Here is a 120,224-nt window from a genome sequence, read left to right on the forward strand (position 1 = left end):
TATTTTGCTGTCGTAGCATGCCAATTTCTCTTCCATCTGGCCTCAGTACAGTCCTGGTCTCTCTTTCCACTCCAGAGTCCCACCAGCAGCAGGGAGACAGCACCCCTGGGAGCTTCCCTCAGACTGCTCTTCCCCTGTCCGTGCCTCCTCCTATTCTTTATCTCTGGAGCTGCATTCACCAGAAAGGTTGCAGCCCCCAAGGTTGGCACCTCCCGGCCAACCACCTCAGGCCATCTGCTTGCAACTCGACTTGGCCCTTTTTGGGGGGCAGTCTGTCATTTCTAGATGTTTTCCCCATTAAGTAAAAATCTGTTTTCTTCTTTACTTCAAACTACCAGTCTCTTCCTTTTCTTTATAATGAAAGGGGGAATGAGATCTCACATATAGAGCCCCCCTTCCCCCTTATTTAAGATGTTGTCATTGACTCTTTCCCACAGTAAAGCTGTGAAATCCTTTACCTTGTTCTCCATGGCATGCAGGCCCAGGGCCTGGGACAGTGGTGTAAGGAGTCTGTCCTTATTACATCATCAGCTTGCGACTGCGTCCCAGCCTAAAAAGCAGACGTGTCCTCTCTCTGTACTCCTTCTCTGCACACGCTCTGTCTCTGTCTCTGAGTCTCTTTCTGTCTCTCTCTCTCTCTCTCTCTCTCTCTCTCTCTCTCTCTCTCTCTCTCTCTCTCTCTCTCTCTCCTAATAAAGCTCTAAAAAGGTAACCATGGCTATTGATTCTTCTAGCGCTGTATACCGGCGTAGCTGCGGCCAGCCACTAGCGCCGCCGCGGTCTACCCCTTCAAGTGGGTCTGCATTTCTAGATGGTTTCTCCCTCCACTTAGGGTACTTGCTGAGGCACGGGGGCTCTGACATGTTTCCTCCCTCACCCACTGCAGCCACTGTTTCTTTAGTATCTTTCAGTCAACTGAGACCCTAATTTTTAGGCAATTTGGTTTGGAGTCTTCTTATTTTATTCTGTTGGGGGTTTTCTTAGGAGGAGGGTCTCAAAAAAACAAGAAACTAATAAAGCTGGGTGTGGTGGCACATGCCTTTAATCTTAGCACTCAGGAGGCAGAGGTAGGCAGATCTCTGTGAGTTCAAGACCAGCTTGGTCTACAGAGTGAATTCCAGGATAGCTAGGGCTGTTACACAGAGAAACTCTGTCTTGAAAAACCAAAATAAATAAATACATAATAAAATAAATACAATTAATTTACTAATCATAAAATAAGTCCAGCAATTAGTATGCCAACAAAACACATGTTTGTTACTTTTAGGATATGTGTGCATAGTAGAAAGCATTAAACAAGTGTTTTTAAAATAGGTCCTAGGATTTTAAGATGGTCACAGAGATTCCTCATTAAAATACCTAGCATGTGTAAAGCCGTTGGTCCAATCTCTGGTACTATTTTTAAAAAGACACCAGAAGTCTCAGAGAGTATGGGACCTCTGCTCTCCAGAAGAGACTATTAGTGAAAAGGTAAGCTCTTGTGGACCCGGGCCATGCAAATTTTGTCTTCATATCACTCTCAGAGTCTATCTCAAGATATACTACACCCAGAGGCATGCTCCAGGATCTGTGTGTCCATCAAGATCAATCAAGATCACCAGCTACCAGTTTATCCTTTCTCGACCTCAGTGACTCAGCCTAGAATCTATCACCCAAATTGAGACCTTCTATAAAATAACTGAATGCCCTTTAAAAAGTATCTGCTTAATGCTATGGTGACGTCCAGGTCAGAGCTGCAGTTGAAGGCCACGTCTGGGTCCATAACTCTACTGCATCCAGGGTCTGTGTTGATGTCCAAGGCTCCTGTTATCATCAAAGGCCATGAGGATGCCCATGTTAGTCTGGGCCATGTCTGGGGCCATGTTAGTGTCTGGGAGCCGCACTGGCTCTGGGGCTGTGCCAATCTTGAGTGGCCTGCACTGCCACCTACGGCAATGGTGACATCCAGACCTGGCTGCTGCTGAGAACCATGTCTGGGTCTGTGGTCCTACCACAGCTGTGGCCTTGTTGGGGTTCAGGGACCATGGCACCACCAGAGCCATCCTGATCTGAGTGGCTAGTGCTTCCACCTGGAGCCAGGATGTCATCTAGGTCGGAGCTGCTGCTAAGGGCCATGTCTGGGTCTGAGGTCCAGTTGTAGCCGGGGTCTGTGTTGATGTCTGTGGCCTGTGTTACCTCAGGAAGCCATAGGAACTGTGGGAGATGAAATCAGAGGGCCATGCTGAGCTAGCTCCACCCTTTGCTGGCCCAGGGAAAGCTGTCCCTGCCTCTCCTTGAACACTGTAGCAAGAGAGCTGCCCACCACACACACACACACACACACACACACACACACACACACACACACACACTCGGGATAGATGGCCCCACCCCTCATCACAGGTGAGGGAGAACTGACACTGATGGCATGGGCATACGGGAGCTGGCTCCACCAGTCACCTGAGGGGGGCAGCACCCAGTGGCCTGCACTGACCAGCTCAACTACCACGCAGGCCCACCCAAACATCCGCCCCATCTAGGACCTGCTGGAGCTCTTAAAGGGACTTGTCCTATGGAATGATACTGGAAGGATTTCCATGACTTGGGGCAGCCTTGGGACATGCCAGAGGAGTTTCAGTGAGGATCCAGTGACGATGGTGTACCAGAAACCAGAGGCCTTGAACCAGACCAGTGACTCATTGCAGTGAACATTTGCTAGTAAAGCTGATTGGACAAAAGGGTAGACTGTGTGACACACTGTAGCTCCCAATGCCATCAAGGACAAATGAAGAGGTGTTAGAGAGGCAGGAAAGATGGAGGAGCAAAAAGGTTTTTTGTTTGTTTGGTTTTGTTTAGTTTGATTTTTTTTTCTAATTTTCATTGTGGGGTGCTGCAGGGGTGAGGGGAGGATATGGGGACAGGGAGGTGAACGAAATTAGGGTGCATGATGTGAAATTCCCAAAGAATCAATAAAGAAATTCTGTTTTTTGAAAAAAGAATTCATATATAAGAAGATACAATTTTTTTTTTTATAATACCATAACTACGAGGTGTCAGGGGCCAGGGTGGGGCTCAAGTGGAAGAGATAAAGAAGAAGAATAAGAGAAATCCAGGTGATGACTGGTATGTTTCTATGTTTATCAAGGTGATGGCTCCATTAGTCTATACATATGTCAAATGTTATCAAATCATATGCTATTAATATCTACATTATGTCAGTCATTCTGCAAGGCTGCTTAAAAGAAACAAACTTCAACCTTCACTAAACTGTGTTATTAAGAGTGACTAAGCCAGGCGGTGGTGGTGCACACCTTTAGTCCCAGCACTCAGGAGGCAGAGCCAGGTGGATCTCTGTGAGTTCAAGGCCAGCCTGGTCTACAGAGTGAGACCCTGGCCAGGCACCAAAACTACACAGAGAAACCGTCTCGAAAAAGCCAAAAACCAACCAAACAAAAAAAGAGTGACTAGTTGGCCTCTTTGGAATTTACCTCATTTACAAATGACAATAACATTGGATTCCTGTGAAGCTTCAGGCTCACTGTATCATGTGAAATGATTTTAAAATAAAGAGCCATCTCTATACTTTTTAAAGTATCTGTTTAAAATACTAATAAGATAAAGCAAAATGGAAGCAATGTCACAGACTCAGGAAATCTCGGAGATAGGCAAAGTGAAAAATTAAGGACAGTAGTAAAAGCCAGAAGGTTGAGGGCAGGTCTCTGGATTAGGTAATGGTAATACTAACTTCCTGGTTTTGATAATGAACCCGGATTGTGTAATATAACAAGGAAAACCGGGTGAAAGGTGTATGAAACTTGTTAAAATCTGACATCTATTCAACAACAGGTTAAAAAAATACTTCTAGTATACACTGTCCACATACGCTCCTTCTCAACACTCCTTTTGAATCTAAATGCAGGCACAGTTCGCGCTGACTGCATACCGGTTTCAACTTCTGGCATCACATCCCGGCCAGCGTGCATGGTTGTGTCTCAGTCCCCTCCAGTGAAAAGTGGGAGTGACGCTTTTAACCAAGGACCGTCAGTGAGCGAGATAACTCACGGAGCAACACCTGACACGGGTGCTCTGCAGAGCGCAGCGACAGTTTGGGCCAGGGGGCCGCCCCACATCTCTCCGCCAGCCGGAAGTGGAGGCGTTCGGGTGTAGGGACCAGCCTAGGGTCGCGGCCTGAAAGGGAGGGACCCAGGCCTGGGGGCGGGGCCAGAAGCCGTACGCTTCGACCTGGGGGCGGGGCCAGAAGCCGTACGCTTCGACCTGGGGGCGGGGCCAGAAGCCGTACGCTTCGGCCTGGGGGCGGGGCCAGAAGCCGTACGCTTCGCCTGGGGGCGGGGCCAGAAGCCGTACGCTTCGGCCTGGGGGCGGGCCGTTGCGCAAGGCCGGAAGCCTAGCCGCTCGGGCCTCTCGGAGGGTTGTGGGCGGGCCGGAAGCGGCGGCACATGGGCCTGGGGGCGGGGCCGAAGCCGCGGGGCTTCAGCCTAGGGGCCTGGGGAAGGGGCGGGGGGGCGGGGCCGGAAGCGTCGGCGCTCAGGCCGGGGGGGCGGGCCATAGTGCGCTGTCTGTGGTGAGCTCCAGTGGCCTTGGCTTAGGACGCTTAGAGTCCTCCTGACAGTCCTGGTGCTGACCGCGGTCGCCATGTCGTCCGTGAGCCCCATCCAGATCCCCAGCCGCCTTCCGCTGCTGCTGACCCACGAAGGTGTGTTGCTGCCCGGCTCCACCATGCGCACGAGTGTGGACACGGCCCGCAACTTGCAGCTGGTGCGGAGCCGCCTGCTCAAGGGTACGTCGTTGCAGAGCACCATCCTAGGAGTCATCCCCAACACGCCCGACCCGGCCAGCGACGTGCAAGACCTGCCACCTTTGCACAGGTACACCGGGCACCCGGAGGCCTCCCCACCCGCGCCCTGACGGCCTGCGTGCATGGTTGTGTCTGAGTCTCCTCCCGTGAAAAGTGGGAGTGATGCTTTTAGCCAGGGACCGTTAGTGAGCTGGATAACTCACGGAGCAATACCTGACATGGGTAGAAACTCCGCTGTTGATTACCTGCCTGTTGCTGTTGATAATCTGATCCAAATCCTGGTCCTACCGGCCGGCCCCCTCCAGCGCCATAGGCCAGTGCTGTTTACTTCCCAGGCCCCTCCCTTCTCCCTGGGTGTTGCTCCCTTCCCCCACCCACCTTTCACCCTGTGCCCTTTCTTTCCTTTTAACCGGCCTCCTGTCATGTTCTCCAGTTGACACACTATAAGTCTAGAGATTTCTTTTTTTTTCTTTCTGCCATGCCTAAACTGCGCAGTTAAGTTTCTGCGCAGTTTTGCTTTACACTTTATGCTACCCATTTTCGCCACCCCCAATGGCCTCTTCCTTGAAGGGCCTTTCCTGTTCGCATTTTCCTTGGGGGTCTCCTTTCAACCTTTTTAGCCTCTCATCTCCCCTTTCCTCCTTCCTAGCGTTTTTATCTTAGGCTCCGGGCTTGTTACTGGATTGCCTTGTGCACTGGCCCTAGTTCTGTGACTTGGGTAATAGATTTCACCAGTGTCTGACTCTTCCTCTGCGTCTTTGAAACTGTGTCTGTTACGAAGGTCCGTCTGTGTAGACTGCTTTGCACCACGCTTGATGGATGGCTTTGCTCCCCTGGACTGTACAGTGATTATGGATCTAGAGCACTTGAAGGGTGGCTGGTCTAACATGAGTTTTAGCACTGAAGTGGCTGTGTCTCAGAAAGGCTCTCAACCCCAGGCAGCTTAGGGCAGTTGGTCACACTAATGTGTCATAAATGTGCAGTGCACACTAGACTTTGAGAAAGCATGAAAGATTTTGATTAATGTTACAAAGAGTAAATGTTGGAATGCTAATATTTTGGCCATTTCACCTGTTATTACTTTATTTGTGGATACTAAAATCACAGATGTGGTTCGTATTTTTATTGGACAGTACTAAAGTATAAATAGTATGTCTTAGCAGATGTTATCTTCAAGCTCTTCTCTCAAGTTCATGCTCTATATATTGTACTGAAGGCATTTCTCCAGTTTGGAGAGCCTCCTTCCCCTCCTTATTTTCAAATTATGGACTCTGAATGGATTTTGATAAGGGTTAGAATGCCTTATTTTTACTTAAGTGGTACTACATTACTTTGACAAAAGTTGTAGCTCTTCTTCATGTTTTCAAAGGAGACTGATAGCTCCCCAAAAAACAAAGCAAACAGTAAAACATAAAACAAATCCACAACAACTAAATAATGGTAGTTAACTTTGTATCATCATGAAAATATTTTGCCTCCATTTGATCTGTTTTGGCTGTTGCCTAAATAGGGTTGGACACTAAAGTTTCAGTACTTTATTCCAACATACTATATTTGACATTAATTTCCCAACATATTACCTCATTCCTTAAACTTCTGCTTATTTCTCCCATATAATTTTACATTCTGTGTTCAACCATTTAGCTGAGGCAGAAGTTCTCATGATTAGATTTTTTTTTTTTGTTTTGTTTTATTTCTTCTGGGGGCAGTGCTTTAGAGATTGAACCTATCCTGCTTGCTAAGTAAGTACCATTAAGCTATATCCTCAGCCCTTTTTTTACTTTTTATTTTGGTACTGAGTCTCACTAAGTACTCTCTGCCGGCTTTTGCTGTAAAATAAACCTTCTGTACGCTGTGAAGATGCGTTTCTCTCATTGTTAATAAAATCTGATTGGCTGAGATGGAGGCAGGAATTTTGGGGGAGAGAGAATGGTGGGAAGAAGAAGGGTGGAGTCTCGGGAATTAGAAGGAAATGCCATGAGACTCAGTGAGCAGGAAGGGAAGTGTGTAGATGAGGTAAACAAGCCTGGGGCAGCGCATAGATGAATAGAAATGGGTTAATTTAAGTTATAAGAGCTGGCTAAAAACAAGCCTAAGCTATTGGCTGAGCATTTATAATTAATATTAAGTCTCTGTGTGGTTATTTGAGAGCAGCTGGCAGAACAGAGTTGATCGGCAGTCCCCAGGAAAAACTCCACCTACAGGCTTTGAACTCTTCTGTAGCTCAATCAGATATTGAACTGGTGGTCCTCCTGGCTCAGCCCTTCAAGTAGTCAGGATTATATGCCTGTGCTACCAGGTCTAGCTTGATTTATTTCTAATGTGTGCTGGATAGTTTTATGTCACTTTGACACAAGCTGTAGACTTCTGTCTTAGTTAGGGTTTCTATTGCTGTGAAGGGACACCATGACCACAGCAAGTCTTATAAAGGAAAAACATTTAATTGGGGTGGCTTACAATTTCAGAGGTTTAGTCCATTGTCATCATGGTGGTGTGCAGGCAGACATGCTGGAGAAGGAGCTGAGAGTGCTACATCTTGCACAGGCAACAGGAAATGGTCTGAGGCTCTGGGCAGTATCTTGAGCATATACAAGACCTCAAAGCCCAACTCCACAGTGACATACATCCTCCAACAAGATCACACCTACTCCAACAAGGCCATACCTCCTAATATTGCCACTCTTTTGGAGGCCATTTTCTTTCAAACCACCACATCATTTGTGAGGAGACCACTGCAATTGAGAAAATGCCTCTATAAAATCAGGCTGTAGACAAGCCTGTAGAGCCTTTTCTTATTTAGTAATTGATGTGGAAGGGCCCAGACCATTGTAGGTGGTACCACCCTGGGGCTAGTGGTCCTGGGTTCTATAAGAAAGCAGGATGAGCAAGTCACAGGGAGCAAGCCAGTAAGCAGCTGCCCTCCATGGCCTCTGCATCAGCTCCTGCTTCAGGTCCCTGCCCTGCTTGAGTTCCTGCCCTAACTGCTTTTGATGATAAACTGATATATGGAAGTGTAAGTAAATAAACCCTTTCCTCCCCAAGTTGCTTTTGGCCATGGTGTTTGGTGTGGAAGAACTTTGGAACTTGGGGCTAGAAAGGCCATTGAGTGTTCAAAGTTTGGTGAGCTTTTCTGTGGAATGTGGACGATTAGAATGTTGAGAGCAGTACAGATAGTAGAGGGCTGGCTTACAAAGTTTCAGAGGAAAGCAAAAACTCTTCTGGGCCTTGTGTGTGTAAAGACTCTGTGGTGTCTGCTCAGCTGGAGCTGAAGAAGAACTGGATGCAATTAACAAGAGACCAGAACCATTAAACTAAAACCTTTGCTTTGCTGGGACAATGGATGCTGGCCGGCTGGGCCTGAAGAGTCAGTTGTGATTAGGAAGAGAGCATCATTAAGTTGAAATCTTCTGGGAAGTGCTTCCTTAGAGTCAGAACATAAAAGCTGTGTTCCAGAGGTGACCAAGGATTTACCTTGGTGTGGCAACTGAACTTGGTAGTTTAAGTGTCAGCCAGGTATTACTACTTTTGAAGGCATGAAGGGGTCATGGAGAGCAGCAAGGGCTTGGCACTGTGTGGCAGGGCTGGAGTACCTGAAGAGAGCCCAGGAGAGGCTGTTGATGAAAGGGGAGCCCAGATGGTCAAGAGACACCAGCATTTTGGAGATGCCAGTACCATGGGATGACCACCAGGAACAGCAGCAACAGTAGTGTGGAACCATTGGAAGCATACAAGACTAGCTGTGTGTGCTGCAGAGGGCAGTGCTGGAGAAGTGACCCAAGCTCCTTGGAAAAGCCTGGAAGATCATGAGTGAATCCCAGATAATTGGACATTGTGTTATTTATACCTTTGGAGATTAGTTTTGCTTTGTTCAAATTGTGATTGTGCCCTGAGTCTTCCCTCTTGAAGTAAGAATGTATTTAACTTATATTTGATTTTACAGGAGCCCACAGTCAAACGACTAATTTTTAAGGAGACTTTAGGTTTTAAAAGAAACTTCGGATTTTTAAAGAGACTTAATTTTAAAGTTTTTGAATTTGTAAAGACTGGGACTTTTAAAGTTTGTAAAATGTTCTATATTGTGATTTTGTTGTTAATGTGTGATCTTGGGGATGAACAAGAAAGGAAAGGTTATGGCTTAACAGTGATGTGTTTGCATGTCAGCTGACAAGAGGTCAATTGTACTGGCTAGTTTTATGTCAACTTGACACAAGCTAGAGTCATCTGAAAGAAGAGGACCTCAATTGAGAAAATGCCTCTATATAAGAGCAGGCTATAGAGCATTTTCTTAGTTACTGATTGGTGACTTACCAGTTCTTACCCAGCACCAAGTTGGGGTCACTCACAACTGTCTGTAACTCTAGCTTGAGGAGATCCAATGTCCTCTTTGGCCTCTGCAGGCACTGGCATACACCTGACATGTGCACATAGCACCCCCCCCCAGATACACACATGTACATGTAATTTAAAAAGAAAATCTTTTGAAAAGTAGAGTTAGTCATATTTTAGGTTTGAGGTTTTATTCTGGCAAGGTTTTGAGGATTACTAATTGCTTTCCCATAAATAACTGCAAAGAACAATAACTAAATTTTCCTTGCCTGAAACTAAGTAATAGGACAAGTGATGTGCAGTCTTAATATTTTTATGTGCCTTTGTTTAAGTGATTCAAAATTAACTGGCAGTGCTGTTAGTTTGTTTGCTTACATTGCTGGGGGAATTGCGTCTGGGGTCTTAGCATGCTGAGAAAAGCACTGAGCCAAGCCCAGTCCAATAATTTAAATTAGAACGTATCTGTAAAAGCCTTTACAGAGTTTCTGCATTGTAAGAATTCACTATGGCATAGCAGTATCAGAAATATTGTTTGTTACTTGAGAAGTTTACATACAGAAAGATTGTACTATATTCCTCAGACTAGATTCTGGAGTCTTTTCTATATCATGGTTTTCAACACGCTTTGTGCTTTAATAGTAAGAACACTGAGATATCTAGTGTTCACTTGCTTCTGCACATAGATCTGTCCTTCCCAGTTACCTCCTTTTCTGGATGCTAGTAATGCCCAAAGGAGAATGGAGGGCTCTGTTCCTGCCTGATTTCCTTTACAGTCTCCTGGTGACCAGCCCCAGTACCCAAGGCCTTTGCTCTCCTCTGTTTCTTACCATCTGTTTGCTGGCTTCTCTATGTAGCACAGCCTCTTTTTTCATGTTTAGTATATAGGCATGTTACTGCATAGGAGGCTTTTAAAAAGGAATGTGGAACTTGGCTTCCATGTCACCTAAGGACAGCCTGTATTTCTTTGCTTAGCTGAATTGTATAATTAGTGGCTCCTGTGTGATATTACCTGTCTCCTTAGTGAAAATAGGCAATCATTTAATACTATTTTCACAGTGTCATTCATTCTTCAGCCTCACATTTTAAAAGGTGTGTGTGTGTGTGTGTGTGTGTGTGTGTGTGTGTGTGTGTGAATGAATGTGAATGAGTGTGTGACTGGGGGTGAGCACATGTACTCTGTGCAGCACCTGTGGAGATCAGACAGCTTGGAGAGTCATTTCTCACCTTCCACCTTGTAGGTCCCCAGAATTTAACACACATCTACTTGGCTGTAGGTACCCCCCTGAGCCATCTCACTACCTAACTGTTGTGGGATATTAGTTGAAGATGTGTTATATCTGTTTATGTTTTTGAATATTTGTTTAATGATGAAAAGATGTGTTGCATTCTTTTATGTTGCATTTGTTTAACTCTGTGAAGCTATGTTTGCCTGACTAAAACACCTGATTGGTTTAATAAAGAGCTGAACGTCAAGGCAGAAGAAAGGATAGATGGGGCTGGCAGTAAAGAGAATAAATAGGAAGAGAAATATGGGAGGGGGAGATCTAGGATCAAGAAAAGAGAAGAGGAGAAGGAGAGGAGGACATCAGGGACCAGTCATCCAGCTACACAGCCAGACATGGAGTGAGAAGGAAAGAAAAGATATGCAGAAATAGAGAAATGTAAAAGCCCAGAGGCAAAAAGTAAATGGGATAATATAAGTTAAGGAAAGCTGGCTAAAAATAAGCCAAGCTAAGGACAGGCATTCATAAGAAATAATAAGCCTTCATATGGTTGTTGGGGAGGGGATGGCGGGCCTCCCAAAGAGCAAAGAGCCAAAAGAGCAAAAGAGTAAAACAAACAAATGTAGCTAGAGTTTTCCTGCCTGGCCCACAGTCAGGACAAATCTCTCTTACCCGCCAGTCCCACAGCCACTCAGACCCAACCAAGTAAACACAGAGACTTATTTTGCTTACAAACTGTATGGCCGTGGCAGGCTTCTTGCTAACTGTTCTTATAGCTTAAATTAATCAGTTTCTATAAATCTATGCTTTGCCACGTGGCTCGTGGCTTACCGGGCATCTTCACATGCTGCTTGTCCTGGCGGCAGCTGGCTGTCTCCTTCTGCCTTCCTGTTATTTTATTTCTCCTCTCTGTTAGTCCCGCCTGTACATCCTGCCTAGCCACAGGCCAATCAGGTTTTATTTATTGACCAACCAGAACAATTTGACATACAGACCATCCCCCAGCACAGCCAAGTGTAGACCATCTCAGACACCTGCACTCAGGCCCATGGTCCTAATCATCCTCTATGTGGACCTGCTGGGTAAAGCCACGAGGAACTCAAGAATGGGCTCCCACAGGACATACAGAACATCCCACAGCAAACAAACAAACAAACAAAAAACTTAACTTTGTTCAGGGTCCATGGATGCCTTTCTTCGGAGTGCTAATCCCTCAACCTCTGTTTATTTGTAGGCTTTCTTACTCATCTGTGAGTTATTTTCTTGGGATTTATATAACAAAGTATACAGACTTCAACAGATACATAGTTCCACAGCTGGAAGGATTCATTGCCCATATGTTACTCCTATTTGTACCTATCAATATTCTTAGGCACCAAGAAGTACTATCTGATAATAATGAAATTTTTAGATTTAATGTTTTATATTAACAGGTGTGTACTGAAGGTCTACTTAGATCTTCCAAAGTCTTTATCTGCTTTCCTACAAAAGGTCTGTTTGCAAGTTGGATGTCTCACATTTGGAAATAATGTTTTAAGAAAAGATGACAATAAACTATCCTGTAGTAACAGACATCTCTTCTGGTTTATACAATTTGGGATTATTCTAATAGAATCCTGCCTTGTTTCTAAATAGTTATTAATGATGATACATTTTTCAATAAATCATCACTGGCAACAAAGCTAAGAGTGTGCCACTAAGACAAAAGTAAAATCATGTTTCCCAGAGATGTGTAACTGTCTCCACTGTGTCATTAAAGCTGTGCTTTCTGTATCTTACCTAGTTAGAAGCTACTTGTCCAAGTTAGGGTTACTATTGCTGTGATGAAACACCATGACCAAAGCAACTTGGGAAGGAAAGGGTTTATTTGGTTTACATTTCCATATCACTATTCATCATCAAAGGAAGTCAGGGCAGGAACTCAAATAGGGAAAGAACCTAGAGGCAGGAGCTGATGCAGAAGTAATGGAGGGGAGCTGCTTACTGGCTTGTTCAACATGGCTTGCTCAGCATGTTTTTTTTTTTTTTTATAGAACCCAAGACTGCTAGCCTAGATGTGGCACCACCCACAATGGGCTGGGCCCTCCCACATCAATCACTAATTTTAAAAAATGCTATACAGGCTTGCCCACAGCCTGATCATATGAAGGCATTTTCTCAATTGAGGTTCCCTCCTTTCAGATGATTCTAGCTTGTATCAAGTTGACATAAAACTAGCCAGGACACTATGCTGATATGTTAGGGAATATTATTTTAAGGTGTGTTACATTTGTTTATGTTGCATTTGTTTAACTCTGTGAAGCTATGTTACTTTGTCTGTCTAAAACACCTGATAGTTTAATAAATAACTGAACGGCCAAGAGCAAGGCAGGAGAAAGGATAGGCGGAACTGGCAGGCAGAGAGAATATATAGAAGGAGAAATCTGGGAGGGGAAAAAAGAAGTAGCCAGAGAAGGAGGAGGACTCCAGGACCCAGCCACCCAACTACACAGCAAGCCACGGAGTAAGGTATACAGGAATAGAGAAAGATAAAAGCCCAGAGGCGAAAGATAAATGAGATAATTTAAGTTAAGGAAAGCTGGCAAGAAACAAGCCAAGCTAAGGCTGGGCATTTATAATTAGCAATAAGCCCCCATGTGTGGTTTATTTGGGAGCTGGGAGGCGGGCCCCCAAGGAGCAAAGAGTAAAAACAAACAACGACATTTTGGTGTACCAACATGGTGCTCAAATTTCCATAGTGACTGAGAAAGCTTTGAAAAAAAGAAAAAAGAGAAAAAGGGCACAGCTCCTTTAATGTGATGTTCAGCTGCCAGTGCTAAATAGAAACTAGAAATGACAAGCTAAGTAAAAACCACTTGTAGCAAGCAACTTGATTCCGTAGTTAGGAAGGTTTAATGCAGTTTTTGGCCACGAACCTCTGAGTGGGCCATGAGCTTTAGGCTTGGCTTTTATGACCTGAGAAGTAGGCAGAGCCTCCTGAGAGAACCACAGAGAGAGGATCCAGGTGTAGGTTAGCAGTTTAAAGGTTTGCTCATATGGTCAAAAAGACTAAAGATCCTCAGTAAAGGCAGGTTCAGACGGAAAAACCTTTAAACAGGTTCCAGTGTGCTTTACAGTGTGTAGGCTTAAGAAAGGAAAAGGGTATAGTCATAGAAAAAAAATGAAGAGTTTATAAAATAAATTCTTTAAAGAGAGAGTAAAAGAAAAAAAGCCATGTAGGATGAGAAATACACAGGAGTCTGGGTCCTGTATGTTATTGTGTTGATTTTGAAGTTTTTGGTTGTTGAAAAGAAAAGGACAGCTGCAAAGAGACCTGGAATTGAAAGAGGGGCTGTTGAAGTAAATCAGCCTGTATACTTTACGAATGCCTTAACTTTTAAAAAGTCAGAAAATACATTTATCAAATGGAAATCAAAAATGCTTTGGAGTTTTGTTCCCACAGGGGATGAAAGGCTATGGATTCCTTCAGGGTTAAATATGGATCAAGTTTGATCATGGGAGACCTCCTGAATCTTGACAAGTGATATCTGTCAACAATGGTTACTGCTGGCCTTCCCAGGACTTATTCATTATCTCAAAATTTTCTCAAGGACCCCTAAAGATGCCTTTGCCCACAGCCATCAGGAAGCAGTTTAGAGAAAACTATGCCCACATTCCTTAAGTGTTGGGAAGAGTTGGTGGTTTTTGGTTACTTGGTGGGATATGGCTATTTGTTATCATTTAGAGGAATATAGAATCTTGACAAATTTAAAGTTATTTTTGTTAATGTGTGTGTGTGTGTGTTTCTACTCTTGACCAAAGGATTTTTTGTATATTGAAGCAAATCTAAGGTTGTTTTTGTTACCACACATTGTATATATGTTTCTACTCTTGTTTAAGGTATTGTACCTATGCAGTTCACTTAAAAATGTAAAGTACTCATTTTTGAAAGCTATTATCATAAACTATATAAGACAATCAAGAAACATAGGTCAGTAGTTAGTCATTTATAACAATCAAATTTATAGATATGTTAGGTATGTTTTCTAGGTTAAATAGATATATTTTAGATAGATGGCCTTCAAATACTACAAAGACCTATAGAATATGGCATTTAAAATGTTTTGTTAATTTGAAGTTTTTCATGACAATGAGACACATCTGTTCCTGGGTACACCAATTTACTTCAGAGATGATGGGCATTGAAGAAGCTCCATAGGAATTTGCTTCATTGTGGTAAGGTTAGCTACTGATCAAAGAAACTGTTCTTGCCTTTGATGCTGACAATGTGCTGTGCAGACTGGACATGCAGGACACACAAGCAAAAGACTGTTGAACTTTGTCAAAACAAGGCAGAATATATCTTTAAAATCCCTACTGCACAGAAGAGTCTGCCAGATACTCTGCAGGACACAGAGAAAAGCGACTGATGAACATTGTCAGTACAAGGCAGGATAGTCCTTCAAATTTCCTGCTTCACTGAGAAGACTGCCTGATACTCTAGGCCTGTAGGCTGAAGACAGATGCCCTAATGTTGTAGAAGGAACTCTGGGTGACTATCCAGGCAGTCAGATGTCTCTTGTCATTGCTAGAGTTTTGAAAGTTGTTTGCAGTGCACTTTTTGTTTACTCAAATAATATTATCCTTCTGGGGTCTTTGATGGAGTTGACGACTAGATAGTTATAGTTATGCAGTTTTCCTTAGCTATGAAATTAAATTAGGTATGAATTAGAAAGTAAATTAGGTATAAAATTTTGGATTCACTAAGATAAGACAGATAATGCATTATTTTCTCTGAATATGCTAACTACAGATGGACAGAATATTGGAAATTAATTCTTACTTGATAACTGTTTTGTTGTGTATAGTTTCACTATATTAAAGTTAAAACCTTTCTTTTTATTTAGACAGAAAGGGGGAAATGTTGGGGAATATTATTTTAACATGTATTACTTTTGTTTATGTTGCATTTGTTTAATTCTATGAAGCTGTGTTACTTTGCCTGTCTAAAACATCAATGGTCTAATAAATAACTGAATAGCCAATAACAAAGCAGGAGAAAGGATAGGCAGGGCTGGCAGGCAGAGAGAAATAGAAGGATAAATTTGGGAGGGGAAAACAGAAGTAACCAGAGAAGGAGAAGGACACCTGGGGCTAGCTACTCAGCTACACAGCAAGCCACAGAGTAAGGTATACATGAATAGAAAAAGATAAAAGCCCAGAAGCAAAAGATAAATGGGATAAGTTAAGGAAAGCTAGCAAGAAACAAGCCAAGCTAAGGCTGGGCATTTATAATTAACAATAAGCCCCCATGTGTGGTTTATTTGGGAGTGGGGAGGCGGGCCCCCAAAAGGATTAAAAAACAACCAACAACACTAATAAGTATTCATTTTCATAATTCCTGATAGTGCAAATTCATATCATCCATTGTGGTGAGATAGAGTGACGTCTGTCATAGGACCTATGCCAGGAACTCCATTGCTAATATCTTTGTAACTATGGGTATCCACTTTTATTTTCCCAGTTTTGGATCTCAATTACTCATTTGTCACATTGAGATATTGGCACCTTCTTAGTTGTAAAGGGAATATAGCAAAATAATACTCAAGGAAGCTTTTTATAGCTGGAAGGCACCTATACCCCCATGAAGGTATTGCTCTCTGAACAGGTAGTTTTAAGCATAGATTTCTATAGAAGAGGATTGAGGCGAGGAGAGGAGATCCGTACATTTCCTCAGCATGGGCAGAACTGAACTGGCATCATTACAGAAAAGACTTGGAGGGTTGTGAATTCTAATATGAATAGCGGGCTTTTTAGTAAAGTGGAAATAGCACTGTCAGCAAAGATCACATGTTTGGTTAGTAGGGCACAGTTTAGATAATTCCCTTCCTCTCTCACCCTAGAAAACTGCCCTTCTTGAGTGGTCCATTTTTCTACCACTGTACAAGGGGTTTTCAGATAGTTCTGGAACTCCTGGATTGCACAAGGCAGTTTCCAGATGATATAAACCATAGCCCTCCTACTCAGACTTCATGTGGAATAACATTCTGTGATGTTTTACAAGCCCTGAAGGCACATGGCAACTGGGAGCTTCAAATTTTCTTTGTAGATAAAAAGAAACAGGTTAAATTAAGTTACAAGAGCTAGTGGAACAAGCGTTAGAACAAGGCCAAACATTCATTACTAAGAAGTCTCCAGTCACGATTGGAGCTGGTTAGTGGCCCCAAAGAAAGCCTGCTACAAGGAAACAGTAAGAGCGCACCGGGGGTGGCAGGAGGCTTTGAAAGTTCCAAGCCCACCCCCAGTGGTACACTTCCCCAGCAAGGCCATACCTCCTAAACCTCCCCAAACAGCATCACCAACTGGGGTTCAAATATTCAAATACCCAAGAATATGAGGGACATCTTACTCAAACAACCACATTCTACTCCCCAGCCCCGAGAGTCTCATGGCCATATCACAGTGCCAAGTGCTTCCAGTTCAACTTAAAAATTCCCTGTAGTCTTAGACTGAATTTTTTTGAGACTCAAGGAAATCTCTTAACTACAGTGCCTTTACCCACTGTGCTATTTTCCTGGCCCTGCAGATAAGACTTTCATTCTGTGTATTACATGTGCATGTGACTTGATCAGAAATATGTCTGATAAGGAGCTAAAACTTAAAACATTTCAATTCATTCAGTGGAGTTTTGCCACATATAACTAGGCTTAAGGATTATTGGGATACATGCCTTTAGTCCTCTTAAGTCCTGCAGTGTGTACTTGGAGGTATTTACTTTCCATGTGGAGCAGTTCAAGATTAAGTGCATATAAATCTAAGTGACAGGTTGATGTTGGAGGTAATTGGCTTGATGTTAGCAGAGGCGATACTGGAACTGATTAGGACATTCATTTGTGCTGTTTATGTTTTGGCCTTTCAGAATGGTATTCAGATATTCCTTATTGGTGTAATTGAGTTAAATAATTGCCACCAACTTTTATTCCTCCATTTTTATATTTAAATAATCCAAATATATGGGATTCTATAGCGAGTCTTTCTTGTCGGACTTTCTTTGGACTGCCAGCCCCCAAATAATGACATGGAGACTTATTATTAATTATGAAGCCTTGGCCTTTAGCTTAGACTTGTTCCTGACTAGCTCAAATAATTTAAGTTAACCTGTTTCTATTAATATATGTTCTGCCATGTGGCTCTTTACCTCTCCTCGATTCTATACATCCAACTCCCTCTGTGTCTCACTTGCATCTCATGCCTGAGTTCCTCTCTCTGCTTGGAAGTCCCTCCTATTCTCTCCTGCCTAGCTATTGGCCATTCAGCTTTTTATTAAACCAATCAGATGTCTTAGGCAAGTGAGATAAACAGACACATTTTCACACAGTGTGATCAAATATCCTGCAACAGAATTTATACTTCATTTTTAAAAGAAGTACCAAGTAAGATTATGTGCTTTGTACCTCACTAGATGGTAGTAGTTTAACAGACCACATACCAAATGATATTTTAAGTACAGAAATACTAAATTCATACTTTAGATCCTCTTTGTTATTAAAATAATTTATCAGGAAAGCAGACATTTCTGAGTTTTATTTCTTGCTAATTTTTTAGTTAGAACATGAAGTAATGGGTCTCATGAAATTTTCCTTTCTTTCTTTTTTTTTTCAGCCATGGTTTCTCTGCGTAGCCCTGGCTGTCCTGGAACTCACTCTGTAGACCAGGCTGTCCTCAAACTCAGAGATCTGCCTGCCTTTGCCTCCTGAGTGCTGAGATTAAAGTGTGTGCCACCATGCCTGGCTCATTGTGACATTGTCATTTCATACATGTATGTAACTGTAGCCAGAAGTTTTCCTGTGTCCCGCAGCCATTCAGTCCCAAATAAACACACAGAGGCTTATGTTAATTACAAAGTGTTTGGTCTGTAGCTCAGGCTCATTGCTAGCTAGTTCTAACATCTTAAATTAACCCATGTCTATTAATCTATATTTTACCATGTGGTCATAGCATTACTGGTGTGCTGACATCTTGCTCCTTGGGTAGCTTGATGGTGTCTGCCCCTAACTCCGCCCTTCTCCTTGTCTCTCTGCTTGGATTTCCAACCTGGCTCTTATCCTGCCTTACCACAGGCCAAAGCAGCTTTATTTGTTAACTAGTTGGATCAACATATATTCACAGCATACAGAAAGACCATCCCACAGCATATAACTATAGTTTGTTCTTATTTGCTCCCCCCTCCTTGCTCCCTTTCTTAGCCTTCTTTCTCCCCTTCAGTGTTCCCTTTCTGCTTTTGTGTGCTACAGACAGGTGTACACATATATCTATAAGTTTAAGTCTGTATTATGTACCTGAAAGAAAGCATGATATTTGTCTTTCTGAGTCTGGGAAAGTCCTGTACTTTTGTCAGAGTTGGAGGTTTTTTCAGTTTTGTCCTGGATGTCCTAGAACTGCTCTTTTAGACCAGGCTGACCTTGAACTCAGAAATCCCCTTGTCTCTGCCTCCTGGCTACATTAGCACTTTTTGAAAGGAATTTCTGTTTTGCCATGTTAAATGTAATGCCAACATTTTGTGTATTTTTCAGGATTGGAACGGCTGCCCTGGCAGTTCAGGTTGTGGGCAGTAATTGGCCTAAGCCACACTATACTTTGCTGATCACAGGCCTGTGCCGGTTCCAGATTGTGCAGGTATTAAAAGAGAAGCCATATCCTGTGGCTGAAGTGGAGCAACTGGACCGACTTGAGGAATTTCCCAACACCTGCAAAACCAGGGAGGAGCTGGGAGAACTGTCGGAGCAATTCTACAGATACGCAGTGCAAGTGGGTGGCTTCCACTTCCCCTTCAAGCCTTTCCCCCTTTGGTTCTTTGCTGTCCTGAGATCAGGTGACTCTCTTAGGTGGGGAAGCTGTTGGGCTGTAAAGCTGCATATATTGAAATAGTTTGTGGTATTTTGATAGTGTATTCCAGTTTTCTTTTGCTTAGGTTTGTACCTAAATCATCCTGGACATATTGGCCAACTCTTTCAAAACGTGTTACAAATGATATGACCACAGTTTCTTGATAATCCCCAGTGCCTCCCAACCAGATATCTGTTAAACCTAAGTGCTTAATGTTCAAATGAAAATAACACAGAGTTGCCACTAAAATACCAGTCAGAGTAATAGCAGTGATACTGTTTCAGGTCCAGTCCTACTGCCCAGGTTAGTGACTGTGGAAGGGTGAAGCCATAGTGAACCAACCTCAAGAATGGTTGCACTTTTGTCTAGCTAGAATTTTTTGCCAGGAGGGACGCATGCTTTGACTATGCATGAAGGATCACACTCCTTAATTCTAGATGTCAGTTTTTTGGTCAACCCTAGATTAAAAACTTCCTCTCTCCACCTAGTTTTACTTAAAACTGTAATAAAAATGCAAAATGGTATCATCAAATGTAGTTTTCTACTTTTCTATTTGTGTAATCCACTGACCCTGACTGAGTCTGTGAGGACTAGCTGGTGTCTAAGGTCTTGATTTCAGACACCACTGGTGACCGAAGTGTGGAGCAGATGTGCACAGCCTGTGGCGTTTGCATCTGATGGTCATTCAAAGTAATATGCACTCCTGATGTGGGGAACAGCAGTAGAAATCTGGAAGGTTTGGAGTTGTAACTTCAGGGCTGAAGGAAGAATGTACTGGAAGAAAGAGCCTCCGGGATGTGAACTGGGGGTAGAATGGCTCCCATTTCACATGAGGATGCAGCTCTGTAGCCTCATTTCTGGCCCTTTACTTCTCACCAGGTTGAGTCCACAAAAACCTGTTAAACATGGGAAGATTCTACAGTGACATTAGAAGTACTTTTGTAGGGAAATTAGATTTAGTTTCTGCCTTTTTTTTTTTTCTGGATTGGTCTATATTCCACTTTATTTTATTTTTATGTCAGTGTTTTATTTTTGTGTTATGTACTTTTAATTAAGTGCATGCAGTAAAGTCCCTGTCTTTACTGTCCTCATTAGACTGTGACAGTGTGTTTAGTGAGTGCTTCTCTTGGCTTCCCTGCAACACCTTCCTTTTGGGCTGTACAGGAGACCTGACTCTTGAGTCCTATCCCTGACTCATTCTCCCTGCTGAGCCTTTCTTCAATGGTAGAGCTGTCTTGATATGTCCAAAGCCGGGGTGGGTTCTCTTGAGGAAAACATGTAGGATGAACGTCAGATTTCCTAGCAATGCTAAGTAAGGCCCTTCATACCGTATCTTAGGCCTGTCTTGCCTCAGCTCTGGTTACTATGTAGTGATCAATAGTTCTGGCCACGATGAATAACAGAAAAGCCCTACATTATTTCTTGTGATTTTGCTTTTTGTTCCCTTTCTTCTCTGAATTTTAGACTCTGTGTGCTTCCCACCTGCTGTGTGGTGTTGCTGTCCCTCCCCCTTGTGCTCAGCCATGTGCCATCAGTGCTTGTCTTGTGTGACAAGGTCTTACAGTCCTGTTTCTCCCACAGACCCCAACTCCACACTCGGCTGGCCATCCTGCATGAGCAGCACACTGTGCTTGGCAAATAGCTTCTAGTCACAAGGCCGGGGGATGAATTTTAACTTTGGTTTTCTACCAATGAGTTCCTGGGAACAAGATTCTTTGCATTTTTGTGTGGTTTTTTTTAATGGCTTATTTGTTTGTTTGTTTGTTTTTATGTATTTTTTTCTGCCTAACCATCTGTATATAGTTGTGCTTTAATCCCCTTGATTCTTGGGAAGTAATGGGTAGTTCCTCAAATTACAGTGTTTTCAGAGCTGTTTGATTATTACTGGCCTATGAAATCTTATTAGAGTTGGTTACATGAGGATTGATATGTCATATAAATTAGTTAGTATGAACCAAGTTTTATAATTAGCAATGAACCAAGTTTTGTAATTAGCCACAAAACAGAACTCAAATAATAAAGGTTTATTTATTTATTTTTTTGCTGTATCTTCATGCCTAAAGCTATAGGTGTAATGATCTGTCTTTTCATGTCACTTAAGAACCAAGGTAGACAGGATTTAATCTCGAGATGTCTTCCTTATGCTGAGACAGAAAAAGGAAATCTGGCAAATCCTTCAGTGACTTAGTGTTTCTGCCTAGGTGGAATGTTGATACGCCTCTTACCTTTCAAAGATCAGCACAAGACTGCAGCTGCCTCTTATTCAGAGGAGGTGAGGAAGAGCAGGCCTACTGTGTGCCCAGAAGGAAAGGGAATCACTGTTATTTGTCCTGATGACTACAACAGTTGCTGGAAGCTTATCTTCAGCTTAATCTATTGCAGTATTCCAGCCTGGAAGTTTTGTTTGTTTTGTGTGTGCTCGACAACTAAATTATCAGTGTGCAGACTAATTAATCCAAATAGTACATTAAAATCAGGATTTCAACTAGTAATTGGCTGTCATGTTAGCATCAACTGTTCTATCAATTTCCAGAATCTAATTATTATATTGTAGTTATGTAAGAGGGTGTTCTCTTTTTAAGAACATGAGGCATGATGCCTGCAGCTTGCATGTAGTGTGTCTGGGAAGTGCACAGAGAGAAAGCAGTGTCACAAGATAGGAAGAATTAGTGAATCTAGATGAGGAATACAAGAGGTTCATCATATTCTTCTTGCAGCTTTGTTATGCATTTGAGTTTTAAAGTCATAGAACAAATTTATAAAGCCTTGTATAAATTTTAGTATTAAATACTTACTAGCCATTTTTACTTTTCATTCATAGACATTTAAAAATATTTTATTATTTACTTATTTTTTTGTGCGTGTGTGGGGTCAGAGGACAACTTTCAGAAGTCATTTTTCTCCTTCTACCGTGGACCCTGGGGGTCAGACTCAGGTCAGCAAGCCTGGAGAGTGACACCTGTATCTGCTGAGACACCTCTCAGGCCCTCTGATGTGCATTCTGTGAAGTACTTGTTTCTTCTGTGGCCTGTGAAATGTTTGCCATGTATGAATCAGTGATCTTTCAAGACAAAAGATGCAGACCCAAACATTAAACCTGCTGAAAATCTGATTATTTTGGTTCACAAATGCCACTGCTTGATTTCATTAGACTCTCTTTTTTCCTTTTAGTTGGTTGAAATGTTGGATATGTCAGTCCCTGCCGTTGCTAAATTGAGACGTCTTTTAGATAGTCTGCCAAGGGAAGCGCTGCCAGACATTCTAACTTCAATTATTCGAACAAGCAACAAAGAGAAGCTCCAGGTACTGTGCCCTTCTGGAATAGATCTGGATAGTGCTCACACGTTCACCTTCATAAACACATTCTGAAGGCTCAAGGAAGTAGTTAAAATGCTTTTACTTTTTTAAAAAAATTGACCTTTGCCAGGCATTATGGCACATGCCTGTCATCCAAGCATTTGGAGGTAAGGGTGGAGAGATCAGGAGTTCAGGGTCATCCTTGCCTGCATATGGAGTTCAAAGCCAACTTTAGCTACATGAGACCCTCTCTCAAGAAAAGGGGAGGAGGAAGTGGGGGTGGAAAGAAAAATTACAAATTGACTTTCGAAGGTGGTTATTTTTACCAGGCCTGGTGGCACACACCTGTAATCTCAGCATTCTGGATCAGCAGTTCAAGGCTAGTTCAGACTGCACAGTCAGACTGTCTCCTGACCAAGGCAGAGAAAACAGAGTTTACATTGGTGTTTACACAACCAATGCTTGGGTGCAGTCAGTAGTAGTAATAGTGGTCAGTTTATGACAACGGAGAAAGCAAAAATGATTTTTTTAAAGTAAATATTTAATTTTTATTTAAATTTATTTTTTCTTGCAATTTCACATATTTGGGGTGTATGGGGAGGTGGTCAGAGATCGATACTGGATGTCTTTCTCCATCACTTTACTCCTTACTTCTTTAGACAGGGTCCCTCATTGAACCTGGAGCTCTCTGGCTGGCCAGACTGGCTGACAGTAAGCTCTGGGACATCTGCCTGGCTCTTCCCCTACCCTCCAAGTGTTAAGGTTATGGAGGTGAGCCAGCACACCCAGCTTCTACAGGTTCCTGGAAGTCCAAATTCAGGTCCTCAACTGGTAGGCACTGTTTGGTATGGATTCAAAAGGTAGAAGCAGGAGAGAGCAGGCATGCTTTGGAGCTGCCAAATCAGGCTGTCCTTGAGAGCTGTTAATTAGCTACAGAAAAATTTAATATTTGGGCCTGGGGAGATTGCTCCATGGGTAAAGTGCTTGCTTGCTGTGCAGTGATGGGGACCTGAGTCAGAGTTTGAGCACTCATGTTAAGCCCAGGCATGGAGGCCAGTGTGCATTTGCAACTCCAGCACTTGAGGAGACTATGGACCCTGGAGGCTCACTGGCTAGTGAGTGTCTAGCCAAACTTGACGAGTGCTGGATTCACTGAGAAATCCTATCGCAAAAGATAAGTTGGAAAGAGATAAAGGAAGACATTGACCCCTTTGGCCTCCATACACATGTGTGCATGCACACCACATACACACGCACACCACATACACACACACACACACACACACACACAACCATGCATACGTACACAGACACATACATAAGTTAGTATTTTGAACCTAGAATTTACTGAGACCCAAAATATACATAGACTAATTTTCAGAAACAGTTGAAATCAATTATATTTGGTTATCTTTTTTCTTTTTAGTACTATTATTGAACCCAAGGTCTTACACATACTAGGCAAACATTCTACTACTATTCTATATGCTCAGCCCTATTTTTCTACTTTGTGTTATGAGACAGTGTCTCATTAAGTTGCTCAGGCTGGCCTTGAACTCACTCTAGTCTAGGAAGAAGGCCTTGAACTTGACATCCCTGTCCCTCAGTCTGCCAAGTAGCTAGGATTATAGGCCTGTGTTACCAAGCCCAGCTATATGTTTAATTCTTGATCATGGGATATATGACATTTTCAAATAAAAATCAATATTTTGGTTGTGTCTTTTTACAATTCTGCTCATTTCCACTTGACTAATAATATAGTTAATTATACTATAGCATGATTCCTATCATGGTTAATGGAATTATTGAGGTTCTTTTAGTTTAGAGGAGCATACATTGAAAATTGGCAGGGTGGCTGCATCTCATAGCATTCTCATAGCTCCCTGGAGGAGACTGGCTGACCCAGTGTGGCCAACGTCCCAAAGTGGCAGGGAGGTAAGAGATTTAGGCAGGGCTAGAGGTGAGGCCCACAACAACACAGAGTGCCTCAGATCTGCTCCTTAGCTTTGCCTTGGCAGCTCAGTGGCAACTGCCCAGGCACTGTCACACCACCCTAATAGGCCCCAGCAGGGCCAGGGCCATTCAGATTATAGTTTTGCCCTTCTTGTAATTTAAGGACTTAAGTCATGGTTCTACCTGCTGTGTTTAGAGTGTGTGCTTCTGGGATAGGTGCTATTGATTGACTCGAATTTCCTAGATCTTAGATGCTGTGAGCCTGGAGGATCGGTTCAAGATGACCATACCTCTGCTTGTCAGGCAGATTGAAGGCCTGAAATTACTTCAGAAAACCCGGAAGCCCAAACAAGATGATGACAAGCGGGTAAATATTTTCCTTTTCTTTCCTTTTTTTTTTTTTTTTTTCTTTCTTGGCAGGGTCTTGCTTTGTTGCCCAAGCTGGACTTGAACTCACAGCAGTTCTCTTTCTCTAGCCTCAAGAGTACCAGGATATAGACTTGTGCCTCCATACCAAGCTCACTCTTTTATTACATTTTCTCTCTCTCTGTAAGATTATAGATGTGTGCCACTATACCTAGTGCTCTTTTATTACATTTTCTTTTTTGTTCTGTAAGATTATAGACATGGACTGATAATGCTTCCCGGAGGACCAGCCTCCAGGCAGCACCCAGGGTATGCAAAAAAAAATCCATGAATGTGATGAGGGCTAGACTTCTATCTGAGGGGTAATAAAGAAACACATATTTTCTGATGATAACTTTCTCTTTTACTTCATCTTTAAAAAATCTGTTTCTGAAAATCTGTCTCCACACAGCTATATCTCTTTACATACAGCTACATATCTCTCTTTACATACATATGTCTCTCTCCTGCACAGTCATACATCTCTACACACAGTTACATCTCTTTTCACACAGTTACATCTCTCTCCCCAGCTACATCTTCCTTCTACACAGTCACACATCTCTATACATAGTTACATCTCATTTTTACATAGCTACATAAGCTCTCTCTTCTATATAGCTATTCATCTTCTACACAGCTCTTTATACAGCTCTTTCTACACACACTTCCTTCAACAGCTATATCTCTTCTCTCCATACATCTCTCTTTACCCACATCTCTCTCCTACACACACATCTTTCCCCTACACACACATCTCTTTCCTCTACACACCTCTCTCTGCACCCACATCACACTATCTTTAACAGCTAACATCTGAACAAATATGAGTTACATATACAGGGTCTGACCCATTCTAATAACACATGATAAGTCACACAGTTTCTTTCAGGCCAGGGAGGTCACACTGACCAGGCATGGTGAGTAAAGCAGGCATATAGCTCTAAGTGGTCAGGGTTCCCAGACAGTGAGTGACATTGAAATTCAGGACTTAAACAATAAACAGTTAGTTGGCTGAACCTTGAGGTTAGGAACAAGCTCAGAAAGGCAGTTGCTGAAAGGATTATGTCTATTGATGTTGTTTTGTGCCTGACTTTGGTTCAACAAACAGACACTTGGGAATTTGTCTTTATACAGTTCATCTCCAGGGGCAACTAGTTGATTTTGGATTTGAAAAAGCTGCTTTGTAGCTGTACTGTCATTTTCTTATTTCAGTCTGAATTATGAAAAACATTTGACTATTTTTCTTTTCATCAGAATTATATAGTATGGACAGAAATCATCTTCCTGACCATCCACAGCTATATGTGTGCCCAGTAGATGAAAATATATTCATGAAATAAACACATAAGCAATGGGGAAAATACCCATAGCTGTAGTCAGAAGTTTCCTGTGTCCCACCTGGCTCATGGTCAGGACAAATCTCTCCCACTTGTGTCCAGAAGCTGCTTAGTCCCAAATAAATACACAGAGGCTTATATTATTTATAAATTGGATGGCCTATGACTCAAGCTTCTTTCTAGCTAGCTCTTATAACTTAACCCATTTCTATTTATCTATAAGTTACCACGTGGTTTCGTGGCTTGCCAGTTCTTTCATATCTTGCTTCTCCTGGTGGCAGGTCTCAGCGTCTCTTCTACCTCCCCTTTCCTTTTCCTCTCTCTCTAGTTGGAATGTACCACCTAACCTTATTCTGCTTCACCATTGGCCAAACAGCTTTATTTCTCAACCAGTCAGTGCAACACATATTCACAGCTTACAGAAAGATATCCCACAGCACATAGCTGTTATTAGAGAAGAAATGTAATGGCACATGAGAAAATTACAGACAGAAGTATCTGGTTGTCAGAGTCTGTGGTCCCGTAAGCTTTGCTGATGAGATGCCTCCATCAGAGAGTTACTCCTCTGATGGGTCAACACCTGAATTATTAATTGCCATCTGTTGTATATTCTTTTTTTTCCTGTTGTATATTCTTTTTTTATTTTATTTTATAATATAATTTAATTCTACATATCAGCCACGGATTCCCTTGTTCTCCCCCCTCTTGCCCCCCTCCCCTTCCCCCCATTCCCATCTCCTCCAGGGCAAAGCCTCCCCCAAGCATTGAGATCAACCTGGTAGACTCAGTCCAGGCAGGTCCAGTCCCCTCCTCCCAGGCTGAGCCAAGCATCCCTGCATAAGCCCCAGGTTTCAAACAGCCAACTCATGCACTGAGCAAAGGTCCCACTGCCTGGATGCTGTTGTATATTCTTAATGGCCACCAGCGCGCCACCATACCCAGTCATTCTTTTATTACATTTTCTTCCTTTCTCTGTAATATGAGATTAAGTTCTATTGAGAAAAGAAAAACTTGGAAGCCAGTGTATGTTTGTATTTCTAGCTACTAGGGAGCTGGAAGTAAGGTGATCTCTTGAGTGAAGGAGATGGGAGCCAGCATGAGCTACATAGCAAGACCCTATCTCACAAACAAATACACTTGAGAAGAATTTGAAAAAGGAGAAGACAAAAGTTAACTTTCTCAGAAGATCTTGATGTGTCAAAGTACTTCATTTTATTGCCTAGATTTTATTCTTTTTTAGTATATAAATCCCATCTCAGTTCTTAACAACATTCCCAAAATGCTAATATATCATGTTTGTCTAGCAATAGTTGGAGTTAGTTGATGATACTAATGAGTTGGTAATTCAAAGAACACATACAGTACTTTTAAAATATGATAGTAAGATCATGGGGAAAAGCCAGGTGATGATGACATATGCCTTTAATCCCAGCACTCGAGAGGCAGAGGCAGGTTCTGAGTTTGAGGCCAGCCTGGTATACAAAGCAAGTTCAGAGAGCCAGGGCTACACAGAGAAACGCTGTCTCTCCAGTTAGGGGAGGAGATCATGGGAAGAGAAAACATCAATAAAAACCACTTGAGAAGGGAAAGTCTGTTCAAACTGGCACAGAAAAGAGTTTGGATTGGAAAAAGAACAATTTGAGCCAGAAGTTACTGAAGCAGTGTAACTGATGGGGGTGGGGGGATTAACAACCCCTTGCTGGAGAAGCAGAACATCACAAGAAGGAAGTAAGCAAGGTGGCACTCACCCAGGATGGGTCACGAGACAGGTGAGGTTGAATTACTGTGGAAAGGTTGGGAATGCTAAGAGACATTTGCATGCAGGAGAACGATGGCAGTTACTGAGTGTAGGTGGCGATGTGTTTGAGAAAGCAGCTGGGCAGTTAGGTGCAGAAGACACCTGTGCTTCCTGGTGTTTCTCTCAGACACTTTTTAGCTGTTGTGTGCACTGACAGTCCTGCCCACTTTATGCTGGTCTGCTTTTTAAGTTCTACAGTATGAATGTGTGCACCTGCCTCCCAGTAGTTCTGAACCTTATTCCCTTAAGATACCAAAAAAAAAAAACCATAGAAGTGTCTGTAGCACCCATCCTGGCCTACCTTAGCCTAGTACTTCTCTCCTCTCCCCTCCTCTCTCTCATTCTTTCTCACCTCCCTTTCTCCTCCCCCTCACTGATCCTTTTTTCTCTCCTTTCTTGTTTTGTTTTGTTAATATTTTGGAGACAGGGCTCACTTTGTAGCCTAGGTTGCCCTTTAATTCTTAGCCCTCCTGCCTCAGCTCCAATTTGTTTTGATGTATCCTTTCTACTTAGGTTATAGCAATACGCCCCATAAGAAGGATTACACATATCCCAGGGACTTTAGAAGATGAGGATGAGGAAGAAGATAATGATGACATTGTCATGCTAGAGAAAAAAATAAAAACATCAAGTATGCCGGAGCAGGCTCATAAAGTCTGTGTCAAAGAGATAAAAAGGTAAAAGTTCATTAGTATTTTCACTTTGCTTGCTAATGTTAAAAATTACTGCTTGTGGAAACTTGATTATGCTACCTTGAGTCACAGACTGAAAGCTGCATATTGTTTATTCACTGATCGTTTTCTTACACTTGATCAGTTCTTAAGCTACCTATGCATATTACTTCATTGCCAACTTTTGTCTTTCTGACCTTCCTAATTCTTTGCTTTCTTTCAATTTATTTTTTTACTTGTATGTGTATTTAGCCTGTACATACATGCAGTGCCTGAGGAGCCAGAAGAGAGCATTGGATCTCCTGGGATTGGAGTTACAGATGGTTGTGAGCCACCACGTGGGTGCTGGGAATCAAACCCTGGTCCTATGTGAGGATAGCAAATGCTCTTAACTGCTAAGCCATCTCTCCAGCCCCACCTCCCTAACTCTTGACTTACAGCTGTGATTGGTGGAATTCACCCTCTTTCTTCATTGTTTTGTGTAGCTTACATCTTGAAACATTTCTTTTTCCCAACTTTTTTGGAATCAGCTTTTTTGGAAATGATCTCTCTGTGGAAATCAGACTGGACTTGGCTTTGAACCCAATTCTTCTGCCTCAGCCTCCTAAGTGAATAGACCATAGGCATGTGCCACTATGCTCAGCTGTGAAAACATTATTAATACTCCTAAACTAACACCACTTTCACTAATCTTTTCTTCAAACACTAAGAGGTGATCTATCTGTGCTGCTTGTATTCTGCTGTCACACCTAACTATTGTAGCTGCATTTTCAATGTCTAAAAGAATTGGCCAATTGTCTTTGTTTAGTTACAGTGTTGTTCACATGTCAGGAGTCTGTTTGTTTTGTGGTTCTAAGAGTTTAACCCAGGACCTTGTGGACAGTAAGCATGCTCTGCTGCTGAGGTGTATCCCAGCTCTGTTATTTCATTTCTCGTTAGATTATAAAGCCAGAGGAGAGCTGGGGCTGTAGCTCAGCAGTAGCATGCTTGCCTGTCACATGTGAGGCTCCAGGCTCTGTCCCCAGTCCTGCAGTGAAGTAATTAGTTAATTAACTCCGGGGATGGAGACTGTCAGTTCTTCCTTATATAGGCAAATTACGGGAAAACCTCAACAACAAAATAGGATATATTTTATTAAATTTTTACTTGTATGGGTATTTAGTCTGTATATACATGCAGTGGCTTGAACATTCAGGATAACCTTGGCATTTAATAGAGCATCCATTTTATGATATATATATATATATTCTGATTTATATGTATAATATATATTATATATAAACATGTCAACTAGCTCTTTAAAACCTTTGTTCAGGGTTTTCAATTATTCATGGTAAGGAAGCATGCTTAGTTTTTCTGTTTTTGTGGAATTATTGTGTTCTTGAACTTGTTGGCTTACTATTTTCTCCCCACAGACTCAAAAAAATGCCTCAATCAATGCCTGAATATGCTCTGACTAGAAATTATTTGGAACTTATGGTGGAGCTTCCGTGGAACAAGAGCACAACCGGTGAGCTCACACCGACACCTGTCCGTCAGTCCCAGGGTCACTCAGAAAGCTGATGCCGATTTTCGTTTTTACACAGCACAACGGGACATGATGGCACCTGCCTGTACTCCTACACTCAGCAGGGTTCTAGACTCAAGGCCAGCCTGGGCTACACTGGGAAACTCTATCTCAAAAAACAAACAGTAACAGATTTTTACTTTGTCATTTTGAAACCACTTTATTGAGATGTTGTGGCATAGGAAAAGTTGCACACATGTTAAGATGAAATTCAAAATACCATTCATGAAATTATCACCATCACCTACGCTCTAAGTATACCTATCACTTCCCAAAGTCGACTCCCATTCATTGTGTTCTTCTAGTTGGCATGTGTGTGATAGAGAAGCAGAGTCGGAGAGGGAGAGGTGATAAAAACATGTGACAACTGCTGTTCACAACATTTTATGTGTGTCTGTGTATCACATGCATGTGGTGCCAAGGAGACCAGAAGAGGTTCGTCAGTCCCCTGAAACTAGAATTATAGACAGTTGTGAAAAGCTGTGTGGGTGCTGGGCATTGAGCCTGGGTCATCTGGTAATGTGACCAGTGCCTTTAACTGCAGAGCTATTTCTCCAGCCCTCTTAACAAATTTTGTTTAGTTTGGTTTGGTTTGATTTGGAGACAATGTCTTACTGTGCAGCTCTGGTTGTACTAGAATTCACTGTGTAGACCAGGCTGGCCTCAAACTTACCTCAGTAAGTCTGCCTGCCTCTGCCTTCTAGCAAATTTGAAGAGTACATACAGTGTTGCTAGGTTTAGGCACTGTACCGTGTAGTAGAGCTCCAGAACTTACACTTGTCTAACTGAAAATTGAGACTCTTTTTCTATCATCCCCCACACCCTCTTCCTCAAGATCCTAACAGCCATCATACTCTGCTTCTAAGAGTTTTAAAGTCCACATTTTAAATGAAAGCATACATTATGTGTCTGTTTCTGGCTCATTTCTTTTAGTGTAATGAACTCTGTTGAAAGTAACAAGATTTCCTTTTTTTAAGGTTAAATATAATAGTTACATGGTATATCACATTTTCTTTATCTGTTCATCTTAGTGGACATTTGAACAGCTTTCATTGCTTGGGTATTGTAAATAATATCATATTGCATTTTATGTCAGCATGTAGACATTCTCCAAGGTCCTGATTTCAATCATTTATGCATATACCCAGAGGTGGGGCTGCTTAGTCATATGGTAGGTTTATTTATTTATTTATTTATTTATTTGTTTGTTTTATCTGTTTGTTTGTTTTTAATTTCTTGAGACAGTGTTTCTCTGTGTGTAGCTCTGACTGTCATGGAACTCACTCTGTAGACCAGGCTGGCCTCAAACTCACAGAGATCCACCTGCCTCTGCCTCCCAACTGGTGGGATTAAAGGAGTATACCACCACTCCCTGGCTCATAGGTTTATTTTTTGTTAAGAAACCTCTGTATCATCCAAGAACACAGCAGTTACTGAAAAAGTGTCCAGGAGTCCGGAAGTGAGAGGAAAGGAAATGGTTAGAAGCATCTTCCGGTACCAGGCGTGGCATACACACCTGTAATCACAGCATCTGAGAAGCAGCAGCCAAAACATAATAGCTGAAGGTCCATATGGCGGTTCAAGGCAAGTCTGTGCTGCATGAGACCCTGGTTCAAAAAGAAACAAAAAAAACCCAAACTATTTTTTTTAATTTCTCAGGTGTTTATTATTTTCAGGCTGTCCTGGTTTTTGTTTTTGTTTTTCCAACTTGAAAAAAGCTAGAGTTATTTTAGAATTAGTAACCACAGTTGAGAAAATGCTTTCATAAGACTGGCAGGCCTGTGAGGCGTTTTCTTAATTTGTGATTGATGTTGGAGGGCCCAGCCCATTGTGAATGGTCCACCCCTGGGCTGGTGGTTCTGGGTGTATAAGAAAGCAGGCTGAGCAGGCTGTGGGGAGCCAGCCATCAGGTAGCACTCCCCCATGGCCTCTGCATTAGTTCTGTGAGTTCCTGTACTGACTGCCTTGAGTGGTAGATGGGATATGAAAGTGTAAGCTGAAATTAACCACCACCACCCCCCCAAAAGAAAAGAAATGTCTGTAGTGTTTTAATTCTGGACATACCATTTCACATTCCTGTAGCAGTGTATGAGGGCTCCCATTTCTCCACATTCTCAGTATCACTTGTTATATATAGTTTGTTTTGTTGCTTGTTTGAGACGGGGTCTTATGTAGGCCAGGTTGGCCTGGAACTCACTATATAGCTGGGGAGGATCCTCCTACCTTCCCCCTGTCCAGTATTAGGATTACAAGCATGCACACCATGCCCAGCTCTTGATTTTGCATTTTATAACTTGCTGTTGATGTCACTTTCAAAATTATCATTGCCAAAAACAACTCTAGGAATTGTCATTCATCTGCATACTCTATCCAGTTCTCCCTACAGCATCTGTTTGAAGAGACTATCCTTCCCTAGTACACATCTTGACAGCCTTACTGAAAATGAGTTGGCCATATATGGATGGGTTTATTACTGGGCTCTGTTCTGTTCCAATGTTGTGAATGTTTTTATACCCAAGCTATACTTTTTGATTATTGTATAACCCACTGAATCTGCTTAGTGTTGCCCCTGTGCACATGAGTGTGGGGCCGTCCACTAAAGTATTGACAACATACCAGTGGCCACAACCCCAAGAAAAAATTATACTTCCTGTCTTAGTACCTCTGGGCGCCTTAACCTGTGTCAGTTCCAGCCTCCTCCTTGCTCTGATAGTTTGGGCCATGTGTTGTGGGCCTGCCTGCCTCTGGGTGCCTTACCCCGCGTCGGTTCTAGCCTCCTCCGTAGTCGTCAGCTTCCGCCCCAGAGTTTGCTGAATTCTTATCATAAAAAGAAAGTGAATTTTGTCAAATGCTTTTCTGCATTTATTGAGATGATCATGTGACTTTTCTGCTAATGTAATGTACACTTATTGATTTGTGTATGTTAAACTACCTGTGTAGTCTCAGTAAAACATCCTATATGGTTATGCATATAAGTCTTTTAATGTGTTTTTGAGCCCAGTTCAGTATAGGAATGGTTAAATGAATATGGATGATTAAATAATACACTACAAAGTAGTCACAAAGTGTTGCTGAAATGTACACATGCTATTGAAAGTTGCCTATCATTAAATGGGGAAGAAAAGAAAAGCATTTTACAGAAGCCCTTATAAAATCTCATTTTGAAAAATATGTATCTAAGCTCATACTCACACCACCTGAGACAACATACCAGACTGTTAGGAGAATAGATTAGAGGTAACTGCTTTCTTCTTTTTTATTAGTTTCTACATTGGGGGAGGGCATATATGATATTACTGCTGAAATGAGAAAAAAACTCTTTAAGTTTTAAAGTTTTTGTTATTACCTGGAGGGGATCATGTCAGTGGACAACTGTGTGGAGTTGGTTCTCTGCTTTCACCTTTATGTGGGTTCTGGGTTATTGTTCATAGGCTGTGCATCAAATGCTTTTATCCCCTGAGCCATCCTTCTGCCCACCACCCCTTTCCTCCCCGAAGGAAAAATGCCAGCACAATACGTTATATAGAAACCATATCCCCAAAGAAATAATGTATCTAGGAAAATCATTGCAAATTATGTGATTTGGGGAGGGAGTCTCTCTTTTTTTGAGTGTCTCTGGAGACACTAAATCTTAAATAGAATAAGCAAACACAATGGAGGGTTCTGTCTTGTTTTCTATTGCTGTGATAAACACCATGACTAAAAGTTACTTGGAGAGGAAAAGGCTTATTTCATTTTATAGCCGGTAGTCCATTATCCAGGTTGTTCAGGCAGGAGCCTGGAAGAAGGAGCTGATGCAGAGGCCATGGAGAAGTGCTGCTTACTGGCTTGTTTCTCATGGCTTGCTTATTCTGCTTCCTTATGGTACTCAGGACCACCAGCTGAAGGGCAGCACTACCCACAATAGATTGGGCCCTCCGACATCAGTCATCATTCGAGAAAATGCAACACAGGCATGTCTATAGTTCAGTCTTACAGAAGCATTTTCTCAACTGAGGTTCCCTCCTCTTAGATGACTCCAGGTTGTGCCAAGTTGACAAAAACAAAACAAAACAAAACAAACAAACAAAAACCTAAAAAACCTAGCTAGCATAATCTATTTGAAGACTTAGAGGGATCCAGTCTGTTTTTTATCATTTTCTTTCTGAATAATATTTAAGCTCTTGCAAAGCTTGAAAAGAGTTCTTTCACTTAAAAGGTCCAAGTGCTAAAATGACTTCTATTGGTTTGGCAGACCGCCTGGACATTCGGGCAGCCCGGATTCTTCTGGACAATGACCATTATGCTATGGAAAAATTGAAGAGGAGGGTTCTGGAATACTTGGCTGTCAGACAGCTGAAAAACAACCTGAAGGGCCCAATCCTCTGTTTTGTTGGCCCTCCTGGAGTAGGCAAGACAAGTGTGGGGAGATCAGTGGCCAAGACTCTGGGTCGAGAGTTCCACAGGATTGCACTTGGGGGCGTGTGTGACCAGTCTGACATTCGAGGACACAGGTAAAACACTTCCCTCAGCCTCAGCTCTGATTCTGCTTCGTGATTTAACTGACATTTGTACAGTGCGCTAACTAGTGTATGCCTCAGCTTTCTACAGTCTTACTTGAATGTGATTGGACATTAGCTGCCTTTACGTTTACTTTGGCCTCAGAACATTACCTAAGTAATGACAGTAACTTTTTAGCCTTTAGAAGAATAATTATAGTGCTATGGGCAGATATGAGGAGGTGAGTAATCTTTGAGAGCAAATTTGCTCTGGCTTCAGTCTTTCTTTTATGAAAACCAGGCTTCACTAAGGAAAAAAGTTAACATATCCATCACAGATTACCCTACACACTGGACCCACTTTCTGTTAAAAAAAAAAAAAAAGACTAAAAGAGTGTTATGTTTGATTAACCTACATTATTATAATCAGATTTATCTTTCCTTTGCATTATTTGGCTCTGTGGTTCTCCCTGCTGACCTGATTGGAAGAGCTTTAAGGAAGCCTGATCTGTACTCTGTGGTCAGAGGGCTCCATGGTACCTGCATACTGTGAGAACACACCTAGAAGATGTGTGTAAGAGAAGGGAGGGGGCTGCCGTGTACCTCAGTGGTAGAGCCTGGCATGAAGAGAATGTGGAACACGGAAATCCTGAACTGCTGGTGAAAGAATATGACGCATTTTTCAACACCTTATTTTCCCAGTAGCCTTTTTCACAGGGATCACTGACCTTAGGTAATGATGGGAAACTTTTCTCTGAGAAATGATTATTTTCTGAGTGACCCATGCCTGTAATCAAGAAAGGCTCAGAGATCAAGGCCAGCCATAGCTATATACCAAGTTTAAGACTAACCTGGGCCTGTTTAAGAAAATTATTCTCTTTTATTTGTTCATGAATAAGAATATGCATAAAAGGAAAAGCCTTCAAGGTTCTAATAAGGACTGAAAGTGCACATCAGGCCAGAGAATTGATGTGGGTCATTTTTCTGACAGTTTCAAAGGATTCTTTTGTTGCCTGCAGTCTTGTTCTCACTGGTGCCACTAGGGGCTGTAGTTCACTCTCCTAAGAAAGAAATCGCACCCTCACTGTGGACCAGCAGCAGAGAATTTGGAGGCTGAAATCCAATTCTGACTACAGAACTCACCAGGCTTGCCCCTCCCCGTGACTTGACCTGTACTCTCTCATTTTGGATTATTTCCTTTCTTAGTGCAGCACAGCACTATGTCTGATGGGGTTTAGACATTGTTGGGGAGTTTTTGTTGCATGTACATGGTTGATGAGGAATTTGTCTTTGTTTCTTCCTCCATTGGTGCTGGTAATTCTGTAATGCTCAGTGCCTAGCACACAGGCATGCAAGGTCTCATCACTTTTTACAGACTTTGCTGGATTTAAACACATCTCTGTTCTGAATTTTTACTTCAACCCCTAGCTTTGTTATTATTTTAAATGTAAATTCTCAGGAGGACGAGTATAAGTTTATAAGCTTCAATATGACTTCCTATAAACTTTAATCTGATTTTTAAATTGCATTCAAACCATTTGTCCTATGCTCGGTATTATTATTTATGTTGCAGAATTATGAAAAAATGTCTCTTGCCTAGTAGTGAATATATACTATCGTGGGTCTTGCCACTAATTTTTTTTGTATGTTTTGAGATGAGGTCTCATAGAAATCAGAGTGGCCTTGGACTTACTGTGTAGTCAAGGCTGGCCTTCAACTGAAGCACCTTCTGCCTCCACTTCCCAAGTGGTGGGATTGCAGACATGCAGGGTCTCATCATTTCTTAACAACATTGTTGAATTTAAACACATCTCAGGTCTAAATTTTTGCTCTCAAATAAAATTTGTCATTAATTTTCAAGTGAATATACTTTGTGTATTCTATGATTGTATTGAAAGCTAAATCTACTGAGAATTAAAATTTATGGTTTCCATTGCCTAAAACTGTAGCTATCCGTTCATTTAGAAATGGATGGTACAGATAGAGAATGTGATTGCTGTCCCCTCCCTCCAAAAGATATTTAGGTTTGGTTATGAAGTCAGTCTGACTTTAACTACATTCTAGGCATGTATCGTCTGTGGTTTATTGAACAACACAGCAAGCTTTCCTTGTGCTGCCGGGACAAACGTAAAGCACTAAAACCCAGTGACAGCTTTTCTCTGAAAACCTGTTGGAGGCTCATGGACAGTGGGGTGTGCTTGCTAAGGAATGGAGAATGTGAAGACAGAGTGTGAGTCCACAGCCCAGTTCTGAACTGGATGTGACTGGAAGTAGGCAGAAGGAACAGTCCAGGGTAGAACAGAGCTCTGGGTGTCCCCTGAGAACCTGTAGTCCATGTGACAGTGGAAGCCTTTCGGAAGCACCCAGGTTTGGGCTTTGAGTATTGATCACATGCACTCAATCAGCATTGATGGGAAGTTGTTCTTCCTTAGCCTCCAAGTGGGTGCCACTGCTCTGCTCTGAGAAGAGGAAACACAGTTGCTTTGGGTTGTCCCCTCACTTAGTCACTGTGTCCCATGCATGGGACTCCGACCGTTTGCTAGCATTACCTGTTTATAGAAAAGAGAGGTGCTAGTAAGTCAGGGTCGGTTTTTAGAAACAACCAAAGACTGTATTTTTAATAGTTAAAAAATGAGAGGTGAGGAGAAAAAGAAAGACTTGACTTACATTTATGTCTTAAAATAATGATCTGATGAAAGGAGTATTGCTATAATTAATGAGGCAATTCCACGTAGTTTATCTGGTAATTAAAAGAGGTTTATTTCAGGGGTAACTTACAACCAATAAGGGGTCGATTATAGGATCCAGGAGAGATGCGGTACAGTCCAGCATAGTTCTCTGGGGAACCCTGACTTGGTCTGCACATCCAGCCTCCAGGACCATGAGCTAAGAGAGCAAACACACACACATCTTGGGTCCTAAGGGGTCTCCTTTTGGCCACACCCCAGGGGCAGGTCATAGGCGGGGTGGCAGTTACCTGCTGCCACACTAGGGGCAGTGTTTGAAGTCAAAGCTGGAACAGCTACCCACTACAAAGGAGCCTGTTGTTTTCTTCATATTATTTCTAGTGGCTTAAAGGAAGAATGAAGTAAACCATAGCCATTAATTAACTCATGCAGGTTTATCTCTGTGCATAATTTTCTGTCTATAAGCCACAAAATGCCCATTACTGCTGATGAGTTCTTGTGTTTAAACAAATGAGTTATCAGGAATGTAGTATAAAAACTTCCTAAAGGAGGAAGTTTATGAAATTGTATTTGCATAGATCTGGACTTTTTTGTCTTTGTGTGTGTGTGTGTGTTGTGTGTGTGTGTTCTCATATGTATGGGCACATGTGTATAAGTGCATGTGCATGTAGAGACCCCAGGTTCTTGTCAGGAATCTTTTTCGGTTGCCCTTCCACCTGGTTCTTTGAGGCAGGATCTCTCAGTCAGACCTGGAGTAGAGCTTGCCAGTTCTGCTAGTTTTGTTAGCTAGCTTGCTTCAGCAATCTGTCCCTATCTCCTGAGGCTGAGGTTACAGACAACCTGCCATGCTACCTGGCATTTGCACGGGTTCTCGGGATGTGAACTCTGGTCTTCTTGTTCGCTCAGGAAGCACTCCACCAACCCAGCCAACTCACAGCCATGAGTCCGTTTCTCATTTGTTGTTCTTTGATTTAAAAAAAAAAAAAAAAACTTATCCCTGCATTATATCTCAAATCACTGTTGATGTTATTGAGTCTGAAATAACTTTGCTTCCTACATGGACAGGTATAAAGGTCTGTCATTGAAAAATACGAATGGCTCAGTTTTAAAAGAAGATGAAAAGAAAATCTTGTAGCTTCTAATGTTGATAAATTTTCATCTGTAACTGAAATAGAAGTTATAAATAAACCATCTAGTCTTCTGTGAAGTAAAAATAGCCATATCAGTAAGTTCTTCTTATTGTTTTTTTTTTTTTTTTTTTTTTTTTTTTTTTTTTTTTTTTTTTACTGAAGTACATCAGACATACTCTGGTGTGCTCATATCCTCCTCACCACCTGCCTCTGCATATAGATTTACTTTATCCCTCCCCCCGCCCCCATGTTTAATACTGACTGTCAACTTGACAAGATCTAGATTATCTAGGAGACAAACCTCTGGTTATGTGTGCAAAGTTGGTTTTCAGTTGTGTTAACTCAGGTGAAAAGCCCCAATCTAAATGCAGGCAACACTATTTGGAATGAATAAAAAGGAGAGAGAGGGCCAGGCATTCTTCAAATTTGATTTTTAGCTAATACTAAACACAAAATTTGTAGTGGGATACTATGCTCTGTTTCCACAGAATCCCTGTACTTTATTACCTTATTTATTGTGGTGATAGGGTTGGATGCAGGGTCTTCCACATACTAGGCAAGCCTTTGCCACTGAGGTTTGTCTCCAGCCAGAATTCAGGTTTTTAAATGAACATGATTGCTTCAGTTCTCAGCAGTTGTGCTCTGAGGCTGAGTTGGTTGTGGGAGTGATGTTCCCTACACACTTACACTTACACACTGGGGATGTACAGGGAGTGATGTTCCATGCACACTTACACACTGTGGGGATGTACAGGAGTGATGTTCCCTACACACTTACACACTGTGGGGATGTACAGGAGTGATGTTCCCTACACACTTACACATTGTGGGGACATAGCAGTGAGTGATGTTCCCTACACACTTACACTCTGTGCTAATTTCCAGGTGCTGTGTGCTGGGGACATAGTTGGGAATGTTCCATACACACTTACACACTGGGGATGTACAGGAGTGATGTTCCATGCACACTTACACACTGGGGATGTACAGGAGATGATAATTACAATAGATTACAGATATGTTCACACACTTACACACTGTGGGGATGTACAGGGAGAGATGTTCAACACTACAACTGGGATGTACAGGAGAGATGTTCCATGCACACTTACACACTGTGGGATGTACAGGAGAGATGTTCCATGCACACTTACACACTGTGGGGATGTACAGGGAGAGATGTTCCATGCACACTTACACACTGGGGATGTACAGGAGAGATGTTCCATGCACACTTACACACTGTGGGGATGTACAGGGAGAGATGTTCCATGCACACTTACACTTACACACTGTGGGGATGTACAGGGAGTGATGTTCCACGCACATTTACACACTGTGGGGATATACAGGAGTGATGTTCCATGCACACTTACACACTGTGGGGATGTACAGGAGAGATGTTCCATACACACTACACACTGTGGGGATGTACAGGAGAGATGTTCCATACACACTTACACACTGTGGGGATGTACAGGGAGAGATGTTCCATGCACACTTACACACTGTGGGGATGTACAGGAGCGATGTTCCATGCACACTTACACACTATGGGGATGTACAGGGAGAGATGTTCCATGCACACTTACACACTGGGGATGTACAGGAGTGATGTTCCATACACACTTACACACTGTGGGGATGTACAGGGAGAGATGTTCCATGCACACTTACACACTGGGGATGTACAGGAGTGATGTTCCATGCACACTTACACACCGTGCTGGGAACATAGCAGGGAGACAAGGCTAGCCTTTGCAGCTTTTACTTATTTCCTGCCTCTGGTTTCTACGGAGGATACTTTCATATGTTTGATTTATTGAGAAATGACTACTGTTTGGTGGGTATGAGAGAGAATATTTTTATTTTGTGTACGTCTGAATTCTCACTATCCAAGTCCATATTCCCCAGTCTTCTTAGAACAAAGTATATTCTGCATCTTCAGTTGGTGAATTACCTGTCCTGCCATAATGTTTTATGTGACAAAAGTCAGTCCTGAGTAGAAAAACGTGCAAACAAATTGAGCATACATAGACACTTGAGTGCTACATTTCTACAGTAGTTTTAAAAAGTTAGAAGTTTTCTCCTCTAATAACTAGAAGTAGTATTTACTCTTTCCACCAAATAATCATTCATCTAACCAGTTCATGTTAAATCATTGCTTTTCTCTGCTCATGGAAAGGAATATACTTCCCAGTGAAACTCGAGCCTCAGACTCAGTGTCAGTAAATTCAGCAGATTTGGGTGTTGTGTAATGTGGGGTTTCTCACTTTGTTGTGAAGTCACATAGACATTTGCAGTGGCCTATGAGCTTTATAGTGTCATTCAGACTTATCACCCTAACAGTGGTGACTGGATCCCTGCATGTTTGATCTAATAGTGATGGTTATCTTCCTGGCTTCATTTTAGACTAGTGACCCAAAGTTTGGAGATGTCACTTTCAACTGAGGAACAGTAATAATACTGTGTGTGCCTGGTGCTATTCAAAAGACATTTTTGGAGTTGTTTTCACAAAGCAGAAATTAAAGTCAGGCTCAAATTCAGTTGTCCTGATTTCTACTTAAGTTGTGGTTCCTGATGGCTTCTTCCCAAGTTTTCATGAGATTGGCATTGGCACTGTTGTTCTTCTTTTATAGGTGAGGAAACTGAATCTTAGGTCAAATAATTTGCCCAAAGTACCAGTGGTGGTTTGGAGTATCTGAGGGAGCAGAATGTAACTGCCATGTATTAGCTGTACTCGGTGCTCAGAGGTTACAGCATCCAGACTGAACTAGGTCATAAGTAAGAATCAGATGAATTGTGGAGCCTGTCAGTGCTGTAGGCATGGCATTATTGAAGATTACTGTGGGAGACGTGTTCAGGTGAGGTCTCTGAGAACTCTTGGAAATTCAGCATGGTGGCAGCCCATGCCTGTAACTCAGGAGGATAAGGCAGAACTAGCCCAAATTCAAGGCTACCCTAGGCTACATAGTAAATTGGATACACTGGATATTAAAAAAAAAAAATCTTTATAATTAAATACCCGCGGCAAACAATCAGTCAAGGAAAGACATGTATTTAGCTCACAGTTTTTAAAGTTGAAAATCCAAACAGCACTGGACAGCCTCTTTCAGGGGCTTTCTTTGGCTGCGTCACATCCTAGGAGCTAATACTGGAGCAAGTGGTTACACTGATTTTGGGAAGCCTGGCACAAGTTTGAAGACAGTGTACTCCTTTCTAATAGCCATCTTTTAAGAATCAATCATAATTTATTAGAAATATCTTAATCCCTTTGTTAGAAATATCATCCCCTCCCAGTAGACCCTACTTAAAAAATTTCACTAACTCCTGATACTGCCACCTGGGGACCAAAGCTTTACCACATGGGTCCTCGAAGGACACTCCATGTCTATACCATAGCAGAGAACATGATGTTAAGAACTGTAAAGAAAACCCCTACAGGGTTTGTGGATCTTGTTTATGAATGAAACAAGAGAAGGCTCGTGCTGTTGGGGAAGTTGCTGGCAGGTAGACTGTGATGACCCTTAATTCTAGACAGAGGGGTTTTGATCTTTTCCGTGGGCTTTGGGGGAAAGTGGGCCATAACAAGAACCTGTTGGTTTGCTCTAGAAAGAGTCCTGGGATATCATTTTCTCCCCCGTCTCTAGGTATAGAATTGTAAGTACCTGTTTTTGAAATCTTATCAAAACCAGAAAAGCAAGAGAATTTGAAATTTTAATAATTTTCTTTTCTACTACATTTAAACAATCAGAGTAGGGGCAAGTCTGTTCACTAGAGAAAGAATTTGAAAAAGTTTAGTGGTTTCTCATGTTCTCCTTTTTGTATTCCATTATCAAATTTATTATTATTTATTATTACTATTTAAACTTTTTGTTAAATTTATTCCCACACAATGTATTTTTTAATTGTGTTTTTCCCCTACTTTAATTTGTCCCAAATCCTCCTTACTTCTGTACCCACCCTACTTAATGCTCTCTCTCTCCCTCTCAAAACAAAGACAAAAAAAAAAAAAGGAACAAAACCAAACAGAACAAAAAACAAACAAAAACCCCATTAAGCCAAAAACATGAAAATCAACATAAACAAGCAAAAGATCAATAAGACTGAGACAAAAATGCCCAAACAGAGCATAACAAGACAAAAGGTCTCCAAAAATACTATTGATTTTATTTTGTGTTGGCTAACTACTCCTGGGAATGGAGCCTGCCCTGAGGTGTGGTCACTATACTGAGGGAGACTCCATTAGAGAAAACTGACTCTCCCTTTGCCAGTAGGTATCAGTTGCAGGTAGCTTCTTAGTTACGTACGTACGTGTGGTAGCCCATGCCCACTTCCTCCTCTGAGCTGCCTTGAACTTGTTCAAGTCCTGTGGATGCTGCCACAGTCTCTGTGAGTTCATATGTGCTTCAATCCAGTTGTGTCTGGAAGACACTATTCCCTTGGAGTCATCCATTACTTCTGGCTCTTACAAAGATTATTATTATTTTTAAGACAAGGCCTCGTGTATCTCAGGCCAACCTCACTTGCTATAGAGCCAAGGATGACCTTGAATTTCTGATCCTCCTGTCTGGCTTAGGTAGTGCTAAGGATCAAACCCAGGGCCTTGTGCATTGCTAGTCAAGTGCTCTACATCCCCAGAGCTCCATTCTGAAATCTCAAATGTGCTAATTTCTTATTGTTAAAGAGCATTATTGTAGCTAGCTTCAGTACTGTTCACCTCCCCTGGAAAAAAGCCGTTCCCGTGACAGTTTTTCGGGCTTTCTTGTTTTTTTCAAAGGTCACTCTGTTTGTTCTGCCCTACTTTGTGCAGTCATGTGGCAGAGCTGAGGCTTGCTCTGTAAATGGGCTTTGTGGTTGTGTGGGTCATGATGTAACTGCTGCTGCTCCACTTAGTGCTGAGCGTTTTCTTCCAGGCAGACTGCCCTTGAAGCCCTTTCAGAAGCAGAATCTGCTCTGCCTGGTGGAAATCAATAGAGTGCTGCAGAAAGCTGGCCCCCTCTGGGCAAAGGCCTCTTTTTGTTGTGTAAACGTGTTTACATCTGCTGTGATTACGTAATGGTGCTGATTCACATGTGACCGCAGCCTTTGACATTTTCCCTCAATAATGCTGGACTGAACTGAGTTATGCCATTTAGTGCATGTGGGGCAAGAATACGCTAGGGTAATGGAGTCTTGATAGAGGTACTGTTTACCTCAGATTATTGCTTTTAAAAACCAGAGATTTGGATCTCTCTCTCCATCTGTCTCCCTCAAGCAGAACTATGTGACTTAAAGTTCTTCCAAAGTCATGGGCAACTCGCAATTAGAGTCAAGCAGAAAATTTGAATTGAATCGAACATCTTTTTGACACATCATAATTATGGTAGTGCTTTTGTGTACATAGAGCTTTCTTCCCGTGCTGGTGAGAACTGAGGACGTCCCAGTCCCAAGGTCTCCCTCCTCAGTGGTGTTGCCCTTTGCCTTATCATTGCTGTGACCTTACTGCTCTCTCTCTCACTCCAGGCGCACCTATGTGGGCAGCATGCCTGGTCGAATCATAAATGGCTTGAAGACTGTGGGAGTTAACAATCCAGTGTTCCTATTGGATGAAGTTGACAAGCTGGGTAAAAGCCTACAGGGTGATCCCGCAGCAGCTCTGCTTGAGGTAAGGTCTAGAAAATTCCCTATGAAATCATACTTGAGTATGAATGAATGAGCATAGGCCATACCCAAGTCACATATATCTTGGTGTGTAGTTGCTTATAAGGAAAATGGTGGAGCACAGACCGAAGTCTGAAGCTGGTTAACATCTACATAAAAATCAAAGATGCCTTCCTTTTTGTGATTCTTCCTTTTTAATTTTTATGAAGTAAATCAAAATTTATACATGCTTGGGTAAGCAGAGGTGGAGGTTTTTTGTCCCGACCACTTGGTCCCAGATAAGCACACAAACGCTTATATTAATTACAGAATGCTTGGCTGATAGCACAGGCTTGGTGTTAACTAGCTCTTACATTTAAATTAACCCATTTCTATCCATCTATGTATTGCCATGTGGCTGTGGCTTTACCGGTCCTCTAGCATCTGCTTCTTGGGCGACTCACTCTCGTCTCCCTCCACTCTGCCCTTCTTCATCCAAGTCCTCAGTTTGATTGTCCCGCATAACTTTATCCTGTCTTGCTATAGGCAAACAGCTTTATTATTAACCAATGAGAGTAATACATATTCATAGCACACATATTCCTACAGCATTCTTGTTGTTCACAGACTTAAGTAGTAAGTTGATTGCAGGAAGAAGGCCCTTTCCTACTTTAGCCTCTAAAAGGCTTTGTTAATTGGCTCCATTTTCTAAATCGCTTGACTTAGCCAGACACAGTGGTACATGCCTGTAATTCTAGCTACTCAGGAGACTAACGTAAAAAGATTGAATTCACTGTCAGGCTAGGCTGTATAGCAAGGTCCTGAAGACAGAAGTAGAGGACAGGGAGGAGGAAGAAAGGGGGTTCACACCTGCAGAGCAGCTCATTCCTCTGTGCAGACTGCTACAGCAAATTGAGAGTCCGCCTTGACTCTTTGGATCCCACTTCTTCCGTTACACAGTGTTCTCTCTGGTTAGCTCCTGACTGGCTCTTCAGTTCATAGCTCATGTGGTGCTTTTCCCCTGACCATGCAGTTAACCCACCAGCTGTCCTCTGTGTTCTTCTGTTCGTTTGCTTATGCTGTCCTGAGAATCTCTGTGCTGACTTTCACAGTTCAAGCTCTGCTCTCGGGACAGTCGGGCATTTCAGGTGTCTAGGTTTTACCATTGTTAGTCTTCCAGTTGGAACCAACTGTTTGCTCCCTGTGGTACACATGTAGCTCCTCCGTGTCGTCCTTCACTTCCACCATGTTGAATTTCTTGCCTCCCTAGGCCGTGTTTTGGCTTACCTCACTCTGTGTTGTTAATTCAGCAGGAGTTTCCAGAGAAAGCTCATCTGGGTGGTATTTTTAAATGTAAATTTTAAAGCATCTTCATGTTTTCCTCAGACTTGCTTGATAATTTGACCACTCGTGGAATTCTGGTTGGGAGTAATTTCTTCGGAGGGTTTTCCTTTGTCGCAGTGACTTTGGGCTCTAGTGTTGCCATTGGTAAGCCTGAAGTCACTCGGTTCTCTGCTGCTTTCCTGTTGGAGACCTGTGGAAGCACAGCCAGCAGGGCAGACAGTCAGGCTGAGGTAAGAGGGAAACTCGTCAGCCCGATGTAGAGAACCAGCGCTGGGCCAAGACTTCAAGTCTGGCCTCAGCTCATTTGCTCATGCCATATTTAAGCATAGCATACTTTTGGGGAAACGTTTTTGGATGGAAATTAATTCAGCCTGGTGAGTACAAGACCTAAGACATGTTTACATTGAAGATCTTTACAAAGAGCATATAGCTTCTTCTGTAAGAAGGGTTCTTGTTGACTCAGGCAGGAACAATGCTCAAGGCAAGTGATTCTCAACCTTCCTAATGCTGCAGCCTTTTAATACAGTTCCTCAGTTGTGGGCACCCCCAACCATAACATTATTTTGTTGCTACTTCAAAACTATAATTTTGCTACTGTTATGAATTGTAATGTAAATACCTGTGTTTTACATAGTCTTGGGCAATCCCTGTGAAAGGGTCATTCAACCCCCAGGTTGAGAACCACAGGTCTAGGAAGAATGACTGCGGTAAACATAATCCTTGTGGCAGTGGGGATTTGGCCTGGCCATAAAATAACACAGAAGTCACTTAAGCGCCTGTAGAGTACAAGTTACATCTCTCATAAGGATGAGTTTTATGGTCTAGAAGTAATGCTCAAGTTTCTAGGGAGAGAGGGCCTAGGATGAGTAAAACATTAATTCTGGGGGATACAAGTAGAGGGTGGCCCATCAGACCGCAAAGAATCACCAGGTTGTAAACTACATCGATTCCCAGCATTCCAGGAAGAGGCTAAGCATCTCTTTCCTTTAAAGAAGGAGTGTAAGTTGAACTTTCCTGGCTTCTCCAGTGCTTATCTGTGTGCACAAGGCTTTTGCTCTCTACAAAAACTCAGAATCTTCTCTTTATTTCAGTGTTGTTCAGTTTTATAATATATATCATATATATGCGTTAGCATACATATATATTAACCTTATATACATTATATATATTATTATAATAACCTGCCTGTTGTGGGTCTCTTCCCAAACATTTTTGCTGATTCTTTAAAAAAATCCTTGAATTTTTCTTGTCCTTCATTTTGGAAGATTTTCTTTAATTTTTTATTGATAACTTTTCCATCCTTTTGTTAGAGCTCAAATTTTTATTTCTATTTCATGTGTATGAGTTTTGGTGGCACATACGTTCATATACCATGTTTGTGCCTGGTGCCCACAAGAGGGCATTGGATGTCTGTACCTGCAGTTACAGATGGCTGTGAGCTGCCATGCAGGTGCTGGGAGGGGATCTGGATCCTCTGCAAGCACAGCCAGTGCGCTTAACCACTGAGCTGTCTCTCCAGCCCAGAGACATTGGGTCTTTAATTGTCATGTCTTTTCTTTCCTGCTGTTCACTCCCTTTATTTTTTGTTCTACTTTCTGTGAGATCTTCTTCAGCTTTATCTTTTTTTTTGGGGGGGGGGCGGTTCTTTTTGGGTTTTTTCAAAACAGGGTTTGTATTATCAGCCCTGTTTGTCCTGAAACTCACTCTGTAGACCAGGCTGGCCTCGAACTCACAGAGATCCACCTGCCTTTGTGTCCTGAGTGCTGGCATTAAAGGCGTGCACCACCACTGCCCAACCCAACTTTATCTTTTAAAAACTGAAACTTTTCATTTATTAGTCATTTCAAAAAACATCTCAATATTCTTTTCTAGCATCCTGATTTTGATATATAGAGGTAATTCTGTGAAAAAGATATTGATTTAAATTTAAAAAAAAAATAATTTTCCTTCTCCTTAAACTATTTTATATATACATATATCATGTTAGAGTCTTTCATTGGATGTCTGTAAAGTTTCAGTTCTGCATTCATATTTAATAGCAAAGAATTGGAAAGCTGTGGACACAGGAATGGAGTGTGTTGACTACAGTCACATTGGGGTCATCTGCTGGGCTGTGGGTTTTCTTTTCCCCCCTTAAGATTTATTTTACTTTTTAATTTATCTGTATGTGTGTGTGCACATGTTTGGAGACTCTAAGGGGGCATTGGAGTTCATGGAGCTCGAGTCACAGGCAATTATAAGTTATGAGCTATTTGACATGGGCACGGGGAATCAAACAGTCCTCTGTATGAGTAGTAAGTTCTTTGTCTTGTCTTTTCTTTTGTTGTTTGTTTTTAGTTTTTCAAGATAGCATTTCTCTGTGGAACTCGCTTTGTAGACCAGGCTGGCCTCAAGCTCTCAGAGATCCGCCTTCTACTTTCTGAGTGCTGAGATTAAAGGCATATGCCACACTGCCTGACCAGCAGCAAGTTCTTAAGCACCAAGCCATCTCTCCAGCCCCAGTGAGGTCTTTCTTCCCGGGTTTTCTTTCCCTCAGAAAAGACTCTTGGCTCTCTTGAGCATGAAGGCCAGCACTAGGAAATAACAAGAGATGACAATAACTAGGATGTCACTGTATTCAGCATCTATGTGTGCGCAGTTTCCTGAGCCTTCGAAGAACAGAACTTGCTCTTCTCAGCTGTGCCCAGTGTCTCATGGGCAAACAAACAGAAAAGAAACAAAACAACACTGGTTTTTTCTTAAGAAAATAAACCTCTGGTGTTGAGAGGGATGTGTGTAAGTGAAGGGGCACGTGTGTAAGTTCTAGAGTGGCTCCAGTGATGGTCTTCCCAGGGAAATTCAGAAGATGATGCATGCTTGCTTTTTCTAACTTTCTCTTCATCGAGACAGTGTTGAACAGCCAAACTAAACTCACTTAGAGGAACAAGGTCTTCTGTTGTCAATTCTTAATTTTCAATGCCAGCAATCCTTGTTTCCAATTCATAAGGCATCCTTGAAAACGAGACCAAAAAAAAAAAAAAGTCATGCTGTTCTCATTAGCCTGTTGCTTTTCTGACTTTTTCTCTCTCTCTTTTTTTTCGGTTTGGTTTGGCTTTTCAAGACAGGGTTTCTCTGTCTGTCCTAAAATTCACTCTGTAGACCAGGCTGGCCTCGAACTCAGAGATCTCCCTGCCTCTGTGCCCCCCCTCCCCCCAGTGCTGGGATTAGAGGTGTGTGCCACTGCTGCCTGGCTCTGTCTTTCTCTTATTTTTATCTCTCTTTTCTGATTATCCACATTGTGTACAACTACCATCTGGACGTGTACAAGTGTGTAACAGCTGGCTGTGTAACAGCTGGCTGTATAACCGCTTTTAGTTGTTTTCCTAGCACTTTGTTCTTTGTCATTTCCAGTTTAACACTCCCACTAGTAGAGTTCAGTATTGACTGCATTTCCATGAAAATCTTAAGAGTCAGAGAATTACGGTATGAACCCATGACTGACTAATAATCCCCAACACTTCCTTTACTTTCCTGCCATCCTAAGAGATACCCTGTCAGGGAATCGTTGAGATGTACATCTCAAACCCTGTCACTTGCCATCTTTTTGTCTCTGTAAGGACCTACCAGTGGCTTCAGTAGTCCCATGTGAAAAGAGAAATACCCAGCTGAAGTTATGATGGGCAGTTCCATTCACAAGTAGAGAGAGGAGGCCAAGAGTGATGTAAGCTGCCACCCTCCAACTAAACCAGGGAGCTTTATCTTACAAAACGCATCTAGATATATTGTATTGATTTTGAAATTTTATCACCTTACTGAAGTGTCAGGAAAATGTCAGATATCATTAAGCACACGAACACATGTATAATAGGAAAGAAGAAAAGGGAACAATTGTTTAAAGAAATAATGGCTAAAGTCTCCCAAAAAATGAATTTCTAAAAACTGAGCTTGACTTCATTATTTTACATTGTATTCATAAATCAAAGTATCACTTTGTACCTCATAGTATATACATCTGTAATTTGTCAGCGATACAACTTTTAAAAAAATTAAGCATCAAAAACAAAAAAATTGTTAAGAAACCATGGTTCTTTTTAAAAATAAAATAATTTTACTACTTTTTTTTAGGATTTCTTACATGCATTCAGTGTATCTTGATCATATTCAGTCCCTACTCCTCCCTCTAGCCTCCTAAATCCAGTCCTGTCCTCCTACACCCTCCTAACTTCTTGTATTTTTTATAACCCAACAAAACCATATTTCAAACTTGAAAGTAAAATAAAAGCATTCCCAAATAAAGAGTAAGAATTCACTTTCAGCAAACTCACCCTACAGGAAACACAAAAGGAGAATTTCAAATGGAGAATGAGCAGCTCAGAGCTACAAACAAAAGCACCAAAGAGGGGATTTCCTTAGTGAAGAGAGGAGAAAGGCTTCTTCTCCTCACTGCTTTAAAAAGCAGTTCCATAGAAGAGTGTGTGTGTGTGTGTGTGTGTGTGTGTGTAATATGCATATGAAAATATGTTTACAGTGGGGGTAGGAGGAAACAAAGCTGTTCTTTGCTGGGGTAAGGAAGTGACTAGTCAGAAACACAAGGCAGCAGGAAGCAGAACTCCACAAAAGACCTACAAGCAGGTAGCAACAAAGAAGGCTGGAGTAGCTATACTAACATCGAACAATAGGTTGTGAAGAACAGTATTTCCTAACAAGGGAAATCTACCAAGAAGTTACAGTGGTCTTCCCACTACCACACACACAACAGAGCCCCAAGACACTCGGAACAAAACTGATAGACAGGAGAAGTAGAGATTGACCAGTAATGGTGGATAGCGGCATCACCACCCTACTTTCAGTTGTGCTGGAAAGCAATTAGACCCGGGGGAATAGAGAGCCTCGTGGTCTTCTGTGGAGCACTTTCTACCAGCAGCAGCATCCACATCTTCTCAAGCTCACAGGGAACATTCTCCAGGATAGAATGTGTGCCACACCATGAAAGAAGCCACAATATAGTTAAAGGGATGAAAGCATAGGATGTGTTCACCTAAAGCATCACAGCAACTGGAAATCAACAGTGGGAATTGGAAGAAGTCACAAATACATGGAAATTACACATTCCTGAGTAACCGGTGGACCAAAGAAGATGCAAGAGAAATTGGAAAGTCATGTAAAGTGAATGAAAAAGGAAACGGTCTAGTAGACATTAGACCCGTGTTCTCAGCACTTCTCCTCAACTAGTAACTTACTACAACTTCAGTGTTTAGTATAGTGTCCTAGAACGTTACTTAAACTATTTCTTAAGTTTGGTGTTATTAGAGTCCTTTTTTTTTTTTTTTTTTTTTTTTTTTTGGTTTTTCGAGACAGGGTTTCTCTGTGTAGCTTTGCGCCTTTCCTGGGACTCACTTGGTAGCCCAGGCTGGCCTCGAACTCACAGAGATCCGCCTGGCTCTGCCTCCCGAGTGCTGGGAATAAAGGCGTGCGCCACCAACGCCCGGCAAGTCCTTTTTTTTTTTTATAAATAATTAAATTTTGGAAAAGCTAGTGTTTTGAGATCCTCTAGCTGAATTAAGGGTCCTGACAAAACTTCAGTAAGCTGGATGCAAGTGTTTGTGTACTACCTTCCACAGAACACTTCTGATCTGGGGGATGGCCTGCGACCCAGCTCACTGATCCCCCACCGTATCCCTCACAGGAAGCCTGGCACTGGCAGATACTCCCCGGCTCTTGTTTGACCTGTAACCAGTATATGCCTCCAACCCTCTGGCTCTGGGGAACCGACTTGTGTTCTGCCCAGTGGTGTCTTGGGGAAAAACCACACTGGGCTATCTCCTTTAACTGAAAGGCACAAAGCTTGTATATCACCACAGTAAGAATAAGTTCAGCTTTTGCTAACAAATTGAGGGCAAGGAGAGAGCACCATGAGACAGAAGGGCAGTCTTGTCCTGGGTCACATGAAGTAGCAGACAAGAAGGGAGACAGTCAACTGACAGTGTGCAGAGAAATAGCTGTGGGCCATTTTATAGTCAAGTGCCTGAATGGCCACTCCAAAGGAAGCAGCAAGAAAGGGTCTTCGTGGGTCTTTTCTGATCCTATGTGGCACAGTCATGGCTTTCTTGATTGCCAGTAATAAATACACCAGGACTTTTAAAACAAAAACAAAACAACCAATGTGTATCTTATCCCCTCATTTTTTTCAGTGTTTTGTTTTGTTGTGTGTGTGTGATGCCAAGGATAGAATTCAGGGCCTTGCACATGCTGTCACCCCCCCACCCCCACCCCCACCCCCGTAGGTTGTTTTTATTTTAGCCTCCATGTTAGTCCTAGCTGGTGTTATTGCATCAAACAGCTGCAGTGTTAAACAGTTGCCACTGATTACTGGGGTAGAACTTGTTGCGTGAACATTTTCTTAGGTAAAAAATAGAGAGCTTTTCCAAGAACATGCCATGTGGGCCAAATACTGACAATTCTCCAGGCCTGAGGCTAGAGAGCTCTAATTCTGCTCTGCCCTATGGTGATTTCTAGGCTACAGGTTTTCACACTTTCCTAGTCACAAAGCTGGTTTCCTAGGCGTCTGTCAATCTGGGAAAGGGAGGTGGAGTTAAAACAAGTTTAAATACTTGTTGGGATCCAGTGTTTTTCTGGAATATACACCGTTTGGGTGATTCCAGGTCAAAATGAAACATCAAAAGAGGTCGATTTGGACCTTTTTGCTGGAGGGATGACTCATTGCTTTTGTGGAGGAGCAGATTTTTGGAGTTCCTGGCTCTGCCTCATCCTGTTGGAGTTTTAAATGATTTCGGTGCTTGCTTTTGACATTTTTATTGTGGTTTATCTCCTGTTTAGATAATATGTATCTTCAGACTACCTTTTTCAAGGATTTGTCTTTGAGCTGTGTTTTGAGCCCTTTCATATTTGAAGCCTCTTTGTTATTTGTACCATTAGCTTCTATGTGTTCTGTTCATAAAACATGTTAAAATTATGTCCTTACATACATGCATAAAATGAGGATGGGTCATCTGTTAAGGCCACCACACAAAATACTAGTGTAGTTGGCTTCTAAAAACTTGACAGCTTTGAAGGCTGGAAGTCTAAAATCAGATGTTGACAGGTTACGTTCCTCCCAGAGTTTCTGTGGCTTCTGAAGGTCTGTCTTCTGTGTATGTGCATTGCTGGGGACTTCTGTTCTTGAAAAGATACCAGTTAGATAACATTAGGACCTCATGCCCAACCTCTTTTAACCTTACTCTCTCCTTAAAAGTTCTATGTCCAAATAATCACAGTGTGTGTATGTGTGTGTGTGTGTGTGTGTGTGTGTGTGTGTGTGTGTGTGTGTGTGTATGGTATGTATGGTGCATTTTTAATAAAACCAATGTGTTTTAATTAAATAATTGTTTTTGAATTCATAATGTTATCATGAAAACTTATTTCAAAAAGAAAAATGCCAACTCTGTTATTTTCTTGTTCAAGTCTTTGTCTTTAATGGTATGTTGCAGTCATCTTTTAAAACTACTCTCTGCATGTCTGTTTTAGTTTCTAGGAATGCTTAACCTGGCACACATGTGCCAGATGCATAAATTACAATGAAAGCAGGTGAGTGAGCACACCATAACTAGCTTTGCCCACTGACTGTCTGCTCACTTTAACATACTTGGTGTGCTATTGAGTGAAGGCATCACTTCAGGTTATATATTGTTTTGAAAGCCAATTTCTTCCTAGTATCTTCAGATAAATAAGATGAGTGTCAGGGTTTCTACTTGTATTTTGTAGGAGGTCATTTCCCACTCTGGCCACTTACCTAAACATCTAAAACAAATGTGTACCCACATGGGTAGAGGACTCACAGTGGTCTCTTTGCTAACCTTTATATCTTATATATGTTACATAATTCTGTGTATTCAGGATTTTGAAGATTTTAAAGAAAAATCCAGGCATTGTGTCTTTTTGTAAATATTTCAGTTCCTATCGCTAAAAGGAATAGCTTTTTATAAATGATAATAGATGGATAACCATACTATCATTCCTCATTATGGTGATTACCAAGCCATCTCTGGTCAGTGTAATATTGCCTGTAAAAATGTAGTTCACCTCTTTTCAGAAAACATTATTGAAGAACACTTCTCAGTGGATACCTCACTCTCCACACACACAGGTTACATCCCTGTCCCCTGACTTCACCCTCCAAGGAGTAAAGTGTTGCATCTCAGCTTCTTCCGTACTTCTCAGGCATGCCATGTTAGACAGGAATTCTTTTCATAGGGCTGGTGTAGAAGTTGGAAGAAAAGGAAGAGATTGTTCTAACCAGCCAGGAAAGCCAACCGTGTATGTAGCTGAGCTGTAGAGACAGATAGCCCTGGCACTAAAGTAGGCTAAATGGCAGAGGTTTTGTGGTGACCAAGAGCAAAGGGCAATGCTGTTCTTTTGTGTGTTCATCACTTTGCCCTGAGGCTTACTCTGAGAAGTAGTTATTAGAAATTCTTTTCTGCTATGTTATTGATTAGTATTTCTGAAGCTTTTAAAAAGGTGTTTAAAAAACACCTCCCTTGGTGTTTTTCTTGAATAAAAGATTGAGGACTACTAACTTTCTCTTCTCATCACCTAAATCCCTTATAATCCTTTTTCTTTCCTAGACTCCAGTGATCTTCCCACTTAGCCTAGGATTATAAGACACTTGCCACCATACCCATATGTAGTATTTTATATATATTACAAGAGGATTTATCAGATTAGTTTACAGGTATGGTCTAGGTAGTCCAACAATGTCTATCTCACGCTAGAGAAGCCAAGAATCCAATAGTTGTTCAGCCCACAAGGCCAGGTGTCTGAGCACTAAGTCTCAATCTGGCACTGAAGGCCTGGAACATCCCTGGAGAGCTGCTGATCTTCATTTTATATTGGAACCCAAAGAAGCTCATCCCAATGTCAATGAAGAAATGCAGTACCAGGACAGATGAACTTGCTGTCAAGACTGAGGGCAAGTAGCACAAAGCAAAGCTTCCTTCTTCCAAGGCCAGAGCTTCCAAAGCTTCCTTCTTCCAATGCTGCCCCATTAATCTGGTCAAGAAAATTCCCACAGGCATGCCCTGTGTGACTTGCACACAGGTTACAGGTCCAGTCAGGTTGACACCAATATTAGCCATCACACACACTGTCTTGTTTTTAAAGGGTAAAATATTACTTCATCTGAAAATCTGAAAGTGTGGTTATTCTTCACCAAGAATATTATTAGAGCTTTCTTTGGGGGAATTGAAAGTACTTTATTGTTTTTATATTAAACATTATTGTGTTTTATAAAAATGTGAAATTAGGATCTTCTGGGAAATGCAGTCTAGAGAGATACAATAAGTTTCTGAAATTCAGGATTCTAAGTAAAAGGCTTTGAATTAAAATTAGCTGGTGTGTGTGTGTGTGTGTGTGTGTGTGTGTGTGTGTGTGTGTGTGTGTGACTTTAAAAAGAAAATCAGAAGCAAGAAGAAGCTATTTTATGGTGAACTTACAATGAACATTTTAAGAGACTAAATTTGATATTTTTGGTTTGTGTTAATTTTTTGTTTGTTTGGTTGGTTTTTTGTTTTTTTTCTTTCTTTTTTTCCTGGGTCGCCCTGGCTTTCTGGGAACTCACTGTAGACTAGGCTGGCCTCAAATTCGGAGATGTGCCTGTTTCTGCCTCCCAAGTGCTGGGATTAAAGACGTGCACCACCATACCTGGCCTGTGATGAATATTAAGTCATGCAATTTCCATTTTGAATATGTATATCAACCCTAGAGAGTTCTGAGTGAAAATATGTTAAAGGTTTCGGACATGCCTGAGGGTTTAACTAGCTTATATCATGTTTAACTTGTGAACATGAGTGCCTATAACTTGAAGTACATGAGCAATAACCTGAAGATTATCTCTTTGTTAATACAAAGTTGTTTATTTTAAGAAACTAATTACTAAGGAGGCCACAGAGATGGCTGAGCTGGTAAAGACACCTGCCACCTGGACCCATGTGATGAAAGGAGAGAATTGATTCCCATAGGCTGTCTTCTCACCTCCATAAGCATGCTGTGGTGCACATGCATGCAAGTGTACACATATCCAAAATAAAAAAAATTAAACCACATAATTAAGACTAGTTATTAAATTAGCTATTGCATCAGGTTAATAACTATTTTTTTTTAGGTCTATTGGTGTTTTAAGAAGTCACTTTCTCATTGTGCTACATCAGAATACAGTGACAACTTATAGAAGTTTGTTTCATTTGGCGTTCCCCTTCTAGGCAAAGAATTTATACCAGACATTCAGATAATGTCTGAAGAGATATCTACTGATTATTAATTTACCTAAGAATTTTCAAATAATCTGCATATTTACTTTATGTTCCATAGTGACTAAGACAGCTGTGTTACCAAAAGTAAAAGTGGTTCTGCAGGGTAGGTAGCTTGTGATCCACGGGAGCTGGTAGTGGAGAGGTCTGCGGACAGAACTCAGCAGTGTGGTGTTTGTGGCTTTGTGTGGGTATGCCCGCCTGTGCTTCCAGTTATTTGACAGTAGAACTTGTGACATTTTTTTAAGGATATAGGATATGGGGAGATCAGGGTTTTTTGTTATCCCAGTGTTTATCAGCTAACTCTATTGAACAGAAATGTCAACCTTGCTGATACGTTGAGTGGGTTTTAGATTGTGGAACTTTCTGTTGTAACTAAGTTTGTTTAAATGTTAATCATTCTTTCCTAGGTGTTGGATCCTGAACAAAACCATAACTTCACAGATCACTATCTAAATGTGGCCTTTGACCTTTCCCAAGTTCTTTTCATAGCTACTGCCAACACTACTGCTACTATTCCACCTGCTTTGTTGGACAGGATGGAGATCATTCAGGTTCCAGGTACTTCATTCATAAATATATAAACACACACACACACACACACACACACACACACACACACACACACACACTTTGGAGCATACCCTTTAAAATTGGTTGTGTTATGGAGTTTCATTTGTCTAAAAGTTCATTTGTCACTATTTAATCTTCCAAAGTTCTGCACAGAGTGTATAGACCATCTTTTCTGTAGCTCCAGAGTCAAACAAGAGTTTGTTTGTTTGTACCATGACAGGTGAGAGTCAGTGTGTGTTCTAGAAGACATCCAGCAAGAGTCAGTGTTGACTTCACACTCGGCTCCAATGCTGCCTTCAGGGATGATTTCTTCTTAGAATGTCAAACATTATTTTCTGAAGCAATTCTCAAAATTACAGGTGAAAAGGATTCATTTCTACAAAGCCAATGTCTTAGACCCAGATACAGCTTTACCCCTCTGTAAGGTTTTGAAGGCTCTCTCCCTTTTTTCTGAGAACATGTTACACAGTCATTGACTGTAGTAACTCCTCCTGGATGACGCTGGCCCCACTCTTACCTAAACGCTCATGGTGCTTCCAGACGATCTCTTCCCTTCAGTTGATTATGTCAGGTAGTTACATGGTTGTTTGTGTTTTTCAGCCATGTCTTCTTGTCTTTGTAGTTAGACTCAGATCCTAACCCTTTCACTTTATTTAATTACTCAAAATTATTTTTGTCTTAAAAGAGATCCAACATCAATGGAGTACTCACTCCAGTGAAAATAGGGTAGACTCTAAATATATTCAAAATGTAAATGTAGCAATGTATTTTACATTATAAATACATTTTACTCTTCAGTAAATGTTAATTGAATTTTTTGCAAACCTTGTAGATTCTCTAATTTAGTTTTAAAATGTGGTGAAGTAAAATGTTGCTTTCGTGTATTCATAAGACTAAAGTAAATGAAGGATGTTCAGTTGTCCAGAATCTACACGTGAGGCAGCCAGTCCATGCACTGCACTGCCCTGCACTGCTGTGACAGGAAGAGATGAAAACATTGGCTGCAGAGGTGGGCTCTGTGATACTGCCTCTTCCTTTGACAGATGCAGTCCTGTCCTCTAGCCTGTGTGATGCTTTCAAGCCTCTTCTTCCTAACCGAAAGATGCTTTATCAGCCCATGTTTATTAGAGAGAGTACATTAGGTGGGATTCTTTTTCTTACAGAATTTAAGCTCGTTGGGGCTTCTTAGTAATAACATAATCTCTTAAATATGTAATATATATTTTTATAAAATGTGAAGGTAAAAAATCGAAACTGATTTTGTATATATTTCCTTATTCTGCTATAGTATTAGTTGAAGTAATACTTAAGCTCATTCTAAATCTCAGGTCTACTGAATCTGCATTTGATTCATTAAATTTTGTGGCAGGGACTACAAAGATGGTTCATCAGTTTAGGGCACTTGTTGCTCTTACAGATGACCTGTGTTTGGTTCTCAACACCCATGTAGTAACTCACCACCAACTATAACAGCAATTTCAAAGGCTCCTACACCCCCTTCTGATATCTATGGGCACCAGGCATGCACATGAGGCACCAGCATACATGCAGCCAAAACCTTCACACACATAAAGTAAATTACACTTAAAAACCAAACAAGACGTGACATTGTGGAAGCCTGGCCAATAATTATAGACCAGGTCTCTTCTTCCCCAGGATATACACAGGAAGAGAAGATAGAGATTGCCCACAGGCACCTGATCCCTAAGCAGCTGGAACAACACGGCCTGACTCCTCAGCAAATTCAGATCCCTCAACTGACTACTCTGGCCATCATTACCAGGTTAGTCATCTTGAAAACGGGATTTTTTTTCCCCATGCCAATAATTTGCTGAAAGTCTGTGCATTGAAGAAATGTTTAACTGTCATCCTAGACCATGAATTCCTCTAGCAAATGGAAAGCATTGCTGTAGCTGTGACTAGCTCTGGATGAGGAGGAATTTCATAGCGAAACCATGTAGAATTGTCTTTGTTGCAAAGGGTCTTCATAGAGCCAGAACTTTGACATTGCCACAATGGCAAACTAAGGGCTAATTTAATAGGTTAAGAACCAAACTCATGAAAAATATAGAAGTGTTCCTTTATGCACATTAAAACCTAGAGTCAAAGCCAGGAGTGGTGGCTCACACCCTTAATCCCAGTAGGGAGGTAGAGGCAGGTGGATCCCTTAGTCCTAGGCCAGTTCTAGCTTGGTCTGCTGAACAAGTTCCAGTACAGCCAGGGCTATACAGAGAAACCCTTTCTCAGGGTGGGGACAAAGCAAACAAACAAACAAACAAAAACAAATCAAGCTGCTACTTTCAGACAACCGTTTTATGTTGTTCATCTTTTTCTTTTCTTGTCTGATAGACTAAAATAATAATAATAGTCCTTGGAGTTTTTGATGCTGAGACTTCACAATGGAGCAATAGAGAATTTGCTTTCCCAAGTCTGCTCCAGAGTGCTTAAGCCCATGACAAATACCACATATGTTTCCTGAGTAGAGGCTGCCATGGGGGTGCACGCCTTTAATCCCAGCACTGGGAGGCAGAGCCAGGCAGATCTCTTGAGTTTGAGGCCAGCCTGGGCTACAGAGTGAGGTCCAGGACAGCCAGGGCTGTCTCTCTCCCACCTCCCCAAAAGAGTAGAGTATTGCTTCATCTCATTTATAGGTCGTGTGTTTGAGTGAAAAATAGACCCTGTTGGGAATTTATATTGGCCATAGCCTCTTACAGTTTTCCTGGCTCACTATTACAGATTGATTGCATCATCCAACATCTTAAGTCTGCCAAGAACTCCAGCAACCCTTTCCTAGTAACTTGTTTTCAGGAAATGTGAAATTTCTCTCCATGCATGGCCTTTCTGACTGCCTTATGATCTGTGCCAACTTTCTTCTAGGTCTATTTAGTTATTTACAGAAAGTAGGACGAAGTCTAACCCAAGAGTTCCTTTTTCTTAATTTGTTTTGACATAAACTATATGAATAATGCCAGAAGAAATAAATTGAGTGATTACCCAAAGTCTTCCAGCAGTGACATCACTCTGGACTTCTAACAAGCCACATGAACCTTTATGATAGTGTCTGTATCTGAAAAGGGGAGTGAGTGAGAAGACACCTGGCTTACCTACTTCTGAGAAGGATGCTGAAGAGTTCATTATTTGTAATTCCCAATCACTGCCCCTTACATACTTGTTAGCTCAAAACATGAGATGGAAAACATTGTAGACGTTCGGGACTTTCTTGAGCAGTCTTACTGCTTTAATGCTTAAAAACAGAGCACAGCCCAGACAGTGCAGTGGACACTGCTGCTCTTAAGCTCCAGGTACTGAGTTACCAGACACAGGAGACCAAAGGTCATGGCCAGACCTTTTCATCTGCTGCTGGGCAATGTAGACGTGGCCCTTGGTGTCCTTGTCCCCTCCCCTCCCTGTGTCAAGCTGATTTGAACCTTGTAGTTCTTAGGTACTTACTGAGCTCCACTTCCTTGTGAGAATCCTGAATGTTGCATGTTTTCAAAGTCACTGTCCTAGGAATGTATACTCCTGTCTTGTAGAGACATGTGAAGCCTAAGTGTAATTCCTCTGAAACTTAATCCTTCTGAAGTTAGCAGAAGCACTTTCAGGTCTCTACACTACAAACGCTTCTTCAAACTGAATGTTCCTCTTCTTTGCCCCTTCTTGAGGGCTGAGGACACAGATCAGTGATAGAGTGTTTATGTCATCTGATGAAGCCTTCCTTGGGGTTGGTTGCTTTTAAGACTTCACCTTTCTGGTTAGCTGTCTCTTTGAATGAGCCGTGGAATCCTGCAGCCCTACATCCAGCTCTGTTACTAAGCTGATGCAGGAGGAGCCACATTAGTTATTTTTTAAATTAATTTTCTGGTTAGGATACAAAGAAATGAGTTTCTTGTGATATTTTCATACATGTATATCTTCATACTTTGTTCTCCCTCACTCTCCTCATGGTCCCCTTCTGCTTCTATGGCATAGCTCCATACTCCCCTCTTGTCCCCCCTTCCCCTTCTCAGAGTTCCCCCCTCCCCTGTCCCATGTCACACACAGACTGAACTTTAGATTCTATATTTGAGGAAAACATATTATTCTTTTTGTGTATGGTTTATTTCATTTAACTTGAGTGATTTCTCCTCTGTCATAATTTAATTCTTTTTTACCACTCAGTAAAATCCTACTGTGTCTGTGTACCACATTTTCTTTGTCCGTTGATGGACACCTAGGCTGTTTTCATGTTTTAGCTACTGTTAGTAGAACAGCAATCAACACGGATGTGTAAGCATCTCTGTGGCATGCTGACTTACAGACCTGCAAGTATCCACCCAGGAGTAGAGAGCTGGATCATCTGGTATTTCTTGTTTGGATTTTAGGAGGGCCCTCTATACCAATAGTTCTCAACCTGTGGGTTGTGACCCCTTTCACAGGGGTCAGATATCAGATATCCTGCATAGTAGATACTTACATTACAATTCATAACAGTAGCAAGATTACAATTATGAAGTACCAACAAAATAATTTTATGGTTGGAGGTCATCACAACATGAGGAACTGTTAAAGGGTTTCAGCATTAGGATGGTTGAGAACCACTAGAATACACTGACTTCCATACAGTTTACCTTCTCATCAGCATCCCTGTATCCTCACTAGGACCTGTGGTTTCATGACAGGTATTCTAATTGGGTGAAGTGGAGTCTCAGTGCAGTTTCAATTTGCATTTCCTGGTGGCTGAGAATGTTGAACACTTTTTACATCTTTATTAGTCATTTGTGTTTCTTCCTTTAGGAGAGAACTGTCTATTCAATTCATTAACCTTTTCTTGATTTATGATTTGGAGGGGGTTGTTTGGTTGGTTGGTTGGTTTTATTTCTGTCTTAGGTTTTAGAGGATTTGTCTGTTTGTTTGTATACCAGTTAGCCCAGGCTGCCCTCCAGCCCATGAGGCTGACTGTTGGTCGCTCTACTTTTACCTTCCAAGTACTGACATTGCAGGTGTCACAAAGCTCTGGCCAGTCTCTCTAATCCCTTCAGCAATAGTTCAAGAACAGTACATTTGGTACAAGTGGTAGTCAGTAAGCTCCTTAATATACACCAAGGAACAAGTGGTGTGTAACGTACTGCCAGGTTCACTTCAGGTGTGTAAGCTTGCAGGGCCAAAGGTCTGCTTTTAGATAAAGGGTAACAGTTCAAGATAATGTATGTAAAGGAAATAACTGTGGCCAAAACCACTAATTTTAATGAAATGTTTTATGTGTGGAAAAGTTAGCATTTTTAAAAAATCTACACTTTCAAATCTACATTGTTTCTTTAGTGAAGTGGTTGCTTCTGTTTTACTTACTTGCAGGTGGTATTTATCCAAAAGTAAAATGTTTTCCTTTGTAACAGATACACCAGGGAGGCAGGAGTCCGTTCTCTGGACAGAAAGTTTGGGGCCATTTGCCGGGCCGTCGCTGTGAAAGTTGCAGAAGGACAGCATAAGGAGGCCAAGCTGGACCGTTCTGACGTGGCTGACGGAGAAGGTTTGTGACCTGGTCCTGGTATTCTCGATCGGACAGCGCAAAGGAAATGGTACTATCAGCTGAGTGTGGCAGCAGGGAGACTATCAGATAGTCCTTGAAATGGTGCTGTCCAAGTAAAGCTGGAATAACGTAAGATGTGATGGGTTTCTCGAGGTTTATTTTTTGGTTTTTTGCAAACAACAGTATTATTCAGTATTCTTCAAGGTTACTACTTTAATGATAGAGTAACCTCCAGATTGCTGTAGTGTACACTTTATACATGGTTTGCTGTTCTCAAGTGCAGGCAATTGTTAAATTCTTTATAATAAAGTTGTTAGAAGCAAAATGTGATGACACACCCCTGTAACCCCAGCACTCCTGAGGCTGATGCAAGATCAAAGCCATCCTGGTCTACATAGCAAGAGCCTGTCTTAAAAATGCTGCTGCTGATATGATGATGATGTTACATTTTTTTAAAAAAAAAAAAAATGTAAGCTGTTCAAGTCTGCCAACACATACCTGTACATTAGAAGAGATTCACGTGTTTTTCTCACACAGCTTCTTTTATAGGCACACAATTAAATGTAATATAAACTTCCCTCCAGTAATTCTGGAGGTGGCACTCTAAGGGGAGTTGTTCTGCTGTAGTTATCCAGATGCATGTGTTTCCTTTGCTTCCCGGTTAAAATGTGTGCCCTTCTTGCCCCAGAACTTTAAGAAGCTTAAGCTTCAGTTCATCACAGTATGTTGTTATGTAATTAATTCCCCAAAACTTGCTTTTGTGAACATGTAGCAATAAGGAATTGAAAATTGCTGCATAGGAAACAGATATATTAGAGTCCTACCATTTCCAGAACTCTTTCCAGAATGCAGGTAGGTGACTGGGAGACAGTAGCTGCACTCTGTAGTAGTTGTAGTAGACCAGGTGTTGTTTCAGTGCATAGAAGAGTAGGTACTCATGTGACCCTCTTGGTTCTGTGTAATCTTGCCTGCTCCCACTTGGCCTGGGGCCTCACTGGTTCATTTTCTCTTGAGAATAACCTCCACTTTAGCTGAATTGGAGCAATATAGTTATGGTATGTAGAGTATGGATATTGAAGTCCAATTGTTTCTTATAAGGACAGAAGACTTCTGTTGTCTTTTGTATGATTTGTGTCTTCCAAGTTCATATATTGGAAACTTCACCTCTAACAAGTGTTCTGAGGTAGGGCTTTTAAGAGATGATGAGGAACTAGGGATGTAGCTCAGTGGTGGTGTGTTTGCATAGGATCCACAAACTCTGAGTTCTATCCTTATTGAGTCATGAGGGCTCTTCCCTTACGGGGACTAATGTATTATCTTGGGGAAGTGTATATTACATTTCACAGTTGTAGATTCCTGGTGAATGGATGAGTTTGGATTTCCTTCACCCCTGTCTCTCAGGAGCTCTCTGTCATGTGATTCTTTCTGCCATGTTGCACATAGGCCCTCCTTGACATAGTTCTTTGCTCTTAGACTTCTCAGTCTCCAAAATTAGGAGTCAAACACATTTCTATTCACTATAAATGACCTAGTCTGTGCATTCTATTATTGTAGCATAAACAGGCGAGGTCAGTTCTCACCCATACTTTGCGGCATTCTCCAAATTCCTGAGTCTTTTTAGAATTTCATGGCTCAAATCAGTTTGTTGTTGATCACCCTGCCTAACGCTGTAGACACTGAGGTTTCTGCTTTCTTTAACCTGCTAAATTTTCATTGTATTTTTATCTGTTTACATTATAGTTTCCAAAATTTTGTCAGCATTTCTTTATCAGGTATCTTCATTCTCATCTTATTCTTAAGAGTTTGTACTTTTTGATTTCTGATTGTTTTAGTAGAAAGTTAGTAGAATTTAATAGAGAAAATATAAAGACATGTTCAGATTACACTTTGTAGAAATTGTAGTTTTGAAAAACTGTCCTAGCCCATGAACACAAAAGGCCATGCAGCAGCAGGGGTAGCGCTTTCTCTTGCCTCTTTAGAGTTAGGAGCTATGCTTTTCCTGTACTCCAGTGTGCTCAGCCCTCAGCCATCTAAACCTCTGCCTTTTTGCTCTATCTGTGAGATGATAGAAAGTGAAAGTTAAAATGAAATGTGTCCATTTAACATATTCAGAAAATTATGTTTAAGATTTAGATGGTGGTTTTAGAATTTTTAATACATTCAGAGGTGTCAAATGGAATTTTCCATAGCTATAATGCAGTTTAATGTTTATATATACATATATAATATTTCTAATATTTGTGCTTATATTATCTTTACAAATGTTCAAGAACTTGTTCAAAAAATTTGTGAACTATTTATGAACATACAGTTTTAATGAGAATATTCCCTTGGGTTTTGTTGTTATTTTTTTTTAATTATGGGTCTTCTTACACATGATCAGGTAGCTAAGCAAAATTGAGTAGTTAAGCTGTCACCTAAGGTACCTATGTGTCTTCATAATTAAGACATTTATGTTTCAAATACTTGGGTTATAATTCTTATCAGAAGCACAGACACAGCCCTGGGTGGTTCTGATATCATGAAACATAGAGTTACTAGAAATGACTATCCTCCAGACTTAATAGAATAATTGTAAGGAATATTATATTTATAACATATGTAGTATATAATATAATTATAACAAGTGGTATTTATGACCTCAAACAAACCAAAAGGAACATTTCTGCAAAAGAAACTGCATGAGGTTTTCATGCCAGAAAGTTCAAATGGAGCTCAGTAACTGCTTTTTTTTTTTTTTTGGTTTTTCGAGACAGGGTTTCTCTGTGCTTTGCGCTTTCCTGGACTCACTTGTAGGCTGCCTCGAACTCACAGAGATCCGCCTGGCTCTGCCTTCCAAGTGCTGGGATTAAAGGCGTGCGCCACCACCGCGCAGTAACTGCTTTTTTATTAGAAAGTGATTTATTTAAAGTAGGAGTTATTTGCTTAAAACTGTTGTTTCAGAAATTTCAAGCAATTCAGTGGGTGAGTTATTTTTAATGTTAGAAATAATACTGGAGTGGACTCAGAGTTACTGCCAGGAAGAAAAGTAACTTTGGGCCACGAGCTTCAAAACAGGCAGAAACTGGCAGTGTTTTTAACAAGCTTCTGGAGCAGACCCAGCATCGCTGGTCTGTGAGCAGTGTCTTTATGTTTGTGGGATTGTTTAGACAATTAAACTGGCCACATAGCAATGGGGGATCTGAGGAGGCAGATGAGGGACAGAGTTGATTAGTGATGGAAAAAGAATATTGATGCTTCTGTCAGCTGTGAAGCAGGATCTTTCATGAAAGCATTGCCTGTTTCTCTACATGGTACTAGGACGTTACAAAATCAGTTTTTTCCTTCTGGGGTATTAGTTGGGTTGAAGAATAAAAACACATGACTGATGCCGGGCGGTGGTGGCGCACGCCTTTAATCCCAGCACTCGGGAGGCAGAGCCAGGCGGATCTCTGTGAGTTCGAGGCCAGCCTGGGCTACCAAGTGAGTTCCAGGAAAAGGCGCAAAGCTACACAGAGAAACCCTGTCTCGAAAAAACCAAAAAAAAAAAAAACCACATGACTGAAGTTTCATTCTGCTATTTGCCTGTCTTTTGCTAAGACAAATACTCCATGTGTTCAGCTTTAAATGCTTAAGTATTTCTCTGTGGAGTTAGACAATGCCTGCTTATTCTTATATGTCATGTGAGCTCAATGACATACATGCCTGGTAAGAATTTTCCTTAGCAGAGAAATTGTCCTTTTTGATCCCTGATTCCATTCATAAATCTTTCCTGTGTTCTTCAGTAAACACTTGCCTTGGCCATCGGATTCTGGGAACAGACACATATCAGACGTGTGACAAAGTGTGACTTGTCCGTTTGTTTGCAGGTCTGGAGGTTGGACATAGAGCCGTGCACACCCTAGGCAAGTTCTCTTTCTGAGCAACATCTTGCCTTGTTTTCTTTTTTCTTTTCAGTTTTTGTTTATTTGTTTTTAGACAGGGTCATTAAGTTGCCCAGACTGCCCTTGAACCTGCAATTCTCCTGCCTCAGCCTCCTGAGATACTGGAATTTCAGGCTTGAACCACCAGGTCTGATAGATATTGTTTATGTTTGTTCATCTTAGGATTTCCCAACCGTTTGGAATGTGTGAACTAATTTTTTCATCAGTTTCAGAAAATTTATGACTTGTTTTTTTTTTGTATTTTTTTCCCTTCCCCATTGAGACTCTAAGGAAAAACTATATTGTCTCTTAGCTCCTTCTTTCCCCATTAATTTAGCTGTCTAATTCAGTTTGTATTTTTTGTTGTCCTCTATTCCAGTTTATATTGCTGACTTTTGCTATTTAAACATATGGAATTATTGTTTTCATAAATTGTGCTTTCTGCTTTTTAAATGGCCATTTAATTACAAATGTGTGAATATGTATATATACATATATTTGTCCCAATGGAATGTCTATTTAATTATCTATATGTATATCTATGTTATATATATTTTTTTCACATAATGGATTCTTCATCTATCTATCTATCTATCTATCTATCTATCTATCTATCTATCTATCTATCTATCTATCTCTTTTGGTTTCTCAAGACAGGGTTTCTCTGTGTAGCTCTGGCTGTCCTGGAATTTGCTCTTTAGGCCTGGCTGACCTTGAACTCAGAAATCTTCCTGCCCCTGCCTCCCAAGTACTGGGATCACAGGTGTGTATCACCATCACCCCCAGCTGCTTTTCATCCTCAATCCATTTTTCCCTGTTTTCTTGGATACTCAGCATGGGTTTAGGGTATCTTTGATCAGTCTGTCATCTGATCCAGCTGTGAGTCTGTCTGTGTCACCTGCCCATTATGGCTGCTGCTGCTGCTGTTGTTGTTGGGGAGAGGGGGGGTTGTTGTCTTCTGTTTCTGTTTTGTTTTACTTGATTTCACGTCTTCTGTTTGTACAGAGCTGCAGGTTGAACCTAGGATCTCACATCCTAAGCAAGCGCTTCTCCCGCTGAGTTCTGTCCCCAGCCCTGTTGCTTCTTGTTCTCCTCCTCCTGTGCCTCCTGCTCCTTTTCCTCCTCCTGTACCTCCTGCTCTTCTTTCTCCTCCTCTTCCTCCTCCTCCTGTTCCTCTTCCTCCCTGTTCCTCCTGCTCCTCATCATCGTCATCCTCCTCCTATAATTTATTCTGTTTCTTACGATTCCTTTTTTCTTTTTGGTTTGTTTTCTCCCTTCCTTATAATGGAAAATATAAAGGCTATAGCAATCACTGTCCTCTAAAAAGGGGGATATTTTCTCCTCACAAATCACTAGGGACAAGCAGGCCACTTTTGATACTGCCAAGACTTCATTTTAGACTTTGTAGAACTACTCAATTTCTTGTTTAGCTTTATTCCTAGACTGTGGTCTTCTAGAATGTGATTCTCTAAAAATGCAGTTCTTACTGCCGATGTAACCCCTTACTTGTGAGTTCTCAATTTCGAGTCTACTTGGGCCTTTACCTTCTGCTTATTTTTCCTCCCAAGTTTCTGAAATCCCACCCTGAACGTGCTCCAGTTATGAGCTAGTCACATTAGGGAAGGACTTCAGTGCAAGTTTTCTAGCTTCTTTGTCACTGATGTCAACTCTGTTTTGACAAATTTGACTTCTCATAGTTACTTTAACTAAGTCCCTTCAAGACTGAAAACACAGCTCATCTTCTAAGTATTCTGAGGTATGGCAATTCTAGCCCACATCCCCAAGTAAGGAAAGTGAAAAAGAAATACACATCTGGGTCTGGAGAATTGTAGCTCAGTGCTGAGAGTGCACACTTAGCCAAAAGACAGCATGTAAGTGACCCTGGTGTGATTCCCAAGTCCCATCACAGTACTCCTCAGCTGACACTGAGCCTACCTCCTTCATCCAGTTAACAGCTGACCTCCCAGTCCACAGGAGGATAAGAGCTGTACTTTCGAAGAGAAAAAAACTGGTGGTTGGATTTTATTTCCATGAAGGCAGCTTTGTCCTCCCATAATAAACCTCTGAGCCCTATGCTGGGCACAGAATCTGGACTGTTGAGGACAGGCTGTGTAGTTCAGTGTAGATCCTGTTTTGCCTGAGGTGCATTTTGATCTGTATTAGTCCCACTGTCCTCCAGAAGGTGTACTTACAGTGACTCGGCCAAGGTAAATACTATATTTAATGTCTTTCCTCATCCTTTCTAGGCACCTTCACAGTTTAAAATACATCAGAACAAAAGGTTTTCATTCTGTACCTTACGACTTGTTCATTCACTTTAATTCTTGCCTATAAGCAGGAATGGAGTGGGTGAAGGGAAGGTAACCCACCCCCTGAGCTCATTTACTTAGGGCAGGGTCCAGATGGCCTCAAAGAGCGCTGCTCTGCACTTCTGGTGTGGTGTCATTCCTCACCCTGCTCACTGTGGTAGCTCCTCTCAGGCTCCAGTTCTGCAGGAAGAGTTGGTCCTCTGGTAGGCTGCTAGCTGTCAGAGTTCTTTGTAGCTGTCTCCCGCTGTTGACTTCTCAGGTGAAAACATACTGTGCTAGATGTTCTAAGTGTAGCTCCTTCCTAACCAGAACAGGAAGCTGTCCTGCAGGAAAATCAGGGGACTTTTTCCAACTTCTTTTCTGACCAGTCTCCAAATTTGAAGATTTCCATCCTCCTGTCTACTGCCGTAAGTATGTTATGTGGTAATGAAGGCAGTGAATATAGTCAGGTGCCTTGGCTCACACCCATAATCCCAGTGCTTAAGAGGAGGGAAGCCAGAGGTGGACAGGAATGGGAGGCTAGCCTAGGCAACAATGTGAGGCCTTGTCTCAGAACATAAAGTAAATAAAAAATAGTATATATGATACTTGGAGGTGGTAAGGTTTGTGCTTTGTGCAACTTTTTGCAAAATCCTTTCTATCTTCTTGTAGCAAACTTCTACTCGTTGCAAGATTTGTCTTTTGAATTTCAAATTACTTATCAGTTACATTGTAGCAGATTACCCTGTAGACTTCAGCAAATTAAAACTGTTTATCAAGTATTTATTTCGAGGTTTCTGTGGATCAGGAACCCAGGACCAGGGAGGGTGCTTGAGTAGCTGTGACCCAGGCTTGTCCTGAAGTTTTGTTGTGAGGCTGCAAGCTCACCTTGGGGATGTCTGCTCACTCACAGTTGTTAATGGAGCCCAGTTCCCTGCTGACTGTTGGCTAGAGTTCTTTTCTTTCCACAGGGGCCTCTCCCTGGGCTTAGGACAGGGCAGCTGGCTTCTCACAGTGAGAATGTGATATGTTACCTAAGGTGGGGAGAACCAGAGGCAGAATGGGCAACCTTTCCTAATACTGGTACCACATTCTTTGATAGGCAGTGAAAGGGAACTGACTTCATAAAGATGTGAACACTAGTTGGTGGGGATAGGCTGCTTGGGAGCCATCCAACAGACCCTCTGCCACCAGCTTACTTGTTTGTTTTCTTGCCTCCCTCCCTTGTTAGACTTTGTGTTTTTCTTTATTTGGTGCTGGAAATTGAACTTAGGATCTCATACATGCTAGTAAGCACTCTACCACTGAACTGTCTTCGAAGGCCAGGTCTAAATATCTTTTTTTTTTTTTTGAACATTGACTTGAGTGCTATTCAGTTTACATGCCTTATCACCACACATCATAAAAACTTCACCAAGTTAGGTATACCTACCCTATTTTATGAAACAGGAATTGGCTATCCTGGGAGATGACCTACCTGTTCAGGATCATAGAGCAAACAACTCATGCATCTCAATTCACATAGGTTAACCCCAAATAATGTGGTCTCCTACAGTGGCACACGCCTTTAATCCCAGCACTTAGGAGACAGAGGCAGGTGGATCTCTGTGAGTTTTGAGGCCAGCCTGGTCTGCAAAGTGAGTTTCAGGATAGCCAGGACTGTTACACAGAGAAACCTTGTCTCAAGAAACCAGAGAGAGAGAGAGAGAGAGAGAGAGAGAGAGAGAGAGAGAGAGAGAGAGAGAGAGAGACGCAGAGACTGTCCTCCAAGCCAAGCAGCCACCATCTTGAGACATTCAGCCACACCTCCTTGCTTCCTGCAACCTTTTGTGTGCATCTCTGCCTGAACTGCATGTGGCCTGGAGGAGGGGCTGGAGTATATGGGCAGGGAGGACTAGGAAAGGGATGCTCCATCAATACAGATGCAGGGAGCCTTCATCTCTGCCGCATGAAGGTTTTCCAGTGGTGGCTTGGCAGGGTAGGAGCACGTACCCCCGTAAGTAACCCATGCACTGTAAGGAAGCCCAGCAGACTCACTGGCTCCCCAGAGTGAACTTGGGTGGACCACGTCGGCTTTGTCATTGGAACCATAGGAGAAATGGTAGACTCTGCTATGTCTCCCTCTGAGAAGGAATCTTAATAAGAGGCCGTGCTAATCATCTCTAATCCAGTTAGTGTATGTGCTGCCAGGGAGCACAATGTATTGCTGTTTTGAGGTTTTTATGCATTTCATTTCTGTTGATACAGCCCCATTTCCCAGAGATTAATTAGTTTGTTTAGAATTCTAAAGAAATCCTGTGTTTGGGTGTTAATAGATAATAGAAATTTCTGTGACACAGAGCAGTAGGAATAGGTTTGGACCATTGTTGAATGCCCTTGAGGGGAAGAAAATCTATAACACCCATAAATGAATGAATCTCTAGCAGAAATTGAGACTGCTTATCAGTATGCAGTGTGGATTTCGTTGTTTTTGTTTAAAGACATAAAAACTTCATTCATGGGGCTGGAGAGACAGCAGTGAGGTAAGAGCTCTTGCAGAGGACCCACAGTTCACTTCCCAGCACACACATGGTCACTCATAGCCATCTGTAATTCCAGTCTAGAAGATCTGCCCTCTCTGCCTCTAGGCACATAGTAGACAGACATATGTAAGCAAAACACTCATATACACATAAAAGTAATAAATCTATTTTTTAAAAAAACACCTTTCTTCACTATTTTTAGTGAAGTGAAATTAATTGGAAGGCTTCTAGTTACATAGAAAAGTCCTCAAGTATTTTAACCTACCTTTCATGCCTTTCTTTCTGGTTGGATTTAGAATAAAGAGAATAATTTGTGTATCTGCCTCTATCAGCCAAAACCACAAATCACATGCCTTGGCTGCTTGTTTTGGATTGCTGCAGGACTCAGAGGTGAGCTGTAGTTTCTAAAGTAGTGCCTAGATCTGATGGTAAGTTTGTGACAAGTCATAGTTTCTGTGTGACGGGGGCTGAATAAAGCTGATCTCCATTTTCCTAATCTTCAGACTGTGTAGCTTGAACTCTGCCTGTTCCCATCAAGTCTGGCTATTGAAAAACTGTCAACAGTCAATTGTAGTCTGAGACACTTTGATTATCAGAAGAATGATTTAGCCAACACTGAAGTTTCTTACTCAAGACCCAAGTTATACAGGCAGGGCATAGAAGTGTGGATTCTGTTCACATTTTCAGTGTTGAAAGTGTTCCTCATCTTGTCATTTCTTTCGTACTTTTTGATTATATTGGTAATTCAGAACAATTGAAAATCTGCCACTGTCAGGGGCCTGAGGTTACTGTTGGGGACTATGGATTTCAGGAACACTTTTCAAGTCACTTGGCCTGCCTGCTGGTACAGCTTTAGGGCTTTTGTGGCCTTCTACAAACTCAAATGATAAAATTCAAGCCCAGTGTTGATAGCTTCTTATAGTAAATCCTTTGTGTTTGGTGGCAGCAAATTGTGTCTAAACATCTCAAATCAGACAGTATTCTAATGTTGAAGTGAAAATTGTTATTCACACCTGCCAGTATCGTGGAGATGTACTAAGTATTTCCTTCTGAGGGTGACGCTTACACTGATTTACCAGTTGTTCCTGTATGGGCACTGGCCTGGCCCAGCAGCACAGTGTTTGCCTATATATGCAGATGGGATATATAGGGCACTGCAATAAAAGGAAACCCAGTCTCTCTCAACTCCAAGAATACTTAAGATTCTACTGGGAATTTTCAAATACTGTGCATAGTCTTTGCAGCTAAACTAACCCAAATAATTGTCTGAGAATATTTTCTGGATCTCACTATAGAAAATGAGTTTTGTTAAGTAACTCCTGTAAACTCTTTGAGAAACTGGGGTACAGATTCCTCTGGTGCCAAACAGGATCATATGGCTTAGAGTATGTTGGTTCATTCAGTCACTGGGTCAGCAGCTAGCACTGCTGAATGCTTGCTGTATGCTGTGCAAACTGAATAGAACTTGTGACAAGCATGTCGTCTACAGTTGAAGCAGACACATAAAGAGTCATCTATTGGCATCACAGGGAGTGCTGAGTTTCATAAGGACAGTTCATTTCAAGTGTGTTAATATTTTAATAAATATACTTCCCACCTGTGACATCCCTTTTCCTCTCCTTCCCCCTCCCTTCTTCCTGAGTCTGGATTATTTCACTTATGGTGATGATCTCATGTTGATTCATTTTCCAGTAAACCACACAGTTTCGTTTTTCTCCAACTTCATCCATCTTTATCCATCCATCCGTTGACAGCACCTCGGCTGACTCCATGCCGTGGCCCTTGTGAACAGTGCTGCAGCAGGGGTGTGCAGGTGCCTCTGGGGTGTTGACGTGGGTTCTGTAAACATCCGGGCAGGGCAGAGCTGTGTCAGGTAGCAGGTCTGCTTTTCATGTTGGAGGAACCCCCATATTGATTTCCATACTCTCTGGCCTAATTTACATTCCCACCAGCATTATCTGGATGCCAGTTGCTAAAGTTTGTGTCAGCACACCTTCAGTTTTTTTAGATACTGTGGCTTTAAAAAATGCTTGTAATAAATTGAAACAAAAAATAATTTACTTTGACATCTAAATTTTTATGAATGAAAAAGGAAGGTTATAGTATTTTTATATTCATAATTGTTACTCAGATTGAAATGTGACTCACAGTCATAACTTTCTGCTGTATTACAGTGATTATTGTGTCAGATGCTTAGTGAGCAAGCAGAAATAAAACATGCTTTGTAATATTTAGGTTGTATTAATGAAGAAAATATTAACAGAAAAAATAAATTATGAGCATGAAGAGTCTTTGGCTATTTAATCCATGGATTCCTCCATTTACTGCTAGTTTTTAAAGATTTTTTTTTTTAATTTTTATGGCACTATTTTTTTTGTGTGCATACATACATACATGCATGCCCCTGAGTGCCAGTGGAGATCAGAGGACAATCTGAGGGAATTGTCTCCCCCTTCCGTGGGTGTGGGGAGCAAACTTGGGTCATTGGGCTTGGAGACGATCACATCCACCTGTGAACCATCTCTCCAGCCTTTTAAGTTGTTTATTGTGATCATGATTATCATTTCCATGTGATTGTGGAACTCGGGCCTTGCTTGCTAAGCTCTCCACCAAACTATCTCCCGGGCCCTATGGCTAGCTTGTTTCTTTAAAAAAATAAATAAATAAATAAAAAGCCAGTGTTAGGATTCATGACTTTAATCCTAGCACTAGGAAGGCAGAAGCGGGAGGATCCTCCAGGCCAGGCCAGCCTGGTTTACAGAGCAAGGTTCAGAACAGCCAGGGCTACAAAGAGTAAACCCTTTCTCAAAAAAAAAAAAAAAAAAAAAAAAAAAAGGAGGGGGGATGGAAGGGAGGGAGGAAAGGAAAGGAAAAGAAAAAGTTTGAAAGTGTGCAGACTCAAATGCTTAGTCCCCCTGGTTAGTAGTTTGACTCTTATTTCCTTTGGCATGCTTCCTTCAGTTGTGAAAAGGGGATTCTGGAAAGATTAACCTGAAACTGACAGCACAAATTATGCAGTTGGATATATTCTGGTTTTTCGGATTTTTAAAAATACTCAGTTTTGCCCTTTCTGGGTTCCACTGAGGAGCCTCTCATATCTCCTGTATTTAATGGTCTAGTTTTAAGAGATCTAATTCTGCTGTCTTACAAAATAACAAAGATACTTATCTCCTTTTTTTTTTTTTAATTGTGTGTGTGCACATGTGTGAGAGAGGGAGAAAAGAAGGGTGTTGCTGAGGCGTGTGTCTGTGGAAGCCAGAGGTCAGCATCAGGTCTCTTCTGTTGCTCTCCACCTTATTTTTTGAGACAGAGCCTCTCACCGAACCTGGGGTTCACTGCTTGGCTAGATCCCGTCTGCTGGAATTCCAGATACTTCACCACACCCAGCTTTGCATGGGTGTTGAGACTATAAACTCAGGTTGTCCTGGTTGTGAAACAAGGTCTGAACTAACTGAGCCATCTCCCCAGTCCCCTCCCTCTTTTTAATGTTTTGGGGCTCAAACTCATGGCCTCACACATACACTGGAGAAGTGCTCTAATCACTTCAATTTTTAGATTCATGGGGGAGGCTTGAGACAGGGTCTCTCTATTAGATAGCTCTGGCTGCCCTAGAACGCACTATGTAGACCAGGCTGGGCTTAAAAGAACTAATTTTCATTTTTTGTGTCTGTGTGAGTAAATGTCACATGTGTGAGGGTACCCATGGTTTGAAGAGGTTTTCAGATTCCTTGAGCTGGAGTTACAGACTGTTGGGAGTTACCCTCATGTGCGTGCTGAGAGCTGAACTTCTGCGAGAGCAGTATGTGCTCTTAACTGCTTAGCCATCTCTCTAGCCCCCATTATCTCACTTTTTAAAGCAGGGTTGTGTAGTAGAATATTATTTTAAGATGTGTTACTTTTGTTTATGTTGTATTTATTTAACTCTGTGAAGCTGTGTTACTGTGCCTGTCTAAAACACCTGATGGTCTAATAAAGAGCTGAATGGCCAATATCAAGGCAGGAGAAAGGATAGGTGGGGCTGGCAGGCAGAGAGAATATATAGAAGGAGAAATCTGAGAGAGGGAGATTGAGGAGCCAGAGAAGGAGGAGAACCCCAGGGGTCAGCCACCCAACTACACAGCAAGCCACGGAGTAAGAAATGAAGAAAGGTATACAGGGATAGAAAAGGAAAAGCCCAGAGGCCAAAGGTAGACAGGGATAATCTGAGTTAAGAAAAGCTGGCTAGAAACTAAGCCAAGCTAAGGCTGGGCATTCATAATTAAGAAAAAGCCTCCATGAGTGATTTATTTGGGAGCTGGGTGGCGGGCCCCCCAAAACAGTAAAAAACAACCAGCAACAGGGTTGATTAAAATATCTTTGAAAGACTTAGTTGATTTTATAGCTGCCATGTATAGCCTTCTCTCTATGCCAAAACAAGATCTAAATTCATGTAGACCCTAAGTATGCCGCCAGGGTGAGTGAAGGATCAAAAGACAGCCAAGTGGAAACTTGCTCTAAAGCCATCAGTTGAATGGCTTTTGGGGCGATCATACCCCCAAACCAAAAGGCTATTGCTGACTCCCTGAAGTCCTGGAATAACACCCTCAGCTCTAGGGTGGCTACTGTCCTAGCTGCTTTCTGTTACCATGACAAACACTGTGGGAGACCAGCCCCCACACTTATTGACCCCAGCACTCTTGAGGGATGAGGGATAAGAGACTTAGTTAGAAACAGAGAGGAGAGAAACAAAGAGAAAACACAGGATAGACTCAAGTGGGCCTGGATCCTTATCCAGCAGCCCAGAACTTTATTCCAAAGGTCTATTTATAACAATGCCAAGGGGTGGAGCAAAAGACCTCCCCCTTGCTAGTTAGACCCTTACAAACACCTGGTACCCAGGCCCGTGGTCCAATCAACCTAGTGGGCTCCAACAAAACACAGTAACTAAAAGCACTTTGAGGGGGGGCGCTTATTTGGCTTACACACCTCCTTGTTGCAGTCCATCATCCAGGGAAGTCAGACAAGAACTCAAGGCAGGTGCTGAAGCAGAGACCACAGAGGAACACTGCTGACCGGTCTACTTTCTGTGGCTTGCACAGCGTGCTTGCTTATACGATCCGGGATTACCTGCTCAGGGGTGTCACCATCACATCAAGCATTGATCAAGAAAGTGCTCCCACAGACCAGTTTGATAAAAAGCAGTTCCTCAATTGAGATTCTCTCTTTCCAGGTGATTCCAGTTTGTCTCAAGATGACAAAAACTAACAACTGACTCCTTAACCACTTGACACACACAAACTGACACATAATGTTAAGCCCTAATATTTTCTGTCTTTGTCCCCAAGATCTCATGTTTATGTTAATATCATAATATAAAACACTGACCAACTTTTAAAAGTCCCATGGTGTTTAAATTTTTCCAATAATATAAAAGTCTTAAGTCCTCTTTAAAACTCCAGGCCTTTAACTATGAGTTCTTGTGAAATCCAAAATAAGTTACATACTTATTTTAAAACAGAAGAACCAGAGTGTAGTTAATCAGATCAAACCAAACCCAACCTAACCATGGAAACAGCACAGTGCCTAACAGCCTGGACTCACTGTCTTCTGGGTTCCAAAGGGTGGGGCAGTTCCACTTCTCAGACTCAGTCATTACAGCATACACAGCTTGTCTCAGAGCTCTGCTCCACACCCGTCACTGTCCTTGGTGGTCATTGCATGATCCTGACATCTCCCATATGCCGGGGTATCCACTGCAGTAGTGGCTGCATCTTCATCAATGGCCTCTCCTGATCGCTTAAAGTGCCAAGCCGTAGTGGTTCTCTATAACCCATTCGGTCCTGAAGCTTTCATGCTACTGAGAACAGTACCATGTGGGAGACTCGTACACATGACCAAGTTCAGATGCCAGCTTGTGATGCATCCATGGCCTACTCTGGACCACACCTTCTCTATACTGACCCTGAAGAAACACTCCCCAGAAGATTTCACCTCATTTATTATGGTCTCATTAATTTCAGCTTAAGCCCCAGTTATCCAGCATCATGTGTCACAGGAAAGCTAAAGTTTCAGTTATAGTATATCACATGAAACTTCACAAGCCAGGTCTCCATTATCTGTACATCTCTCAACATTTCTTTCAGGCTCCTATAACAGTTCATTAAACTTTGAGCAATGGCTTTTCCAGCCCAAAGTTCCAAAATCCTTCCACAGTCTTCCCCAAAAAACATGGTCACCATGACCAAAAACAATTTGAGGGAGGAAGAGGTTTATTTGACTTATATTTCCACATCACAGTCCACCATTGAAGGAAGCCAAGGCAAGAACTCAAAGCAGGAATCTGGAGGCAGGAAATGAAGCAGAGACCATGGAGGAGTGCTGCTTACTGAATTGCCTTCTATGGCTTGCTCAAGTATTTCCTATACAGCCCAGGCCCTTCTGTCCAGGAGTGGCACCACTCACAATCAAGGAAATGCCCCACAGACCAGTCCGATAAAGGTAATTCCTCAGTTGAGGTTCCTCTTCCCAGGTAACTCTAGTTTGTATCCCCTTGAAGGAAACTATTCAGCACAGCGGCTCTGCTGGATAAACCACCAGCAATCGATAGGGGTTACTACAGAGTGAGTGTGGCCCAGACAGGGTTAGTGAGTTATTCTGAAAAGATGTTTGAAGAGTCCTGTGCTCAGGAAACATAACATTGTTAGGATGCCTCAGTGATACACACATTCAAGGTAGTTCTTTCCAGACTCCAATTGTTTTGGTTTGGGGTTTTGATTTTGAAACTGTTTACTATCTCACTCTGCAACTGAGGCTGGCCTCAGACTTATAATTCTCCTGCCTCAGTCTCCCCAATTGCTAGGGTTATAAGCATGTACCACCATACCTGGTGCAATAGCCTATTTAAAAGAAATGAAGAAGACAGTCTTCAGATCACATAGAATTGAAAGAAGGATTAGCTAAGTCTTGGGGAAGAAGAAAAAGGTGGTTTTTCATCTTTGGGTCTGTGAGAGTAATGCTGCCATACACGTGAAGTCCTCACATGCAGTTCTTTAGAGATGCGCCGTGTGTAGGAATGGAATTGCAAGATAGACTGTACTTCACATGGCAGTTTTCCTGACTTTGGACTCGCAGACTTCAAAACTTGCTACACTGCTGTAGTAGTGGAAATAGTATGATACTGGCCTAAGAACAGAAGTGCAGATGGATGGAATGGAATGGAGACACAAAGAATAAATGCTAACCAGATGAATTGTATTTTAGCAAGGGATCCAAGCCCATTCAACTAGGAAAGGACTCTCTTCAACAAGAGATGTTCAAACCTGATGCCCACATGCCACCAAAGAATAAAGTTTGACTTGGATGTTTAACACTGATGTTAGCTAGAAATGGACCAAGCTCTAAACTGAAGAACTAATGCTATAAAACCGTATTTTTAAAAGAACCCTGGTAGAACTTTTAATGATATTATAGTTGACACTGGGTTTGTGGACATGACACCAGAAACAGGAAACAAAAAAGAAAAATGAACTGACCACCATCACAGTTAAAATTTTGTATATTGGAGTGGGAAGGTGGCTTGGGAAGTAAAGATGCTTGCTGCCACTCCTGCAAGTTGTCCTCTGATCCTCATGTATGCAGTATGGTAAGCATACACACACACACACACACACACACACACACACACACACACACACACACACAAATAAACAAGCAAACAAACAAACAAATAAATGGTACATAAAATAGATGCTTTAGAAAGTTGAAGGAAGGGCTGGTGGGTGGCTCAGTGGGTAAAGGTCCTGGCTGCCAAGCCTGACAACCTGAGTTCAACCCCTGACTCCTGCTGGCTGTCCTCTGACCCCCATACATGCACCATGGCATGCATTTATCTGCACATATCCACACATAAAATAAATTTATAAAGTTAATAATGAAAGTGAACAAAGTCTACACAGTGAAAGAAAACACTTGGAAGTCATATATGATTAAGAACTAATACCCAGAGCATATAAAGAGCAACAACATAATTCATAGAAACAACCCAATTAAAAATGCCAAGTATTTGACTGGCTATTTCTCTAAAGAAGTTGTGCAAATGGTCCATGAGCACATGAAAAGATGCATAATACCATAATTCACTGGGAAATGCACATCAGAACTACAGTGCGATCCACTTCATGCTTAGTAGGGTCACTATAGTAATTTTTAAAGGACATGTTAGTGTTGGCAGGAATGTGGAGAAATTAGGACAACTCTGCATTTCTGTCAGATGGTGCAGCCACTTTGAAAAGAACATGGCAGTTCTTCAAAAAAAATTAAAAATAGAACTGAAGTAATCCAGCAGTTCTACTCCTGGGCACTTTATATACCTAAAGGGAAGAACACAGATATGTATATTGTCATATTTATAGCAGAATTATTTCCATAAGCTAAAAGGCAAAAACAGTCCAAGTGTCTATCATCAAGTGAATTGAGAAACAATATGATATGTAAATGTAATGGTTACTGGGGCTGTAGAGAAGGAAAAATGGATAATTATAGTTTAATACAGTGGTTCTCAGCCTATGGGTTGAGACCCCTTTGGGGATGAATGACCAGGTCAGAGGGGTCGCTTATTAGATATTCTGCATATCATATATTTACATTATAATTCATAACAGCAACAAAATTATAGTTATGAAGTAGCAATGAAAATGATTTTATGGTTCCTCACCACAATATGAGGAACTGTACTGAAAGGTCGCAACATTAGGAAGGTGGAGAACCACTGGTTTAACAGGTTCACTTAGCTAAAGATGATGGGAAGTTTGGGTATAGATGATGATGTTGTATCATCACTGTGAGTGTATTTGATGTGTCCAGACTGTTCATTTGCTGATTAAAATGATAAATACTGAACTGCACATTTTACTGTAATAAAAGAAGCTTCAGCAAAGGATGCAAAGGAACTTTCCTAACGTCAGTTTGCACATGAAAGAGCTGGACTTCTACGCCAGGTTGTCTGACCATGACGTATCTTGAAGGTGGAGTGAAAAAGCAATTGCGCCTCTGTTCAACATTTTGGAGAATTTCCCCAAAGCCTTGGGTGTTTGTCCTTGCCTTCCACATTGTTGGAGGCAAGGTCTCATTCATTGCTCACTACTCTATGCACAGTTCTCCTGTCTCTCCTCCCATCTCCCCAAAGGGTATGCAGGGCTACAGATGGTCACTCTGTGAGTCTAGCCTTTATGTGGGCTCCACATATTTGAACCCAGTTGCCAGGCTTGCACAGTGAGCACTTGACCCACTGAGCCTTCTCCCCAACTCCACCCCGTTTGGAGACAGGCCTCACCTTGTAGTCCTGACTGGCCTGGAACTCACCATGTAGACTAGGCTGGCCTCAATCTCCCAGAGGACTTGTTCCTGCCTCTGCCTACTGAGTGTTGGAATTAGTGTGCTACCATGTCAACAGTCCCCTAAATTTTTAAAACCCAAACTACATCTATTGTTCTTAGAAGTTAAAAAGTGTTTACTGTAGCTGGACTTTCTTAGTAGGCCTTTCTTTGGACCACCAGCTCCCAAATAATGACATGGACACTTCTTATTAATTATGAAAGCTTGGTCTTAGCTTAGGCTTGTTCCAAACTAGCTCTTAAAATTTAAATTAACCCATTTATATTCATCTACATGCTGCCACCTGCTTGGACAGATCACCTTAAGGAGACACCATTGTAATGATAGATTTCTTTCAAAGGCAATTCTCTGGGCATTTAGAGACCTGCTACAATTTCCTGAGGTTTTATACCATATCATCTTTCTCTTTACCTCACCTATTTTTTTTTTTAATGACAGAGTCTAATGTAATACAGGCTAGCCTCAAACTTAGTATGTTGGACAGACCACCAAAGTCTATTAAACCAAAAGCAAACTTTATTAAAAAAAAAAAAAAAAAAAAAAGGAGGAAAAAATCACCGCGGTCCACAAAAGCTTATCAGCCAGTGTTCAGGATTCTGAGGCTGTAGCAATAGAGGCGGATTCTGGCCCCCCTTTTATAGCCATGGGGAAGGCATCAGGCACGGGGTGCATGCTAGGACTAATGTAGGAACATCAGGCATGGGATGCATGCTAGAAGTCAAAGAGAAACATCTATTAAAAGTTAAGTTTGGTCCAGGCAGTTTTTTGGCTATCAGGGCAAGTGGGTTAAAAGTTAACCCCTGCCTGTTGACAGAGGAGCTGACTGTAAGCAGAGAGTCACTGTTAGAAGTTAACCTTTAGAGCTGATGACTGTCAGCTGTTATTTTTTTAGGTTTACAATTTTATATTTCTATATTCCTGGACGCTTCATTCTCCTTGACTTATAACCAGAATCAAACCTTTGATTCGTCTAGGTCTTAAATATGAGCCAGATTATAATCTTGAATAGTTTATATAAAAAAATAATTTTTAAGTGTGGTGATATTTTATTTGTGTCCCCCAATAAAATATATCTGATGATCAGAGGAAAATGCCAGCCACTATAGTAAACAAAGAGGTCAGGCAATGGTAGCACACGCTTTTAATCCTGGCATTTGGGAGACAGAGAGTCTTCTGGATCTCTGTGAGTTCAAGGCCACACTGGGAACAGAGCCAGGCATGGTGGCACATACCTTAAATTCCAACACTAGTTAAAGGTTTGGAGGTCTGTACAGACAGATAGGAAGTGATGTAGCTGAACAGAGAGAGCAAATGAGATAGCAGAACAGAAAGGCACATAGGGTGGGTATACAGGAAGTAGGTCTGTTTAGAAGCTGAGGTGTCAGTGAGATGAGGTTGGCTTGTGGCTTTTCCTAGTCCTCTGATCTCTCAGGTTTTAACCCCAATATATAGCTCCAGATTTTTTTATTTAATAAGACCGTTTTGCTATTCATCTACATTTAAGCCTTATAATAACCTCCTTGGTTTTGTATAAAGAAGATTAAGCATCTTATTGTAGAATCATTTTAGTTAATGAATCTATCAATTGACAACCCTGGGCCCATTCTCCTGGGCATATCAATGAGTATTATAGTTAGCCATCCCCCCCCCTCCCACACACACACACATGCCAGGGAGTTTTCCTTTGACTTGGCCTTTTTAGCCTGCTTTGGGAGCAGGGATGATGTATTCTCCTTTATAGCTGTTTCAAGCAGAAACAGGATGTAGATGATCAGGGCCCAGGAAAGCTAAAAGACTAGTCAAAGGTAAGGAGTGAATTTGGGCAATGGTGCATTTATCAGAAGCATCTGATTTGACTCAGCTGGAGACAAGGAGCATTCATATCAGCTGGATTAGTCCATATCAGCTTTGAGCATATCCATGGTTCACAAGATGAAGTCAGCAGCTGATGCCTGGATGTGTTGGTCAGTCAAGTGGAAATCTGCTTAAACAGATATGGACTAGAGACAGAAGTTAAAATTTAGGAATTTAAGGAAAATTATAATTGGAACTTTTTGTTTTGTTTTGTTTTGTTTTGTTTTGTTTTTCAAGACAGGGTTTCTCTGTGTAGCTTTGCGCCTTTCCTGGAACTCACTTGGTAGCCCAGGCTGGCCTCGAACTCACAGAGATCCGCCTGGCTCTGCCTCCTGAGTGGGATTAAAGGCGTGCGCCGCCGCTGCCGCCGCCACCCGGCTTAATTGGAACTTTTAAAAGCATGTACATTTTTCTTCTGTCCTGAGAGCCAGGTACTAATCGGACAGAGATATCTTTGGCCTGATGAGAAGCATCTTTAAGTTTACATTTAATCATTTATTAGGGATATAAGCAGCTATTATTGAGAACAGTCATTTCAAATCATATTTGAAACCTGTTTGTCCGTTAATATTAAGTCTATGAGTAAGGCCAACCTGTTGGGGTTTTTTGTTTTGGTTTGGTTTTTTGTTGTTGTTGTTGTTGTTTTTTAATCAAGAAACCTAGTAGCTTTAGAAAAAGCAAGGCTTGATATATATATATATATATATATATATATATATATATATTATATATATATATATATATAAAATGAGTTAACAAACTGACTATAGCCTTGTGGAAGAATCTAGTTGTTGATGCTGCTAAGCTGGCAAAGTTATAGTTAGCCTAGCTGTCAATTACTGTCAGAGATCTGAGAAGGATAAATTATACCTGAGTACAGACCAGGCAGCTTCCGAATCTATAAAAAATGACAGAGACTAGTCTGTACTCAGTTAGCCATACCCAGGTCTCCATGGCGTTGGAGGCAGAAGTATCAGAACAGCATCAATCTTTGGCTGCCAGGCCCATAGGGGGAAAGTTTCTTCTGTGGAAGAGGGCCATTAGGAAGACTGAGCTCACTTTGTCTAGGCAAAAGGGGTAAATCAATTCTCCAGTGTTCTGCTGCTTGTCCACAGTCTGGGCTGGGTCCTCATGGCAGGTGTTGCATCAGGGCATCTTGCCCTGTGGTCAGCACTGCCATAATCCAGGTGGAGACATCGTGGTACCCTGTAATATTCTTTGGAGACCCTGGGTCATTGCTAGAATCTGGGAGTCTTTGTTTGATATAATAAGCTTTTTAATCAACATTTTTAAATGCCATATTCTGCAGATCTCTGAAGTATTTGAGTGATGTTCAGGTATATCTGAATAGACAAATTTGTTTCTACCCTGATAACACATGCAAGGGACTAAGTAAATCTTATTCCTGTAATTAATTACATCAGTCCCATAGCCTTATAAATTTAAATATTTTAAAAACTGTTCTTTTTTTAAAAGGTTAAAATCTCTCAAGTGTCTTCCTGCAATATCAAAAATAATGTATCCTCTTTTACTTTAAGAGGGAGAAAACATGGCATACTCATAATCTGTATAAGGCAAAACTGGCGGGGGATGTTCCCAGGACCTCCACCTCTCTGCCCAGGTGCCCACAGCTCTCTTGGCTTTGCTCATCCAAACTCGGGAGCTCCTGCACCCCGTCATGGGCCTCGCTGCACTCCGGCCCACCAGCCTAGCCCGTCCAGCACTCGGGCCCCCATACCGTCACCAGTCTGGGCTCGTGACCATGGCTGCCCCACTCCTGCACTCCCAGACCTATGCCGCTATGCCGCCACCCTCCTGCGTGGCTGAACCCATCCTGCCCTGTTCCTCTTCCCTGAGCTTCAGCCCATGGAGAAGCTGCAGGCCCCAACTGAGCCATGCACTGGCTGCTGCTCCCACAATGCAAGGCTTAGTCTGCCAAGTTCCTTTTGCCCCCAGAGCCTGCTGCATCTGGAAGAAGCGGCCACCTGAGGTGCCTCTCCTTAGGCCTGAGACTGTGGTATCTGCAGGGGGGAGGGGCGGTCTGCTCCTTAGTTGCAGGCTGCTCACACAGACTGGTGCACAGACTGCCTTGGGGAGCCTGGCCTCCTGAGACAGAGAAGGGCAGAGAAGGCTGACAAAAACTACTGTCCTGCTGCTGAACTGGAAATGAGAGAACAAAACTTGAAAGGGGCCCAGGGTAAACGTTAGTTTACTGACAATCACCACACAGAGATTGACAAGAGGTAACATGACAAACAGAATAAACATTCAGAAGGAAGAACACTGTGTGCGGGGAGCTTGGGGTCCCAACCAGTCCCAAACCAGTCCCAAGGGGGTGCAGATAAGTAATCCAAAGGCCAGAAGAGGGGTTGAAGCATCCTTCATCCCCTCCAGCTCAGTGGTCTTTGGTGCATCCACCTACTCTTATTTAGCTCCAGTTTTGTCTAGACACCAGATACAGAACTTACCTTTTGACCAAAACCAATAGAATAAAGTTTACCAGAGACTGGGGTGACCCCCCCCAACCCAGTATTGTGAGAAATCCTGGTTTTGGGCACCAAAATGTTGGGTCTGGGGTCATGCAATAGTGGGGACAGACCACCAAAGTCTATTAAACCAAAAGCAAACTTTATTACAGAAAAAACAAAGGAGGGGAAAAAAATCACCACAGGGAACAAAAGCTTATCAGCTAGCTGAGACTACAGCCAGTGTTCAGGATTCTTAGGCTGTGGCAATGGAGGCAGATTCTGGCCCCCCTTTTATAGTAAGGGGGAAAGCATCAGGCACGGGGTGCATTCTAGGAGTCACATGGAAACATCTATTAAAAGTTAACTTTGGCCGGGCGGTGGTGGCGCACGCCTTTAATCCCAGCACTCAGGAGGCAGAGCCAGGTGGATCTCTGTGAGTTCAAGGCCAGCCTGGGCTACCAAGTGAGCCCCAGGAAAGGCACAAAGCTACACAGAGAAACCCTGTCTCGGAAAAAAAAAAAAAAAAAAAAGTTAACTTTGGTCCAAGCAGTTTTTGGCTATCAGGGGCAAGATAGTTAAAAGTTAACCCCTGCCTGTTGACAGAGGAGCTGACCGTAAGCAGACAGTCACTGTTAGAAGTTAACCTTTAGAGCTGATGACTGTCAGCTTTTATTTTTTTTTATGTTTACAATTTTGTATTTTTATATTCCTGGACCCTTCAAGTATGAATCTTTGAACTTTGGCTACTCCTGCCTTTGCCCCCTGTGCTGGGATTACAGGAATGTGTCACCACTTTTTTTTAATGTGCTAGGATCAAGCCAGGGTTGCATGCATGATAAACAAGCACCCTACCAACTAAGTTACATTGCCAGCCCCTTCCTCAATTTCTAGAACCTTCTTTGCCCTTCTCATGACTTTTCGATAGCTCTGGGACCTGCTTTCATCAAAATCATGTTCAGTGATGGAAAAGGTGAAGGGGACACCTGCAAGTCTCTGAGTAGCTGACCGCTGCTTGAAGAAAAACTCACCTCTCTTGCTGAGGGGTCTGTAGCTGGAGATAGCTCAAGAGTGTGCCTGGTCTCTAGGAAATTTGCCCACCTCCAACTCCGCCTTGCATCTGTAGCTCCCAGCATCCACACTGGAGCACCCTGTGCAGTGTGCTTCCCTGCTACCTTAGTGCAGTTCGTTACCTTGATGTTCCTCTGACCATCTTGGCTGTATCCTGAATTAACTTCAGAACAGTCTGGATTACCTATCAAAAGGGCTTGAAGATTATCGGAAGTTAGTAACTCAGTTTTTAAAAACTTCAACTTCCTTTTGTGTGAGGGCCCACAGAGGCTCCCTAGTAAGGCCTCACTCAAGGCAGAGAATCTGAGCTTGCTTTACCCAGCAGAGCTGCATAATGAGATGATTTGGCCACAGGCTTGTTTACCAGGTATTGTGAAAAGAGTCTATTTGGCTGTACATTGTGCTTTGATCTTGAAAGGGGGAGGTCTTTTGCCCCCCCCCCCTTGACAGTGTATAAAAAGCCCATTAGACTAAATCTCTGGGCAGCTGGGTATTGACCCAGGGCCCTCCTGAAGCTATCCCGTGTCTCTGTCTTTCTCTCTGTCTAGGTCTATATTTCTATCTAATACTTCATCATTCCTCTCTCCTCTCCCCAAGAACCCTTTGAAAGGTTGGAGCAGGACTCTGAAACTGTTGGTTTCAAACCAGTTGAAGTAGGGCAGAGAAAGTTATGGGATGGGATTGACCTAGCTTTTCTGCTACTCATGTTTTTTTTGTTTTGTTTTGTTTTTTGGTTTTTTTTTGTTTTTGTTTTTTCGAGACAGGGTTTCTCTGTGTAGCTTTGCGCCTTTCCTGGAACTCGCTTTGGAGACCAGGCTGGCCTCGAACTCACAGAGATCCACCTGCCTCTGCCTCCTGAGTGCTGGGATTAAAGGCGTGCGCCACCACCGCCCGGCTCATGTTGGTTTTTTTTTTTAAAACATCTTTTATTTGTTGACAATTTCATATGTGTATACAATGTATCTCGATCATATCCTCCCCAGCTCTCCTCTCTAACTCTCTAGAGCATCCTCCAACACATCCCCTTCCTGTTTTCACATTCTCCTCTTTACCCCATGGAGTCCAATTAGTGCTGCCTGCTGGACCATTGACCAATCTCTTTGGCTTGATCTTGCGAGGGTAACCACAGCTACAGTGTGTTCAAGAGTGCCGTGGCCATGTCATGTCCACAGGACAGCATTGTACAGAGTGCCGTGGCCATGTCATGTCCACAAGACAGCATTGCACAGTGCCGTGGCCATGTCATGTCCACAGGACAGCATTGTACAGAGTGCCGTGGCCATGTCATGCCCACAGGACAGCATTGCACAGAGTGCCGTGGCCATGTCATGTCCACAGGACAGCATTTCACAGAGTGCCGTGGCCGTGTCGTGTCCACAGGACAGCATTTCACAGAGTGCCGTGGCTGTGTCATGTCCACAGGACAGAATTGCACAGTGCCGTGGCTGTGTCGTCATGTCCACAGGACAGCATTGCACAGCACTTCTCCCTTCCTCTGACTCCTACACTCTTTCCACTTCCCTTACCTAGTGTTCTCTGAGTCTTGAGTAGAAGAGATTAATACGTATGTTCAGTTTAGGGCTGAGCATGCAACAATCACTATGCTCAGCACTTTGACCAGTCTTGAGTTTCTGTATTAACTGCTACCCATTGCAAAAGAAGCTCCTCTGGCCAAGGTTGAGAAAAGCCCAGATCTGTGAACGTAAAAATAAGTTTGACAATATGTCCATTTAACAAAGCGACAGTGGTAGGTTACCTTTTAGGCCTATCACTGCCCACGCCATGGACTTCTGATTAGGTTTACAGTATCAGGCATAAATTCCTTCCTGTGGAACAGGCCTCAAATCCAGTCAGAAAGTCGCTGGGCATCCCATAACTTCTGTGCCACTATTGCGCTGACAACTCTCCTGGTAGCCTTAGTTGGGCTCTCTATTGCTCTGATAAAAAAAACCATGACCTAAAGCGATTTAGGGAAGAAAGGGTTAATTCACTTCCACTTTCACATCACACTCCATTGTCAAAGGACATCCTAGCAGGAGCTCAGGGCAGGCATCCAGAGGCAAGAACTGAGCCAGAGGCCATGGAAGAACACTGTTTACTGGCTTGATCCTATGGTTTGCTCATCCTGTTTTCTTATACAACTCAGGACCACCTGCCCAAAGATGGTACCGTTACAATGGGATGAACCCTCCACATCAGTCATTAGTCAAGAAAATGCCCACAGGCTTGCCCACGGGCCAATCTGGTGGGAGTATTTTCTCAGTTGATGTACCCTCTTCTCACTTGCATTCATTTGGCAAAGGATTAACCAGGCCAGTATTGTAGCTTTCAGAGTTCACCATTAGATAATATTATTGGTGACTTCTCTTCCCCAGCAGCCTGCATAGCATCTACTGGCACTATTAGACTAGCTAACAGGGAGGAAGTTTTCAGATCAGTTCCAGCTTGATTTTTCTGTCTTAGAACAAGAATAAGTCATGTCCTCAGCAATGGGGTCTTAGATCTAGTTATGGTGGGCAACCATGAGCAATGACAATAGCCTGTGTTGTTTGGGGGGCCCTCTGAGTCCTCCCTAACAGTTAACTCAAAGGGAGGTATCCCACATCTGACTGACACTGCGATTTTGATTTAGTAGACCATGTCTTCTGGAGTCCTCTGCATTGTCCGTCTATGCAGTGCATCTGTGTTCAAACTCCTTTTTATAATTATATTCTTAATTCTCTTACAAAGTAGTGTCTTTCCATAAAGGTTTCTCATAAATCCTTCGTGTTGACTAGCTTCCCTCCACTCCTCCCCCATACCTGCTTAAACCTTTAACACTCCAGTCTTCCCTCTGGTAATTCCACAGCACATGTGTGTGCTGTCCCCTTATCCCTTAAGGCCTCTTCCCTTCCTATCTCATAGACCTTTTTTTTTTTCTTTTTTTAAAGCTTCCTGACCTTTATGAATCAGTCCAAGTTTGACCCAGAGATATAAAAGTTTGAAGCTAGGATCCACATGAGATCCTGTGTGTGTGTGTGTGTGTGTGTGTGTGTGTGTGTGTGTGTGTGTATACATACATATGAATATATAAATATATAAATACATCCTGAGTTCTTTTAGTGTTGTTCTTGTGTGTGCATGTGCGTGTGAGTGTGTGTGTGTGTTTGTGTGTTTAACTGACTTCTTGGGATTGGGTAACCTATCAAGGGACCCATTTTTAGATAAGAATGATTCTCCTCCCAGACATTAATTGCTTATAGCTCTTCATCTAGGGGCAGTGCCTTGTGAGATCACACCCATCCATGTTGACATGCCAACTGGTGATGTGCAGGTCTTGTTTAGGCACCCATACTTTTGAGATTTCATGGGTATAGCTTCCCTGTCATATATGGAAGACACTATCACAGTAGACACCTTGATCTTCTGGCTCCTACAATCTTTCTGCTCCCTCCTCTTCAATGTTCCCTGAGCCTTAGGTATGCAGGTTGTATTATAAATGTATCTATTAGTTGGACACCCCATAGTAAGATGGTCTCTACATTTTGACCAGTTGTGGGTTTCTGTGATGGTCTCCATCTGCTGCAAAAAGAAGCTTCTTCGATGAGGGTGAGAGCTGCAACTCCTTTGGGCATGTAAGGATAAATATTTAGAAATCAGTTAGAAATTGAATTGGTTCAGGAAAGTGGGAGTAGTAGGTTCTCCTCTAGGGTCCTGACCTCACCAGCCACAGGTCTACAATAATAAACATGACTTCCCTCTTTGGGAAGGTCTTCAGTCTAATTAGTCATCTGCTGGTTGCTGCCAAGATACAAGTTCTACTATTGCATCCTTAGGAGTATCTTTCCAGGTTGGCAGTTCTGTGGCCAAGTATTTTGTTGAGCTGTTTGTTTAGTTTCTTGAGATCTTTGTTCTAGACACTAATCTTTGGTCAAATACAAAGCTGAAAATTATTTTCTCCCACTCAGTAAGCTGTCTCTTCTCTTGATTATCGGTTTACTTTGCTGTACAAAAGCCTTGAGATTTTTAAGATCCTATTTGTTGAATGTTGGCTTTATTTCCTGAGCTATCAGTCCTATTCAGAAAGTCCTCACCTAAGCCAGTGTCTTGAAATGTACTTCCTAGTTTTTCCTGTAGCAGTTTGTTTCAGGTCTTATGCTGAGGCCCTTGATGCACTTGGAGCTGATTTTGTGAGGGTGAGAGATAAGGATTTGGTTTCATCCTTCTACATGTGTATCCAGTTTCCCAGCATCATTTATTGAAGATGCTAGCTTTTTGCTCGTGTATTTCTGGCCTCTTGGTCAAAAACCAGGTGGCTGTAGTTTAATGACCTTACATCTTAGGCCTCTATCTACTCATTAATCTATATATCTCTTCCTGTGACAGTACCATGTTTTTTAAAAATGATTTTACTGTGTTTGTTTTGTGTGTATATATGTGGGTGCACACATGCTATGAGGCATATGTGAAAGTCAGAGGACAACTTGTAGGGTTTGGGTCTCCCCTTCCACTATGTAGGTCTGAATGTAGGAACTGAAATGGCAGATGAGCTATCTCACCTGACTAGCCATGCTGTTTTATAATTACGACTCTGTAATATAACTTAAAATCAGGTATGGTGTTAACTCCAGCAGTCTTCTTGCTAAGGATTACTTTGGCTATTCTCTTGTGGTTCTATATTAATTTTAAGATTGTTTTTCCTATTCTGTGAAAAATGGCATTATAATTTTGTTGGGGATTGCATTGAGTTTGTATGTTGCTTTTGATGGTATGGTCATTTTCACAATATTATTTGACAGGTCTCACTATATAGCTCTGGCTGTCCTGGAACTCATTCTGTAGACCAGGCTGACCTTAAACCCATAGAGATCCACCTGCCTCTTCCTTGCAAATGCTGGAATTAAAAGCATGTGCCACTATGTCCAGTTCTCTTCAATTTCTTTCAACTGTGTTTTAAAGTTTTTACTGTAGAGGTCTTTCACATACTTGGTTAGGTTTATTCCAAGGTATTTTTTAAGACTGTTGTTGTAAATGGGATTGTTTCCCTGGTTTCTTTTCAGTTTTTTTGCCATTGATGTATATGAAGGCTAATGATTTTTGTGTGTTTATTTTGTATCTGGCCACTCTGCTCTAGGTGTCTATCAGTTTTAAGAGTTCTTCTGGTAGAGTCTTTGGAGCATGGAGTCTTATATACAGAATATACAGAATCATATCACCTACAAATAGAGAGGCACTTTGACTTCTTCCTTGCCCGTTTGTATCTGTTTATTCTTCTCTCTCTCTCTCTCTCTCTCTTTTTTTTTTTTTTTTTTTTTTTTTTGGTTTTTCGAGACAGGGTTTCTCTGTGTAGCTTTGCGCCTTTCCTGGAACTCACTTGGTGGCCTCGAACTCACAGAGATCCGCCTGCCTCTGCCTCCCGAGTGCTGGGATTAAAGGCGTGCGCCACCACCACTCGGCTTGTTTATTCTTCTCTTGTCTTACTGCAGTAGTTAAGACTTCCAGTACTATATTGTATGAGAGTGGAGAACGTGGATCACCTCCTTTGTTCCTGGTTTTAAAGGAACTACTTTGTGTTTTCCCCAATTCCATGTGATGTCGGCTGTTGGTTTGTCATATATGTTTCTTCTATTCTGAGTTTCTTCAGAATTTTTTTTTTCTGAACCATCCCAGCATATAGTTGGAGTTAAATCCAACTTGATCATGGTGAATGATCTTTTTGATATGTTCTTGAATTCAGTTTGCAAGTATTTTGGTGAAAAGGTTTGCATCTAAGTGCATCAGAGAAATTTCCCTTCTCTTTTCTTTTTTATCTATCTTTGATATCAGGGTAGTACTCGCTTTATAAAAGGAATTGGATGGTATTCCTTTCTTTGCTATTTTATTGACTAGTTTTAGACGTGTTATTGTTAGTTCTTCTTTGAAGGTCTGGGAAAATCCTCATATGACTCCATCAGGGCCTGGACTTTTTCAGTATGGAGAGATTGAATTACTACTTCAGTCCCGATGCTTGCTACATGTGGCTAGAGTTTTCCTGCCTGGCCCACAGTCAGGACAAATCTTTGTCACCCGCCAGTCCCACAGCTGCTCAGACCCAACCAAGTAAACACAGAGACTTATATTGCTTACAAACTGTATGGCCGTGGCAGGCTTCTTGTTAACTGTTTTAATATCTTATATTAGCCCATTTCTATAAATCTATACCTTGCCACATGGCTGGTGGCTTACCGGCATCTTTACATGCTGCTTGTGCTGGCGGTGGCTGCAGTGTCTCTCCCTCCTTCTTCCTGTTTCCCAAATTCTCCTTTCTCTTTGTCCCGCCTATACTTCCTGCCTGGTCACTGGTCATCAGTGTTTTATTTATATAGAGTAATATCCACAGCACTTCCCCTTTCTTCTTTTTTTAAAAAGGAAAGTTTTAACTTCAACATAGTAAAATTACATATAACAAAACAATTATCAAGCAAAAATTACAGTTACAATATTAAAGAAGATGTCCTATCTATCTTATATTTGTGAGTTTAAGGTTTTATATCTAACTTATCTTTTATCATAACTGAGGAAATTACAACTATCTAGTCTTTAACAACATCAAAGACCTGAGAAGGAACATAATGGTACCTGAGAAATGGTAGATGGTACAAGCAACTTTCGGGAATCATGCAAGAGTAGACCAAGAGAGCTGGCAGCCTGGACAGTCACCTAATGTTTTTCAGCATTGTTGGTGTATTGAAATTGGCTACAGGCCTAGAGTATCTGACAGACCATTTTCAGAAGCAGGAATTCTGAAAGACCATCTTACCCTGTCTTGGCAGAGTACGGTGGTCGCTTTCCTTGTGTCCCGCTTGTCCAGAAAGGACAGTATTGCATTTGTACTGTCAGCCGTCAAGGCAAGGGCAGTTCTTTGCCCAGTAGGCCATTTTGTGCCAAGAAGACAAACTTCCAAATGGAAATGTCTTAGAAGCCCAACATTCTCTCGGGATCAAATTGGTGCAGCCAGGAGCAATTGTGTCTCATGTCAACAGAATTCTAAGTTATTTAAATGCCGTATTTTCTAGGTCTATGAAGTGTTTGAAGATTACCTATCTATCTGAAATATATCTGTGTATACCTAGAAGACTTAACTAACATGGCTACAAATATGATTATCATAAATGACTAATTATTAATCTATTTTTAATTATCCATTACAATTTTAAATGAGTTACATAAGCATAATACCTCAAACAAGAATAGAAATATATATATACAGTATAACAAAATTAACTTCAAGTTTGTATCAATAAACTAAAATTTATACCAATGTAAAACATTTTAAACATAAACTAAAATCTATACCAATGTAAAACATTTTAAACAAGTTGTTCTTTAAAAGTAGGTTCATTAATCTATCCTTTTATCTTATCATCTCTATATCCTCCTATATATCTATATCATATCCCCTTTTCTTTTTTAGAAAGAGATCACATTTATAATCAACCTGTTTTAAATAAAAATATTGTTTTTTGTCTGTCCCACACCAGAGGGCTCTTGTGATTTGGGACACAAGAATCTCTTAACCATTTTTTTTTTAAAGCAATATGTCTGGGTTTAGAGGGGGAGTGAGCCAATTCCACCTCTAAAGCCAGCTTGGTATATTTGGGAATTTGGGCGTAGCATCTCTTACTACTTCCTGGTGGAGGGGGGCACTGTATCTTATGGGGATGCAAAGAAAATTTTAGGCCTATGGGGTAGTCCGTGAGGCTGTATTGTGTGAACCAGTTGCCTTGAAACCGCTCTGGATGTTGGATCATCTGGGCCATGGTGTCATCGGAGACCTTTCAGGGGGTCTTGGCTGGTGAAACCTGATGTATCTTAATCTGGAACAAATCCACAGCTTCTGGCTTTCTGTGGAAACAATGCCGGTCAAACGCAAACGCCAGGAACCCGCCAGTGTTCAAACCCGTGTTTTGCAGCGTCTAGCTGCCCGTATGAGACAAGAAGCAGGAACCTGGTTTTGGCTCTGTTTAGAATTGGTTATTAAACATTTTCAGGTTTAAGGTGGAAACTTGAGCCATTGGGCGCCATTTGTAGCTAGAGTTTTCCTGCCTTGCCCACAGTCAGGACAAATCTTTGTCACCTGCCAGTCCCACAGCTGCTCAGACCCAACCAAGTAAACACAGAGACTAATATTGCTTACAGACTGTATGGCCGTGGCAGGCTTCTTGCTAACTGTTCTTTTATCTTAAATTAACTCATTTTTATAAATCTATACCTTGCCACATGGCTGGTGGCTTACCGGCATCTTTACATGCTGCTTGTCCTGGTGGTAGCTGCAGTGTCTCTCCCCCTTCTTCCTGTTTCCCCAATTTTCCTCTCTCCTTGTCCCGCCTATACATCCTGTCTGGTCACTGGCCATCAGTGTTTTATTTATATAGAGTAATATCCACAGCAGCTACAGATTTGTCTGAATTGTTCATCTCCACTTGGCTTAGTTTGTATAGGTCGGATGCATCTAGAAATTCAAAATCTCATTTCTTAGATTTTCCAATCTAGTAGAATACATGCTTTCAAAGTAAGACCAAATGATTTTCTGAATCTCACTGGTATTTCAAATAATGGCTCCCTTTTCATCCCTAATTTTATTAATTTGGGTCTGCTCTCTCTTTTGGTTTGTTTGGCTAAGGGTTTGTCAATATTTCCAAAGAATCAGTTTTTGTTCCATTGATTCTTTGTACTTTTGTTTGTTTCCATATCATTAGTTTCGGCCCTGATCTTAATGATTTCTTTCTATTGACTGATTTGGGGGTTGTCCTGTTGTTCTCCCAGGGCCCTAAGGTGGATCATTCACTGTTACTTATTTGTAACCTCTCTGATTTCTTAATGTAGACACTTAGAACTGTAAACCTCTTTTCCTAGGGCTGCTTTTGTTGTATCTCATAGGTTTTGAAATGTTGTGTTTTCATTTTAATTTGATTCTAAGATTTTTTTTTGTTGTTATGTTCTTGATTTCTTTAGGGACTCACTCGTCATTCAGTAGGGTATTAATCTCCAGGAGTTTGTCTGTGTTCTGGGGTTTCTCCTGCTGTTGATTTGTAGTCTTATTCCATTGTCATGCATATGAGGAATTATTTCAATTTTCCTGTACTTGTTGAAAGTTACTTTGTGTCCTAAAACATGATTTATTTTAGAGAAAGTTCCATGGGCTTCTGAATGTATATCCTGAAGTGCTTCAATGGAATGTTCTAGAGTGACTGTTAAGTCCACTTGATCTAGAATTGTTTAATTCACATATTTATTTTTAATTTAAAAAATGTATATCACTTAATGTATATGAGTGTTTTGCCTGCATATATACTTTAAACAATATGTGTGTGTGGTACCCGTGGAGGCCAGAAAAGGGTGTCAGATCTCCTGAGACTGGAGTTATAGAAGGTTGTGAGCTATTATGTGAGTGCTGGGATCAAACCTGGGTCCTTTGGAAGAACAGCCAGTTCTCTTAACTGGTGAGCTGTCTCTCCTGTCCCTCTATTTATTTTTTGTTAGGAAGACTTGTCAGTTCATGAGAATGAGGTACTAAAATCACCCACTGTTATTGTGCAAGGTTTAATCTGTGGCTTTATGTCTACTATAATTGTTCCTTGAAATTGAGTCCGCCTGTTTGGGGGCATATGTTTAGAATCTTAATGTTCCCATACTCAATACTGAGTGGCTGTCTTTTCTTCCTAGTTTGGATTTGAAGCCTGTTTTGTCACATATCAGGACAGTGGCACACCTGCTTGTTCCCTAGGTCCATTCACTTTGAATACCTTTGTCCATCCTTTCACCCTGAGGTAGTATCTGTCTTCTATAGTTAGATGTGTTCTTGGAGGCAGCAAAATGACGGTTCCTGCCTTTTGATCCATTCCACTGGTCTGTCTTTGATTGGGAAATTAACACCATTAAGAACTAGTATTGTATATTGATTTCTGTTATTTTGTTGATTTTTGTAGTATTTGGGTTTTTATTCCTTTTCTTTCCTTCCTTAACTATTATTCTAGCATGGCTTATTGTTTCCTGTGACCTTGTAGGTGGATTTTTTCTCTCTCTCTTCAGTCCAAATGACTGCTTTAGGTAACTTCTGTACAGCTGGTGTAATGTTCATACATTCCTTTAGCCTATTTTTTATCATGGAAAGTTTTTATTTTTCCTTCAATTATGACAGATAGAATTGATAGGTATAGTAGTCTGAGTTGGTAGTTATTGTCTTTCAGAACTTGAAACACATCTGTCTAGGCTCTCATGACTTTTAAAGTTTTAGCTAATTAATCTGCTGCTGCTATTCGTATGGGCCTGCCTCTGTGGGGCTTGGTGTTTCTGCTTGCTTCTTCCTGTTTACTTTTTGTTTGGTATATTTAGTGTTTCAATTATAATGTGACAGGAGCGTTCTTTTCTGGTCTTAACTGTTTGCTGTCCTAAATGCCTCCTATGTCTGGATTGGCATCTCTTCCAAACTCTGGGAAATTTTGTTGTGATGATTGTTTGTTTGTTAGGACAGAAAGAGTCTCACTGTATAGTCTTGGCTGACCTAGAACTTGCTATGTAGACCAGAATGGCCTGAGTCTTACAGAGATCCACCTGCCTCTGCCTCCCAAGTGCTGGGATTCAAGATATATACCACCATGCCTGACCTGTTATGATTTCTTAAGGTTTTCTGTGTCCCTAGAATTATATTTATCTTCTATAATACATAAGAATATAATGGAATTATATTCTGTTCTAAATCTTTGTCTATTATCCATAGATTCAGTCTTTTTGGTATGCCATGTGTATTTGGAATTCCTGCTGCCACTTTGTTATTGTTTTATCTTTATCCTTGTTGGATGGTTCCAGTTTCTCTACCTTGTCATCAAGCTCAGGTATTCTGTCCTTTCCTTGATCCAGTCTATTGGTGATATTTTCCACAGAGACTTTTATTTGACTAATTGGTTTTTTTCTTCATTTCCATCATGTCACATGGTCTGTCTTCAGTACAGTTCTTTGTATAATTCCTCTCTGATGACCTACATCACCTTCCTTGTCTCATTCAGCTCTTTGGTTCTCAAACAGGCACTTATTTTCTTCTTTTATTTTATTGAACATCCTTATAATTATTATGGTTATTCTTTTGAGTTCTTTAGCTGGCATTTCATCTAACTCACTCTCACCATTACTGTTGGATCAGTAATTTTTGGAGTTGGCTTGAGTTTTCGTGTTATGTTATTGCCTAGGGATATACACATATGGAGTTAATTATTTGCTTGGTTTATTTTTTTATCAGCTATATTCTTTCAGTTGACATATTTACAGTGTTCATGTGGGACTTTAATGTGGTGGAGTAGAGTGTTTGGTTCAGAAAATGGTTCCTTAGTCCAAGAGCTCAGGGTACCTGGTGGAACCTCTTTATTGTTCCCTAAGTGGAATGGTGACTGTGAGATCAACCCCAGTGGTTTGCGACTCCCACTCTGTATAGGTTGTGCAAACCAATCAGTGACAGCAGCTCATGTGACCTCAAACGCTGCTAGAAAGAAGATGAAGAGCCAGGGACAGTATGGAGTAGACTCAGATCGTAGACTGGGAGTGGGAGGGAGGTGAAGGGTCAGGAGAGGGTGGGTAAAGATGGAGGTTGGTATTACATTTTAAAAAGTGAAGTGGATAAAGTAGCTAGGAAGAGAGAGCTGGGATACTGTTGAAGTGCACAGCTATTAGGGATTGTTAAAAGCTACAGAATGTTTTAGTTAAGGAAAAAGAGGAGGGCTTAAGGATAAGAGAGAGGTGAAAAACCTAAGTGGAAGAACATCAATACCAGTTCTGAAACCTAACTGAACAATACCAACAAAAGCAAAACCATCATGATACATAATATGCAAGTGCAAACATTAAACAATAGAAAATAAGAAAGGAATACTTAGGAAGTGAATTGTGGGCACAGCTGCACTAAGTTGAAAGGTCACTTTTTTTTAATACCTTTTCTTTGCATCCCCTGTTTAGTAGCACTTTACTACAGAATACTCTGTTATTTCCAATAATATGCTCCTAAGTCATTTTAGAGAACTTTAATAGATACCATTCATATTAAATATTGGGCAGTATATAATAAGTATAGATGTGTCTTGTTTTCTTACATATGTTTAATTTACATAATTGAAAACAATTGTGTAATTGTGATCAGAGCCCTATTTGTTCCTGGATAGAATTAAGTTGTGGAGAGCACTTTCTGTTCTTGTAACGAGAGGGTAATGGGGTAGGAACACTTGAGTTAAAGCGGCTAATAGTGTCATTCAGCACCTGTCTTACTTCCGGAGGCACTGTGACTGCTTTTGTTTTGTTTGATTAGAAAAACAAATGCAAGGAGGTAAAGTAATTTTGTTCAAGGGTAACTTGGAAGCCAGAGATAGGACTACAGCGTGTGTGTGTGTGTGTGTGTGTGTGTGTGTGTGTGTGTGTGTGTTGTTAAGCTGTATGAAATTACACCCTCCCCTCATTTCCTACCTAAATCTTGTTTCAAAAAACCTTTTGTATACTACTTTCAGACACTTTGAAAACAATTTTAAATTGTGTCAGGTAATTTATTAGAAGGAGCTGTGGGGATTTTGTTTATTTTGTTTTGTTTGTTAAGATAGACTCTCACTATGTAGCCATCATGGCTGGCCTCAAACTACCATGTAACCCAGGCTGGTTTAGAATTCCTGGCTGCCATCATGCCTCAGCCTCCTTGGTGCTAGGAGTGTAGGTGGTGTGATAGTTCGCTTTCTATTGCTATGATAAACAACATGATTGAAAGCCACTTGGGGAGGAAAGGGTTTCTTCCTTTACAGGAATACTTAGGAAGTGAAGTCTTACAGGTTAGAGTTCACTATCCAACCTTAATACATGCTGCCTGGGTGTAGCAGCTTCCTGGGCCTTTGGTTGCACACCCACACGGCCTCCTCAGCAATGCAATGCTTGCTGAATGAGTGCTGTCTGTGTGCCATTGCCAAGTTGTGCAGCCAGCTTGACCACAGCTGCATCAGTCTCTGAGAGCAGCTCTCCTCGGCTTAATGCTTGTGTGTCCCTGGTATCTTGAGGTCTCTGTTACAGCTTCGGTCTCACTTACACAGCTTCACACACAGCCTTCTCAGGAGCTCCATGCAGGGAATCTGGCTTTGGTGGCTTTCTGGAGCCTTGGTGTAAGCCTCCATGATCCTATAATTCTTACATTTTGCATGCCTGCAAGACCAGTGCCATATAGATGATGCCAAGTTGTACCACTAGTTTAACCTAGTTCCCTTGGACCATAGCTTTAGTGGCCTCTGCCCAGGACTAGTTCTCTGAGTAGTCCTGGTCCTGTAGGATGTCCTGGAAGCTCCTTTGTTCAGTCATTCTCTTTTCAGATGAGTTTGCACTGATACATGCTGGAGCTCTCTGTGGGTGAGGTCTTACCTCAAGACAGCTTCTCAGTACCATGCAAGTGCCAAGTCCCTCCGCTCTCCTCAGTGGCACTCATCCCGTTAACCACTGTGCACACTGCCAGCACCATCCCTGGCTACAGCTTTAACCCTGTTCACAACTTTAAACTTACTCATATTGCTTTCCACACCAAACTGTATGTTTTTAAAAGTATCATCCTGCTTGTCTGGTTATAAATGGCCTGGATGTCATGCTGTTTCTGAATCTCCTCCACCAAAAACTGTTTATTACTTTAGCCTTACTCAGTTTCAGGACACAGACAGAACACAGTCACATTCTTTACCAGAATGTAACACTGATGGCCTCTAGTGCAGTTCCAGTAGCCTTTGATCTTTTCTGAAACCCCATGAGCCCAGCTCTCTCTCTCTCCACATTCCTATTAACGTTCTAGTTCCCAAGCGTCCATCAGAATAGCCAGAATAGCCCACGTGCCTCTGCTTACAGCATTCTGCAGTATCTCTAGGCCACTACTCCAAACTCTTCCAGATTTCTTCTACAAGCCAGTTATAAAAAGCTACAAACCATATAGTCATGTTTATCCCAACAGCTCCACTTGGCTAGACCAGTTTTATTTTAGGTACCCGACAAGAAACAATTTAAAGGAGCAGAGGTTTGTTCTGGCTCACAGTTGGAGATGGCTCCAGGGCAGCAGGAGCGGCTGGTTCCATCTGCCAGTGGCCAGAAAGGAGAGAGACCAGTGCTGGTGATCAAAGCCGGATGTTTTAATTATGGAACGTTTTTACTGTAGATTAGCTCTGAGCTCACTGGAATTTTATAATAGCTGCTGGTGCATAAAGGGCCATCCTTTCTGTAGAAAAGTCTCCTTCCTCTGTGTACAAAGCCTTGAGTCCAGGGCTACACTTGGAAAAAGTTGGCTGTCCCAAGACAGTACCTCCATAATGGTTTCTTGATCCCCACCCCCCCTCTGTGGCCTTATCCCCTCTGTGACAATCCAGCAACAGCAATTCCATCTCAGCAGAGCCCACAGAGCACTTCTGGGCAGCTGACAGCTGTCGGAGGCACTTCCTTCCACTCTTGGGTGCAGTAACCTGAAGCAGGGAGTGCTTTTCCCTTGCAGCTAATGAGGGACACCTGCTTTCTCTTCTCCTCGAAGATCAAATGCAGCTGAAAACAGTCACTTGCAGAAAGTCTGCCACTTCACAAGCCTCAGAGAAGCCAACAGTTGCTCTCTGTGTGTGTGTGTGTGTGTGTGTGTGTGTGTGTGTGTGTGTGTGTGTGTGTGTGTGTGTGTAAGAAGTACTATGAAGGAAGTTAGGAAGATTAAAAAGACTTTGTAGTATATGTTGAGCCAGACCTTGGAAGATCCTGTGCATTACAGGCACAGTAATGAGCGTGTATGTAAGACGACTCCACACTTCCAATACATGTCCATCGCACTGTGGAATCTAGAAAGATTTTCTTTTTAATTCTTAGAACGCCATAGAAATAGGTAGTGAGGACCTTGCATAGCTCAGCTTGTTCTCTTATCAACTTGCCAACAAGTCTTATTTTCATTCCTCTGTTACCCATAATTCATTTGTAAAGAGAAGGCCAGAAGATCCTTTACCCTTCAGGTCACACTGTGTCATTTAATGGTCCCCTCATAATGATTCCAGTTAGCATTAGAGACTAAATTCAGGGTTTGCTGTTGTTATGCATACTTGGTAATCACTTTTGGAAGAAAAGAAGTTAATGAAACAAAAAGTCTTAATGTTATGACCTGTAAGAGTATAAGAAAGAAAAAGAAAAAATGGGAAAATTGTAACAAAATGAAAATATATAAACATAGGATTTTTCACTGACTGTAATCACTGTATCTTTCTAATTGTGTGCACAGTGATCACTTTCACTGGGAGGTTAAGACAATTTAAGTACATCATAGATAGCAGAGGAAATCAAGGCAAGACCAAAAAGAGCACAAGGCTGGTGTCTTAGTTTGCTTTCTCTTGAGGTAATCAACACCATGACATAATCAGCCTGAGAGAGGAAAGGCTTTATTTGGCTTATACTTGCACATCACAGCCCATCCTCAAGGGAAGTCAGGGCAGGGACCGAAGCAGATACTGTGAAGGGATGCTGCTCACTGGGTCTTCTCCAGGGCTTGCTCAGGTTGCTTTCTTACACAATCCATGGCTATCTGCCCAGGGGTGGCATCACTCCCAGTGGGCTGGGCCCTCTCACATCGATCATTAATAAGGAAAACTGAATGAAAAAAGAGGAAATAAATAAAAAGGAACATGACTTCTCCTAGGTATGGTGGTAGAGTTTATTGTAGATATGTGGGAGAGCATCGTCAGAGGCAGGGACTTCTGGGAGAGTTCAGAGAGGACATACCCTGAGCCATGTGAGGAGAAGGGGCGGGGAAGGGGGAGGGGAGAGGGGGACCAGATGCAGCAGCCAGGAGGCCCAAAGAGTAGGCCAAATGGACCAGGTAACCAAAATAGTTGGATTATCTAAGGAAGGGCAGCCCAGCCCTGGGCTGGAGAAGTTTAGGGGAAGGGGGAAGGGGGCAGGGTGTGCCAACCAGGAGGCCCCTGAAACAAGTAGAGACTGAGGGATGCTGGGAGACCTGCTGCCAGGCCAGCTTTGATATGTTAAATAGGCACCTTGGCCATTTGTCCCTGGTTTGAGACCTAACAAAAACAAACCCACAAACATGCCTACAGGCCAATCAGATTCAAGCAATTCCTCAACTGACCTTTCCTCTTCCAGGTGACTCTGGCAGCACAATAGCTATGAGACAAAGCAGAGGCACAATTTCCTGCAGTGTTTAAACATTTTTATGCCCAGCATGGTGACACATGCCATTCACTATTCTCAGCACTCAGGAAGGGCAGTTAATTTTTAGTTTGAGGCCACCTAGTCGATATAGCAAGATCCACACCAGCCAGAGCTACACAGTGAGAGCCTGTCTAAAATATGTGTACTGATTTAAAAATTGTGGGTGTGCCCATGTGCACCTGCATGCATACATAAGTCAGACGACCATGTGGGGGCCCAGGAATCGAACCTGTCAGAATGGGCTGCAGTGCCTTTACCCATGAAGCTGTTTCTCCAGCCCATACAGATTGGGGAGGGGGATTTCTGTTTTGTTTGCTTTGTTTTTTATGTGTATGAATGTTTTTGCCTTTTTTTGCCTACATGTATGTCTGTGCACCGTATATGTGGCTGGCACTCAAGGAGGCAAGAAGAGGCTTTGGGTCCCTTGAAACTGCAGTTACAGAAAGTTGTAAGCTGCCATAAGGGTGATGGGAACCAACCCAGGTCCTCTGTAAGAGCAGCAAGTAATCTCTCCAGCTCCCCTGACCCCTACAATTTTAAACCTCAACTCCTTTTAGGTCTGATTGCAGGTCATGTAATATCTTTGACCTGAGGAGTTACAAAAACTGATAGGAGAGGTAACCTCTGAGCTCAGCATGGTCCATCCCCCATATGCTAAACCCAAATGAAAATAAGTACTTTTTACTTTATCATCAAGCAGCATGCTCTAATGGGAGAAGTACCTCAAACTAGGCTTCTGCATCTTCCGCTGTAGCATGCCCAATTATTTATGGGCAGGTAATAACCTTAAAGTTGAGCTTTATCCATACAGAAGAGCCATTGCTGGCTAGGTACCATGGCACATGCCCTCAACCCCAGCACTCAGAGTGAAGCAAAAGATCATGAGTTGGAAGCCAACCAAGCTACAAGGCAAGGCCCTGTGTTTAAAAAACAAAACCCGTACATAGACCATCAGGGCTCTGTCATCTCCAGGCTCACATTGCCCATTAGATAGTGAGACAGGACACCTGGATGGGAGTGGTTGAACATATCTGTAATGGCAGCACCCAAGAGGTCGAGGCAGGAGAATGAATATTTGAGGCCAGTTTATTCTATGTAATAAAACCCTATCTCCAAAACCATATAAGAAAATGGGACACCATATCAAACTCCTCAAGAGGGAGTTTGTCCTGTGGCCCAGGCTCTGCCAATCCAACAGAACTGTACTAAGAGATGTTGTGTCCACACCCCCAGCCTCTGGTCTCGGGGCCAGCAGTTGAACTGTGCCTGGTGTTCATTGTTACTTTGTTTCCTAGGGTGCAAGTTTTAAAACTAAGTCCTCATATATGCTAAGCAAGCACACTCCCAGTGAAAATAACCCCAGCTGCTTTTCCTTCCTTATTTACTTATTTATCTATTTACACTACTCAGGGTCTCACTACATAGCCTTTGTTGTCCTGACCAGGATGGCCTCAAATTCACAGAGGTCTGCCTGCCACCTCCTAAGTACTGAGATTAAAGACGTGTGCCATCATGCCTGACTTTTTCTTTTTGAGGCAGTCTCACTAAGTTGCCCAGCTTGCTCTTAAATTTCTTCTGTTGCCCAGGCAAGCTTTGAACTTGTGATCCTCCTGCCTGAACCTCCCAAGTGCTGGGATATAGTCCATTTTACCTAGCCTGCCTCAACATTACTACTTTGGAAGGTATTTGTTGTTTGTAGACAGGATCTTATTTTGTATACCAGGCTAACCTGGGATTTTCAGCAGCCCTCCTTCTCTGCTTCCCAATTGCTGGAAGGTTTGAGCCACCACACTCAACCAAACATTATTCCCCATGAGAGAATTTATATTTTAAAAGAAGACAGTCCGATTTGCCTCTTGTGATTGGGCAGACAGTAAACAAGTAAAGGCATTGCAGATACTCCCTTAAGGGCTCTGAAAGACTGGGTCTCCACTTGTGCACAGGTAAAGGAAGGCTCTGCCCGTAAGTGCATAAAGGACTGAACTGGTGGCATCCACCATGCCTCCAATCACACTTTACTACTAATGAATTTTCAAACCCGCAGCTCTCTCAGAACTTGTAAAGAAATGTTTCTCTTAGGTTGCAGAGAGCACGTGCTGGAAGATGCGAAGCCTGAATCCATCACTGACACTGCGGACCTAGCCCTGCCCCCCGAAATGCCGATTCTGATCGACTTCCATGCTCTGAAAGATATCCTGGGACCACCACTATATGAGCTAGAGGTGAAAATTCTTATAACTGTATTTACATGGATGCTTACTTGGTATCGGGCAAGTAGAATTGTGGTTTCTGAGGCTGAAGTTCTGTCAAGTGGGAAATTTCCCTGTGTACTGTTACATGTCATAGTGTGGATCTGTAAGGGAAGAGACCCTGGTCATGTCCTCTTCTGGGCAGCCAGGCTGGCTTGATTGAGTCCTCCGCTCCATCTCAGGAGTGGCTCATGCCAGTGGATTTGCTGCTGCAGAGAATCCCATCTTCTAGTGTGGATTTTAATCAAGGATGTCCTGTGCCACTGAGGGCTTGGGAAAGGGGCAGGGAATCTGCCCAGTCCCCGCTGTGGGAAAGCAAGAACCCAGCTTTAGGGTCAGACAGCTGCTAGTGTCTTTCAGGAGCCTGCTGACCCATGGGTAATTCCTTTGGGGTTAAACCGAGTGTTGAGCTCACCCTATTACTGTTCTTTTCTGCTTTTCCCTTTCCTACTTCACAGAAGGACTAAGAGCCAGGACGAGCTGAGGCAGCAGATGGACATAAGTTATAGAATAGGATGTTGAAGGCATTATGACATGTTTGGGGGTGTTTAGATGTTCAGGGTGCTTTCACAGTTCCTAGGAAAGCTTTGTAAAGATGTCTAGAAAATGAATCTGTTAAAACATGCATAAGGCAGTCTCTAGCAAAAATTCAAAATCATTACCAGTGATGATGGTTTTTCCCAAGGGCTCACAAACAAAGGGGAGAAGAAACACTCCCTGCACCCATCTTCCTTGCTCACGTATTAATTTTTGAACTGGCTGTCGAAGGTAATGAGCCTCCCCGACAAAGCTCCCAGTCACCAGAACTGTCCTTGTTTATTCTTGCCGGCAAATCTGAACTGGAACCACACAACCAAGGCATTTGGGCTGTTTGCATTCTTAAGATACCATGGATTTGAATTTAAAAACTTTTAAAGAAATGGAGCTTAATTTTTGTTGAGAAAAGTAGTTAATCTTTCTCGCTGTTAGAGTCAGTGAGTTTGTGAGTGAAGATGGGTTCTGATCCCATGTTCTGATCCACTTTCTCTAGACTTCAGAAAAAAGCTCATTCCAGCAGTTCTCTGAGAATTTAAACTATTTAAACAAAGAGTTGATGTTGAGTTTCTGCTGTTCCAAGAGCCCTGGCAGAGAAAGAGCAGGAAGAACAGAAAGGAAAAGCTGTACACATGGCTTAGCAGTGCTCCTTGACGTCACTTTCTTTTCCTAACAGCTTCTTAGCTGTTACATGGGACTACTTTACCAGTGGAGTGGAAAGGAGGACTCCAGCAGGCGGTTTGCAAGCCCACTCTTACCCTAAGAGTCTGCTCTGACACTGTCCCTCTCCCCAGACAGGGACCTCGCCTCTCCAGGGCCCCTGCAGAAACAGGCACTTTGTGGATGCACTTGTGGCTTGCTCCACTTGCTCCACGTTCTTCCTCTGTCCGTGGTCTATCATTCCTGGGGCACATTCCCATTTATATTCCTGTAATGTTTGCCAGGGCCTTACTAGGACACCATGGCTCTTTGTGAAAGGAATGGAGGTGACCGTAAAATCTTGGCGGGTCCACAAGTCTTCCTCTAAACTAAAAGGGTCAAAAGAACTCTGCACATTTGAAGATGCCATTATTTTAGTCATGTGAGGTAAAAGCAATATCAACTTGGCCACAATGAGATATGCAAATTCTTCTTAGAAGTTGATATTTGAAGTTCTAAAACCAGTAGGGCTGAAGAAACAACTCAGCAGCAATGCCACTAAGAGACCCAGTCTAGTGTCCAATAACCTTTTCTTTAACCATGCTACATGTTTCCTTGTTCTGCATGTAGCATATCTGGCAGTATGAGTGGGAACATAACACAACTCTTCTTGAGGGCTGGGGTTAGAGTTCAGAGGTACACTGTCTGCCTAACGCGCACAGGCATTGGAGGGCAGGGATGGACCTGAGATGCTCTTACTCTACTTGGACGCATAGTGAGAATAACATTCTTTGTTTGTGTAGCCTTAACTGCACTTGGCTGTCTTGGAACTCTCTGTAGACCAAACTGGCCTCAGACTCAGAGATCCGCCTGCCTTTGCCTCCTGAGTGCTAGGATCAAAGGTGTGTGCCACCACTGCCCAGTGAGAAAAACATTCTTAAAAGGTTTTGTGTGTGTTTGCGCACAGGCACATGTCACAGTATGCATGTGGAAGTCAGGGAACATATTTTGGGAGTCGGTTCTCTCACCATATGGGTTCTTCTGTGAATCAAACTCAGGACATGAGGCTTGGCAGCAAGTACCTTTAGCAGCTGAGCCATCTCTCCAGCCCCAGAAAACAGTCTAAACCTCAAGCGTCCACCTGTCCTAGCTGATAGAACCGCTGACTCCACAAATCGGTAGTAATAATGGGTCAACAGGGTTTTGAATTGTTTTGTTGAGTCACTTCTTAAGAAACGCTGTAAAACACAGCTTGCTCTGTAGAGAGGCCAGGATTTAGGATTGCATTTAAGAGATGTTTGGGCTCCCCATGAGCTTGATTGTTGAGTTTTATGTGAGAACACAAAACCTCAGGACTCCAAATCTAAGAATCCCAGGTTCTTTCCTTGGGTAACTGTACTAACCTTGACCACAGGGATCTGCTGTTTGATCATAATTTCATTCTCCTGTTTGTGTATGGCATGCAGGCTTTCACTGCTCTCCACCTCAGGTCAGTCTCCACTTACTATGAGTCTTGACACTTTCAGCCTGGCCACACCCACTCTTCCAGTTAACAATCTCCCAGTCTCCTGCCCAGAATACCATGATTCTCAAGCAGACAATGTTAGGAAAGTAGCATGTATGTAAGCATGCGCACATATGCAGGCATGCCAGTCCACTTGCATGCCATGATATACATGTGGAAGTCAGAGGATAACTGCCTTCCCACCTTGTTTTTCAGGCAGGGTGTTGCTGAAGTTTTCCTGGTCCTGCCTGGCCCACAGTCAGGACAAATCTCTCTCACCCGCCAGTCCTGCAGTCAAGTAAACACACAGAGTCACTTATATTATTTATTTATAAACTGTATGGCTAAGGCAGGCTTCTTGGTATCTAATCTTTATATCTTAAATTAACCCATTTTTTTTTTTTTTTTTTTTTTTTTTTTTTTTGGTTTTTCGAGACAGGGTTTCTCTGTGTAGCTTTACGCCTTTCCTGGGACTCACTTGGTAGCCCAGGCTGGCCTCGAACTCACAGAGATCCGCCTGCCTCTGCCTCCCGAGTGCTGGGATTAAAGGCGTGCGCCACCACCACCTGGCCAAAATTAACCCATTTTTATAAATCTATACCTTGCCATGTGGCTTGTGGTTTACCAGTATCTTACATGGTAGCAGCTGGCAGTGTCTCCTCACTCATCCTTCTTCTACCTCGCATTCTCCTCTCTCTTGTCCTGCCTACACTATGGCAGGGTCCTTCTTGGTTTTGACACCACATATATCAGGCTAACTAGTGCTGTGGATATCTGTATGCTGTGAATGTGTTGTTCTGATTGGTTAATAAATAAAGTGCTGATTGGCCAGTAGCCAGGCAGGAAGTATAGGCGGGACAAAGAGAGGAGAATGCTGGGAAGTGGAAAGCTGTCAGTAGACACTGCCAGTTGCCACCATGAGAAGATGTAAAGTACTGGTAAGCCACAAGCCACATGGCAACTAATGGGTTAAGATATAAGAACTAGATAACAAGAAGCCTGCCACGGCCTTACAGTTTATAAGTAATGTAAGTCTCTGTGTTTTTACTTGGGTCTGAGTGGCTGTGGGCCTGGCAAGACTGGAGAAATTTCCAGCTACAAACTGGTATGCAAGTTTCAATGATTCTCCATCTCTACCTCCAATTGCCTGTAGGAATGCTGAGATTAAATGCACATTGCCATGCTCGGCTTCTTACTTGAGCCTGGAATTGAACTCAGGACATCAGACTTACAGAGCAAGCTCTTTTACCTACAGCATCATCTCCCCAGTCTAGTTTCTTTCTTTTTAAATTTTATGTGTATGGGTGTTTTGCCTGAATGTTTGTCTACGTAGCACTTGCATCCTTGGTGCCCATGGAGGCCAGAAGAGGGGATGGGATGCCCTGAAACTGGAGTTAACAGGCAGCTGGCTGTGAGCTGCCATGTGAGTCCATTAGCTGAATCTGGATCCTCTACAAGACCACTAAGTGACCTTGACTGCTGACTCATTTCTCCATCCCCTTGCCTGGTTTCTTGAAGCAACATGGTTAATAGTTTTGAGGATTCAGCTGTAAGAATGTGATGGACAGCTAATAAAATTTTAATTAATAATTGTAGCTTACTGTGTTAAAGATGACTTTGTATTCTTAAGATTATTCTTTAGGGTTAGTTCATCCAGCCCGGGAAAGAAGCCATGCAATAAAAAGAATAAGAAAATTGATTCCTGTTCTAATTTTTTAAGATTGTGAACAGTTTTATCATCTATTTGTCTTGTTCTTAAACAGCACTGGCCTATCTTTCCCATCTTTCTCATTAAATACAGCACAGAGCAGGTGCTGGTGCTAGAGGAAGTGACTGGGTGAGCGGGGCTGGTGCCCATGGATAGCTAAATCTGCTGCCTCCCTGTGAAGGGAAAGGTCAAAGTTAGCCCTTAACGTAGGCGACTACCCAGTGGCTCCCCTGATGCCAGTTTTCTCTGCCACACCTGCTAGAGAAAGACGGTGTGAGCACCCAGTCTTCTATCAGAAGCCAGCCAGTCTCTGCTGTCCCATAGTGACACAGGTACCTGACAGTGGAGAAACCTCACAGTGCATTGGTACTGGGTGACATACTGTACTTATTTCCTCTGCCTCTGGTAACACAACAGAATGGGCAGTCTGGAGACATGGGGTACAGCAAAGTTAGCACTGCTGTCTCTAACTGCTACTTTGCATTTTCATACCTGGGATGTGTCACCCTATAGTTTATCACCTAGACTCATAATCCCAGCTAAGCAGCTCTCTCTAGTTAAACTGTAGCCACGCAGCACAGGGCTGTCCCATGCCCCGAGCCTAGGATATCACTAGGGAGTGGCAGTGTTTCTGCAGTAGCAACAGAAAGCCTTCGAGAGATTCTGCTTCTCGGCTGAGTGTCAGGGAGAGGAGTGCTGCTCCCTGAGGCATGCGCACTGATAGAAGGACTGTTTCCTGAAAGTCAAGGCATATATAACTGGACCCAGCTCTGGAAGTCAGTGACTCACCCATGTTTTAGAGCTCAACTGCATCCGGCAAATACTAAATAAGAAGTGTACGTATCTCTGTGGCAGAAAACAGGGTAGTAAAAGGTATGACTCCAAATAATCTCAGGTACATAGTTCTCAGAGATTAGTGCTTAAGCTTGCCCTGGGAAGGCAGAATCTTAGAGGACAGTACAATTAAATGCTCTGGAAACAATTTCTTCATGTTGATGTAGCTAATCACTTTTTCTTCCTTCAAGGTATCTGAGCGTTTGAGTCAGCCTGGAGTGGCAATAGGATTAGCATGGACTCCCTTGGGTGGCAAAATCATGTTCGTGGAGGCAAGTAGAATGGACGGTGAAGGCCAGCTAACACTGACCGGCCAGCTCGGGGACGTCATGAAGGAGTCTGCCCATCTTGCCATTAGCTGGCTTCGAAGCAATGCAAAGAAATACCACCTGACTAATGGTACATGGCCTAGCAGCTGTGGGAACCAGCTGGAAGGAGGGCGCTGGGATCATGATCCAGGAAGCATCTTAGAGTGTGTGACAAAGGTGACCCATTCAGTCAAGTCTAGGGCTTGGCTTCTGAATACCTACGGAGACTCTAGTGATTATGTTAGAACTATCTGGTTTAGTGCCTGAACTAAAAACAAGAGCAAAGGTTTGTTTTAAATCATACATAGAGTGAATCTTTCTGTCCAGACCTCACTCTAAGTACACTATCCATTAATATTTTTTGAAGGATCCATTTACACAAAACATCCATTTTTGTGTTTGGTTTTATTCAGAGAAAAAAAAATGTGTTTAATTTTTCTACATTAAAATCCCTTTTTTTCCCCCCTTTTAAAGCTTTTGGAAGTTTTGATCTTCTTGACAACACAGACATCCATCTGCACTTCCCAGCTGGAGCTGTCACAAAAGATGGACCATCTGCTGGTGTTACCATAGTAACTTGTCTCGCCTCACTTTTCAGTGGGCGGCTGGTGCGTTCAGATGTAGCCATGACTGGGGAAATTACTCTGAGAGGGCTTGTTCTCCCAGTAAGTATAGACAACATTCATGTGCTTGTCATTTTTACTCAAATTAATATTTTTAAACTTACATGAATAGTAGTTTGCCTTATTTTTGTAAAAACTTTGGTTTAAAATAGACATTAAAAATGTAATCTGTAACTAACTTATATTTTAAACTTTGGGTCAAGTAAAAGAAAACCTGACTCCATGTTCCCTTGTCATCTAAAAAGATTTATTAGTGTGGTTGACAGAAGATAAAGGTCTGCAGTTTCTCTACTTAGCAGTTAAAGTCAGATGGTTGCTTTTAAGCTCAACCCACACTTCTTGAAGTTCATTTGAGACATTCTAGAACCTTGTAGAAATCTTAGATTACCGTAATTGGCAAGATGTATAGCAAAACTAGCAGCATAGAAATGGGAACTGAATTAAAATGAGTTCCAGGGCAGCCAGGGCTGTTACACAGAGAAACCCTGTCCCCAAAAACAAACAAAACAAAAACAAAAAACAAAAGATTGACAGATCCATAGGAAAAAAAAGAGCTAATGTGCTTTACTCTGCAAAATATGAATGAAAGTAGATTATAGAATTGCCAATTAAGAACATGAAAGGGGCCAGGCACACACCTAAAACCCCAGCAACTCAGGAAGACTGAAGCAGCATGAGCAACTTAGTGAGACCCTGCCTCAAAGTAAAAAGGAGCCAGAGATAGGCCTCAGTAGCAGAGGACTTTCTTAGCCTTGCATGTAAGACTCAGTTCAATTCCTAATATTGGAAAACCACTGAAACTATTGTACCCCAAGATTTGCATTCAACCATGCAAGTATGAAGAAAAGTGGTAGAACTTTAAAAAAAAAAATCGCTAAGGCTAAAATAAAAGGGAATCTTATAGGTGAAGTGTGGTTAAAGAATGACTAGGAAAATAATATACAGTATAATCAGTCTGACATGTCCAACATCTGACAGGAATTAGAGCAAACAGGAAGATGGACTAGAACAAATAACCAAAGAAATTAACAGAGCATGTCCTGGAGTGGAAAGACTACACCAAACAGCCAAGATGTTCTCAGGAGTTCTCAGCTCACTAACAGTGGATATAAAGTATAACAGGATTATATCAGCTCACTGAGTAACAGTGGATATACAGTGTAACAGGATTATATCAGCTCACTGAGTAACAGTGGATATACAGTGTAACAGGATTATATATGTGTCTGTGTCAATCAAGTGTGAGTGTAAAAACAGACATTTCACACTGGAAGGAAGCAGTCTGCCTCAGAATTTTCTCTGAAGAAGGCACTCCAGAAAAGTGCAGTCTGGGGCAGGGTGACAGCTGTGTAAGAAGGCCTACAGCTAGCCAGTTAGGCTGGATCCCATGTGGGGAGACCCGGGAACTTAGCCCTTTTCTGGTTCAGGGTCTTGACTGCAGGCCACAGTCACCTGGGTGACTCAACAGGAGGACCTGCTTCTGTATGATGCATAGGAGGCCCAAGTCCTCACCTTGTGGGTTTTCCCACTCTGTAGATAACTTCAAACATGATACCTTGCTACCTCTAGGGCAAGTGGTCCAAGATCTAGGCAGGAGCTTTCTTTTTATGCCTCACATAGCATCACTTCCATATGCTTCTTACAGACAGGTTACAAAGTCAGGGTCACATTGGAGAGAAAAGAAATCAGACCCCATCGTTTGTGAAGGAACCATTGTGGGCATAGCTTTCTGTTTGTTTTTAAAACACAAGTGGGGCCAGCCCTGGTGGCACATGCCTTTAATCCCAGCACTTGGGAGCAGGAAACAGTAGCAGACGGGTCTCTATGAGTAAAGGCCAGGGTAATCTACAGTGATTTTGTCACAAAACAACAAAAAAACACCAGAGCTAGTTTGGAGTGTTCTCATTTTTAGGTGGCACAAAGGTCTTCTTCGCTTTGTGGTAATGAAGGCAATGATCTCATAACACAATTGAGCTTCTTCTGTAAGACCAGTTCTGTTTGTTCATTTAACTTTTAAAACTTTATTTTATAAAAAACAAATTGTATATATTAAGATACAGGTCACATTATATAACATTTAAATCAACATAGTTATTTCCTCCATTTGTCATTTCTTTATGGCGAAAATCTCCAAAATCCTTTCTTCTAGCTAAGAATAATATAACAAAGCTAATATAATGCTGCCACGGAATCAACCGAAATACAAGGTTGTAATGACATATATATGTATTTTTTAAAGGTATCCATAGCCATCATAATTTCAGATTTTCTCTCATTAAAAATATTTAATATGGAAGTAACACAAACATTTTTAAAATAGGCTACCATTAAGCCTTTTAGTGGCATCCCAACTCATACTATTAACAAATGGAAGGTGGGCTGAATATCTAAGCCAGTGATAGTTCAGTGAAAAGGAGATCCCCTTGGCAGACAATAACCCCTGACAGCTGTCTTCTCTTACTAACAGGTGGGGGGAATTAAAGACAAGGTACTCGCAGCACATCGAGCAGGGCTGAAGCATGTCATAATTCCCAAGAGGAATGAGAAAGACCTTGAAGAAATCCCAAGCAACGTCAGACAGGATCTAAGTTTCGTCACAGCAAGCTGCCTGGATGAAGTTCTAAATGCAGCTTTTGATGGTGGCTTTACTGTCAAGACCAGACCTGGTCTCATTGACAGCAAACTTTAGGCCCCAACTTCAGTTGGAATTTCAATTATGAGGTGCCAGGAGGTCCTGGTAAGGCTGGTTTTAGGCACCAGTAAGAGTAAGCAAAATATCTCTAATTTGTGGACATAATCAAAATACCAATGGGTCTGTTCAAGTAGCTGTTGATGTTTATTACAGCAATGTTAGTTTAATAAAGAATTAAAACTTGAAGTGTGGCCTTCAGTGGGATTGGTGTCCCTGGAAAAGATACACAACAGAGGTTCTCTGTGGTCCCAGAACAAAAAAAAAATCTTGCTAGAAATGTCAAACATCAGGCCTACTACAGACCTGAATCCAACTCAGAGATGTGGAGTAGCGATCCAGGAATCCCTCTGATGTGTCTGGTGTGCTTGATAACTGGGTGAGTCAAGTGTGGCAGCACATGCCCTCAGGAGGCAGAGGCAGGTGGATCTCTTGACAATTAAAGCCAGCCTGGTCTACACACCAAGTTTCAGGACAGCCAGGACTACACAGGGAGACCCTATCTCAAAATAAATAACAGTTCACACATACTTTTACCTCTGGAGACCCATATACACTTTACTGGATCCTGTAACTAGTCACTTAGAAGGAAATCTAGCAAAGACAAAACTCTAGGCAACTGTTCTTGTTAAGAGTCTAGGATGAGGCCCACACATGACAGTACAGGTCTTAAGCTGAGGCATATGTTGGCAGTCATTACAGGAACACAAGGGTTTCGGGTGCCTGTAACTCAAAAAAACTACAGGCCCAAGCTGTATTCTGGGATGATCCCTAAACTTGGAACCATTTGTTTATGCCAAATCCCAAGTACATCAACTTTCCATGACTGTCTTCTCCTATGGCTCAGCCCAAGGCACCAAGATGAAGGCCCCTAGTTGTACTTACTAGTTTTCTGGATCTGTTTCATACATGTTCATGTGTGAAATAATAGTATTATTGCTGATTCAACAGAATGCAATGTAAACAATGCAATTTTAATTCTAGAGTCAGAATCTTACATTACAAAATGTAAGAGCTATTATAAAGATACTTTTGATACTTCCTGGATGAGAATGGGGTATGCAAGTTACCTGAAACCCTACTCAGGCCTGCTAATAAAATCTCTGGAGGAAATGCCAAACCAGGACTACTTGGGGCCCTCACAGCACTTGATGAGGTGCCAGCCTCTATAATCTTACACAAGGAGTAAAGGAACACCGAGCTCTGCCTCATACCTGCCTGAGGTGTTGACAGAACATGTTAAAGCTCCAGCTTCTCTTGGTCCTAGACATCAGCATTGACCTGCACAGGACGCTTCACAGGCCATCTTCTGTGCTGTTTGAAGTATGTATTTCTTTTTTTAGAAAGATTTGTGCCCATCTTCGTGTGCCCATCTTTGTGCGCGCGTGCATGCGTGTGTGCACGCGTGCGTGTGTGCACGCGTGTGTGTGTGTGTGCGCGCGCGTGCATATAGGCACTTAAGAGGCCCAAAGAGGGACTCAGATGTTCCCCTGCAGCTGGAGTTACCAGTGGTTGTGAGCTGCCTGGTGTGGGTTCTGGAAACTGAATTTAGGTCTTCAGCAAGAACAGTGAGCATTCTCAACTGGAAAGCTCTCTCTCCAGCCCATCTTTCCTTTTGAAAGGAGCCATTTGGGGTTTAACAGTATGGTTTTTGTTTTTCTAACACTGTTTTTGGTTTGCTAAGGAGGAGTTTTTGATCTGAGAAAATGTGCATAAAATTCACCAATATAACCACTTACAAGTATTTAATTCAGGGACCTCTGTGGCATTCAGTGTTCCCACTGTACATGATTTTTTTCAGCACAAACAACTGAACTCATCCCCCTATTGCAGACCTGGTAACCGCTCTTCCATTTTCCTTATTCTAAGGGCTTTGAAGGTTGTTTGTGTGTTTGTTTTGTTGTTTTCCTTGTCTGACATCTCACCAAGTGGTCAAGTTGATCCCTATATCATGTATCATGCTTTTTATGGCTGAACAAGCCACTGTACACATATGGCACCTTTTGTTTATCCATTCCTCTACTGTTTTGTGATAAACCCTGCTTTTCTAATTATTTTGGGATGTGTGCGCAGAAGTAGAACTTTTGTGGTGGTGCTCTGATCAGAATGCCTTCCCAAAATGCATGTGTTCCACTCTCACTAGGAAAGGGCTCAAGAGAACTAGCTAGTTACTTTGTATGGGCATACTTCTCTACCAGGTGAGCACTGAGGTGACATCTTACACGTAGGGGCATTTAGCCCCCTCACCATCCCTGACCTCCAACTTCCGCCTCCAGATCTGTGAGAAATGCTTTTGTCCTTTACTAGCCACAAACAATTGAGATAGTCTGTCCAACTTTCTGACTCTGCATGCGTATGTATGTGTGTACATGCACTAGGGACTAAATACAAAATACTAAATACTAAACAACACCTCAACCCCAACTCCTGTCCCAGCTCCAGCTTTTCTACCTTGGCCATACCATTTGGAACTCTCACATGCACATAAGTTTTCAGGTATCAAAGTCCAACAAAGCTGTAAGTACCTTGGTTATCAACTTTATAGGACAGTTTCAGTTGGTTCTGCCCATTTATCATTCCTCTGGATTTTTCTATGTACTACAAAATAAGACTCTGAAGTCCTGAGTCACATAATAATCTATATGCAAATTTAGGGGCAAATGCCTTCTGTTTTAGTTGTTCCTAAAATATTTAATAGCAGTTGGTAAATCAGTGACTATAAGTAAGATACCAGATTATAAATGATATAAAATATACATGAATCTTTAAAAAACACCAGGTCAGTGTATATACTAAAACATTATTTTCTTTCCTCTTCCCTGATAGCAATTAAAATTTGTATTCTGGACTAGAGGTATAATACAGTAGAATGCCTGCTTAGCACTGGAGAGGCTATGGCTTCAATCTCTGAAATACAAACCAACTTGTGGCCATACCACATACCCTCTTCATAAAAGTGGGGACACAAGGGTCTCATTGACAGCACCAACTCCCAAGTCAGAGGCAGTCACCGAGTACATCGATTCCCATCTGGGTACGGTAGTTAGTGATGTCTACCATTCATTTCCAATACTAGATGAAGGAACAGTCACTTTTCATTGCTGTAACAGAATAACCTGAGAAAAAGACTTCTTTGGGCTTATGGTTTCAGGTTGCCATCCACAGCTGAGCTGCCCGCCCTATCGCTGTGGGCTTGCGTTGAAGGAGAACACCATGGTGGGAAGGAAAGGCAGCTGGAAGCAGAAGAGCCAGAGAGGAAGATCTAAAGACAAGATGCATCTTTCCAAAATATATTCCCCAGTGACATAACTTCCTCCAACTAGCTCTCCCCAAACAATCTATTCAGCCATCAACATATCCACTGATGAATTTATCAGTGACCAACTTTTCAATACCATCATCGGGGTCAAGCCTTTGACACCAGCCATTTTAGAGGATGCTTCATGTCAAGATACATCTCCCCCACCAAAACCAACGCAAATCAGGTCGTCACCTGCAGAGGACAAAAGCACTTAGTGTCTTCCCCTATGAAAATTACATGAAGTAAACCACACTATTAGTAAGAGTCTTGACAGTAAGTCACACAAAAGTATATATTAATTTTGACAATTCTTCCAAATACAAAATGCAGCTGGGATTATTCACTAGTTTTGTTTAATGAAATAACATGTTCATCACATTACTCAGACCCAAAGGTCTGAGGCCCTCCCTGGGAGACCCCTAGCAGCTCCTTCAGACAAGAGAAGTAGGCTTATTCAGTCTCTGATTTAATGGTTAAGATCCAACACTAAAGCACTTCTCCTTGTTGTATTAACACACAGTGTGCCTTACAATGAAATTATTCCTTATTAAAAACAACAAATGAGCTGGACATGGTTTTAATCCCCGCCAAATGCTGAGAATCCAAGGTCTTACAGAGCAAGTTCCAAGCTAGCCAATGCTGCAGAGCTGTACTTCAAGACCTGGCTTCTTCATAAAAGAGGTATCAAAAGGATTTTAATTCTAGCAAAAATTTGTTTTCAATAATAATTCACTTAAGATATACTATAGTGCTTTGTATGAAAGCTAACTTTTGTTTGGGTAATGCCAGCTTGAAAAATTGGAGTTTCTTTTGGTAAATGATATAACCAGCTTACCTGGGCAAGTCAGACACTGAGAACTCGTGTGTTTTATACACCCACAATGGAATACTGCTCAGTCTACATGCTTCCACACTATCCATACCTTTTTTTTGAGACAGGGTCTTGCTGTGTAGCCCAGGCATGCTGCTTAACTGCCTATGCAGTGGTATGTTATGATCCTCCTCCTACAGCCTCCCAAGTGCTGGTTTGGGATTACCTTTTTTAGATAATGCATACAGTGGCAGGACCAGGAAGTAATATGCTCTACCCACTCTGTTACATTCTGATCTTATTTCTGTCCAACTAACGAGATGGTCGCAAACTGACCCCAGGTATATTTAGTTTGATCCAGTGTTGGGTTGGTTGTGGGTATTTTGTTTTGGTAACTTAAAAAAAATTTTTTTTCAATTTGTTATGTGTACAGGTATTTTACCTGCATATATGTGAGTACCATGTGCATGTCTGGTGCTCATGGAGGCTGGAAGGCATCAGATCCCCTGGAACTGGAGTTACAGACAGTTGTGAGCTGCCACAAGAGCACTGGGAACTGAACCCAGGTCCTTTGGAAGAGCAGCTAGTACTCTCTGCCACTGACTCCTCTCTCCAGCCCACTTTTTATTTTTAAATTTGGATTACTTACTAGATTTTCCTTTCAGAAATCTGAATAAAATTCTACATTTTATTTATCATCATTGTAGTGTTCCTGAATTTGAAGAGCTCTGGAATTCTTTGAGGGCAGAAAATGAGAAATGAGTGTCACTTTTTCTGAATTAAAGTCACCTAAGTGTACATGGCATAAATGTGAGCTTTCAAGTCATACACACAGTTTAAAAAATTAAAGCAAAGGTAAACTTCCACCAATCACCGATACACATTAAACTGGTCCAGGACTTAATTCAGTATGACAAACTCAAGCTTAAGAGGTAGGGGTGTAGCATGAGAGGTCCTAGTTTGATCCAGAGCAACACAAACAGGAGTATTAAAAGCAAAAGAACAAAGTCAAGGAGGATCATGTATAAATCATGTATGGGAGGGCCCATAAAACTTCTGAAAGATACCAAGAGGGTCAAGGGACAATAGAAATTATCGATTCTAACAAACAATATAAAGACAAGAGTTCAAGCCGGGCAGTGGTAGCGCACGCCTTTAATCCCAGCACTCGGGAGGCAGAGGCAGGCGGATCTTTGTGAGTTCGAGGCCAGCCTGGTCTACAGAGCGAGATTCAGGAAAGGTGCAAAGCTACACAGAGAAACCCTGTCTCGAAAAAACAAAAACAAAAACAAAAAAAATAAAGACAAGAGTTCACTTTTGTATGCCAAATCACAAAGGAACAAAGAAATGTAGCTACATTTCTCATCTGTGGGGGTCAAGAATATAAAGACTTAATAGCTAATAAATGTTAATGTGTCAACCTTACCTGCTGCTAAATATACATAAAATATGCCTTTACTTGCTAAAATTAGCAAAAACAGAAGGTAAACAAAGTCCTTCACAACTGTGGGTCCCATTGAAGCCTCTCCAGAGAGCACTGCTAAAAATGTCAAGACTTTTAAAATATTAATGCCCAAAACATATTAAGATAGATAGATAGACAGTGATAGATAGATAGATAGATATAGATAGATAGATAGATAGATAGATAGATAGATAGATATTAGAATGTACAGGCTAATTTGTAAGTAGCAAAAATTAAAAATATTGACATACAACAAAATATCAGCTAAGATTATGAGTGGTCAAGTTTCTAAAATGTTTTTGCTAGGGATTCAGTTCAGTGGAATGCTTGCTTGTGGGTTATGCAGAGGCCCTAGGTTCAAGCCCAATAATAACCAAAAAAAAAGGTCTAAGTTTTGTTTTTGTTTTTGTTTTTCTGTTTTCAAGACAAAGCCTTGCTGTGTAGAGCAGGCTGACCTCAAACTCTTGAGTCTGCCTTGGCCTTCAAGCTCTGAGATTATAAGCATGAACCATGACCAGCCTTCCCAAGACCATCAAAATGGTGAAGTCTAAGGTGATCAATGTATGTATTAAGGGTTACAGAAATAACCAATCAACATTCTCAAATGTTGTGTATAAGAACACGCACATGCATTTAACTAGTAAAATAAAAATGTTAGCTCACTTCATGGAGGAGAGTATGGATTTCTACTGGATATGCCATTTTGAGATGTTAAAAGTCTGGGCAAAATACAGTGAAACCACAAAATGGCATTCCCCCAGACATATACTCAGTTGCTTTTTGGCCATCTTATCTGTCACCATAGCATTTGGGGGACTGAGGTGAGATGTAGGATTCAGGGCCTTCCCAGGGCTAGCAAGACCTTGTCTCAACATACACACAAGCTGCTTTTCTAAATTTTCATGCAAATAAAAATCTGGTTGTAATCTGTGGCTAAACTATTCCTTTCACCCAAATATAGCTACATAAGCATATGACAACCAATTCACTAGAAGGCTTACCTGGTCTAAAAATGGCTAACAGAACCAAGCTCCATAATCCAGAATTGGAAATAGGATAAAGGAGAAACGCAAATTAATCCTCAATGACTTTCTAAGCTTAGGGTACCCACTAGGAAAACACAAAATTATCAATGGCAGATTTCTGCTGTGTGCCTGAGTGTAACTAGAAACATGACACTAAAGGCAAAATCCAGGGCCCCACACTGGCTAGATGCGTATGTTGTGTGAAGCACTGTTTCAGGTTAAAGTACTAGTTCCTCATTTAACCCTTCACATACTCATCATAATTTAACACATTAGGAAACTGAGCCCAAGGTCAGACAGCTGGCTAAGTTGGGTAAAGGTAAACTGGTACATAGGAACTTGGCAATCAGGCTATATAGTCAAGACTCTACCATGGGAAGTATGAAATAATAAAACAACTTACTTTTTATAAAGGAAAACTGTGATCAGCATGAATTAGCCATACTCCGAATGTCCTTTTGGGAATCAAAACAGGAGGGGTGGGGGCGCCTAGTCTTTTCTGTGCTTCAGAATAAAACTAACACACTTCAAACAGTGGCATACAATCTTCTGCTCTAAAATACAGACTGGAACAGGAAAATACCTTTGGACTTTATCAAAGAGCTCTATTTATTAGAGCCAGGGGCTGCGGATATTGCCCAGTGGTAGAGTGCTTGCTTAGCAAGTGCTAGGCCTCAGCTCTGTCCTCAGCTCCAGGGGTTAAAAAAAAACAACCAACCTAGAGCTAAAGTAAACACATTAAGATTTTTTTTAATTTGCCAGATAATCTTTTAATGAGAATTATAAAAGACCAAAAACATTTTTTGCAAACTGCCTTTTTTTTAAAAACAAATGATTTACTTTAATTACAAATACTGTGTATGATGATGCACTCTTTTGCAAAACCAATAAATGCAAGAACCAATTTAAACATGTGATTTGCCCAAGACATTTGAAGAGAGGAAAAGCCTGATTTTTTAAAATATTTATAGAAATCAGAGTTTACTCCCTAACCTAA

The 120,224-nt window shown here is 41.9% G+C and overlaps 1 protein-coding gene across 3 annotated transcripts; it reads left to right on the top strand.

The window, feature by feature from the left end:
- Positions 1 to 4,499: 4,499 nt before the first annotated feature.
- Lonp2 (lon peptidase 2, peroxisomal) lies at positions 4,500 to 112,814 on the top strand. 3 transcript variants are annotated; one of them, XM_028893971.1, is made up of 15 exons: positions 4,500 to 4,865; positions 18,897 to 19,131; positions 22,381 to 22,512; positions 24,704 to 24,826; positions 28,516 to 28,679; positions 30,089 to 30,183; positions 34,475 to 34,733; positions 44,041 to 44,182; positions 56,192 to 56,342; positions 58,011 to 58,137; positions 61,727 to 61,860; positions 103,617 to 103,759; positions 109,197 to 109,404; positions 109,788 to 109,978; positions 112,404 to 112,810. In XM_028893971.1, the coding sequence occupies exons 1-15, from the start codon at positions 4,633 to 4,635 to the stop codon at positions 112,623 to 112,625; spliced, it is 2,559 nt and encodes an 852-aa protein (XP_028749804.1). In that variant the 5' UTR covers positions 4,500 to 4,632; the 3' UTR covers positions 112,626 to 112,810. The 3 variants fall into 3 exon arrangements, with proteins under 3 accessions (XP_028749804.1, XP_028749803.2, XP_037061959.1); XM_028893970.2 differs by lacking the exons at positions 4,500 to 4,865; positions 18,897 to 19,131 and adding an exon at positions 21,305 to 21,481 and having other exon boundaries at positions 112,404 to 112,814; XM_037206064.1 differs by lacking the exons at positions 4,500 to 4,865; positions 18,897 to 19,131; positions 22,381 to 22,512; ... (2 more) ...; positions 30,089 to 30,183; positions 34,475 to 34,733 and adding an exon at positions 43,699 to 43,719 and having other exon boundaries at positions 112,404 to 112,814.
- Positions 112,815 to 120,224: the final 7,410 nt, after the last annotated feature.

Source organism: Peromyscus leucopus, chromosome 5, assembly GCF_004664715.2.
Source record: "Peromyscus leucopus breed LL Stock chromosome 5, UCI_PerLeu_2.1, whole genome shotgun sequence".
Taxonomy (NCBI): Eukaryota; Metazoa; Chordata; class Mammalia; order Rodentia; family Cricetidae; genus Peromyscus; species Peromyscus leucopus.

What these genes read in the sequence shown, in the direction of transcription:
- Lonp2 (XM_028893971.1), top strand. Translation starts at nt 4,633, where the DNA reads ATGTCGTCCGTGAGCCCCATCCAGATCCCCAGCCGCCTTCCGCTGCTG. An exon ending in TGTGTCAAAGAGATAAAAAG is followed by an intron (nt 28,680 to 30,088) that starts GTAAAAGTTCAT and finishes TTCTCCCCACAG; the next exon opens with ACTCAAAAAAATGCCTCAAT. An exon ending in ACTCTGGCCATCATTACCAG is followed by an intron (nt 58,138 to 61,726) that starts GTTAGTCATCTT and finishes CCTTTGTAACAG; the next exon opens with ATACACCAGGGAGGCAGGAG.